The following is a 141,510-nucleotide window of genomic DNA, read 5'->3' as shown; positions in this document are numbered from 1 at the left end:
CCCAGGATAGGGAACCGAGGCCTAGAGATAGGACAAGGACTTACCCAAGGTCACACAGCTCCTTAGCCTGATCCTGGCCCAGGGCTCTCCCTCCCCAGTTGCCTTCATGCACACCTGCATCCCCCAAAGGGCCCCCTTCTCTCCTTTGCCTATCAAGCAGCAGCGGCCACTCCCCTCTGTCACTCAGGCGGGCCAATAGCCCTCAGCTCCTTTAGTTGTTTCTGTCAAACAGCATTTACAATAAACTTTGTTTGAACTTTTGTCTAAGTGATAATAATAATAACACGATAATTATATGGAGTATAACATACAGCCAGCTGTATTTAATTAAAGCTGTAATTTCACTAAGGGTTTCTGGAAACAGAGTAAACCGCAAGAGTTGTACCACCCGTACCCCTCAGTGGGGATTACAGCTGCTCAGGAGCGGGGTGGCTGGAGCAGAGGCCCCAGAAGCCAGAGGCCACCAACAGGGTCCAGCTTCCGGAGTCTGAGTGTTCCCATCTTGGAGCCACACAGAGGTGGGTCTGCGGTGGCCTCGGGCCAAAGACTGAGTCTGGAACTGCTCAGAACATGTGTGCGGATTTCTTCTGGCCTTTGCTGGCTCATGAGAAAGTAGTTTCTCTCAAGACTCTGGAATAGAGGGCTCGAGAGCCAGAAAGACACCAAATAGGAGCAGGGAAGATGGCTCGGAAGGCCGGAAGCCCAGGGTAGGGGAAAAAGGGACCAGCTGAGGGAGGGCAGGCCAGGCGTGGATTCAGTCAGCGAAATTTTGCTTAGTGCATATCATGTGCCCAGCACCATGCGGGGTTAAGGAGACTTGGGTTTTGTTCTGCTGAGAGTTTGGGAGACAGCCTTATATACCAACCACAAGAGGAGCCCTCCAAGAGAGGATTGGGTAGCCTAGTGGCTAAGAGCCCTGGCTCTGGGGCCAGAGTATGCATGTTTAAATCCTAGCTCTGCCCTTCTAGGCTGGGTTTGCCTTTTCACCTCTCTGGGCCTTTCTTTTTTCATCTGTAAAATGGGGATAATCGTATCTAATTCAGAGGGTTATTATGAGGGTAAAATGGGTGAATCCCCATGTGGAGTGCTTAAGACAATGGGAGAGTGGGTCAATAAATGTTAGCTATTATCCTTGGATATTCTGGGAGCACAGAAAGAGGAGGAATCGTTCTGAACTGGAAATAGGGTGACCAACCATCCTGGCTTGGTTGTGGAAACATTCCCTGCTAAAACCAGGACAGTCACAGGAAAAATGGCCCATTGGCCACAATATCTGGAATGCCAGAGCTGGATCTCAGAGAGTAGGTGACGTCTGAGCCAGGCATGCACTAAGGATGACGGGGACTTAGCTCAGCGGAAGGCAAAGGATACATGGAAAGGTAGGGAACCGGGGTTCAGGCCCAGATCAGTTGTGAGCTCCCTATGCGACCCTGGGCTAGTCACACCCCTTCTCAGAGACTCAGTTGTCCCATCTGTAGCCTAAGATGGGACTGATTGCTCTCAGGGGCTCTGTGGAGGTCTGCAATTGGAGGAGACAGGGGCTGCAGGAAGGGCCAGGTGGGAGAGCCTCCTGGGTCACCACACCTGCCCCAGGCATGCGCACACACATGCACACACACACACACCTACATACAACAGTAGGGCAAGGGTGAGTGGTCAGCCTCACAGGATAAAGGAGGCACTTGCCCACATATGAAACCCCCTCTGTGGGGCCTGTAGCACGCCGGATCGGTAGGGTTAACTGGAGAGTCGGTTTTAATCTTAATCGTCTAAAAAGGCTGGCTGCTGAGGGCGGGGGTTGAGCGAGAAGGTCTCTGAAGAGATGCAGAAATATTCCTGGGTAATAAAATATCCCCTTTTCAGTGTCAAAGTTAATGTTCCAGGCCTCAGGTAAAACTGGCTTCTTATCAGCCAGCGCTCTCGGCTGCGGGAAAGGAGGGGACAGCTGGGGTCCCCTCATCCTCAGAGTGGAGGGGCTTGGTGGTCAGAGGAGGCTGAGCTCCCGTTGTGACCCCGCCCCCTCCATCCCCTGGACTCAAGATGTGCTGCACGGATGTCAAGCTGTGCCTGGAGCTCTGGACCCCCCTCCCTCAGTCATTCTGCCACCACCCCCATCCCTCGTTCACTGGCTCTTTTCTCCTCCTTTTCTTCTCCCACAGCGTTCTTTCCACCTGTCTGCCTCCCCCACCCCGTCTCTCCTGCATGTGCCTGGATCGGTGACTGTTTCTGTCTGTCTGTCCTGCTGCAGTCTGTCCCCTGAGGCCAGGACAAGAGGCAGGAGGCCTGGCACACTGCTTGGGAAGAACATGTGTGTACCGCACATTCATGCACCCCCGTGCAACTCTGCACGAACAGGTGCGGGCAGGCGGTGGCCTCGCCCCACGCCCTGGATGCCTCGTCCATGCCCAGGGCTGCCGCCTGCACCCCTGCATCCACACTGGGCCCCAAACCCACTGCCGTGTGCCGGCTGCGCAGCGGCTCTGACAGCCCGCTGGTTTAAATATAGAGTTACGTGTGCAAGACAAGGCTAATTTTAGCAGGAATGTGCTGGAAACTTTCTGAGGGCTCTGTTCTCTAGCTGTCTCCCCTGTGCTCAGCGCTCGGGGCTGGGAGTCAACCTGCTAGTCCCCTGTCCCTCACCTCCCGCTTCTCCCTCCCAGGCGCCCCTCTCCCCAGCCCAGGACCCCAACGCTGGCCCTGTCCCTTGTCTTCCCAGTGCTCTGTTCCCAGGGGCCTGAGCCCACCCAGCTGCCTGAGGTTCTAAGTCCCTCGGGCCCCCCTCTCTTGCCCCAGTCTCTTGGGCAACGTCAAGGCCGGCCACCCCTGGGGGAAATGATCCATCAAGCAAAATCCTCCTTCCCCCTCCCGCACCCCAGTGATGTGTCCTGTCGGAGCAATACCCCTGATTCACACACTAGCACAGCCTGCAGTCACTGTGTGCTGGCACCATGCTGAGTGCTTTCTAAAGACTGATCGTCACAACAACCCTGAAGTAGGCGTGAGAAATAGCCCCATTTTACAGACCAGGACACTGAGGCCCAGAAAAATTCAAGGGACTTGCCCAAGGTCATTCAATATCACTCTCTGGTCACGAAATACATTAATTTTCCCAGGGAGGACATTTGCCTTGTAAATGAGAACCCTGGAAGGAGGAGGTCACATTCATCAGGAATCACTGTGACAGTGGAAGTTCAAGGACTATGATTCTAGAAGAGCACAGGTCCTTGGAGGCAGGAAAGGGGAAGCTTCTTGTCTCTTGTCCTTCCCATGTCCTGTTGTCCCAGCCAGGGGCCTAAGGCAACAGGCCATGCTTCTCCCCAACCAAATCCTGCATTTATTTTTGTTCCTCTCCTGCCATGCATTTATGGAGCACCGACTGTGTGCCCAGCCACAAAGATAAAGAAGGCAGAGGGCAGGTCGGGCTCTGAGGTCCTCCTGGCTTAGCTGGTGGCAGGCACAAGCCTGCAGGAAACAATTAGCTGTGCGCTCGTTGGTAAGGATGATAATAGGAGCTGGGAGGACAGAGGAGAGAAAGAGTTGACATCCGGAAGGGACTGCACCCCCCCCCGCCCCCCCGCAAGAAACTCCAGAAGGCATCAACTCTTCCTCCCGTGCCACTCTAACTGTTCTCCCCAACAGCTCCAGAAAAATGCCCTGTCTCCCCACGGAGCTGTATAACAGCCTGTGTGGTTGTTGTGTTTGAGTGCGAGGACAGGTCCCTGTAATGAGGATTAGAATAGTAATGAGGAGGATGACACGCTGCAGCTGAGAGAGCAGGGGAGCTCAGCGAGCGCGTCCCACCCTGGGTGGCGGAGGGCTGGAATGCTGGCTGCGGGGCCGGAGCCCCTGGGCACGTCTCACTCATTAGCATCCCCAGGCCACTCCACGGGGGCAGAGGGGCAGGCCTGTGGGGCTCTGGCTCACGCCCTGGCACTGGGGGGAAAGAGGGAGCCCCAGGAGGGAGCAGAGGACGCATTTAAGATTGTCCTCCTCTGGCTTCTTTTCCGCCTTCGTTTTTGTCCATAGCACTAAATTCCTTCTCATACACGAAATAAGTTCCTTATTCATTTTTCTTACTGACTAGAGTGGAATCTCCTTGTAGTGTCTCCTGCCATCTCTCCAGTGACTAGAACAGTGCCTGGAGCTTAGTAGGTGTTCAAGAAAGATGTGTGTGAACCAATAGATGTGGGTTTCCACGTGCTGTGTGGACTCTCCAAACCTATGGGACTGGGGATGGGCTCCCTGTGGCTGAAGTCTGGGGCTGTGCCTGTGTGTGGGAGGAAGTCCACAGGGGTGAGTGTGTGTGTCTGTGTGTCTGTGAGGTGTGTATGTCTGTAGAGTGTGTGTGTGAGAGGTGTATATGGATGTGTCTGAGAGGTGCACACATGTCTCTGTGGGGGTAGCATGTGTGTGTGTGGCAGGGGGTGCTTTCAACCCGGTCACCGACTCCCTGCACACACCCAGCTGCGGGATGGCTGCTTGGACTCAGGTGCTGGCCTGGGTCCCCTTGGTGCCGACGCTCGAGGAGCGGAGGGGCGCAGGTGTGCGTCTGCATGCTTAGGTGATGCGCCCCATGTCTCGCTGGAAGATCCCTGCTGATGCCCCCCCTGCCAGGTCTCTGGCGCAGACTCCACCAGGGGTGCCCACATCCAATCATGACCCCTGGGTGCTGGGGTCACTCTGCCAACTTTTGGAGCAGAGGCTGCCGTCTGCAGGAGGGGACACCGTCCCAGGGGGCATTCCCAAGCGGGTTTCCATGGGCCCCGATGGCAAAGCCAAGGCCTGTGAAAATAACAAAGATGGCTCTGACTTTGAGTAGTGCCTGCTGGGTGCCAGGCATTGTGCCAACAGCATTCTGATTCTCACAGTTCTGTGGGGTGGGTATTATTGGACAGATGAGGAAACAGAGGCACTGCGGGAAGAAGTAACGTGTCCAGAGTTGCACCACTGAAATGGGGACATGGACCCGGGCACCACTCCTGATGCCTCACAGCCCCTTCTCTCCCCACCGCCTGAGGACTTCACCCAGATGAGACAGCGCGCCCTCGCCCTTCCCCGGACCCACACCTCCCTTGTACAGAGGAAGGATGGTGAGGGCGTGAGGGAGCTGCCCGCTTTCTAAGAGCCTTGCATGTGGGTTTATCACCCAAGCTTTACTGACAGCCGCCCCTGCCCTCGTGCAGCCACCCTGTCGTAAGTACAATTGTGTCCCCCGAAAGGCATGTTCAAGTCCAAACCCCTCGTACCTGTGAATATAATTTTATTTGAAAATAAGGTCTTTGCAGATTAGTCAAGATAAGATGAGGTCACATTGGATTAGGGTGGGCCCTTAGTCCAGTGACTGGTGTCCTTATAAGAAGATGGAAACAGCCTCAGACGCAGAAACACACGGGGAAAACACCATGTGACGGGGGAGGAGAGGTTGGAGTGATGCCTCCACAAGCCAAGGAGCACAAAGGATGGCTGGCAGTTCCTAGAAGCTAAGAGAGCAGCATGGAGCAGACGCTCCCTCTGAGCCTCCAGACAGAACCAAGCTTGCCTCAGCCTTGATCTCAGACATCTGGTCTTCTGAACCATGAGAGAATAACTTCCTGTTGTTCTAAGCCACAAAGTCTGTGGTAATACGGCAGCCCTAGGAAACGAATCCACCCTCCCATCCCAGTGCGAAAGGACACGTGTGTACACACACACCCACACACACAGGGTAACTTAAATACACAATTACTGAGACTCACATTTTGACCAGGACACACAAGCCCACGTTGGCGTCTCCTGTGCACAGGCGCTGTGCTCACAGCTACCCCACACCCGGCGGGGCACACACTTCCCTGCATGTCACTTGACGGCCTTCCCTCCTCCGGGCCCACCAGGAACTCTCAGCGGAAGCCACGCTGAGGACAGAAACCTACCACACTCCTTCCGGGGATTCCTCCCTGGTGTCCCCTCAGTTCACTTCCCAGCCTCCAGTCTCTTGGTCTTCCTTCTTCCCTTCCTTCCTTCCTTCCTTCCATCGTCCCTCCCTCTGCCTCTTTCTCTTCCCCTTTGAGTAAACACAGCCCCGTTGCAAGGCCCTGCCATGTTCTAAGAGCTGCACATTGCTACCTGTTGCTATGGAGAAGCCTCTTTATCACAAACACTGGGTAAACAGCTGCGGCTGGGAGCCCCTTTCTGCCGGCCAGGGGTTTATTTGGAGAAAGTCAATAAGGAAAAATAAACATTCCTGGCCCTGTGTATATACAGCCTTGGGACGAGTGCTCCACAGAGGCTCGGGCCTGCCAGCTCCCCAGAGGGTCTGGCAGGCTGAGCCCCACCCCTGCCTCTGATCCCAGAATCCTCCATTCTGAGGCGGGGTGGGGGCCAGGCACCCCAGGACCTCCCTCCAGACTCAGTCAGGTCACTCCGCAGGCTGTGTCCACCCTGCCCTAGGCCAAGGCCCCAGCCAAGGGGTCAAGGCTTGGACATCTACTTATCCCTTCTAGGAAAGGGTGTGATGAAACAGACCCTTCCAGGGAAGCTCCCACAGGAGACCAGAACTCCTGGGAAGAGCCAGGCTTAATTTGGCTTGATTAGGTTTCTCTCTTCTTTGGCATCTTAGTTTCAGTTGAATTCAGTGTGTTAAGTGTTTAATACTATAACCATCCACTCATTCAGCACATATTTATCTAACAGCTATGACTATGTCAAGGGATTGTGCTGGGCTCTACTGGTTCTTGCCCTCAAGGTGCTTACAGACCAGTGGGGAAGACAGAGCATCAGCCATCATCATGATGCACTTGGCTAAATATTTGCAGGTGTGTGACGTGCAACACAGGAGACCCGTTGGTGCTGTGGAAGTGTGTAAAGGCACTATACATCATGCTCATCTCTATTTCGTGCTTTAACTCAGTTCATCCTCAGAACAATCCTGTGAGGGGACAATATTTTTATGCCCATTTTACAAATGGGGAAGTAACTTACCTAAAGTCAATTAGCGGGACTTCTCTGGTGGCGCAGTGGTTAAGAATCCGCCTGCCAATGCAAGGGACACGGGTTCGAGCCCTGGTCCGGGAAGATCCCACATGCCATGGAGCAACTAAGCCCTTGCACCACAACTACTGAGCCCACTCACTGCAACTGCTGAAGCCCTCGCACCTAGAGATCGTGCTCCGCAGCAAGAGAAGCCACCGCAATGAGAAGCCCGGGCACCGCAACGAAGAGTAGCCCCCGGTCGCCGCAACTAGAGAAAACCCGCACGCAGCAACGAAGACCCAGTGCACCAAAAAATAAATAAGTCAATTAGCTACAAAGTGGGAAACTCAGGATTTAAACCCAAGAGAGCCAGAGGCAAAAGTCCCAGGCTCTAAATCACTGTGTAATTCTGTTAGGCTTGCAGGAGAAGTGCCACAATCCCTACCCTCAAGAAACGCCCTCGTGAAATGTGTCCATGTCATTGGGGACAGGCAATGACAAGTGGGCCGATGAGGAAAACCAGTCATTCATTCAGAGAACATCAGTGTGACACAGAGGACTTGGAGCCAGAGGCAGGCATTGGGTTGAGCTTTGAAGGATGAGCAGAATTTAGACAGAGGCCAGAGGCAAGGCCAGGGTCTCCCAGGGGCGGACCTGGGGACAGCCTGGCTAGGGTTGGGGACCAGAAAGACCAGCTTTGGAGAAGGAGGAAGAAGCCTGCCACCTTGCTTTTCACTCCAAACCCCTATGCCTCTCCTAGAAACTCACCTCCATCCACAGCACCCCTGCTTTGGGCCAGGACCTCATCCTCTCCCTCTTGCAAATCTAAGCGGCCCCCTTCCTGGTCATCCTGCCTCCAGTCGTGCTCAGCTGTAATCCACTCTCTACCAGCCCCCAGGATCTTCCAGAAACACAAATCTACTTATGTTGCCGCTCTCCTACTTGCCCTCTCTGTAGACAGATGCCACACCAGCTTTGCTGTCATCTCTTCTTCTTTTCCATGAGTGTTCCTGTGCAACAAACATATAGAAACACTCAAGTTTGCCAAATGCGTGGGTCCCTCCCATGCCTTTGTGCTTTGCCCTTACTCTTCCCTCTGCTTGGAAATCCTTCCTGAAGAATCACCTTCATTCACAAACTCCCAGTGAGCATCTACTATGTGCCTGGTGCTGTCCTGAGCCCTGGGAACAAAACAGTGCACAAAACAGATGAAGATCTTTGTCCTCATGGAATTTATATCTTAGTGAGCCATCTACACTAAAACAAAACAAAAAAGGAAAATATGTACAATAGTAGGTGCTGTTAAGTGCTGAGGAGAAAAATACAGCGGGGAAGGGGGATGGGTCGGACCTTGAGGCCACTGTGATGACTCTGAGTGAGATGGGGAACTCATTCTAAGGTTTTACAAGGATCCCTCTGGCTGTTGTATTGAGAAAAGACTGAAGAGGGGGTGGGGTGAAGGGGGATAGAGCAGGGTTCCCACTTCCTCACAAGGCTGTCAGGGCCTCTGTCTTGGGTGTCCTCCCCCTCCAGCCCCAGCCCCCCAGGGGGTTCCTGAGGGTAGCCAGGTATGAGAGGGCACTCCCTCCAAGCCTCATCCAGCTCCACTGGTCCCACCAAGGTGGTCAGGTTTAAGGGCACATCCCTGCAGGTCTCCAGGCCTGGCATTGCCTCCTACCTGACTCCCTCCAGGCCGCCTGCCCATCTCCCCTCCCAAGGCTCTGGGGAGGGCAGGAGCCCAGCAGGGCAGTGATCCATGTATCAGGAGCAAGGGAATTAACATTCCCAAGCTGTAATTATACCTTCCACGGGTGACACCTAAGGAAGCATCTTTTTATAAAAGCAGGTAAATTGAAGGTTTATGGTATTGTGGGGATTGGGTGTATTTTTAGCATGCTCCCCTCACCACCCCTGATTGCCAGGACCCTGATAATTGCTCTGCTGCCAGTGCTCAGTGTGGGGTTGAGGGATGGTTGTGAGGGGGATCTGGGAGGCACTGAGAACCTAGTTAAGCCAAGTGAGAATCTGGGAAAGAAGCTTGGAGAAACTCCCCCTGATGAGGAAATTACGGGAGGAGTCATTCATGAGTGGGTGGGGAGTACATTTTTAAATTATATATGCATCAATAGTAATAATAATAACAATAATAGTAATGATGGCTAACCCTTATACGGTACTTATTACATCCCAGGCAGTATTCTGAGTGCTTTTTGTGTATTAACTCATTACTCCTCACAATAATCATATGAAGTAGGTACTGCTATTATTACCATTTTGCAGATGAGAAAACCAAGGCATTGAAAGTTCAAGTATAATTTTGAGTTAGACACTGGAGATACATATACACATCTATACACACATAAAAGTTTGCTGACTTTAGCCATGAATGAATGAATCCCCTCACTCTGTATTCCCCAGATGTTTACAAAGAAGCCTAAAGCTCAGCCAATCAGAAAGCTCTGAAGTTAGGAAGTCCCTACCCTTTGGGGCGGGGCCTCTGATCACACTTCCTGTTCCTGTCTAAGAGTGGGATGCCCCCATTCAGGGCAAAGTCAGCCATCTTGGTTGGTGGGCAGTGCCACCATGTCCTTAAGCACAGAACACTGGAGCATGAGGCTGTGATGAGATGTTTGAGGAGCTGAGAGCAGGGTCCCTTGAGCTTACAGGGTCTTCTGCCCATTTAGGGAACTGGTTGGCATAGTGGATCTGCTGACATTGGAGAAAATGTGGAGAGAGAGGAAGAGGAGGAGGGAATAGAGTCTCCCTAGATATTGTCCAGTGGCTGCTGGTGTCTAGGGACACCGCTTCTCCAGCAAGGACGTCAGCATAGAGAAGGCACAGAAGAGAGAGAGGCAGGGGGGAAAATGTGATTTTTAATGCAAGCCTCGGTAATCAGCTATTTGTGATGGAATTTTATCTGTACTGGTCTCTGAGGGATGCGAAGCGGGAGTGAGGGAAGAGGGGTCAGAAATTAGTATGCAGAAATATCTGATCAGCCAAAGTAATTTTCTTTAATAATTGTATTCATACTGCCTGCTCTCTGCTCACTAGAAGAATTAAGTATTTAATAGTAATATATTTCATCTGGCAGTGGTTCCATTTCGTTAGGAACCGTGATGCCTTGTTGGGGTATGTGGGTGGGTGGAGGTCTGGTGGGGGGACAGGTAGGAGGTGTCAAAGCAGAAAGAAATAGATAAGCGAGGAGGGGAGTGGGTATAGGTGGGCAGGAAAGGAAGACGGGAAGCTGTGTGCCAGAGTGAGCCCAACGGCCCTCTGCGATGCTACTCAAGTGCTTTCATTGCTGTCCTCTGGCGGTAGTTGATACGCCCCAGAGGGCCCCAGTCCTGACCCAGTTCCTCGAGCTTCAGCCCTAACCGCCACAGATGGGTTCTCCTTTCTGACCTCTGATCTGTTCCTACCCCCAGCCCTGAGACTCTCCCAAAGACTGATAGAGGAGCTGGGTGGCAAGTCCTGCTGGGGGTAGCAAGACACAGTGAACCCCAGACCATGCTCTGACCCCCATGTCCAAGCTTCTGGGCAGATTCCCGGGGCTGCCTCTATGTATTTCCCAGGCTCATGCCATTCCTGGCTTGTGCCTGAGTAGGGCTGGTACAGAAGAGAGAAGCTGCTTATGCTGGCTGGAGAAGCTGACAGCTGCCTCTCTGCCCTGGGGCTGCAGGAGCAGTGTGCTTTAACTACTACATGATTTTAATAGTTAAAAAGCAGGCCCAGTGCGTTCCAGGGACATAATTGATGACACCTAGTGCTTGGGAATCCGATCTCCATTGGAGGCACTTGGAGAAGCTTTTCGCCTTTTTTGCCAGGCTCTCTGAGCCCAGCTGCCCCAGAGGAAAATACCAGTGAGCAAGGTGCAACTACATTTGCCCGATGAGATGGAGACAAAGAGAGAGAGGACCGAGCTGCAGATAGCAGAGTTCAGCTTCTCGCTGTTCTTTTAAGATCAGGCTCCACAAACTGATGTGCAGTGATGCTGGCATTTCCAGGCACCTGACAGGCTGGAATTAAACACCTGTCCATTAAACTGACAGCCCCAGGAAGGAAAGAGATGGGGAGAAAAGGGAGGTTGGGGGTGGGGGTGGTGAGCTGGGAATCCAACCACAGGCTGGCTCCTTCCCCTCAAGAGGCAATGTTCCTGCTGCAGAGAGAGGTCAAGGTGGGAGCAAGCGGCATCTCTGGGTCCCCACTCTCTAGTTTCTGAGGCGGAGTGTGGGCAAGGCCCACAGCAAACCAGTATTTAGACGTGGACATTGGGGATGGAGAAAGGAGCATGCGACATCCCCCAAGAGGCTGAGCCAAGGTGAAGCCGGGAGATTTATCCTCATTTACTCAAAGCTCCAGCTCAAAGGCGTGTCATGCTGTGGCAGCCTCCCTGGCCTCTTCTACGCACGTGCTCTTCGTCTGCTCTGAGCCATTTAGGCGTGAACTAGGTGCTAGGCAACCCATCCCGGGCCACCCCGAGACACCTCTTGGGCTGTTGCTGAACATTTGAGTGGGTCTGTCCTGGCTCCCCAACTCAAGTGTAAGCTCCTAGAGAGAAGGAAGCTTGTCTTCTACTTCATAGATTCTCCCTTACAGTGCTCTAGCATGTATACTAGTGGGTGAGGATGGGGTGGAATGGGTTTATGGATGGATGGATGGATGGATGCACAGATGGATGGACGTAATGCTGATAGCTGGGTGGTATATACCAGTGTGCCTGTACTGGTTGTTAACATTTCCATACTGGTTAGTAAATAGTCACTGCCCCATGCCCATTGAACAGCCAACTCCCCACCATCCTAGCCACTGCCCTGGGATTTACCGGACTTCCCCAAAATTCAGCAGCTAAACGTTAGCACCTGGCCCAGCAGGGGGCCTCAGGACCCTGCTCCATTGCTATGACCAGCGTTGATCCCAATGGGTCAGTATATGGGCTTATTAGTTTAACCAACACCCTTGGGTGGGTAGATGAACAGAGGCCAAGACTGAATATTAAGATTAGATGATTTTGGGGGAAGGCAGGACAGGAAGGAAATAGAGAGAGACAGAAATGGCAAATGGCTTGTCGGGTGGCCAGGTTTTGGTTCTCACACCGGCCACCACCTTGGGCTCGTCACTTGAGCTCTCTGAGTCTCAGCTTGCTCACCTCTTGAGTGGGGACAATGTCTGCCCTGCTCCGTTAGAGGGTGTGTGTGCCCAGTTGGAACCTCTCCCTCAGTCCTGTGCTCATTATTCTTTGCTGTGTGCCTCCCCCTCTCTCTAATAGATGATGAGCTTCTTGAAAACAAGGATGCTGGGGCCAACATCTTTATATCCCAGCGTGTGCTTGGTAAATGTTTGTTGAATGGATGGATGCAGGAGTAATGGAGGAATGAACGCAAGAAGGAGCAGACTCTGAAGAGTGTAATGGGAGGGGGGTTGCGAATGGGGGAAGTTAGTACAAACTGGATAGGGAAGGAGGGAAAGGAGACCTTGGCATGGTGCTGCCAGGTACCAGAAGGGATCCTCTCCCACCTTTGGCCCACCCCCCAATATGCCACCTGCCTGCCCTGGTGAAGCCCAATTTTCAGGTGTACCAGGGCAGCATATGTTGGCAGAGAATGGGCCCCCGATGGCACAGGGCAGATCCAAGTGTTAGTAATGCCACTTTATCCAGCTTCCCAGGGTGCAAGACAGCAGTCTCTGGAAGAGCCAGGTATGAGACGTGGGGTTTCCCAGAGGGGACAGGGGAAGTGTCAGAGGAGTGAGACAGGGAACCAGAAAGGCCAGAGGAGCCAAGGAACACATCCAGCCTTGAACTTAAACCCTGCCCTCCGCCCTCATCACGCCACTCACCCTTCTCAGATCCTCAAAGCCTGCTGGCCACTTCTTCCAAGGCCTCCCCTTCAAGTCCAGGGCCCATCCAGAAGGCCAGGGCTCTACCTGCAAATCCCACCACCTCAAGCTCCACACTGTGGAGAAGAGCTCCCCACATGATCTCAGCCTCCTCCCAGCTCAGGACCACACAATGCAGCACTTAATTCTTTCCCATCTGGTCTGATTCTCCATTTGCTGGTATGAGTGTGCACTTCCCGTGAGGGCAATCTCCCACGACATCCATCACCCTCTGACTGCCAGGGCTGATACAGGTGATCTGTCTGGCTGGGCCACTATCCTCTCCTTCAGGGATTCCAGCGAGAATGAAGCCGCCACAAGTTGCGGGGTGGGCAGCAGCTTGCTGGACCAAAGTGTGAGCATGGCTGTAGGCCTGCCATTAATCACATGTATGTGAGCATGGATGTTAGAGTCAGACTGTCCCGGGTTCAAATTCCAGCTCTGTCATTTATTACCTGTGTGACTTTGGACAAGTTATTTAACCTCTGAATCTCACTCATCGGCCCTGCCCCCTTTAAAGGATTGTCTTGAAGATTTAATGAGAGGAGGGGTGTGAAAGCTCCCTACAACTAAAATGATACACAAATGCACAGCAGCCATGTGGTTATTATTGGTATCATTGTTAATGATCATCACTGGTTTGGTTCCTGCAGCTGAGAAAGCAGGAAGGAGCGACGGCCGGATCTTATTAAGCTTCTGCCATGGAGCAGAATGATAATATGCAGACTTCTAGGGGAGAAAAATTCTCTGCCATCTGTTTGTGTTAGAGCAGAGCCTTTTGCAGCCACTCCAGCCCACACCGGCGCCTCTGAACCCACCCTGAACCCCTTCAGGACTCGGCATCAGCACTGCTCATCCTAACGGTGAGCCGTCCACCGTCTCCATCTGCTTTCGGCCTCCTCTGACTGGTCTCATCTCCTCACCCGGACTGTAAATCTTCCCTGGCCGGGATGGCTGCTCACGTTTCTAGTGTATCTTTATAGCATTTATCACTGGGGGGGGGGGGGAGGGGGGGGACGCATAGAGGGAGGAGGGAATGGAAGGAGGGCGATGGGGAGGGAGGGAGGAAGCAGAGGGAGACCAGCATTGGCTTTGGATCCAGTCCTGGCTCCCCCACTATCACTAATTTGAGTGGCCATCACTGAGTGGCTCAACCTGTCAGTGCCTCAGTTTCCCCATCTGCTCATGATCCTTCCAGCAACTTCTGCAAAGAGTCAGAGAACCAAAGACTCTCAGACCTCCTTTCCAGCCAACCATTTCCTCGGCCAGCCTCATCTCTACAGGGAGTCAGCCCCCTAATGTTCACTTTCTGGACCCCTGGGTCTTCCACAGCCTTTCCTCCCCCCCGACCCCCACCCATCTCCTCACAGGGGCACCCCGGCTCCAAGCCTGTGTTTGTGAGCTCACCAGGAACTGCAGGACACGGGCCTTTCTCTCTGCCGTAATGAAACCCTTTAATCATATTCAAATAGGTTACTGTTCAGGGGGAAAATAGAAATATGGATTTGATAGCAATAAATTTCCCTGGCTGGCTAAGCCCAGTTCTTAATTGTCCTGTCCCAGGGCTCGCACATTTCATTGTTCGTTAGGTGCTTAAGTCCCCACTCTCATTTTGTGGCGGTGACATTACCGTTGATGGCTCTAATACTCTCATAATTTGAAAGGGGATTTGCATGATAGAACGCAGAGTATTAAAAGAAAAAGAAAAAAGGGAGAGAGAAAAATGGGGGGGGGCAAGATGGGAGGAGGAGCTCGGAAGGGAAGGGGGACGGCAAGCGGGGAGGGGGGCGGATGAGGAACTCAATCCAGCTTTCACTTTAAAAAAGTCACTCTCTTCAAAGTCAAATCGTTGTTTTCATTAAAGTAAAAAAAAAAAAAAAGGAAGAAAGAAAAAAGCCGAGGCTGCACATTGGGCTGACTGGGCACCGGTATTCCTTATTGTTCCTAATGGTTATTAATTATTATTATCCGGCTGTGCAGGGCTCTGTGGACGTGATGTCCCCAATGTCCTTGGGGTGGGGTTGGGGGGATGGTGTCAGGGGAGAGGCTGACTCCGGATGGGGGGATTTGCTCTTGGGCCACAGGAAGACGCAGGTGCCCACCTTGTGGCTGATGCCAGGAGGAGCCAGGTTTGGGGAGGTGGAGGGGAGAGGGGACACTTTCCTAGAAAGAAGGCCTCTGTCAGAGGAATCTAAGCCTCCTGGGTCCTGGCCAACTCTTCTTGAGTTTCCTAGAAATTTCTTCTTTCTAAAAGCCAGTGATTTGGACACCACCAGCCTTGCTGGACACGAGACAATTCTGGTCACTGGTGGGGTCTTCCAAGTCCCTTTTGCAAACTGGATTCCCCCCCTCCTGCTTGCCCCAGTCCAGAACTGGAAGGCCTTGCACAAGTTTGGCTGGATTCCCAAAGGGGCCTCTCCTAACTCCATCATTAGGGTCAGTGAATGCTGGGGCCAAGCTGCCCTTTCCTCCCTGCTGGGGAGTCTCAGGTTCCCACGACATCCCAACCCCACACACACACACACTTAGTATCTTTCTACCTAGTGGGGCATAAGTTCTAGAAATCACTGCAGCCCCGGGTTTCTGGGGTTTGAGGGATGGCTAATTTAGCCTTCGTTGTGGTGATGGGTCTGTGTTTCAAGCAGGGCCACCCCTGGGGATTCTTGAATCTCCTCAGATATGGAAAGTGTGTGTCATTTGGTCTTTTTGGACAGATGGTGTGAACGTGGCTGGGAGCGTTGCAGGGAGCTGGAGTGGAATGTGTGGGCCGGGCACTGATTTTGAGGGGACGAGGAGTATGGCCAATCTTGGCTCATAAGTTCAGGTGCATGGGCCCCCGCCCTCCGCGCAAACCCCACCCCTCCAGTTTTGTCACTTTCTAATCATCACCCCCACTGGCCCGGGTACGCTCCCTCAGGGGACAGAGCGGGGCCCTCCAGAGAGCAGTGACACAACCAGGCTGTGAACTGCTGCCCGTACTCCTGCCCGTACCCCTTGGGCTCCTGCCTGGCCCAGCCTCACCCCTCCACTTCCCAGGGACTCTCTTCTGGATTAGGACTTTAAATCAAATAAATTCTGGGATTGGAATAAAAGCCATCTGCAGAGAACTTCTTCACCCTCCTTCTTTCCCTCCTTTTGGCCTGCTATTGGGATTCGGGGTGCTGGGAAAGCACACCCTCAGGGCCGCCTCAGTCCTTCCCTATCTGCTAGCCCACCCTGCTGCCCCTCCCCACTCACTCCCCCTTACTCAGAGCCCAGGACCACCATCAGGGCTGGCGGACACCCAGTTCCTGAGGGATGGGTCTAGGACTGGCTTCTCCAGACCGGGTGGCCATTGTTCAGCCCTCTGCAACTGCAGAAATCTAGATTATCCTCCATTTAATGGGGCTGAAGCTGCAGGGTGAGGGAGGAAGGGGTAAAGAACAAGGGGAGGTGATGGGGGAAAAAAATCTAGATCACCACAGAACAAACTTATCTACACCAGACTGTAAAACCCTAGGTGTCAACACATTCCTTATTGGTTTTTTTAATCGTGAGGATCCAAATGGAGGATGGACCAGTGACAGCACTGTCTTCATCTCTCCCTCCTCTCCCTCCGCACAAGGATGGCAGGCCCTGGCCCTCCCCTCCCCTCCCCACCACCACCACCAGGAGTGATGGAATGCCACAGACCCAGCCTCTCTGCTCCCCAGCCTGACTCCTGGACTCATAACATTTTAGACATGAAGGGCCTGCAGTTTGAAGCCGCCGGGTAATGAACTTGGTGCCCCTCTCCCTGTATCCCACCCTCAAGCCCCCCAAGGAGAAGCTGTCTCCAGGAAAAGGGGGGGAAAAAAAGCCAGAGAGACAAAGTGATTCTTAAATATTTTCCTTCTTTGCAGTCACTCAGGGAGGAGGGGGTGAGGGGCGAGGGAGGCTGGAAGGGGGAACAAAGGGGGTTTAATAGGCTCCGGTGACAGCACAGTGTCCACATTGGGAAAAGATTAATGACGAAAATTAATCGCCTGACCTTTCTTTCCAGGAGCTGGAGGTGAGGCGGGCCATTAAAGCCTCTTATGTTGTAATTAACGTTGGAGGGGAGAAGAGAGCTGCCTTCAGAATGGATGTGATCATTTAATTAGGCTCAGGCGTAGGTGCCACAACAGGTCCGGAGAAGTCATAATTTAACTATAGCTTTAAATTACACAGGCCGAGTGGGGATGGCAGAGTTTGACGGCAGGAGAGCCTGCCGTGGAGCTCAGGAAAACAATTACATAAACACCCCCAGTGAGGGAGAGAGACAGAAAGACAGACAAAGAAAGCAGTAGGTGCTGACCAACGGGAGAGGACGGGGAGTTGGGATCATACTGGGAAAAACGCTGCTAAGAGGGGCAAAACTGGGAGTCACGTGAGAGAGAGAAAAGTGAGATCGCCAAGAGTTAGAGTGGCCTGGGGAGGGTGTGTGTGTGTGTATGTGTGTGTTTGTGCGCGCGCGCGCGCGCGCTCACACACGCGGGTTCTGGGGCGAGTGCCTCTGAGCACCCTCACCTCCGACCGCATTCCACAAATACATCCCGACCTTCGAGAATTTCGCAAAGACGCTGAGCTTAGAAGGCAGAGAGACCCAAGCATTTCAGTCCGCCCAGGCCCTCGCGGGACGCCTCTCTCCCCACAGTCTCGCTACCGAGTTCGAGGGAGAGGAGACGCCCCCTTCCTATAACCTGGGAGTCTGGGGGTTCCCGAGCACCTCGTGGCGCCTGCGTCCTGGGGGACGAGCAGGGCCCAGCCGCGTGTCCTCGGGCCGGTGTCTAAGGCGCAGGGCTCCGGGGCGCGGGGTGCAAAGCCCTGCAGGGCAGCGTGAGCGAGAGGGGTCGGCGCCAGGCAGGCGAAGTTCAAGGCCGGGGCACTGCGAGGCGCGGAAGGGGGAGGACCCGCAGTCTCCGGGGCGCCGGAGCCGGCTAGTTGCTCAACCTGCGGGATTAGTCACTGGGCGGGAGGAGCAGGACCGTCGGAAAACCGCGAACGGACGCTTCCGCGCAGGGAGAGGGGAGGGGAGGACAGGAGAGTTTGTGGGGAGGAGGAGGAGGGACTGGTGATGCGGCCCAGGCCGGAGCGGATCCAAGTGCGAGGGCCCCTCGGGGCTTTTGCGGAGCGCTTTGATAGGGTGGCCGCCGCCAGCTTTGTTCTGGACAGTGGGGGCGGGGGGAGCTGATTCAGGTGTGGGTCCAAGAAAGGCTCAGGGTGCAGCCCTGGGACACCTGGGTCACAACTCTGCTTCCAGATGCTGGTCCCTCTTGCCGCTTCCTGGGCCCCCGGGGACTGTGGTGACCTCACGGTCCCCTCCCGCTCTAGAAGGGATGGAGTTGCAGACGTGCAGCAGGGTGGGACTTACCTTACCCTCCAAAGTGCTCCTGGGTCCTCCAGGCACTGGGCTGAACCCAAGCCACCAACTTTTAAGGCCTGGCCTGAAGTGCACGGCTCCCTCCTCCCACCATCTGTGTTGGAAGAAGACACGTATGAATGAGGAGAAAGACAGAGACATCCCCCAACTTCCTACTCATTCACTAGCCCCCAACCCAGATCATCAAGCTGCAGGACCCTGCCTCCTGCCCCACCCCCAGGGCAAACACAAAAGGTGCCAAATGGTCACCTATAGGGCACTTTTATCCCACAGAGCGAAGCAGAGTTTCCATTTTGATTAGACATCCACAAATTCTCCAAATTAGTGAACCTCTCAGTTGGAGCTTTGTCCCTGCCTGTCTGGTTAACTGATTGATGGATTGATTGATACTGCAATGGGTCTCTTTGGTCTCTCTTGCAGCTCAGACCTCTGTCCTGAGAATGTCCAGCCTGCCCTGGGGATAAGGGAGGAGCTGTGGCCTGAGCTGGGGGTGGGACTAGGCAGAGGCACAGGTGTTCCAGATTCAGGAGAGGGTTCATCTCCTCAGACCAGGGCTCCAGCTGGCCCAGGAGGCTTGGGGTCATGTCTTGGTTGTGTCCTGGGCTGCCTTTGCAGTATGGCTGACCTAAGGGCCCCAAAGCCCAAATGCAGAACTCCTTTGGCCCTAACCAGAGTCAGATGGGAAGACAGAGGCTGCCTGGCACCCGGAAGGCCAGATGGGGAGTGTGGCAAGAAGGTGGGAAGTGAGGAGGCAAGAAAGGGGGAGTAGGGGTTGGTGAATAGAGAAGAGAGGGGGGAGGAGGGAGGAGGGAAGGAGGAAGCCTGACCAGGCCTACAGGCTGCCTTTGAGCCCCTTCACTGAGACTGCCAGGGAGAGCCCCTGTCCCCACCCCCTATGTGGGACACTGCATCCCTCACAGAAGCCCAGCTCATAGGAGACCTCTTGTGGTACCTCCATGTCAGGTGTTCCCTTCCTCCCTCTACAAGACTGTGGGCTTCAGGGATCTCTCTCCTGCCCCTCCCATTTTGGTTAGAATAAAATCTTAACTGATAAGAACTTCCAAGGCCCACTGTGCCTCAGGTCCTATCTCTCTACTTCAGTCTCATCTCCCTGGTCCCTCCTCACCCTACTCCATCCATACCTCCCGGCCTTCTCTCTCTCCTCCAACTAGAATTTAAGCTCCATGAGGCCCAGGCCAGGCTGTCAGGTTCGCCTGTATTCTGCAGAGCCTAGCATGGTGCCTAGCCTGTGGTAACCACTGCGTAATAAACATTTGTTGACTAAGTCAGTCCTACAGTTCTGTTCCTGCAAGCCCCCCACCCCTAGCTGGGCCTGGCACACAGAGAAGGCCTCTCCCCTTATGGACCCTTAATATCCTGCTTTATCTCTTCCTACCCTTTATAATGTTTCCTTCCCTGCAGAGGCTGGAATTGAGTGATTCTGGGAGGATCTCGTACAGGGGCCACAAATTATCCCGCAGCAAAATTAAATGCTCCACTTGGGATGTCTGACCCAAATGGCCAGAAAGCGCTGGGGCTCACCTGGCCAGCAAGTGGCCCATCCCATCCTATCCAAGGCCCTGGTGGTGCATTCCTGGAAAATGGGGGAGGAAAAGCAATTGGGGGAAACAGCTTTTCAAAATGGACATCAGCGTTCATCCCTTCGGTGAGCTGAATGAGCTGAACGGAAGCATAGGGGCCCTGCCTGGAGGAATTTGGTTGGGAAGAGTCTGGGGGTGGGGGAAGGGAGGAGGGGATCTGCCTCTCCGTGAGAACAGCCCAGGCCCCGGCCTGTTTGTTTTTCTGTCTGACTGTTTGTTGGATGGGGGCGGGGAGATAAGAACATGGAAACAACCTTAAAATAACCTCGGCAATTCCCTAAGCACCGTGGGGTGGGCACAGGGGTCTAGCTTGGAGCTTGCAGCGTGGCTGAGCTGGAGTAGTGTTGTGGGCCATTCTGGCCTGTGTGTCTGTCTGTCTGCACACGTGCACTGCGCTCTTGCCCTGTCCCCAGCCCCCGGCTTGCTCCCTGTGGGCTCTGGGTGAGCTGGAGTTGACTTCAGCCCTCTCAGCCGACACTAGCAGGAATAAATAATCCCGTGACTTGAGTTAGGATGCAGAGCGCCAAGGAGACACAGCAACTGCATAAATCCTGAAGATGCGGGGCTCAGGTGGGCCCCACAGAGCACTCAGTTCCGCCCCCGGGAGTTATGAAGCCTTAATTCAACACTTGCCTCCTCCTCCTTTATTTCTGCCTGGTTGCGTCCCACGGAGAAGGTTTAATCCCGGACCCCTGCCCTGTGCCCTGGGAGGCTTGCAGAATGGGCTGGAAGCATAGCGATGCCAAGACTCTTTCTTGGGCCCCATGTCCCCCACACTCCTCTCCTGGACTCCCGTTTGGGACTCCCTTCTCCTCCATCCCCACCCTACAGAGCATTCACAGCCAAACCCCAGAAGCAAGTCTCTCCCACCTAAGATTACACCCGCACCTACTCCTTCCCAGCACCACGAGGGCGTGTGGACCCAGGCCTAGAAATCTACAGGGAGGCTCAAGATAATCCACCCTTCCATATCTGGACCTCTCTTGGCCCCAGGGTCTTAGATAAAAGTGCAGAATGCGGAATGTTTGTCTTGAAACCTATGCCCTTTGATTGCCTGTCTCTAGACCTGAACTGGGGCTCCCACTCTGCCATCAGCCTCGCTCTGGGAGCTTGACCTTGAGCAAACAGATCGATCTCCTCAAAGGAGTGTCTGAGTTTTAAAAGAGGGGCTTTTTAACCCAAAGGTTTTGTCATTAGGTGGATGTGTGAAGATGGGGGATATTTCTGGAGAGGGACTTTCTAACAGATGGCCCCTGGTCTCGGAAGACCCCTTCAAACAGCAGATATCCACCAATCGGCCCCTTAACTTTCCAAAGAATGGGCTCTCTGCTATCATCACCCCAAACCCAAAATAGTTGGTGTTGGAGTTTTTAAATGTTTCTAAGCTCAGGGAGACTGGGCCCCAAACTGCCAAATAGAAAATCATTTTCCAATCAGACTTGAAAAGAGCATGTCATTCATTCCTTCAGGCATTAAACATTTACTGAGCAACAGATGCAAAAGCACTGGGCACCCACGCTAAGATCAAAACCAAGATAAGTAAGACAGTCGAGATTCCAGCTGTGGATGATGGTTTATGGTCTAAGAATAGGAAGTCGGTACAGCTGTTCAGTGAGATAGAGATGGAGACAGGAAAAGGAATGGGATAGGGACAGGGAAGGGATAAGAGTGGAGTTAGGCTTCGGCCCTTCTCTTCCCCTTGACCCCATGGGGCAGATATACCCTCTCTCTCGTGCTGGGTGGCTGATGTTCATTGCCTTTTTCTCCACCCCAATTGCAACTGCTAGATTGGGCCTGAAGCTAGACTTGCAAATCACAATTTCCGGGAAGCAGGGTGTTCTGCAGCAAGTTACACAGGGGCTATTGTTGATTCATGGCTTCATTCATGCAACAGGTATTTCCCAAGCACGGCTTCACAGAAAACTCCTAAGCCACAGACAGATGAAGGACATCTCTATTCATTTGGAAAGGTTTAGCCAGTGGCGGTGCTCGTCAGAGTGCGCTCAGCATCCCGCGAAGGGCCGGGCTGCAGGAGCTCCGCAGGGGAAGGTTGTGCTGACGTGGGCTGAGGGTGGGCAGCAAAGGAAAGCTTCTGGAGGGAGGTAGTACTTCATTTGTCTTTTGAAGGATAGGTATGGCTGGTACAGACTGGTACTGGTATAGACTAGCATAGTGAAGGGAGAAAAACTTTGGCCTTCAGGAAACAGAAAGGAGAGAGATGGAAAATAAAACATTAAGTTAGGCAAATGGGAGTGAGAGGGAATGCTAAGTTTCCAGGGATGTTGGATAGACCGGTTTGGCTGGACCCGAGTTGTTGGAAATGGGCCTGGAGAGGTAGGTGAATGGAGACCCGCTTGGAGATGACCTTGAGGCTCTGTTTGTCAGCCATCACCACAGTAATGCTGCCTAGCAAATCACATGAACATGAACACTCACGGTCTACATCAAGAAGTCTTTGTTTCTCTCACTCACAAAGTGTGCGTGGGGCTCAAGACGACTCCATAGTCTCCTTGGACCAGCATGGCAATCACAGGAGCTCAAGAGACCAAGCCTAACCCCACATTTTTAATCCTATACCCTGGCCACATCCACTGACATGCCATTGGCCAAAGCAAGTCAGATGACCAAGCCCACCATCACGGTGGTGGGAAAGTAGAGTCACGTGACAGAGGGTGTGGCTGTAGAATCCCTTTGCGGGGAGTGAAGAATTGGGACAATGATCCAGCCTCAGCTGCTAGGCAACAGTCACTGAAAGTGCCCAAGCAGTGGAGTGGTATGAGTAACACCCTATGGGTGCTGGATTCCTCAGTTTCTGAAGCTCTTTCCCAGACACTACCCCATTTTCATCTTCCCAACAATCCTCTGAAGGTGATGTCATCGCATTTTTCAGATGACAAAGAAAGATTTAAAGAAGCACTGTGGCTCAACCAGATGACACCGCTGGAAAGACATGGAGCTGGGATTTAAACTGGGATCTTTGGGCTCCAAGCCTGCTCCCCTCCACCCCCCACCCCCACCCCCACCCCCACTGCTGATTTAGAAAGATGAGTCTGCTGTTGTGTGCAGGATGGGGAGAGCTGGGAGAGGCTGCAGATGGCTGACAGCTGAGAGATGAAAAGGCCGTCCCAGCCCTGTGAGGAGCCCTAGCTCGGCTGGACGCAGAGGAGGGGAGACGATGGTCTAAGGGGTTTTTTGGTTTATTTTTGCATTTTCTTCCTTTATGGAGGTATAATTTTCATAGAGTGAAAAACACATAGATCTTAAGTGTGCAGTTGATAAGTTTTGTCCAATATAAATGAGTTATCAACACCCCAGGTCAAGGTAGAGAACTTTTCCATAATCCCAGACAGTTTCCCTGGTGCCCCTTTCCAGCCAATCCTCCTTCCCCCAGGCAACATTTTTTGGATCCCTTATCACCATAGATTAGTTTTGCCCATCTCTGTACTTTATATAAATGGAATCCCAGGATACATTCTCTTTTGTGTCTGGCTTCTTTCACTCAGTGTAGTGTCTTGAAGATTCATCCATGTTGTTGCATGTAGCAGTAGTTAACTTTTAATTATAATGCCTATTCCATTGGATGATTTTACCACAATTTAATCCTTTTTCCTGTTGGTGGACATTTGCACTGGTTCTTTCCAGTGTTTGGGCTATTACTAACAGTGCTGACATGAACATTCTATCTAGTACAAGTCCTTGTGGACAAAGATTCTCACTTCTCTTTAGGTATATCCCTAGGAATAGAATTGCTAGGTCAGAGAGTAGGTGTATATACAACTTCAGTAGAAACTGCCAAACAATTTTCCAAACTGGTTTTACCATCTTACACACCATCTGCAAGGTAAGAGAGTTTCAGTTGCTCCCCATCCTTGCCAACATTTGGTAGGGTCCATCCTTTTCATTTTAGCCATTTAGTGAGTGTGAGGAGGTGTCTCATTGTTGGAAGGTCCATTTTCAGGTCCAGTTCTTCTCTCTCCTGCTCTGCTCTCTATCTCAGGGGGCTGCTCCCCTAGACTGCTCTTACCAGCGCCTGTATCACCTGGCTGCTGGCCAGGTTCAGCCAATAGGAGGCACTGGCAGGAGACCGGAGGGCGGGAAGAAGAGAAAAGCTAGAGTATTTTTATCCCCTCTTGTGTCTCCAGCCACATCTCCTCCATGGCTCCAGCTCCTGCCCTACAGACCACCATGGTTGCAGCTTCTGCTGGATAACCCCCATCCCTGGGTTCCAAAAACACTACTTCCTCCTTTTGTCTCTCTAGTCTAGTGGTGTCTCCCAATTTGTTTCACTGATGCCTCTTTGCCTTCTCAGTTCTTTCTTTTCTTTTTTTTTTTTTAATTAATTAATTATTTATTTATTTATTTATGGCTGTGTTGGGTCTTCGTTTCTGTGCGAGGGCTTTCTCTAGTTGCGGCAAGTGGGGGCCACTCTTCATCGCGGTGCGCGGGCCTCTCTTGTTGCGGAGCACAGGCTCCAGACGCGCAGGCTCAGCAACTGTGGCTCACGGGCCTAGTCGCTCCGCGACATGTGGGATCTTCCCAGACCAGGCCTCGAACCCGTGTCCCCTGCATCGGCAGGCAGATTCTCAACCACTGCGCCACCAGGGAAGCCCCTCAGTTCTTTCTTTACCTGTGTAACCATTTCTTTTCTTTTTATTGAAGTATAGTTGAGTTACCATATTATATTAATTTCAGGTGTACATCATGGTGTGTGTGACCATTTGTAGCCTCTGGGATTTTGTATTTGCTGTTCTTTCCACTTAGAATGCTCTTCCCCCCAGATATCTGCATGGCTCTGCGGGTGTTTGCTCAAATGTCACCTTCTCAATAATGCCTCCCTCCCATCACCATCCAACTTAAAATTAACCTCCTAGCACTTACTCTCCTTCTGTCTTGCTTTATTTTTCTCCATAACATGATTATCTTCCTTCATACTTTTCTTTATGCATTTTACTTATTTCTATTCTAATTGCCTTTCTCCATCAGAAAAGAGGTCCATGAGGGCATGATTTGCTGTCTGTTTTCTCCCTGGCTGTACCTCCAGTGACCAGTGACTAGAGTAGGCGACCAAATATCTGTTGAGCGACTAAATGTGGGCAGAGAAAGCAGGAAGTCCTCAAATTCTGAACGGGAACACCAGAGTCAGAACTCCACAGGGCATCATTAGATCCTGTCACTGGAGTTCGGTGGGTGGTAGCATCCCAGCTGAAAGGTGGAGGGAGATGCTTCATCCCTCTGCCTCCATTTTCCTCCTGTGGCAGGCCACTTCCCAGGAAGACGTGGGCCAGGAAAATTTCAGGACCTCACACACTGAGAGCTCTGCCTTGGACCCTGCACAGGGACCCAGAGGGCTGCTTCTGAATTTAGCTGTCAAAGGATACATTTGGACACAAAAGCCCTTTTTCATTAAAGTAGATCTTTCATTTCGGAGTGGATGAGGTCAAAGGTCAAAATGGTGCTAGCCCATGTTTTAAAAATGAATCTTGGGCTTCCCTGGTGGCACAGTGGTTAGGAATCTGCCTGCCAGTGCAGGGGATGAGGGTGCGATCCCTGGTCCGGGAAGATCCCACATGCCGCAGAGCAACTAAGCCTGTGCGCCACAACTACTGAGCCTGCACTCTAGAGCCCATGGGCCACAACTACTGAGCCTGCGTGCCACAACTACTGAAGCCCGCGTGCCTAGAGCCCGTGCTCCGCAACAAGAGAACCCACCGCAATGAGAAGCCCACGCACCGCAACGAAGAGTAGCCCCCGCTCGCCGCAACCAGAGAAAAGCCCACGTGCAGCAACGAAGACCCAACACAGCCAAAAATAAAATAAAATAAATAAATTTTAAAAAAAGAAAAAAAGAATCTCGACCCCTACCTCACAGCATACACAAGAATAACTCCCGATGGACAGTAAGATCCAAGTGTGAAAGATAAGACAATAAAGCTTCTAGAAGAAAACACAGAATATCTTCATGACCTTGAGGTAGGCAAAGAGTTCTTAAAAAGAGGACACAAAGATACTTGTAAATATGTATCCACCAAAGGACTCATATCCAGGAGATAAATATCTCCTACAAATCAATAAGAAAAACACCCAGCAATCCCACTACTGGGCATATACTCTGAGAAAACCATAATTCAAAAAGAGTCATGTACCACAATGTTCATTGCAGCACTATTTACAATAGCCAGGATATGGAAGCAACCTAAGTGTCCATCAACAGATGAATGGATACAGAAGATGTGGCACATATATACAATGGAATATTATTCAGCCATAAAAAGAAACGAAATTGAGTTATTTGTAGTGAGGTGGATGGACCTAGAGTCTGTCATACAGAGTGAAGTAAGTCAGAAAGAGAAAAACAAATACCGTATGCTAACACATATATGTGGAATCCAAAAAAAAAAAAAAAAGGTTCTGATGAACCTAGGGGCAGGACAGGAATAAAGACTCAGACGTAGAGAATGGACTTGAGGACACCGGGAGGGGGAAGGGTAAGCTGGGACGAAGTGAGAGAGTAGCATTGACATATACACACTACCAAATGTAAAATAGATAGCTAGTGGGAAGCAGCTGCATAGCACAGGGAGATCAGCTCGGTGCTTTGTGACCACCTAGAGGGGTGGGATAGGGAGGGCGGGAAGGAGACGCAAGAGGGAGGGGATATGGGGATATATGTGTGCATATAGCTGATTCACTTTGTTATACAGCAGAAACTAACACAACATTGTAAAGCAGTTATACTCCAATAAAGATGCTAAAAAAAATAAAAGAAAAAAAAGAAAAAGATAAATGGGCAAAAGACTTGGTAAGCATTTCACAAAAGGAGGATATCCAAATAGCCAATAAACATAAGGAAAGGGATTCAATTTCATTAATCAGAGAAACACAAAATTAAAACTGCACTGCAGAGACTTCCCTGGTAGCACAGTGGTTAAGAATCCACCTGCCAATGCAGGGGACACAGGTTCGAGCTCTGGGATGGGAAGATCCCACATGTCACGGAGCAACTAAGCCTGTGGGCCACAACTACTGAGCCTGTGCTCTAGAGCCCGCGAGCCACAACTAGTGAAGCCCATGTGCCTAGAGCCCGTGCGCCGCAACAAGAGAAGCCACCACAATGAGTAGCCCGCGCACCGCAGCAAAGAGTAGCCCCTGCTCACTACAACTAGAGAAAAGCCCACGCACAGCAATGAAGACCCAATGCAGCCGAAAATAAATTAATTTAATTTAATTTAAAAAGAGATGTTTTCTAAAGAAGGAAAGGGGGACCATCCCATAACTAGAGTCAAATTAGAAGGGATCTGCTAAACTCATTCACATGATGATGATAAGCTATTGAATTCCAGGCATAGTTAAATAGAGGATAAATACCTTAACCCAAAAAACTGATAGTGGCATTGATAGCAGACTGATAAGGGAAAATATATTTTAGCTGGGATCCCTCACAATGATACTCAGATGTCATTATCTGAGGAATTATCTCTCCACTAGACCAGTTGACACATCCGTCATCATACCATCATCACCATTGCCCCTGGTACACCGGCCAGGTGTGTTGTCCTGTTAATCCTCCATGACCCTATGAGGTGGCTACTATCATCATCCCCATCTTACAGATAAGGAAGCTGAGGCACAAAAAGATTAAGCAACTTGTCTGGAGACACTGAACTGCTAAGCAGCAGAGAAGGGATCTGAACTGGGGCTGGTTGACTCTCAAGTCCATGTGCTAATCACCCAGCTCAGTGCCTTCCTACCATCCCGCCCAACCACCCTCTGCCGAGTGACTTAGGAGGTCAGGGTCCCAGCCTGCTGAGAGTCTTAGAGTTTAAGGTGAATGTCCTAAATTAAGGGTAAAATGTATATGAAGGCTGAGAGAGGAGGGAGAGGGCAAGCAGCAGCCCTGCAGGTATGTGATATGTGCCTGTGTTCACATCTGCGTGCATGTGCGCGTGTGCATGTGCATACACGTACATACATGGGTTTGTGTGTGGATGCACATGTGCGCCAGGGCCAAGGGGAGAGGCTGGCCAATTAGGAGAAGGTAATCGACGTGAAGGCTCCTCACGTGGTCGGCACACAGTAAATATTTGCAGAATTGAATTGAAATGCTAAAGAGAGGGCTCTCCAAATGTGCGGTGTTATTATTACTATTATCTCCAAATTGCAGGCTTTAGGAAAAGAGAGGCAGGTGGAGGGTTGGTGACAGGGCTGGCTGGCCTCCTTTCACCTCCCAACTGCATTGCGCTGACCCCCCACGTGGACTCTCTCTGGCTGGTTTTCCTCCGGAGTTGACTGAAGCAGGGATCTTGCAACCTGTCAGGATGGCAGTGACAAGGACAGGGGTAACTAACAAGGAAGGAGCCCTCTGTGTGGGCTGGCCCCGTGCTCAGGGCCTGTTCTCCATTGCTCTTTCTCAGCAGCTGATGAGGTGGGTACTGTTCATTTCATTAGCATCTCCAAGGTGCGGAGGAGGAAAGTGAGGCTCAGAGGGGTTGGCCCAGAGAATGTGTCCACAGGTATTGAGAACAGCTAGAGGTCTGGGGCTGTCCTTTCTCCACCATCTATATCCCGAGTCCTCCTACACAAGACTACCACCTAACGGGTTAACAGGTGGTCAGGGCCCTGCAGTGGGCTGACTAGTGTGGAGCCGAGCCACGGGCCCTAGATCCGGTCAGCCCAGAGCCAGCACTTTGTCTCCCAGTACCTCGGTGCCCTCACTGGCAAAGGGGGAACGAATAATCGCCACAGCAGAGGGTTGTTGTAATGAGAGGCTACACGTAAAATGCCTAGTGCCTAGTGAGCACTCAGGTATGTCAGCTATTAGTCTAAATGTGCTGAGTTTTCACTTGAATCTAATATTCACTCCTTTTCTCACAAAGCAGTGAAGTTAGACACAGAGAATTGGTGCACGTTCAGGAATGATCTAGTCCAAACCCTTCTGGTAATGGGTAAGAAAACTGAGGCCGGAAGAACAGTACCAAGGTCACAGGGCTCATACATGGCAGGGCCTGGATTCAAACACAGATTTTCTGCTCCCAGGGGGGGCCTCTCCGCCTGCCAGGACTGCCTCGGGGCTGGCCTGAGGGTGCAGAGGGCCTAGGACAAGTGGGGAGGGTGCCAGCGCCCCAGCCTCCAGAGGAGAGAGGCAGCAAAGCGGAGGGGGAAGCATGGCTGCCACATCCTCCACGGGAGATGCCGGGAAACGAGTCCAGAGTGGGGCGACCCTGGGGGCCACAAACTGGCCCAGTGGATGATGGGAGACAGAGTGTCTCTCGTTTAGGTCCGGAGTCCCTCAACCCTCCTTATCTCATGGGGAAAAGCCCTGTCTTCTCCCCACTTACCCACCCCAAGAGTTTGAGAGCCACTGACCAGGCACAGAGAGAGGGAGACAGCGGGATCTCAGGCCCCATGCTGGCCCTCCACCCTCTCCCCTGCCCCTGCCCACCACTTTCCAAGGCCTGGGCCGTCATCCTCAGCCCCAGTCAGTCTCCTGGCTGCCACAGAGACCCAGAGCCCACAAAACACCCGTGTCAACGTGCCTCCTCCCCGGAGGTCTGAGGCCTTAAAAGTTAATAGTCTCTCAAATGCTGTAACGCTAGAGGGGGCTTTTATGGACTCAACAGGGGTAATATTAGGAAGGGCCGTCAGCCGCCTAAAGTGGGCCGCTTGCCCCCAGCCCCTTGCACACACTTGGAGGGCCTCCGGAGGGGCTCCGCCCCTGCATTCTGACCAGGTTATTACAGAAGAGGTCTCTGCAAACAGGGGCCTAATGGGGGGTCGGAACCCCTCTGGCCCTGGCTCAATGGAAGCTAGACAGCTTTGGCGGTGGTGGAAGGGGGGGCATTGGTCCAGGGGAAAGATCTTGGTGACTAATGAGCGGGCAATTGAAAGCGCCATCGTGTCAATGGGGAGCAGATGGGGAAGGAGGGGAATTCCTGAGGCCTGGCCTCAGAGGTGTGCGTGGCTGGGAGGGAGGGAGGGATGGGGGAGCCGTGTGGGGTCAGCAGGTGGGGGAGGGGGAGGGAAGCCCCCCCCCAGCTGTCACCCCCACCCAGAGGAGCACAGGTTCTGGAGCCCAATCCAGGGGACCAGGCGGTGGGCTGGGAGCAAGGCCACGGTGTCTTCTGGGCCACTCGGCTTTTTCCTTCTCTTCCAAGGGCCATATTTTTCTGTTGTTCCCTTTCTGGCCCCCTCAGTAGGTACCTCCTGGTCTGTCCTCACCCTCCCCTCTTCCCTGCTCTTCCTCCCTGTTTCTCCTTCTCATCCCACCTTACCTCTTATTACTGGGAGATCTCAAATAGGGATTCTGCCCAGTCTTCAGTAGAAGCAGGCAATGCCCCCACCCAATAAATAAAATACCAAATTACACTAAATAAAATACCCTGCCTGACTTGCTAACACACACACACATGCACACATGCACGCATGCTCACACACACACATGCAGGCATGCTCACACACACACACACGCATGCAGGCATGCTCACACACACACGCAGGCATGCTCACACACACACACACGCAGGCATGCTCACACACACACACAGGCATGCTCACAGACACACACACGCAGGCATGCTCACAGACACACACACGCAGGCATGCTCACACACACACGCATGCATGCTCACAGACACACACACGCAGGCATGCTCACACACACACACACACACACACGCAGGCATGCTCACACACACACACACGCAGGTATGCTCACACACACACACACAGGCATACTCACACACACACACACACAGGCATACTCACACACACACACACACACACATGCAGGCATGCTCACACACACACACAGGCATGCTCACACACACACACAGGCATGCTCACAGACACACACACGCATGCATGCTCACAGACACACACACGCAGGCATGCTCACACACACACACACACACACGCAGGCATGCTCACACACACACACACGCAGGTATGCTCACACACACACACAGGCATACTCACACACACACACACACACAGGCATACTCACACACACACACACACACACACATGCAGGCATGCTCACACACACACACACGCAGGCATGCTCACACACACACACAGGCATGCTCACAGACACACACACGCATGCATGCTCACAGACACACACACGCAGGCATGCTCACACACACACGCATGCATGCTCACAGACACACACACGCAGGCATGCTCACACACACACACACACACACACACACGCAGGCATGCTCACACACACACACGCAGGCATGCTCACACACACACACACGCAGGCATGCTCACACACACACGCATGCATGCTCACAGACACACACACACACACACACACGCAGGCATGCTCACACACACACACACGCAGGTATGCTCACACACACACACAGGCATACTCACACACACACACACACACACAGGCATACTCACACACACACACACACACACACACATGCAGGCATGCTCACACATATTTTCTTCATTACCTTCCCTAACACTGTCTTTCTTCCATCTTGAGTTCAGTGTTGTTTTTTGTCTCTTTTTGACCCTCCCCCTCCACTTCCCCTCAATTTATTCCAGCTGTGAAAACCTTTTTCCCATCTCCTCTGTCACCCTGGCAGATAGGTGAGTGGCAGGCAGAGGAGTCCACTCCGCAGCCACCGTTGGTAATTGATGCCAGATGTTGAGCTGGCCCCCAGCCCAGCCCCAGGCAGGGCTCCCGCGCCGCCTCCTGCATCTGGGTGTGAAAGGCGAGCCACAGCCCAGCCTGGGTCTTTGTGGGATACAGAGCCTGGCTCAGGGGACAAGGGTAGGGAAGGCTGGGACCAGGGGTTGCAGGAGGGAGGAGGCCGGGGAGCAGAGGGTAGGGGGTGGGAGCCCCTTGGAGGAAGGTGTAGGCCACTGACAGTTTGGTTGGCATGAGACGAGCCAGGACAGTCCAGAGGCAAGAAGCTGAGAGCCGGCTTCCCTTGGCCACTTCTCAGCCTTTTTATTTCCTGGGGATGAAAGGTTTGTTGCTGCTGCTCTTTGTAAGTATATGTATTTGGTAAAATACAAAAAACCAATTAGAAGACTCTAGGATTCTCCACGATTACTCTACTACTAATGGTAATGAAACCAGTTAACGTTTCTGGAGTATTTTAGGTGCTTTCTGAGTCATTGAACATGAATGCACTCATCCTCTCATTTAATTTTCACAATAGTCCTGTGAGGAGGGGCTCATAATGGTCCCCATTTTATAGATGCAACAAAAGAGGCCTGGAACATCTAATTGGCCCATCTAGGAAGCGGTGGTACCAAGATTTGAGCCCAGAGAGTCTGACCCCAGAGACCACATTAGGCTCTCAGGAAAGACTTTAACATCTTCAAAGGTCAGAGATAGAAGGAAGCTGGTCCAAACCCTTTTTAAAGGAGGAACATAGGTCCAGAGAGGAGAAGTAACTTGCCCAAGGACACACAGTGAGTCAGCCCCGAGCAGGGCTGAATCCCAGGGCTGCTCTCCGTGTTCAGAGCCCTTATTGTGACACCACAGTTCTGACTCAAGTCTCCACACCCTTGGCCAAGAGCCAGGGTTCCTGGAGGAGGTGCCTTTTGTAGGACTTGGAACAAGACAAGGATCAGAGACTTAGGCAGGAGGAAACACTTTCATTGGAGAGCCTTCTGTTCAAAGGTAGGGCTGGCAGACAGCATTAACTGTGTCTCTACTGCCAGGCACCGTGGTCACAATGGGGACTTAGAGACAAACCCTGCCCCCCCCAAAAAAAATAAAAGGAAAAAAAGCAAGGCAAGTGGGATAGGGAAGACCATGGGGGCAGCAGCATGCTGTTTTAGATATAGTGGTAAGGTGATGTTTGAACAGTCCTCAGTTGAGGGAAGGAAGCATGTGTGGATATCTGGGGTAAGAGTGTTCCAGGCAGAGGAACAGCAAGTTCAAAGGCCCTGAGGCAGGAGTGTGCTTAGCTGGTTAATGTGTCCAGAGTGCAGGGAGCAAAGGAGAGAATAAGTAATAGGAGGCAAGTCAGAGAAGGGAAGGGGGCAGATCATGTAAGGCGCCATGGCCATCGTAAGGGCTTTTACTCCCAGTGCAATGGGAGCCAGTGGGGGATGCTGAGTAGAGGGGTGACATGGGACCAGAAGCACAGCAGTGGAGGTGGTGAGAAGTCATCGAATTCTAGATGTATTTTGAAATTACAGCCAACCTGATTTCCTAAAGTTTGGCTGTGAGATATGAGAGAAAGAGAGCAATCAGGGATGACTCCAATTTTTTTGGCCTGAGCAACTGGTAGGACAGAGTTGCCCTTCCTGAGGTGAGAAGACTCTCAAAGGTGCAGGTGTAGGGGCAGGTCAGGAATTTGCTTTTGAACCCTCTGAATTTGGGGTGTCTGCTCTCAGTGCCGCAATGGTTCATACTGGCTACTGAGGCAACAGGGCAATTGGTAAAACGGACTGTCTTTATTCAAAATTATGCTATTTTGCTTATCATGGATGTTTTGGCATTGCTTCTGATTTTTTAAAATATTACATCAAAATATCATTTATCTTGATTACTGAGGTTTCGGGTCCCCACTTAAATTCGTATCCTAGTCTGGGCCCTGCCTGTTACAGATATCCCCGTGGAATGCCGGCTTGGGCTGCCCCCTCTCTCAATTCCCAGACACTCTCTCTGTCCACAGGGAGCCATGGTCCCCCCAACAGGATTCATGGCAGGCATGTGACCTAAAGAGTAGCCACATGCAGCCAGGAGGTGGTCCTGATGGGGACCACAGCCAAGGTGGGCAAGGAGAGGGTCCGTTAGGATGTGTGGTTGGCTGACCTAGAAGCGGCCAGAAGGGTGTGCGCCCATCGGCTCACCGCGCCCCCCCCCTCCCCGGGGCCCCCGTGATGGATGGCATCTGTCTTCTGCTTTATTAAACTCACACCGCTCAGTTCAGCCCTGGATTTGCAAACGGCTTAATAAGCATTTGGAAGGGATTGGGGGAGGGAGGCCGGGATTTCAGGGGGTTACCAAGACCCAGACAGGAAACGGCTTGCACCCTGAGAGGGCCCCAGGAGGGAGTCAGGTGTCCGGGTGGGCGACTGGGGGGAGTATTTGGTTTCATAGAAGACACTGGAGGGCCCAGAGGAGGGGGACCACAGGCCTTTGGTGCCACCCCACCCTGAGCACGGTTGTTACTGCACACTAGTTCACAGCACCTAGAGGGGTGTTCTGGGCACTTGGGAGGGGAAGGCGGGCAAGGATGGGGGGAGGAGAAGAGGCAGTCCTGTCCTCTAGGAGTTCCAGCCGCGGAGGACAGAGGGATACACAAAACAGACACCCCTCCGCAGCCAGCCTCCGACACTCCCTTCCCACTTCTGAACTTATACAAATTCCGTAGCATATGCCCTTGGTTTGGAATCTTCTGTTTAACCCCTGGCATGAGCACTGAGTGTGGGTACCAGGTGCCTTTTCTCTCCTGAATGAGGCAGGAAGCTCCCAGGGGGAAAAGGGGTACACAGAAGTCATCTTCTCTCTGCACAGGCAACTTGGGCCCCGCTTACTCAGCTCACCCAGGCAGATTGCAGGCATCTCTTTCCAATTGCTATCCAGTCAAGGTCACCCTCATAGCTTGCAGCCGGCCATGGCGGGAGTATTTACACCGTGGAAATTGGCGAGCACTACTTTTCCCTTCCGGAGAGCCGGCTGTGGAACTTACCAGCGTACCTCTGCCTCTCCTGCCCTTCCACCAGCAGGAACCACAAGCCCCTTGGGATACATAAAAATCAACTTCTCCTACTGAAAAGGCAGTGGAGCTCCTTCTGGACGGTGGGGATCGGGACTGTGTGTCTCTTCTTTTTTTTTTTTTTTTAATTAATTAATTTGTTTATTTATGGCTGTGTTGGGTCTTCGTTTCTGTGCGAGGGCTTTCTCTAGTTGTGGCAAGCGGGGGCCACTCCTCATCGTGGTGCGCGGGCCTCTCACTATCGCGGCCTCTCTTGCTGCGGAGCACAGGCTCCAGACGCGCAGGCTCAGCAGCTGTGGCTCACGGGCTTAGTTGCTCCGCAGCATGTGGGATCTTCCCAGACCAGGGCGCGAACCCGTGTCCCCTGCATTGGCAGGCAGACTCTCAACCACTGCGCCACCAGGGAAGCCCTGTGTGTCTCTTCTTAATGAGGATGGGAGTGTGGGGGGCAGTGGTGGACAACCCCCAGTTGGCCAGGACCAAATCGTAACTCCACCATTGACTGGATTGTGATTTGCCGTGTTCTCCAGTTAGATCTTGGAGAGGCTGTTCTCAGATTTAAATGAGATAATATTTGAAAGATTGTTCAGAACAGGGGCTGCAAATAGCAAGTAGCCAATAGATATTAGTCTTTACTCTGGGTCTCCATGGTGCCAAGATCTTGTCCTAATTTGAGCCTTACGTCACCCTTGAGGGAGATACTCTTCTTATTTCCATTCTGTAGATGGGGAAAGGGAGGCTAAGATGTATTCGTCCTTTACCTGAAGTCAGGTAGAGGCAGAGCAGGGATTTGGATCCAGGACTCTTGGGGTCCAACAGCCTGGCTCGCTCACTACTATGCCATCAGACCTCTCCAACATGGAGTGGGGCTGGGACTCTTAATAGCGGTGGAAGTGGCCCTTGGTTTTCCTCCTCTCTCCATCTTGCCACCAGCAGAAGGGATGGATCCTCTTCCTAGATGATATCAAAAGAAGCCTCCTCAGAGCCCCGTCCCCCAGCCCATCACCTTCACACCTGATCACACCCATCAGAGGCTGGGAGCTTCCTTATCAAGGCAATTCACTGGCATTTTCTGTCCATTGCCTTTCCAACTCACTACCTTTCTCTCTGGACCTGTTTCCCAGTCTGTCTCTCTTTCCCTCTCTCCTCCACGTCTCCTCCTGCCCTTGCTCCATCTCCACCCCTAGTCCTCCCAAGCTATAAAGACACCCGCTCCAGACTGGCCCTGACCCAAGGCCAGGGTCAGCAGAGCCAGCCCCAGGGAAGGTCAAAAGCCCAGCAGTCCCCGTGCAATTCTCCGAAGTCTCCTTTCTCCCCCTGCTTCTTGCCAGTTTCATCTTCTCTTCTTTCATTTCCTTTCTTCTCCTCATCCTCATTTATTTCTTTGGTGTCTCCGTCCTTACATCTTCTGTCCCCCATCTTTCTTTCTGCCTTTGTCTCTCTCTGGGTCAGTCTGTCTGGTGACAAGTGTGTATGGGTGTGTTTCTCTGCCTCTTTGTTCTTGGTGGATGTCTGTGTGTCTGTCTCCCTCCCTCTCTGTCTCTCCTCCCCTGTCTCTCCTCTCTTTCCCCAACATCCTCAAGTGTGTGTGTGTGTGTGTGTGTGCGCGTGTGTGTGTGTTCCTGTGTCTCAGAGTCTAACTCTACCTTAATGCCCTTTCTGCTCTGTGTCTCTCTATCTGTCTATCTGTCTGTCTGTCTTCAGGGCTGTCTCTTGGGGTCTCTCTCCAGCAGTATTCGTTAGGGCTGCACTTTGGAGGCTCCCGGAGGAGACCCCCACTCACCCCTCCCAAAGTTCACTGCCTTGTCAAACAGAGCTAATCTCTTATGGGAGGAAAAAGCCTCATTCAGACTTGGGGAGGGGTGTACCGGGGGAGTGGAGGGGGAAGGGGAGGTCTCCTTGGCTGCAGCCTGAAAACACCCCGGCCCATAATACCCCTTTTGTTCTAGGCTGGTGGGAGGGGGTGGGCGGTGGAATGAAAGAGGGGGGATATTAAAGGAGCAGGTGAAAGACATGTGTCTTCAGCAGCCAGAGATAAGCGCTTACCCCCTTCTAATCTGACTGAGGCCTATTATCTTCCCGCCACAGTCATTACTATTAATATTAAACACCCCCCAATCCAGCTAGAAAACAACCTGAAAGGGCTGACTCCCAGCCCCAGCCAGTTCTGAGGCGGAGACCCTGCCCTGACACCTCCTCCCAGTACTTGACCACCTCCTCCCTCTCCCCAGACCCAAGTCCCCTTGAACTTCCCCATGACCTCCAGCCCCCAAGAGCTCCCCCTTCCCCTCCCCTCTCCCCAACCAAAGCCAGTGGCCTCTCTGATCACCAACCCTTGCTCTCTCTAAAGGACCCCCCATTTCAGCCTCATTCCTGGGGGGTTCTCTGTACCATGGCCCTCTTCTCTGGACACCTCAGTACGACCTGGGATGGAAGACAGAAGCATGTAGAGGTTTATTCCCTGACTTTGACATCTGACAGAACTGGATTTGCATTCCAATGCCACTGCTAACAGGCTGGATGACCTTGGGCAAGTAATTTAACCCTCTGAGCCTCAGTTTCTCATCTCTAAAATGGGGGCAAGTTACATTCCCTGTGACACGGGGTTGTTTGGGGGATTATATGAAAGAGCAATGAAAGAGCCCTAGTATATGCCTGATACCTCTTAATGGCTCAGTAAATTGGGAGTAACACAATCCTTGGACAAAAAAGCAACCCAGGGCTGCAGCTCCATCCATTTATTTCTTCATTAAGTCACCAAACAGTCACTGGGCCCCTACTCCATGCTAACTTCCGTGGTGTTGAACACTGGAGGTACAGGGTTGGAGAAAACAATTCCTGTCTCCTAGAATTCACAAATTCTTGACTCTTGGTGGCAGCAGGAGTCATATAAACAGGTAAACGCATCATTGCAGTGCTTGGTAATATGAACCATAAAAGTTAGCACAAGGAGCTTTGGGAACGTGGGTCAGTGAATTCCCCCTTGGAGGGTGATGTTGTGTCTACACTAGTAAAGGATTAATTGCCTATTCAGTGTCTACCAGGTGGCAAAGCCAGTTATCACCACACTCATGTCTATGGTTATAGCTCCCGAGAGGAGAGAGCTATAAGGCTTCTGCCAGGAGCAGCAGGGGTTTAGCTGGGGGCCATGAGTGGGGGGGCCCCTTCCCTGCTCCCCGGGCCCTGGATTGCCAGAGCTGGCCTCGAGAGCATGCAGACACGGGAAGGACGGAGGTGACAGCTGACATTTCCAAAGTGTCTTCCTTCAAGCCAGACGCTGGGCTGGGTGTTTCATTGTTAGGTCACTTCTAATCACTTCCCTTCTCCCAAGCAGGCATCGATGTACCCATTTTACAGGGGAGCAAACAGACTCACTAAGAAAATGGCAGGGCAAGATTTTAAGCCACATCTCTCTGGCTCCAAAATCCATGTTATTTCCATTCCTAGTGCAACTCAAATTCCCAACCCCATTTCCATACCATCTCCATCCTTAACATCAGAGAAGTTAGAAAAAATACACAAGGAGTGGGAGGGGGTTGGATAAGGAAAACAGCTTGTAGCCTGCTACAAGCCCCCCATTTTTTGATATCTTCTGTTTTATCTTAGAAGTCTATATGAGCTTTAAATTTTACTCCATATCATAGCTATGTGTGTTATAAATAAAAATAATGTTTTAAAATGTCATTAAAAACTTTTCCTCAAAAATCTTGGGCTAAAATTTGAAGTTCCAAGAAGAAATGCCAAGTCTATTTTACTCCTTCCTCTGTCCCCCGTGCGGGGGGGCATTTGTTGTTTGTGTCTGCCTGGCAGCCTTGTCCACTTTGGTGATTGCACCTCTTTCCTTCACAGAACAGCTGCTCCCTCATTCCATGCCATTCTATGGGGCTGCCAGTCATAATTCTCCACCCTTCCTGACTTAGGGTGGGCACATACGCCAGGCCTAGCCAATCACTGCACACCATTTTCCTAGCCACTTGATTTGTCTAAGAGGTGGACACATGACCCAAGCTAGGCCAGTAGGAGTCCTCCCCTAGGATTTTATAGACAGAGGGTTTTGGGAGTGACAGATGTCCTCTTTTCTCTGAGATGTGAGCATGAAATTGTTGCCATGCTCTTCTACCCACCTCTCCTTGTCCTCTAGCAGACAAGAAGCCCTGACCTCCCTTTCCTCCCCCATTCCCAGTAGGGGGAGAAAAAGAGGCTCTCACACACCATGCAACATAGCCAAGATATGGATGAGATCAAGAAAGAATAGAAGAGTGAAAGCTGATGGTATCTTTTAAGGCCTGAGAATCTCTAAACTGCGCCCCCCCCCACCCCACATGTGTGTGCATGTGCGTACATCAGTCCTGTTCTTCCTGCTTGTTTGAGCCAATAAATCCTTTCCTTTTGCTTAAACTACTTGGAGGTAGGTTTCCATCACTTGTTCCCAAAGCAATACCTCCTAGAACACTCAGTCCTACTTCATTCCTCCCAGCTCACCAGCAGCTACAGGCAAGAGAAAAAGCAAGGGGCCCAACAGGCCCTGGGTTGGGGTGGGGGTGTGCTCCATTTATATGTAGGAGTCACATTCCTCTACCAAGAACCTCCTGAGGACTCTCCCTCCCAGTTTTGGGCTGGAAAGGACCACAAGCAGAGGGCTGACAAGGAATCTATCCCAATCAGAAATCTCTCTACTGTCTTCAAGAAAGACCAACTCAGCCTCCTGCCTTAAAAACACATCCCAGGACCCCCTTCTCCGAGATATTGTAAGTCAAGCCCGTTTCACCTTGTCCTGCCCTAGTGGAAGTAGACAATAGTCAATCTTTACTCCCTTTTTCTCTTCCTTCAGAGGCTCAACCCAATCTTCCCTTAACTCTTCTTTCACCTTTGTTTGTGTAGGCTCATGTATACTGTGTGTACTATGTACTGGCTAAGAGCCCAGGCTCTAAACAGAGTACCTGGAATCAAATCCTGGCTCTATTACTTACTACCTGTGTGACTTTGGGCAAGATGCTTACCTTCTCTGGGCTTCAATTGTCTCATCTTCAGAATCAGAATGATTGTATAAATTAATGCATGTAAAATGCTTAAACCATTCCTGGCACATAGTAAGTGCTCAATCAATATTAGCTGTCATTATTATATATTAATGCTGTGTGTGTGTGTGTGTGTGTGTGTGTGTGTGTGTGTGTGTATGTTTTCAGCCTCCCGCAGCTGACTAGGAGTTCCCTGAGAGCAGAAGCTATACCTTGTTCATCTTTGAAGGCCCAGAGTTTCAAAGTACTTGGCTAAAGAGGAAACTAAAAAAAATAAAATAAAATTTGTTAATTGGATGAATGGTGAATGAATTGAATGGTTAATTGAATGAAGACTGGTTGGCTGAATACCTTGAGAATCTGAATCCTCATTCCTGTCCTTAGATCTCTCAATAGTCCCACATGGACAGTCATCAATTTTCCCTACTCCTACCCTCAGAAGGGGAGCTTTGTCAGGCAGAAGGGGTCTTGCAGCAGAGTAACAACAGAGGCAGAAGCAGTCAGCTCTTCCCTGTGTACAGCTCTTGACAATGTCTAGTGTCTTTCACAACACCACACCATGCTGTGAGGAAGACAGGGCAAGGGTCACCGTTAGCCCATTTTACAGATGAGTAAACTGAGTTTTAGGGCAGTTATGTGATTTTCCCAAGGACCGACATAGCTAGCTAGTGACCCAGCTGAGTCCAGGGCCCAGTCACCAGACTTGGCTAGATCTCATTTCTGTCAACCACCTTCCAGTGACCAGATGCTCCCTCCTTAGCTGGGGGGAAAAAAAAAGAAGGCCTGGGTCATGCAGCATCTACCACATCATCTTGGTCCACTGCAATCTAGGTGAGAGCAGAGGGGGCCAAAAGCAGATGACTCTGAATTCATCTTCCATATATCTTGACATTTGTATAGCCCAGTGGGAGAGTGACGGAGAGGAAGGGGAAGCCCAGAGTCCAGGAGTGACAGTGACTCCAGAGCAACAATAGCCCATTGTGCTGCCCCCTCCATGTCCCCCCTTCCTCCTCCACCACACCCAGCACACAGCATCCTGTTTACCTGCCTCCAGGACCTGGCTCCATCTCAGGTGCCACTCCAACTGGTCCCACGCACAGGCATTGCCAAACTGTCTGCCCACGAGCCTCAGCCTGGCAGCGGCATACCCCCCAGCCTTTGTCCTACCCCGCTCCCTTCTACCCCAACACAGACACCTCCTCTGGGCTCAGAGCACAGTACCTGGCACATAGTAGGCTCTCCAGAAACGGTTCCTGACAACAATAAGTGGTTCCTTGGGGACAATAATAACCTCCAGGCACATGAGCCTCCATAAAGGAAGGGCTTCTCCCAGCCTCAGAGGTGGGAGATGGCATCTCGTGGAGGAGGTGGGCTGGGGGCTGAGCGTCAGCAGACTTAGAAAAGGCTTGCTTTCCTGCACCCTCCCCCGTGCCTGGGATTCTGGGGGGAGGGCAGCGTGGGAATAGAGAGCCTGCCAGTCCCTGGGGACAGAAGACCCATATTAGGCACTCTCTTGGTCCAGCTGGGATGCCATTCTCCCACTCTTTCAGAAGTCAGAGGTCAAGGATCAGGGCACCACCAAGGCCATTAGAGACAGACTCCCAGCCAGGAGGACAGGTGGAGAGGCATGGCTCCTCAGGCCCAGATTCTGTTTAGGGATCAAAAAGCTGGGTAGAGGTAGGAGAGGGAAACCTGGAGAAAAAGTCAGTTCATCCACACACTCTCTAGGTCCTGAGACTGTGACAGAGGAAGAGGAGGAGAGAGAAAACGAAGAGAAGGGCTGAGGGAAGCAAGAAGGGAGAAAGGGAGGATATCACTGAGAAAAGCCAAGAGGCAGGCGAGAAGTGGAGTAGAAATCACAGCCTCAGATGAGAGCAGCAGCCTCCAGAAAGGAAGAGGAGGCTCCCCCAGCTCAAAGGAGAAGCAGGGCTACAACGGAGCTTGGAAAGCATTCACTCACTTTACCTATAAGGAATCGAAGTCCCAGAGAGGGGACATGTCTTGCCCAAGGACACATAGCAAGTCAGGTCTGAACTCAAACCAGAGTCACAGAATAGTGGCTCCAGGCCAAAAAAAATTTCTTGACTTTCTGCTGAGCAGGGAAAGAGGGCTTCAGAGGATCCTCTGGGTGGCTTCCAGAGATGTGAGAGCAAGAAGAACAACCATTATGGCTCACCCAGTCCATGGCCAGGTATCAGAGGGAGGAGATGGCACACCTAGGTCCACCACCCACTGTGCACAGTATTTTCTACCTCGTGTCACTTGAGCCAAGAGTTGACAGGTTTTCTATTTACTCTGTGTACCCAGCACTGCGCCAGGTCCTCAGGCTGGAGAAAGAGGCCACAGGGAGGATGGCAGGGAGACTACAAGGTGGTCCATCCATATCCTTTGGAAGAAAGACAACTAAAGTGGACATTCATTCAGAGCTCGCTATATGCCAGCTGCTTGCCCTGTATTATCCCATTGGATCCTCACAAAGCAGTTACTATTGTTAGTCCCTTTTCAGATGATGAAACCAAGGATCAAAGAGGCTAAGAAATCCTAGATCCCACAGCTGATGTGGCAGAGCAGGAAGTTGAACCACACCATCTGGCCTCAGACCCCTTGCTCTTAACCACTAGGTGTACTACCCCTAGGATGAGCTTCAAGAGCTAGAGCAATGAGGCCCCACCACCACCACCACCACCCTGGGGTCCATCGTACCCTCCTTCCATCCCAGCCAGGGTAAGTCAGTCTCTCCACTGGGCACACCCTGAAGTTTTTATAAATGCCTCACTTAGGCTCTTATTTTCTGCCTTGTCTTAGAATTAATTGTTGGCATGTCTCTCTCCCTGACAAGTTTAAAGACACAAATGGTCTTCTATCATCTCCAGATCCCCAGGGCTTAGCACAGTGTCTGGCACAGGGCATGTGCTCAATGACTGCTTTTTGAATGAGGATAGCTGGGTAATATCCCCATAGTAACAGAAAATAGGGCCCGGTAGAGGCTTAAGCCCCCAGAGGAAAGGATCCTCCTCCATCTCCATATCCTGACTCTAGCACATTGCCTGGCCTACAATAGCTGTTGATGGATGCCTACTGGAATGAGTACAGTCCATATGGAGGATGCTTTTGTGGGCCCTGGAGGGGGGGACCAGGAGGTTTGGGACTGCCTCTGGATAGGGCCAGCATTGACGGTCTCTCTGCAAGAAGTCTGAGGCCCCGCCAGACCACCATGAGAGCCTGCAGAAGACTGGGATTCAGGGTGGTGGGGGCCTCTTTCAGGAGTGCAGGTTGTTCCTGGGGACTCTGCCAGGACTCGGAGCTGGGGGCTGGGGTGGGCTGGATCTGAGAGGAGAGGAGTGGCAGGCTGCATTGGGGCACAAGCTCCAGCCTCTTCTGTTTCCAGGTCCCTGAGGACAGTCCCCTAAGCCTGTAACCTTCGCTGCTCCCTTGCACAGCTATCCCCAGCAACAGGGGAGGGGAATGGCAAATGGCTGTGCCTTGGGCTCCAAAGTCTAGGAGAGGAGCCTTGGAGACTAAGAGATGGACAGAGAGAGGTGAGGAGAGAGACCCACAGAGGCCTTGGCGGTGGGGGGGTGGGGGTGGCGGGGAATGGGGTGGGGGAGGAAAGTTACTGAGAAGGGAAGTCTGCAGTTCCGGCCACCCAGGCCTCTGGCACCATGGGCCAGAGTCCCAGGAATTTATTGACTAATCCTCAAATGATACACTCTCCCTGATTCATCCTCTCTCCTGCTTGTGCCCCTCACAAGATCCCATTGTCTCCAAATGCTGCTGGCCCATGACCTCCACCTCAGGGCCTCCTGCCTTCCATCCACTTCTGGGGGAGAATGGAGGCCCCCTGCTGCCCAAGCACCAGGGCCCTCCCTCTGCTGTGCTCTACCCCTGCCTGAGGGTCAGGCTGCCAGGCCACTGGGCACTGCCAGGCACCAGGCTGGCAGCACCTAGTCAACCCAAGGAGCAACCGGTGAGCAAGCGGGGTGACCAGCTGCTGCCACTGATACGCCAGTCTGAGGGGGGAGGCAGCTAGCTGGTCGGTGGGCGTGTGTCACCAAGGAAGTGGATGTCAGGGTGCTGGGCCCGGGGGGCAGAAGAAGGTCAGAATGGAGGTTTTCACTGACCCGAGTGGGCGGACGTAAAGGGGATTCATAAAAAGTTTCTTTCTTCTTTAATGGTCTTTTTTCCCTATCTGAGGGCCGCTGGGGCAAGGGAGGGAGCAAAGACGGGCGGGCGGCAAGGCAGGCCCTCCACAAGTGACACTTAATTCCCGGTCTGGACTGGGCCGGTGCTTGAAAGCAGCTAAATTAGCAAAACAGAAGTCAACTGTCGATTGCTTCATTGGAGGATTAAGTGTGATAAATGGGGGGTTTGTTCGCTCCCAGGTCCAGATGTTGTGTCTAAGTGAGGGGTTTTTTTCAAGTTTTTTTTCTTCTTCTTCTTCTTTTTTTTTTTTTTACATTCTTGGCCCACGGCCCATATATATTTTGGATACTGCTGGGAGTATATAATATCATTGGAAAATGATGCGGTCTGCTAACCTTTTAAATAACATTTCCTCCCTCCTCTATTTTCTAATAGTTTGTTTTTCTTTCCATGTTTGCCTTTTATTGGGGGAAATTTTTTTTGGAAATTAATGAGGCTCAAGTTTGGAGACCAAAATAAAAAAAAAAAGAGGGGAGTGTGAGAGGTGCAGGGGTGTGGAATGAGACTGGGTTTGGGGGTGGAGGGAGAGAGCTGCTCTTTGTACCTTTTTAAACTTTCCTGGTTTGATTTTTTTTTTTTTTTTTTAATGTTCTCGGCTGAGGCCACCGGTGGCCCTGCGGCGGGGCTTCGCGGTGGCGCGCGCGGGCAGGGCGCCCGGGACTCTCCGCCGCGCCCGGCGCCCGCTCGCTCTGCCCGGGGCCGCGGGGCTGCGCGCCGCGAGCCTACGGGAAGAACCTGCCTTTCCCCCTGCAGCCGGGCCCGACGTGAGAGGGGGTGGGGGCGCCTCCTTCCTGAGTGAAACCTACGGAATCCGGCAGGAATTCGGGCCTCCCAGATTTAAGAAAACAAACAAAGGAAAGATTGTCAGAAAGGGGCCGCCAAGAGCCGCCGAGCCGCCGCACTGCCCTCCGCGCTCACCCCCGGGGCGCCCGGGCCTCCCGGCGTGGGCGGAACACGAGGCTGGCGGGGGGGGCTCCCCCGGGTGGTCCCCGGTGGGCTTCCCTGCCCTGGGCCTCGGCTTAACCTGCCATACCCCGTCTCTGGGGCCCGGAGGAGGCCACGGGGCGCCAGGGAAAGGAGGGTGCCGCCGGAGTGGCTGCCTGGTGGAGGAGGGGCACTGCTGGAGTCAGTCCGGGTGTCCCCCTGCCTCCAGGCAAACCCCCTCAGAGCCCCCTCCCAAACCCGCCTGCAGCGTCGAAGTCTGCCAGCCAGATTGGGGGTGAACCCTCGAAGGCTCAGGTTCCTTTGGGGCGAGGGCTCTTCCTCCGCGCAGTCCCCCAGGCTCCTCACAGCCAGAACTAGGTGGCCGTGCGGCGGGCCCACTCCCCAGCTTCGCCGGGGTCTAGGAAGAATTATAAAAAGTGTGAATGTGAGAAAGGGGTTCTTTAAAACAAGAGGGGTGGACACCCGTGCATCGACCCGGCGGTAAACACGTAGGTCTCACGGGCCGTGTTCTCGCGGCCATCCGCGTCTTTGTGCCTCTCGATTCTACCCTCGTGTTAGTCGGCCCTGCCTCTGTTTCTCTGTCTCTGCATCTCTGTGTGTATCTCTCTCCCTCCCTTCTGTCTCTGTCTCCTAAATCTGAATCTAGCACTCTCATTTGTCTCTCTAGTTGTCTGTCTCTTTTTGAGAATGTCTCTGTCCCTTTCTGTCGGCCTCTCTTCGTGTGTCTGTCTGTCTCCGAGTCCCTCTCTCTCCGTCTTTCCCCCCTCCATCCCCTCCTGCTCCCCACCCCGCCCCCGCCCTAAGTAGTTAAAGCGGACCGGCCCGGGGCCAAGGCCGCCCCCGGCAGGGCCTGGCCAGCGCTGACAGAGCCTCGCGCCCGCGGCCCAATTAGCGCGCGGCGCGAGGGACGCGGCATCTGGAATTGCGCTGCGCTCACGGCCAAGGCTGATTGTTTAGTCTGCGCGGCGGGGCGGGCGGCCCGCGCGGTGGCCCCACATCTGGAGCCGCGGCCAGACGGCCCTGCTGGCGGCTGGCCGGGGTGCGTGTGCATTTTTAACTCTGGGATTTGCTGACAAGTTAAGAAGTCAGAAAGTCAGTGGCGGCGGGAACTGGCAAGGCGCGCAAGGAAGGGAGGGGCAGGCCGAGCCCCGGGCGCACACGCCGCGGAGGAGACACGCTCCCGGGGCGCGAACAGCCGCTCGGCGCTTTAGCCCAGTGTGGCTGTCCTCAAACCTACCCCACCCGCAGCTGCCACAGCCTTCTGTTGATTTTTCTTCCAGGATTGCTACCTCCCACCATCTCCTCCCACTACTTCCTTGTCATTAATGAAGTGGCTGAATTATCCCCAAATCCCACAATCCCACACTCCCCAGCTGGTCGGAGCTCCTTGGAGGCCAGCCTCGAAGGGGGAAGCCCGGGAATGTCAGGGCTCCCATGCTTTGGAGAAAGCACAGAGAGGCCCAGAGAGGGCGGCAACTTGTCCGAGGTGGCTCAGCAGTTAAGTGGCAGAACTGGGACCGGAAGCCAACTCTCTTGATCCTTAATACGGCTCTTGGCACAGCTCCGGGTCCCTCTTGGGGCTGGTCCAGACTGATGAGTGTTCTCACATTGTCAGAGTTCCTTCCCATCCTTAAGAACGTGCTTTGCTACTTCCATTCATTCATTTAACAAATATCTGTTGCACGCTGTGTGCCAGGCTTGGGGAATACAACTGTAAACAAGACAGGCATGTCCTTATGCTGCAGAGTTTACATTTGAGTGGAGAAGACGTGGGGGAGACAGAGACAGAGACTTTGTAGTGAACAAGGAAACTATGCAAAGTTGCTAACTGTCAAAGAACAGGAACAAACTAGCTAATGTTTATTGAGCACTTATTAAGTGCCAGTCACCGTTACAGGTATTTTCATTTACACTGACTCATCAAATCCTCATAATGTCCCCATCAGGTAGATGTGTGTCTCCACTTTGCAGATGGACAATCTGAGACCCAAAGAGGCTGAGTGATTGGTCCAAGGTAACACTCATTCACAGGAGATGGAACTGGGGTGCAGATTCAGGTTTGACTCTGAAACCAGGACTTGCTCTGACATCAGGCTGCAAGCGCCTGCAGGAGAATTTCAGAGTTGTCCAGAATTGGGTCATCCAGGTGGTATACAATTTCCTCCCAGCAGCAAAACAGGTGCTCACCGGACCTCTGCTGTAAGAATTGTTACTAGCGTTTGTGTACAGCTTGCCTTTTTGTAAGCCATTTCCACTCTCTTGGTCTCTTTTACTCTTTATCACAACTTAGAGAGGTTAGCACTAGCATTTCCATTTCCACCTCTGGAAACTGAGGCCCGCCAATGTACCCAAGCTTCTCAGTAATAGGGAGCTCCTTTTCTTTCCATTTTTGGTTGGTTTTCTCTTGTTCTGTTTTCCATGGAAACAGACCTCAGCACCCACCCTCATCCCCAGGGAATAGTGATGGCATCATGCCTTTGAGTTGTGTCCCCAGGAGCAAGGAGAGACTGCGCTATGCCATGGGTTCTAGCACAGCCTCCCGGGAAGCCAGGCCCGCATTTCTGGTTGTGCAGACCTAACCGATCCACACAGCCCCATGGGGTTATGGACCTTGGGCTTCTTCGGCTCCATGTGTGTCACCTGGCAGTTCACGTCCCCTCTCTTGGCCTCAGTGTCTTCCCCCTTTGACATGGGAGATCTGGGGTAGAGCAAATCTACTTTTCTTGGGTCATAGACTCCTTTGAGAATTTACTGGAAGTTCCAGATCACCAACTTAGAGCAGTTCATGTGCACACATACACTCACACTCTCCACTTTACAAGTATTTTCGAGAGATTTAGCAACTCCTAAAACTTATCCATGGGCGTCTTAGGGATTTCAAGACCCCCCAAGTGAAGAACTTCTGCCCTAAATGGTTTCTACATTCACCAGCCATTGGTAAACCCACCTGGTGACCTAGAAATGAGGAACCACAGAGCATCCCTTTGGACCCCCTTGGCTCCCTTTGGGGTTTTTTTTTTCCACAGAGGAGTCAGGAATTCAAAGCCCTTTGGTCTTTTTTTTCTTGATCCTTTACATCTGGAGTTGTCACAGGATAGGAAGAGACAGGAGGCATCCCAGTAGGGCCAAGGGAACACACCTGTGTGTTTTGACCATAGAGTGTGTGTGAATAACATGCCACTGGGCACCTCTAACTTGGATTGGGGAACCTCCCCTATCCCACATCATCATCATCATCATCATAAGCATCGTAAGCCACACCTTCCCTGTTCTGAGCAGCCCCCAAAGACCATTCCAACTCATCACAACAGGACTATAGGATAAGCAGAGAACATGGCCATGTCACAGAAGAAGATTGGGGCCCAGAGTGGTCATGTGTCTTGCTCAGCATCACACACTGAGTAAAAAACTGAAAAGTGGGGAGATTCCAGGTTTTCCCATCCCTTAGCCCAAACCTCCTTTTGGTCCATAAATAATTATGGTGTGCCTATTGTGTGCAAAATACTGTGCTGGAGGCTGTAGGGATAGAAAAGTGGAGAATTCAGCAGAGGATGCCTTTGGTACCTCACCCCGTATCCCCTAGGCCTGCCTCTTAGTTCATCTGCAGCTGTGATGGCAAGGGGACAGTGAGCCTGGAATTGTCCACCCCAAGGAAGCTTTCTGCTTCTCACCTGCCGTTTCTGCCACGCAGGGCCCACTCGAGGTTTACTCAGCCCACAGGGCAGCTGGGAAGTGCCAGGGACAACTTTCACTAATGAGGGGCAGGAGTGGGTGGAAAAATACCCCAGCTGCCCCGACCTCCGTAGGACAATTCTGTGAGGTATCGTCACAGTGCCTTAGCAAGCCCCGACTCTTCCTTAACCACCCCACCCTTCATGGGCTCTTCTCCCTCCCCAGCCTGTCCCACCTCCCCTTTCTCCCCCTCCAGCCTCCAGGGACCACCTTCCAAATAAACCACCTGCACTCAAGTTTTTGTCTCAGAGTCTGTTTTCAGGGTACCCAAACTAAGACAGACATACACACACAAACACACATGCCTACATGCACATGCACATATGCACATCCCTGTGAAAAGACAGGGCACAGGGAAGTGTGCTGTCCAGTGTGGGTGGCACCAGTAATAAATGCTGACACGGAGCTCTTGGACTGTGCCCCTCATGCCCCTCACTTTATAAGCGCATCCTATACTCGCTTCACTTACTCCTCACAACTGTGCCATAATTATACCTATTTTACAGAGTAAGAAACTGAGGCTGGCACATTAACCTGCCCCAGGTCCCTCTACTCAGCGGTAAAGCCCAGCTGTACACCCAGACCTGTCCACCTCCAGTAATGACCGCGCTGGGCGGCTCCCAGTGGGCAAGGCTGTAGGAATGAGCCCGGAGAGGTCCAGGAGGACTAGGGGTGGGGAGACTTCCTGGAGGAGGTGGGGCTTGGCTTGGGCTTGAAAGATAGGGTAGGCTTCAAACTGACCGGATGGAAAGGAAGGAAAGTTCTGGGCAGGGGGTGAAGAACTTTGGAAACAACAGAGAAGAGCTGGGTCTGGCTGCCCCGGTATGTGTGTTTGGGGATTGGAGCAGGTTGAGACCGGGCTGTGAAGGCACCCTCTTCCTCCCCGCTCCCCCCAGCTGGCCTGTGTCAAAGGGAGCTCACCCTGAGCTCTCTCCAGGAGCAGGGGTGGGGGAGGTTGGGGACTGGCCAGAGGAGGCCTGCTCAGGTGTGGGGCACAGAGGGTTCCCACCTGGCCCAACCCTGTTTCATGGCCAAGCACTCCTGGACTCAGGCATCCCCCCCGGCCCGTTTCCAAGTAGTAAATAGATGTAAGAGCAACCATTTCCATTTAAAGCTCTAAAGACGGTGGGGAGGAGGGCCTGCAGGCCATCTGGGCCCTTGTTTGGCAATGTTTGTGCTCACAACAAACCTGACGGACAGAGATTTATCACCGTTTTCATTAGCTGGGGGTGGTTTGGTTTGCTGCCTTTCCACCACGGCCCCCACCCCACCCCATACACGCACCCTCCAGAGTTACAGATTTATGGTGAGTGGTGGGCCAGGGGCTCTGGGAGAGGGGACGGAGCAGGCTGGGAGAGAGGTGTGGGCTTGGAGCAAGGGTGGGAAGGAAATCGGGGGCTCTGGAGGGTGGGATGGCCAGGAGCAAACCAGCAACAGAGAGAGGAATGAGGGAGGGAACGTGTGTGCCTGTGTGTCAGGGAGTGGCCAGACACCTGCGGCTACACTCCCTACCCTACGCGTGCACACGTGCGTGCGCACACACGTCGCAGAATCACCATCATGGGCGAGCACAGAAGCTGGAGAAATTCTAAGCCATCACTACCAATGCTAGGTCAGAGGCCAGAAAAGATGCACAACTTTGGCGACCTCAGGGTCCTCCCTGGTCTGACCATATTTAACAAAGGCTTATGCAACGTTCCCCATGTGCCAGACACAGTTCCGTACACTAACTCATTTCACCCTCCAAACGACGCTCTGAAGTAGATACCATTATTATTACTATTTCCTGGATGCTGGTTCTTACCTTCCCCCTGACAGCAGGGTATACCCACCCTTCTGTAGGAAGGAATCAGGACGTGTGTTCCCAGTTGTGGCGGAAATCATCTTTACCTCTTGATGCTCCTGTGAAGTTCCCATGGATGCCACCTGGGAACCTCTTTCTCAGGTGCTTTTCACCTCCTTTCATGTAGATTTCCTCCATTCCAGCCAGGCTGGTCGCACCTGTGTCAACCTTGCCCTTCCCTGTCTCTGCATCTTTTCTCACATCCTGCCTCCTGCCTGGTATGCCCTTCCCACGCCTCCACCCCTCAGAATCCTTCTAGCCTTCAAGTCCACCTGGCTTCCTCCATGAGGCTGTTCCTGAAGTTTCTCAATGTGGTTCAGGCCTTACCGTCAGAGACACTTAGAGCTGCCCTGCAAAAGAAGAGGAAGAAGATAGAGTGTGGGTTCCCTACCTCTCAGAAGCAGAGGAGCTCTGCTGTTTGCATCAGAGTCCTGTGTTGAATGGCATTAGAACTCCAGGTCCCATTGTTAAAAGGAAAAAAAAGATTTCACCCAGTGATCAATACTAACTTTCTCATTTTATGGATGAGAAACCAAGATCAGAGAGGGCAAGTGACTTGCCCAAGGTCACACAGTAGGCTCACATCAGGGCCAGAAGGCAGGCCTCAGCTGGTGCTCTTTCCATGTGAAGCTCCCCCAGTGTGTGTATCCATCGTCCTATGAGATTGTAAGCTCTTGAGGGCACGGGCCAGAATCAAATGTCTCTGTCTCCACTCGACAAGCAAGTGATGGCTGAGTGTCACTTCATGGGCTTTTGCTCCCCAAATTGGGCAGCTTTCCAAGAAGCCCAAGTCACCAGGGTTGTAGAGGAGAAGGAGCAGCTCCTTGTCCCTATAGAATCCCCTCCAACTAGAAACCGTACTGCCCAAAAAAACCTCTGTCTCAGAATTTCCAAAACACAAAGTACCTTCCTTTCCAGACCCACCCATAGCCCTTGTCCCTTGAAAAGAGAGGGTTGTTTTGTTTGCTTGTTTTTTGCCTGGAAGGTCCTCAACTATAATCTGAAGGAAAACAAAAGAACTTCCTCTCCCTGACAAACCAGATCTTCAGCCCGCCATCAGCCTGCTAAGTGCCTGCAATCCTCCCATCTTCAAAGTGTCTCCATTGGGACAGGGCCTTGTCTCCAGAGGGTCTAAACTCTATTCCGCAGGAGTATCACAGGAGCTCCAAATACGGCTGGATTCCTCCTGGGAAAGAGAGTGGACTCCAGCCACTCATTCTTGGTTGCTGGTCCTGGCTCTGTAACTTATTTGCTGAGAAATCCTGACCCAGTTACTTAACCTCTCTCTGCCCCAGTCTTCCCATGTACAGAATAGGGATCCTAGCATCTGGAACAGAGTTCATAGGATTATCTAAAAGGATTAAATGAGATGGTGAGTTTAGGGCACTCAGCACAGTGCTGGGCCCATTCTCACCCATTGACAACTTCCTGTGAACTACAGCCTCAAGGATTTGCAAGCGGGGGTGTTTCCTGGTGGCCTAATGGTTAGGATTCCTGGCTTTCACTGAGATCCCGCAAGATGTGTGCAAGTGAATTTCTTGGCCAGGCTTCCAGGGAATGGGAGGATGGAGAAGGTGGAGCTTGAAGAAATAGCAGATAGCTTTTGTGGGGGGGTCGCTAGAGGGGGTTAGGGGGAGGCACAGCCTGATCACTGAGTGACTCCCCATGGGGAACTTTGAAAGTGGGAAGAGAAAGATCTGGCACCAAAACCAACTTTGACTCCTTCCTTGATTTGCCAGGAGCTGCCCCTTAGCTTGGCTTAAAAGTTCCCTCAAAGGGACCATTTTATGTGATAGTAATAACAAATGTTTTACAGCACTAACTACATGCCAGATGCTCACTGCATCTTCCCCGAATACCCTGTGAGGTAGAGGTAATTAGGGATTATTTTCATTATCCCGTCCTACAAGAACCACACAATCCTAAAGAGCAGAGGTGGGCTGTGAACGGGGCCATCTGTGCCTGGAGTCCCTGCTCCTAACCCCTGGGCCCCAGTCCGTGTCCTCCCCAATGCCTGCCCAGGCCACACCATCCAAAGGCCTCTGCAGTCGCCTGACCAACCTTTCCCCCCTGGGGCCACAGCAAGCCCACATATCTCACGATCAGGCTGGGATCTGATTCTCTTTCCAGTCGGATGGAAATTACCAAGGCCCAGGGGCCCAGGGATGGGGGACGGAGGAGGGAGGGTGAACAAGGCAAATAAGACATAATCCTGGCCCTGGGGAGTTTTCCACTCACCCCTCCTGGACCAGGCAAAAGTACAAATGGAGGCCCACATTCCATATGTCTAAATATTTAAAAGTTATAAATCAAGTTAACAAACTGTTAAATAAAATATGTTCTATTCTCCCAGGCTGACACATATACTTTCTAAAGATCTGGAAGGCCAGGTTGAAATTTAGAGTTCCCAGGCTTCTTGGAGTTCTGCTCAGGACAGTGCGGGGAGATTGGGCCTCTGTGCCCCCCCCAGCCCCCGCCCCCAGCCAGCCTCCCCTCCCTTCCCATCCTCAACTTCACCTTCAGCTGGCAAGGGCTTTGGGAGCACCACTCGGCCACCCGAGTCCGCAGGCCCAAGCTCTGCGTAATCCCCCATGCAGCCTGCAGCCCTGGCACCTTCACCCTGGAGGGTAGACCTGGGGAGGCAGCCTGCACAGACCCTGCACGTGAGAATTTAGGGGGCCTGGGTATCTGGAGAGTGATCTGGAAGGAGGGCGGTCCCGGTGGGCTCTATAGACTTCTTGCCCTGTGAGGAGGGCCCTAAGTGAGGGGGCCCTCATCCCAGTCTAAGGGCACGGGAGCTGAACAAGGATCACTCTTCGTTCTTCGTTTTCTATGCCTTTTTATCCAATCAGCCATCACCTGAACATCCTGGCAACTTTCCATCCGGGCTCCTGTGGTCCAGGCCACTCCCATCTGTCACCAGGTCAGCCTCCTAACTGGCCTCCCAGCCCCCAGTCCTGCCCCTCCCCACCCTCCATATTCAGAGTGACCTTTGTCCAGCACAAATTGGATGGGGAAGCGGTCAGATTTGACACCCTTGGTGGCTTCCTGCTGCCTGCTGAAGGAAGCCCAAACTTTTCAACTAGGCTCTCACCCTTGGTATCCAGCTCCTCATCCTCTCCAGCTCTCCAACCCCAGGCTACACCACTCCCTGCCTCTAAATGATGCTCTGGCCTGTCTACCTGCTCCCAGCTCCTCACAACCTGTGAAGCTAGCACCTCAGCACTTCCTGTCCCCTCTAGCCTATCTCCCATCTCTTGTCTGGACCAATTCCTCCTCATTTAAGATTCAGCTCTGTGATCAAACCTCTAGCGATCCTTGACTTGTGCTCTCATAACAGAGTGTCTACACTGTATTATAATGATCTCTAATCTGACTATTTCCCAATACCCCAACCATCACCAGCTCTTGCTGGACTATTGCAGTAGCCTCCTAACTAGTCTCCCTACTTCTTCTACTGCCTCCACTCCAGACTGTTCTCCATCAATAGCCAAAGTGAGCCTTTTAAAACATATATTTGCTCATATTACTCCCCGCTCAATATCCCCAATGGTCCCATCTCATTCTAGAATCCAAAGCCCTTGCTGAATCTACAGCCCCTGTCATGATCCGGCCCCTGTTCCCTCTGATTCATCTCATCTCTTTCCCTCACTCATTCTTTTTTTTTTTTTTTTAGTTTTTATTGGAGTCTAGTTGATTTAGAATGTTGTGTTAGTTTCAGGTGTACAGCAAAGTGAATCAGTTACACATATACATATATCCACTCTTTTTTTACATTCTTTCCCATTTAGGCTATTACAGAGTATTGAGTAGAGTTCCCTGTGCTATACAGTAGGTCCTTATTTGCTATTTATTTTATATATAGTATTGTGTGTATGTCAATCCCAATCTCCCAGTTTATCTCTCCCCGCCATCCCTCACTCATTCTTCTCCAGTTACACTGGCCTCTTGCTCCTCCTTAAACACACGGACAGCAGTCCTGCCTCAGGAACTTTGCACAAGCTGCTCCCTCCCTCCACTCACGTCTCTGCTCAAATGGCCCCACCTCCAAGATCCTTCTCTTCCTCCTGTTTTGTTTCCCTTCACTCACGCATCTCCATCTGGCGGTTTACATATCTCTTTGCTTACACGTTGCTGCCTGTTTCTTCTTCCACCATATAAGCTCCATGAGAATGGGAACTTTATCTGTTTTGTTTGTGTCCCTAGAGCCTAGGGCAGCATCTGGCACATAGTGGGAGCTCAGCAAATTTTTGGCAAAGAAATTCATCTGTTCATATTTCTATGTTCTACCTAGAATGTGTCATTCTGAAAGCAGGGCCCATGACTTATTTGTCCCAGTGTCCCCACTGCTGAGCCTGATGCTGGGCACGTAAATGGATGTCTCCATTGGATGGTGTAGGAGTGCAGGGCACGAGCACAGCATGTGAAAAGGCACAGGGGTGGGATGGCATTAAGGTGATGTGGGCCAAATTATGGGGGCTCAAAGGCTGCAGGGAATACTTGACCCTATCTGATATGGAGCATTGTAGGATCTTGAGCCAGAGAGAAGAATTTTGTATAAAAACCAGAATCTGGGGGAAGAGTAATCAGAAAAGCGTGGAGAGGTGGAACTGACTTAGAGATTGCAAAAGCCCCTCATGCCCCTATAGCAGAAGATCCCAGAGGAACAGCATCATCTTTGAGCCAGATACCCTCAGAGTTGTCGTCTGACCCTTCTGGACCTCCTTACCTTGGGTTAGTCTGAACTCTGAAAATTGGTCATAAACACACCTGCCCTGACCACCCCTGAGGATGCTGGGATTTCCATGAGAAGGTGTGTGAGAGAAGGGTTAGATGTGAGGAGTTCCCTGGAGGCAAGGGCTGGGGAAAGGACAGGGAAATTTCAGTTGCTCTGCTACCTGGGGACAATCGAAGGTCCCTTTTCGGCCTCACCCCTGCTGCAGACCTTGGTCGCCAAGAAAGGCCTGGGAAGCAAGGCGACAGAGTGTCTCGGGTCTCCCCTCCTCCCTGCCCACTCCCCAGGCTTTACTCTGGGTCAGTTGGAGCCTGAAGTGGCTTTTAAGCAATTAGACTGAGTGCTGGGCACTTGCAAATCTAATTGTTTCAAAAGCCCTTGAAGGGTTTGAGTCTGCGCTCTTAAAATGCCAGAGAAGGGGGAAACCAGTGATGGCGGGAGGTGTAGGGGCCCTGGCTTCTCTTCCCCTACCCGGTTTTCTGCTCCCCATCTTCTGGGGGGTGGGGAAGGGTCCAGTTCAGGACAGTAAGGACCCTCCCCACAAGCTCTAAAGGCTGTCCCTCCCCCACCCTAATTCAGTTCTCCATGTAACCGTCTAATCAAACTCAAGGCCTTCCCCAGCTGAGTTGATGAGAACTAGGGCTGTCCAGTAGGCAGACCCTCCCACAACCATGGGCAAAGCATCTCACCTTCACCCCCGAAAACAAGTCGACAGCTTCAGTGTGACTGCACACCTACTCACGGACTGGATGCTTGAAATGAAAAAGACGCCCTGACCTCAGAGAGCTCAACAGTCTGGTGAAGGAGAAAAGACCTGCTTCATGAGCAGAAATGCAAGGGAAGTTGACCCTAAGAGAGGTGCAAAAGCAGCCAGCTCCGGGAACACCGACGGAGGCGGGCGTGGAGCCAGAACTGCATGAGAGAACTGGGGACCGCTCCGTGAGGAGGTGGCAATTGAGCTGAGCCTGACGGCAGGTAGGATTTTGCAGGCCCAGTTGGAAAGGAAAACACATCATGAATTTAGGGAATGAGCGTGAACCCAAAGCAGACCATGGAGGTGGAGGACCCTAATTAGGGGTCACCATCTTCCCCATCATGCTCTGACTCAGTTTACTTGTCTGTAACATGGATCACTGAACTAGCTCAGTGGATTCTATTGGGTTGGCCAAAAAGTTCAGATGAGTTTTTCCGTAACATCTTATGGAAAAACCCGTACGAATTTTTGGCCAACCCAATATATGTATACTTCAAGCTTTGGGATTCCACAGGGAGCTTTGGACCACTGAAAAGGTAATTGGGGAAACAGAGTATGTAGTATCCAGCTTCCCACTTCAACTAGAGCTACAACTCCTAGTTGTTTTATATTTGGGGTTTCAGCATAAATTAAGTTTATTAAAAAGCTGTACTACTTTTAAGCCACTCTAGCTTCTATAAACTAGACTAGAGGATTCTTTGGGTCCCTTCCAGCTCTGAGCTCAGAGTCTTCTCCTAATAGCTCACAGTCAGCTCTTTCTCTCCTGAGGACAGAGAGAGAAAAACGAATCCAGAGCCCTGATTGGCAGTGGCCCCCTTTGGAAATTCCATCCAGGGTCTGATGTCCTGGATGGGCTCCTGCCCCACTGCCCTAAGAAGCTCAGTGCAACGACCAAACTAAATAGACTGATTGGTTGATACCTGGAAATGTCCTATTAAAGCACCATCCTTTTTTTTTTAATTGAAGAATAGTTGATTTACAATGTTTTGTTAGTTTCAGGTATACAGCAAAGTGATTCATTTATATAGATAGACAGATAGATAGATAGATAGATAGAAATATAGATATATGTTCTTTTTCAGACTCTTTTCCCTTATAGGTTATTACAAAATATTGAGTATAATTCCCTGTGCTATAGGTCCTTGTTGGTTATCTATTTTTTATATAGTAGTGTGTATATGTTAATCCCAAACCCCTAATTTACCCCTCCCCCTCTTTCCTGTTTGGTAACTATAAGTTTGTTTTCTATGTCTATGAGTCTATTTCTATTTTGTAAATAAGTTCATTTGCATCTTTTTTTTTTTTTTTTTTAGTTTCCACATACAAGCAATATCATATGATATTTCTCTTTCTCTGTCTGGCTTACTTCACTTAGTATGATAATCTCTAGGTCCTTCCATGTTGCTGCAAATGACATTATTTCATTCCTTTTTATGGCTGAGTAATATTCCATTGTATATATATCACATCTTCTTTATCTATTCATCTGTCAATGGACATTAAGGTTGCTTCCATGTCTTGGCTATTGTAAATAGTGCTGCAATGAACATTGGGGTAAAGCACCACCTTTTTTATTTACAGCAAAGTCCCCCAAACTTTTTTCATGAAAGTGAATTACCTTTTCTTTCACTGAATTGTGAAAAAGAGAGCTTGGGTTGCTGCCAATATACCTAGATGTTGTATAAGAGGGTAGGGGTGTCATTACTGGCAAAGCCAAAACTTGGACAGTAGCCCACCAAACAGCTCAGAGATGGCCCAGATAAGGCTTTCAGATGGGATGGAGTGTCCCCAGGAATGCCCAAGGAAATTGTTGAGTAAATCAAAGAATGAATGGACAAAGAGGTCATTGCCAAAATGCACTTCTCTCTTGAAAGTGTGGCTTTGGAAGCTGCTCTCGATCATGTTTACCTTGTTGTGAATGACGTATCTTAGAGCAAGAATTGCTAGGTGGGGAGGAAAGGTTTTAGAAACTGGGTGTCCCAATATAAAAAAATAATACAAAAAGAAAGGTGATGAGTGCAAGACAATCACATAACTTTGTCCTAGCTTGGACTACCCCCTACCTCCTCATCTTACCTCACCCCACCCCTAACCTCCTCATCACATTCTCCCCCTTTCTTCCCTGGAAGCCCGGCCCAGGTCAGGGCTCAGGTGCTGAAAAGTACTTTCAGGGTGCTGGGAAAGGCATTTGGCTCAGAGCAGGCGGATGAGGGAAGGGGTGTCAGTCTGTGCCATGCTGAGGGGTGTGGCCTGTCAAGTGTAAACACGGAGGAGGGGCAGTGGCTTCCGGCCTGAGCAGAGGCCCGGGAAGGAGTGGAAATTCCTACCTGCGTTCCCGTCCCCACCTGCCGCAATAGCCCCTTCACTTCACAAACAAAGCACAGACGGAAGTCAGCCGAGTCTTTGCAATGACATCTGCCCCTGCCCAGGGCCTCTGCCCTGGCCCACTTCCCTGGCCCCATTCTCCTCTTGGGAGCAGCTTCTATCTACAAAAGCCCAGGTAGGTTTAAAAACAAAAACAAAAACAAGAAAACCTCCCATGGGTCTTTCACATTTACAGGCTGAGAAGTCAGGTGTGTAACTTACAACAGGCCACTCAGTCTTTCTTCTTCAGTGGACAAAATAAATGTGAAGACAGCTTGAAAAGTATAAAGCACCCTTCAAGGGTCAGGAATAAATATTAGGCCATTTAATTGTGGATTCAAATCCACAGTTTGAATTTGGTCTTAAGCAAGTTAGTAAATTCCTGGTGCCTCTGTTTTCTCGTCAGAGGTGCTCACAAGATGTGTCTCAAAGCTTTGGGAAGTAGAGTAATGAGAAAATGTATGCAACCCTCCCAGCCTGTGCCCACAGGTGGTAGAGATTCATTTTCTATTTCTATACTTTCTCAAACATAAGATTGTAAGATGCACCATTACTTTATGTTCCACTAAGAAATATTGCTGTCAATGGATTGTGAGACACATCTCAGACGTCAAAGATGTGTGTACCTTAGAAGTGATGAAATGCTATGCTACTGGGAAGACGAGGAGGGGGCAAGGAGTACGTCCATCTCTATAACAGTAGCTCTCTGCTCAGGATACATTTTAGAATATGATGCCCGGACTGCACCCCTATTAAACCAAAACCTCTGGGGTGTGGCTCAGTAATCTCTCTGTGCCTTGGTTTCCTCATCTGCAAAACTAGGATAATTACAGAATCTACTTCTAGGGCTGCTGTAGTTAATGAGTTAATTCAGCTAAGCGATTTAGAACAGCGCCAGGCCGACAGAAATGCTGAGGTAGAGGTTACCGGTTACTCAGCTCTGTAAGCCGAGGTCCCGGCACACACTAGGTGCTTCCTAAATGTTGGTCGAATACAAGATTAAATATTGTCATGTGACTGCTGCCCTGCGTCCCTGCCCTCACCCCCTCCAACTAGGGGAGGCCCACTCGGGCCTCTGTCTGGAGCTGGGGGCCCCAGAAGAGGCTCACCTGCCCAAGGGCCTTCCGTCCAAAGTTCAAGGGAGCCCCACCCTGCCGGGCGCCGCACCCTGCCCCCTCGGGCTGCAGTGTGATGGGTGCTGCGGTACTAGACCTGCCACGGCCTCCTGGAGTCAAAGACAAGAACCAAACTTCTCCCCCAGTCTCCACCCCTCCCCTTTCCTGCTTTTCCTATTTTCTTTTCCATAAAGATTAGTCTGTGTTGCTGTCTATCAAGGCCTGGAGGATAAACACGTGGTCCCGAGGATAAACCACGTGCCTCCACCCCAGTAGCATAAACCCAGAGCTTTTAAGCAAGGAATGGTTTTCAGTAAATCTCTCCTATCAGCAGAAACCTTTGAAAGAGTTTGTTTAAAGGCCAGGGAGATAAACAGCAAGGAGAAGTGTTTGTTTAAGATGTATGTTCTGTGTGGCCACTCTGGGGCCCGGATTCACATCCCAGGGAGAGGAGCCACTCAGAGACCAGAATGGGGGCCTCCCAGGGGCGCCCAGGGCCCCTGGGTGTGGACTCCAGGCCAGGCAGGGACCAGTCCTCAGGGGAGGGAAGCCAGTCAGACTGCACCTGCAGGCCCCTCCCCGGCTGGGGCTTGGGAGAGGTGCTGAAAGGAGCCGCAGGAAGAGGAAGGAGGGGAGGGGGACCCAGAAGGACCCACTGGTGGGCGTGCAGGCAGAAATGCCCCAGGAAGCCAGCTGCTCTCCCCCCGCCCACCCAGGCCCGACTTAGAGCCCCATACTCAGCAGTCCCAAATGAATGAGGGCTTGGATCTGGGTACCACCAGCCCTGTGACCTTGGACAAGCCACCATAATTAGAGCCCTAGTTCCTCTTTGTTGTAAAACTAACACGCCTGGGTTTTAAGTATTCCTCCCACCCATTTGACAAATACGCATCAGACACCTGTTTTTTACCAGGCACGGTTCTAAGTGCTTGGGACACAACAGTAAACAAAATAAACAAAGTTGCTGCCCTTTTGGAGGTGAAAGTGGAGGAAAATAGACAATGAGCCTAATAATGAACAAATTATATACTATGTTAAAAGGTGACAGGAACTGTGGGAAGAGACGGAGCGGGGTACAAGGAACTGGGAAAGGATGGTTAGGATTGGCATCACTGAGAAGGTGGTCTTGAAGGAGACACAGATCTCAGAGGGGAGAGGGATCCAGGTAGAACCCTCAGCCAGGGAGAATGCCTGGGGAATTGAATGAAATGCCCTACTTTAGCACATTACAAGCTCTGGAGTGTGGTCCTGTGGTCGTAAATAATTGCTGGTGCTGTCATTAAAGCAGTTACTGAGGGCAGGGGAGCTTTCAGGGAGGAAGCAGGACTTGAGCTGGATTTCCCCTGGAATTCCTTCTCCCTGCCAAGGAGAGAGGAGAGAAGGCATCCCTGGAGCAAAGCATCTTGGAGGTGGGGAGACAGGCAGAGCAATGACAGAGTTCAGGGTGCTTGCTGGGCCTGGGGGCAAAGGCAGCTGGATGCTCAAAGAAAGCCTCACCAGGATCAGGAGTCTGGGTTCCCATCGCGGCTCTGCCCCTCTGCCACTGGGTCATCTGGGACGAGTGACTTGCAGCTTCCTGGGTCTTTTTTTTATTCTACAGTAAAATGGGAATAATATATCCTCCCCTCACTAGACAGGATGAAAGGAAGTGCGGTGGGTGTTTGTGCCTGGAAAGTAGTAGATGCTCAGTAAACGCTGGACTAGTGTTTCAGGCCTTCCTTCGTCCTTTGAGATTCCTTTTCGGCTCTTCCATGGGAGGGTGAGCTGGATGGTGATGGGCCCACTGGGTCCCAGAAGTGAAGGAGAAGATGTTGGACATTGTGTCCATGTAGATAAAAGGCTGTCCCACTGGAGAAAGTTTAGATTCGCCCCTGGGCTTCAAAGGGAAGATAGGAAACAGATTTTTACTCTACTCAGGAGGAATTTTCCAGGAGTCGGTGGTGTTTAGTGCAGAACAGACCTCTTTAGAGTTGGAGAGAAGTGGAGCAGAGGGGACCCCTACACTGGGAGGAGTTTGGATCTGCTGGTTTGGGGGTCCCTCCCAGCTGGGAGATTTGGGGATCTATTTCCATTCCTTCCCTGGCTTTACAGTCTATAGCGATCTGCCCACAGAGCGGACTTTCTCTATTACGTTGTGAAAACTTGCCTGACCTGCGTCCTTAGGGTTCTGCCATGTGACAGGCCAGCATGTGTGACAGATACATCCATGCTAAATTTGGAGTGGTCACAGATTAGCATGTTAGTCCTGCCAAGTAAATAACCCAGGGGCAATTTAACAGGATCTAGGATGTATTAACTCAAAGATAGGAGGAATAGTGGAAATTCAGGCCCCAGGAGAGAGACCAAGGGGCAGATAGATGTGTTTGGGGAAACATGTGTGGGTGGTTTATTGAATAAATTCTAGTATCCTCTAAACCCTAACCTACAATAAGATTAACTTTAGCGAAGATCACAGACCACGCACGGCTCAAAGATTTAAAGGGCCGAAATGCCCACTTCAACACCCCCTCAGGACCAGCGGAAGTACAAGGGGATCTCTGGACATCTCTCCCTGCCCCACAGATGCCTTGCCTAGGAGAACCCGCTCTCCTGGCAGCTGGAAGCCAGCACTTTTCTTTTCAAAGCCTCTGTATCTCCTTCCCCTCCTCCTCCTTCCTTCCCGCCCCCGCCCCCCAAAAAAGGAGGATGCCCCTTCTGTTGAGTACACAGCCTGCAATTTTGCTGTCAGATCTCAGCCAGGAGGTCAGTGTTGTGACTGACTGTGTAAGGATCGCTCCCTTAAGGGTAATTACACTAAATTCCCCTCTGAAGGACAGCTCTCTCTGGATAGAATACAAGAAAACCCCGCATCCCCCATTCACAGAAATTCATGATTTCTGTTGTTGTCACTGGCACCCTGGCAGCGAGGCACTTCCAGGCGCTGTAACTACTTGGAGTTGAGTCTGCAAGGAGGCAGGACCCAGGCGAGGGGAGGGAGTGGTAATGGATGGCCAAGCAGCAAGGGGAGGGGCATCCAGAGGGGCCCCACTGGGACCTGGGGCCCTGAGTGGCCAGTGGGAACTGGACCAGAGCCAGGAGCATCTCCACACTGAGCTGGGAAATTCACAGCCTGAACTGGGGAAGCAGGAAGGGCCCCCGCTGACATCTACCCCAGGAAAGGAGATCCCTCGACCTTCACTTTGTTTTCACAGGCTGGCTTTCAGCACCCATCACCTGCCCTGCACTGCACTAGGCACTGAAAGGGGACGCCAAGATGGGCAGCAGCCCCCTCCGGAAAGAGCTGGAGGGCCCTCGGGCAAACCAAAGCACTCACACGTGGAAGGCAAATCAATATCCAAGTTCCCCACCCCAGACCCAGACCCCTCCAGAGGGGCGATGCCCTGAGCCTTGTCCCCATCCACCCCAAGGGAGGATGGCAGAAATGGCCAAGACCTTCAGATCCAGCATCCGTACCTCGGTAGCCCCTGCGCTGGAACTTCTCCGCACCCCAGGGAGACCCTGAGAGAGTTGGGGAGTCACTCACCCACGACAAACAGTTAAAAGGAAGAAAGCGGGTCTGGCGATATCAATGCACTTTGATAACAATAAACTCTGCTTTTAATTTATGCTAATGTGTAGGGCTGTGGTGACAGTAAGAACTAAATTACAGAGTGGCTTTCGAGCTGGTAATTATCCCTCCATTTTTCGCTGCTCTGGAAGATGGACACACAATTATGCTCTCTTGCTGTATATTAATACAGATTCTTGACATCTTCAGCAGACCTGGAGCTGTCATCGAGCTTTTTGTCTCCTTTAATTGAAAATTAATGGTTACTGGGTTGCCACGGAAACAGAGGCCACAGACGCCAATGGCGCTCACGTCTCACCAAGGGACTGGCGGCGTCAGGAGTCCGGAATGACCTTGAAAGTTAAAAGAAAAAAAAACTTAAAAAAGAAAGGGAGAGGAGGGGAAATGAGGACAGGAGGGTGGGAGAGAGTGTCGGAGCTGAAAGAGAGAAGAGAGAAAGGGGGAAGAGGGAGAAAAAGAAGAGGGAGGAAAAGAGAAAATAAAAAAGAGAAAACTGCAGGAGGTTGGGGGCATGGATGCTTGAGGGGGGAAATTAAATTAGTAAGTTTTACCTCTCCATTTTTGTCTCTTACCTCTCATTCATTTTAAAGACCCACCCATTGAGAAATGGGGAGCTGGGTGTCAGCTCCAAAATCCATAATTCTACAAATCTGTACTAGGAAGAATGACAGCATCCGCCCAGAGCCAGCGGGGAGGAAGAGACAAAGGCTCCTTGGTGCCTCGGGAGGTGGCGGGCAGAGCAGGGGGCAGGGCTGAGGTGTGCCCTGTGGGCACTTCCCAGGGGCCAAGGGGCTGTGCTGTGGGAAATGGGGGCCAGAGAGGGGGCTGCTTCATGGGGAGCCCAGTGAGTTACCACAACATTACTCCAGCAGTAACGAGCAGGTGAAAGGGCTCTGTCGGCTAGGCCTTCAGCTTGAAGACACAACAAAAGGACTCAAATGAGTCAGATGTAGGGGGGTGTGCAGGGGGAGGCAAGTTAGGTTTGCCCAGGAAGATAAAGGGAGGCAGTTCAGCGAGGCTCCGGGATGGACAGAGGCTCTGGGCTTGGAAATGCTTTTTTTCCTGGAAGTTGGCGGACCCAACATAGGGCGCTGGGGACCCCTGAGTGTTCCAGCAGGGAAGGTGGGCTCCCTCTTGATCAGCCCACCATCCCAGTCCCTCAGTCCAGACCACAAGCTCCAGAAATGCAATACGGGACTTCCCTGGTGGTCCAGTGGGTAAGACTCCGCACTCCCAATGCAGGGGGCCTGGGTTTGATCCCTGGTCGGGGAACTAGATCCCGCATTCACGCTGCAACTAAAAGATCCCGTGTACCGCAACTAAGACCTGGCGCAGCCAAAAAAATAATAATAATAAATAAATAAAATAATTTAAAAAAAGAAAAGAAAAGAAATGCAATGCAATTCAACAATTACTGGATGTCTACGAGGAACCAGGAGCAAGGTTTGCGAATCGGATGCAGAGCCGGCCCTGGAAAGTCTCACACTCTGGTCTGCGGGGAGACAGACCAATAAACAATTGCAAAGTTAGCCGCCCCCTCAAGAATTTCTCTACAATGATGTTTGTCGCCGTGTTGCTTATAATAGCAAACATCTAGAAACATTCTGGATGACCAAAAATTGAGGATGGATGAAAGTATATGCCTAACAACACACTCAGGAGACGGAGCACTGTGCAGTCATTTTATTTTATTTTATTTTTTAAATAAATTTATTTATTTATTTTTTGGCTGTGTTGGGTCTTCGTTGCTGCGCGCAGGCTTTCTCTAGTTGCGGCGAGCAGGGGCTGCTCTTCGTTGCCACGTGCAGGCTTCTCATTGCTGTAGCTTCTCTTGTTGCGGAGCACAGGCTCTAGGCTTGCAGACTTCAGTAGTTGCAGCGCATGGGCTCAGTAGTTGCGGCGGGCGGGCTTCACTAGTTGTGGCTCGCGGGCTCTAGAGCGCAGGCTCAGTAGTTGCGGCGCAAGGGCTTAGTGGCTCCACGGCATGTGGGATCTTCCCGGACCAGGGCTCGAACCCGTGTCCCCTGCGTTGGCAGGCGGATACTTAACCTCTGTGCCACCAGGGAAGTCCTGTGCAGTCATTTTAAATGATGCTGCAGGAGAATATTTAATGACATGGGGGAAAGTTTCTCGATATTTTATTTAATGAAGAAACCAGTTTTACGAAACTGTATTTCATAAATGTATTCATGATTCCACGATGCCATTTCTACATTTTTTGAGATATAGGTACATCAAGTGCATTATGCTATAATAAATAGTTACACATACATGTGTAAACGTGTGAGTGTGTGAATACGTGTGTGAGTATACGAATGTGAATGGATGTGTAAATGTTCATGAGTGTGTGTGATTCTGAGTGTGTGAATGTGTGTGTGTGTACTTAAAAAAACTAGGAGATACAGGAAAATCTTACCACGGTTATTTCTTTTCTTTTCTTTTTTTTTTTTTTAATTTATTTATTTATTTATTTTATGGCTGTGTTGGGTCTTTGTTTCTGTGCGAGGGCTTTCTCTAGTTGTGGCAAGCGGGGGCCACTCTTCATCACGGTGCGCGGGCCTCTCACTATCGTGGCCTCTCTTGTTGCGGAGCACAGGCTCCAGATGCACAAGCTCAGTAATTGTGGCTCACGGGCTTAGCTGCTCCGCGGCATGTGAGATCTTCCCAGACCAGGGCTCGAACCCGTGTCCCCTGCATTGGCAGGCAGATTCTCAACCACTGCGCCACCAGGGAAGCCCTACTACAGTTATTTCTGAGTGGTGGGATTATGGCTGAACTTTATCTCCTGTTTTATGCTTTTCTGTATTTTCCAAATTTTCTACAATAAATATACATAAATTTTATTGACAGGGTTTTTTTTTTAAAAAAAGAAGTTTTTGAAATTACTTTCTCCAGAAACCAGTCCCCTAAAGATAAAATCCCCAGCCTGGAGCTCCCCACCCACCCCTGCAGAGACCAGGTCCCCTGGCCCAGTGCTTCCCCCCAGAGCTCAGACTCAGCAGACCCTTTCCTCAATTACTGGTACCCATCCCAGGCTCTCACTCCCACCCAGACCCTTCTCTACACCCAGCCTGCAGCCAGGGTGCCCAGAGATGGGGAGAGGGGCTGAGGAACCCCAAGAGGAACTGCAGCGTGGGCCAGCGTGGGCCCTGTAGTTGCAGCCCTGGAGGAGGCCAGGAACGAGCCCTCCTCTGTTCCTGTGTGAATCTTTATCCCGTGTCACAGACCAGCCCAGAGAGGCTAACTGACTTGCTCCAAGTCACGCAGTTGGTCAGTGGCAGAGCTGGAACCCAACCCCCTGGGACCATCTGCCACCAGGTTTGTAGTCTCTGCACGTTTCTCTATTTGTCTTATCCCTCACCAGGTCCAGAGAACGTAGGTACAACTGGAAACTTCTCTGAATGGCTTGGATTTCTGAAATATGCCCCATTCTGGGAAGGTCACGATGTTCAACAGCATCTTTTCATGGTCTTTGTACCCCAGGCTCGCCCTTGGCAGGACTGGGAGAGAGTAGTCATGTTACCCCTAGTTAGAGCAAGAACTTTGGAGAAAGACTGGCCAGTAGTGGGTCTCCCAGAAAACAAACCCTTTCTACCTCTCTCCAGACACATCCTTAAAGCCCCGCCCCCCTCAGGCCCCATACTCACCAGGCAAACAGGGGCTCTGTCCCTCACCCCCAATTTACTCGTCCGTTCACTCCTTGTCAAGCCTCAGCCTCCAAAATCAGATTCCACACTCCCTTCCTCCAGGAAGCTTTTGGGTGATTGACTTTGGATTATCACTATTATTCCTGTCCTCTGCCCCCAAAATAAATGCAACTGCCCTCATCATATCCATCCCCTGCGGCAGGCCCTACCCCAAGCACTGCTCATGTGTTCACTCCCTTCATCATAACAGCCTTAGGAGGGGGTGCTACCATTTTCTCCCACTGAGGCGTAGAGAGTTTAGCTGATGGTCACACAGCAAATCAGTGGCAGAGCCACAATTCAAACCCATGCAGTTTGAGACCAGAGGCCATGCTCTTAACCCCGCCAGTGACAATGCAAGGGTCTGGGGCTTCACTAGAATTCTGTTGCACTGGCTGATCCGGAACTCAGTAGCCCATTTGGCCAGGCTCTTGTGACATTTCAATGATGAGGCAGGTCGGGGTGAAGGCCTTTCCGTAGAACAGAGAGCTTGCATTTGTAGGCAGGTGGAAACAGGCCTGTCCCCTTTCTGGAGGCTGTATCACATCTGCCATGTTGGCCTGGGAGCCTCTCTCAGAGTAAGAACAATTCTGTCCTCGCGGGTCCTGCCACCAACACTCAGGACAGGCTCTGCACATGGAGGAGGGTTAACAGGGCAGCTGGTGGCTGCCCCATGGCCAACTGGGGACAATCGGCAGGGAAGGGTCCCAGGCGAGGACCACCATGCCTCTGCCCGGCCCTTCACTGAGTCCTGACGACCAGAGGAGAATAATCGCCTTCTGTCCCCTGCCTACCCGTCTCCACCTCTCCCCTGTCCTTCCCCCCACCTCGCTGCCTCACCCCTGCCCACTTCCCTCTCCACCCACTTTCCCAGAGAACAAACAAGAAGACAAACCCAGCAGCGGAGGAGGCCGTGGTGGCAGCAGGAAGGGGAGCGGGGAACTTGCCTTCATTTCCCTGGCTTCCCTGATCCCGACCTTAATCCCCGCTCAGCATCCTGTCAGCCAGGTTGTTCTCAAGCTGACGTTGCTGCAGGCGCCTTCTCGGCAGCCTTTCCTCAGATCTGCCTCCTCCAGGGACTTCTAAAGAGGAGCCCGAGGTTTCTCTGTTACAGCCGGCTTCACTCGCTGCCCTCAAGCAAAGCCCGGGCTCCCAGGGGGCCGTGGGAAGAGGGGGCTGCGGGGGGGCAGTGCCAGGCCTGACGCTTCCGAGGAAGAGGGGAGGGTGGAGGTGGCCGGAGGCTTCCAGAGTGAGGGTCAGACCTGGGGCAGGAGCCAGGCTAAGGGCTGTCGATCTCCTCAAAGCAGGGGGAGCCTTGCTCAGGTTTGTGGACCTGAGAGGCAGAGGGAAACTGAGTCTGGGACCCAGGGAATTCAGGCTGGTGCTAGTTCTGGCTGTAGCAGAAGCAGAGGGGTCTGCGATTTTCTGAGTTTGCCGTGAGATCACAGCTCAGGGTGGGTTTGGAGAAAGGGGCAGCTGGGGCCTGTGCTGACTGTGTATGAAAGAAAACCCACATACGCTCATGAATGGGTTGACTTCCTGAATGCATACTGGGTGCCTGGTGCTGGGGGAGAAACAGGAATGGCAGCCTGGCAATAGGGATGAAGCATCCGGATCCCAATCTTGCTCTGTCACATACTGGCTGTGTGGCCTCAGGCCAGTCACTTGGCTTTTCTGAGCCCCATTTTTCTCATGTCTAAGGTTAGGGGGTGGTTATAATAAAAGCTTCCTTGCAGGATCAATGTGAAGTTTAGAGACAAGGTGTGCAGAGCCTGTGGGGTTTAGGATGATTTTTACTATTCATGTCACTGTCCACAGGGGACATCAGAGGCCAGAGCTTTGTCTGGGTCTTCATGAAAAGGGGCCCTGAGTGCAGTGGAATCACCTGAGAGCATGTGTGTGTGCAGGTGAATGTTTGTGGGCGGGGGGGGCGGGGCGGGTCTGGGCAGGACCCCTGGGAAACTGCTGTGCGTCCCTAAGTTTGAAATCAAGCTTCGCCTGCAGCCTGAACAAATGCCCAGGGCAGGGGCTCTGGCCAGCCCTGCCCCTACCCAACACTCCCCCCTCTCTAGCTTGTGACACACCCATCCTGCCAGGGGGACAGGGATGCAGCAGGCTCCTGGAAACCTAAGCAGGGGTGCTCCTTGAGACCCCCTCACATGGCTCCTCTCTCCTGGGACCCCCTCAGAACCTCAAGTGCTCCCAGGACTAAATACCAGAGACCCCGGGTGATTAGCTTCCTGTCCTGGGCATTTGCCTGCAGGCAGAGAGCTCTGAGGCTGGGATGCAGGCTGGGTGGGCTTTGTGAGGGTCCATAGGGTCCCAAAGGCAAGAGCCTGTGGGAGTAGCAGAGAGGTCACCTCCCCATTCCTCAGGGGGGAGGAGGGAGGAGAGGGGGGAGGGAGGGAGTCTTGGAGAGAGGGCTGCAAAGCAGGTTCTGGATTAAGTTACTCTAGCTCCCCAACAGGAGTCCTCCCTGGAGCAATGAAAAGAGCACTAACTCTTCCTATGGCCAGGATTTGCGTAGCTGGGTGGCCTTAGATAAGTCTCTGAGCCTTGATGTCCTTCTCAGTAAAATGGGAATATTATTGCCTGTCAGGGCTGTGGTGCCGTAAATATAAAACTACATATATAAAGCATTTAAAACAGTGCCTGGTATGTAGTATGTACTCAAAGGCGTGCAAACCGCTTGGCTGATACAAAAAGTTTTGACTCAGGGCAAGGTGGGTGTTTCTGTGTGAGCATTACCTGGTAATAAGAATAAAATGTTGACAGTGTTTTAGGTTTCAGAAATAGGTATGGATGTCAAAAAGTCAAAGCAGACAGATCCAATTGTCATATAACTGTGCTTGGTACCTAATTGGTGTGGGTAAACGCTCATTTCCCTTCTTCCTTCCTTCCTTCCTCCCTCCCTCCCTTCCTCTCTCCCTTTTTCCAACCAAACCAATTTTATCATTCTTCTGACCAGTTTATTCCCACTCTTTGGGGAAAGTCAGATTTCCTCCTGATCGTAATGCTTCCTTCTCATTTTGGGGGGCAGGGGGTGCCTCCGGAGCCCACTGAGGGCTCTACTGTCTCCAAGCCTTTGGGAAACCACCCGTCTCAGAATTCCCAAGACCTTGTCAGCCATGCTGACTCCTGGATGCTCTCCACCTGTTGAATTAACACCCAAGGGCAAGCCTAGGCATCAGCGTTTAATAAGCTCCCTTGTGACCCTGACACCCATTAAATTTGAAAACCACCTCCTTCATGCTTTTTCTCTTTTTCACTGAGTCTTCACTGTGTCTTCTTTTTTTTTTTCACACACACACACTGTATTTTATTTTTACAAGAGATAAATAAACTGACACCAAGCATTGTAAATGGATGACCACGACAAAAGCAACAATGATTGTAATTACCAAACACGAAACACACTCATACTATGTCATAATATTGACATTCAGTCCAGTAATCCTCCACTGTTCACTGTGTCTTCTTATGCTTGTCAGACAGTGTTCAAAAGCCCTTGTCTTAGGAATGTGTCCACTTCTCCCACCAGCCAGGAGATCCCTGTGGGACAGTCCCCGAAAGAATCCCTGAGGCCACCAGGCAGGACTGATCCCATGTCACCTGTACACACACACAGGCAGAGTCTGCTGGAGTTGGGGGCTTCCCAGTCCATCTTCCACAGTAGACTCTGCCTTCCTTAGAGGTAGGTACCTCGGGGGTTTCCTCAGCAGGTGGCCTGGGACCCTACTGAGGCTCCATGTCAAACAAGGCATGGGCTCCCTGCCCCGGCAAAAGAGACAGGCTCCAAGGGGACAGGTTGTCTTTAAACTTCCCAAGGCCCTCCTTGCACTGGGGGTTGGGAAGCAGGACCACTTCCTGCTGCTTCTTCCCGCCCTGGAGCATCCCTCAAAGGATGCCCACCTTAGTGTTGGGGGAAGGACAGGAGGGGGACCCTCTCACTTCTCTGACAACTCATATCCCCCGCATTCCAAGTCCCCACACCCTTGTAACTACTCCCACCTGCCTTAGTGTATGTTAAGTTGACCAGAACTCTTCTGAGGGAGGTGCCCTGGGAGAGGAGGGACGGTGGGATGGGTGAGTTTGAAGCCCTGGCTCTTCACAACCAGATGAGCAGACCAAAGCCAGTCCCTCCTGATCCCTGTTCCTCAATCTCGCACCTGGGAAGGAGCAGCTGAGACCACGGACGTGAAAGTGCTAAGTGGACACGAGGCGTGGATCTATTATTCATATTTTATAGAAGGAATCCCTTTGCTCCCTCCCGCCTTACAGGTGCAGGCTACCTGGGAAGCCCCTTGTTGCACCTACTCCTTTCAGGGAGTCCTGGCTTCAAGCTGTGCGGCTCTTAAAACAAGCCCCTCTGTTTGAGGGGTTTCACAGGCAGCTGGGAGGGGCCCCCAACCACCCCGACTCCTTCCAAATCGGTGGAGTCAGAAAACCCGGTTCTAAGGCAGCCTTGAACTGTGATGTCAGCCCCAGAGCTGTCGGTGGGGGGGGGGGGGAGCCAGGGAGGGGAGGCACCAGAGGAGGAGGACTCTGGGAACCAGATCCCGAAACTCCCATGGGCGTGAGATCAGAAACCCAAACCCCGGCCCCCCACCCCGCCTCCCAAGCCACTGTCCGGAAAAAATAAACTGTTTCCTGCAACCAGCTCCGAAACAAAGTCTGTGAGTGAGCTGTGACACATGTTACATAAATAGAAGCCACAGAGGGGAAAAGCCTGTTTTCTCTTTCATTATTTATCACTCTCTAACCATCTCCAGCTGGGTGAGTAAACAGGCGCATTGGCCCATAATGAGGAACAGACTGCTGCCGTGGGGCTGCCAGAGGGGCGCGGGGGTGAGCGTGAGAGCGCGTGTGCATGTGTCCATCTGTCTGTCCGCCGCAGGGAAGGAAGAGTGGGAGTCTACGATGGAGAAGGCTTGTGGGAGGCGCCTGATCCCAGCCAGCAAGGGGCTCTTCACCTGGTGCCCCGGCTGGGGTGGGGCAGGGTGCCCGCCAGGCTGGCTGCTGCCTCCCCGCCCTGAGGGTAGCTTGGGCATCCGGTGGGCTGGATGGAGAAGGAGTCAGAAGGGGAGGGACTGTGTGGGTGGAGAGGGTGTGAGAGGTACAAGCCAAGTGTGGGCCTCGAGCATGACCCTCACGGGGTGGGCTCTGAGTGTGGCAGGGGTGAGGGGGACAATGTGTGGGAGAGAGGCTGGGGCACGCGGGCATGTGAAGGAGTGACTGTGACGGGTGCGGGGCCGTGTGTAAGACGGGGAGACTGAAGGAGAACGAGTGTCTGTGAGTGTACGCGTGGGTGTGGGTGTGTGATCCTGGTGGCATATGTGGGTATGTGTGATTTTGTGACTACAAGAACGTGTGAACATGTGTCTGTGTGACTTTGAGTGTATACATCTGTGTGTCACTGTGGGAGTATGATAGGTACATGTGAGATTTTATGGCCATAAGGTGTTGTCAAGGGTCAAATGTGTCCCCGCTCAAAAAGATACACTGAAGTCCTAACCCCCAGTACCACAGAATATGACCTTACTTGGACATAAGGTCATTGCACATGTACTCAGTTCAGATGAGGTTATACTGGAGTAGGCTGGCCCCTCACGCAATGACTAGTGTCCTGATAAAAAGATGTCCATATGGAAGACACAGACGTAGAGAATGGACTTGAGGACACGGGGAGGGAGAACGGTAAGCTGGGACGAAGTGAGAGAGTGGCATGGACATATACACACTACCAAATGTAAAATAGATAGCTAGTGGGAAGCAGTCACATAGCACAGGGAGATCAGCTCGGTGCTTTGTGTCCAACTAGAGGGGTGGGATAGGGAGGGTGGGAGGGAGACGCAAGAGGGAGGAGATATGGGGCTGTATGTATATGTATAGCTGATTCACTTTGTTATACAGCAGAAACTAATACACCATTGTAAAGCAATTATACCCCAATAAAGAGGTTTAAAAAAAAAGAAAAAAATAGATGTCCATATGGAAACACAGAAACACATGTCCACGTGAAGATGGAGGCAGAGATTGGAGCGAGGCATCTCCAAGCCAAGGAATGCCTGAGGCTGTCAGAAGTTAGCAAGAAGCAAGGAAGGATCCACCCCTACAGGTCTCAGACAGAACCTTGGTTTTGGACTTCTAGCCTCCAAAACAGTGAGACAATAACCAAGCTCTGTTGTTTTCAACCATCCAGTGTGTGGTACTTTGTTACAGCAGCCCTAGGAAACTAATACTGGTGTGTATGAACATGCGGTGTGAGCTTGGGAGTGTGTAAATAAGTGTAGGAAACCATTGGAGTGTGTGTGTGTGTGTCTGAGATCCTGGTAGTGAAGATAGGCGTAGGTGTGACCATCTGCCTATGGGAGTGTGTAAATACATCTGTGAGACCAGGAAGTGTGTGTGTGTGTTTGTACCTGCGCTCACACACTTGGTATCCCTATATCGTTATCCTGGAAAGGACCCCAGCAACCATCCTTCACCTCTGGCTGCCTCTGCCCACCCCCAGACCCTTCCCTGACCTTGGGCAGCCCTGCCTGAGGCCAGGTCAGCCCTGGAGGAGGGCTGAGACGGTCCTGCTGAGGGCTGCCCACAACCTACCCCCACCCTGGGGTCATCCCAACATCAAAGTTTAAACTCCACCCTAGGGACTTCCTGGGAGGTCCAGTGGTTAAGACTCTGTGCTTCCAATGCAGGGGGCGCAGGTTCGATCCCTGGTCAGGGAACTAAGATCCCACATCCTCTGTAGTGCGGCCAAAACCAAAATCTATAAACCCCACCCTGGCCCGCAGGATGAGAGCACTCATCAGGGACTGAGATGAGGCCAGACCTGGAGGCTGGAGGCCATAAGGTGAGGGGTCAAATTCGTTGTTTGTGTCCCGGGCATTCTTACCTGAAGCCTAGCTCAGGGGTACCGAGCTGGTATCACCTGTCCTGCTTGGGAGACAGACCTAAGCCCAGAGATTCTTGAAACAGAGCTGGGTTCCTGAGCACCTGTGTTGACCATGCCCATCCCAGTGGACCACTGGATATCACAGAGCCTGCCGCAGACCTAGCCTCCTAGGACATGTCCAGACCAGCCTGTACTCCTGCTGGCCCAGCCTCTGCCCTCCAACCAGGGGATTCCGCAACTGTTCAGTTACTCACTCAACAAAGCACACGTCCCAAAGCCCATGTCTTAGAATCCTCAAACATATCCCAGAGAGGCCTTGCTGGGAAACCTCAGACGAGTCACTTTTCTCTGAGCCTCTTTTCCCCTCTGTAAAAAGGGTACAACCACCCTTGCCCTGCCTATGTTATAGGGATGGCGTCAGGATTAGGAGGCCTAATGGACGTGAACTTGTCTTATAAAGACATGTCTGATAAAATGCCCCCACAGCCTGACTCTGTGAATGGTGTGTCACAAAGGTAGCTCCACATCCAAGGCCCTCTGGTACTGATATCATCTCCACCATCAGGGTGGTTTGCCGTCTCCTTCTCCAGCTTCCCACAGTCTCTTCCCTTAGCTTGATAATGGTTTGATATAATTCAGGTGAGGGGTCTGCAAACTATGGCCCCCGGACCAAATCCTGCCTGTTATTGTATGGTCTGTGAACTAAGAATAATTTTTTAAAGATATTTATTTATTTATTTTGGCTGTACCGGGACGCAGGATCTTCGTTGCGGCATGGGGGTCGTTAGTTGCAGCATGCGGACTTCTGAGTTGTGGCATGAGGACTCTCAGTTGGGCTTCTTAATTGCAGCATGCATGAGGGATCTCGTTCCCCGACCAGGGATCGAACCCGGGCCCCCTGCATTGGGAACGCGGAGTCTCACCTGCTGGACCACCAGGAAGTGCCAAGAATAATTTTTATAGATGAACATTTGTCATCGATCTGATGGTAAGGAGCATTAACTTTGAACTCCAATTAAGCAAAATGTTATCCCTCCCACCCTTACCAAAAAAATCCCATTCTTCTAATTAGTAGACCTTTTATTACAAAAAAAAAAAAAGTACTCAATTATTATTGTAATTCCCTCAATAAAAATTCTGTGGAAATTTGTTTTCTGTCTTGTTATGCATAATATCTCTTGTCGCTACATAATATCCTTGATTTTGCCTCAGCCCACAAAGCCTAAAACATGAACTATCTATCCCTTTACAGAAAAAGTTTGCTGGTCTTTTGCCTCCACCATTGAACTCTGCCATTACAGAAACAAGTTGGCCAGAGTTTGCCAACTGCTGAAGTAGAACGTTCTAAGCCCTTGGACATTTTGATTGGTCTGGAGAGGGGCAAGTAAATCCCTAGACAGGTCCCAACAAGCCAGCATTTGCTTGAACAGTTCATTGGACTGAACTGGGCAGAATGTGAGTCTGAAGCTATAGGACTGCCTCCAAGGACTCTGAGAATGAAGCCCACCCAGGGTAAGGCAGAGTTAGCAATGCAGAGACTGCAACGGCATCATTTTTTAAGCCCCTAGATCACACATCACCTGTAGCAAGCCCTACCCCTTGATGTTTCAGTTACACAAGTCAATCTATTACTATTGTTATTTAAGCCCATTTGCAGTGAATTTTTTGATGCTTGCACCAATACAAGAGCACAAAAGAAGAGTGCCTAATCCAGCTCGGAGCATTCAAGGAAAGCTTCTGAGAAGAGGTGTCATCTAAGCTGGGTCTTCGAGTCAACTGTGAAAGCAAGTGGAAGAACAGGTATTCCAAGCAGAGGACACGGCATGAGAGGAAAGAGCACAGCACACGCCACAAGACCGAAGCGGCAGAGCTGGGAGTGGCCAGGGATGGAATCGAAGGTTCAAGAAAGGATACCTTGTGCCCTGTGTACCAGACCGGCGTACTTGAAATTGGCCCTGTGGGAATGGGTCTTGAACAAGGCATGACAAGTTCAAGTTGGCACTGTAGGTGGAACTCTTTGACCACTGTGGAGGCTGGACTGGGACGAGGTACGGGGAGGGGATCAGGTTGGAAATGGGAGTCAGTTAGGAGGCTACTGGAATAACCCGGGTAGAAGATGATGAGGGTCCAGCCAACGGCAGTAGGAATGGGGATGGAGAGGAGGGAATGGCTCTGAGAAATATTTTGGAAACCGCATCCACAGGACTTGGTGACTGATTGGATGTGAAAGAAAGGGCTAGGGAGAGTCAAGGGGTGACTTCTAATAGCTTCTACATGACTGGGTGGATTGTGATGCCACCACTGAGGAGAAAATGCAGAGGTGGGGCATGTCTTTGGATACAGATGATATTGAATGATTTGGGTCTGGGACATGTTGGGTATGCCATCACTGGAGAGTCACAGACATGGGGGTGGGAGCAAGTCCAAGAAAGTGATGGTACTTAGACCAACTCACAGATGGTAGTTAAACCCATGAGAGTACATGGGATTGTCCAAGAGGACATGTAGCTTGAGGAGAGCCATGGGTCAAGGCTGAAGGCTTGAGAACCCGAAGCCTTTAAGAGGGAGGTGACACAAGCTCACAAAGGCACATGGAAAGGAGAAGTCAAGGAGGAGGGCAGAGTGTGGCAGGTGCTGGCGTTCTGCCTATGTCTCTCAGCACTTACCTCCAAACGGAGAAGGCTGCTTACTGCCAACACTTGCCCTTTGCCTGAGGGTTATTTTTTTTTTCTGGCCATGGAGACGCCCTTGGCTCAGACTCAGGACAAGCTGGAAGCGCTGGAGAGTTAATGTGTCTGGAAGCAGCCCTCCACCAATGGCAAAGAGGGAGTTGGTGGATAAATACCCCAGCTTCCTTGCCCCCATCATATGGACAACTTGAGGCATGCCTCAAACATATTCTGGGGTTCCCCAGCAGGCCTGCGCCCCTCTCACTCACAGTACATGCTAACACTCCTTATGTGGGCCTCCTGACCACCCACCCCCCGCCCAGCCCCCCATTTTCCCACTCCCAACTCATGCTTGAATCCTTGCGTCAGAGTCTGCTTCTGGGAGAACATAAACTAAGTCAAAGATGTCGTGAAAACCAACCAAGTAGAAAATTGTAAGATGTTCTCTCCGTGTAACTTTTGTCTTTGAGGGGCTCAGGTCATCCCCATGCTGTGCCCACCTCCACACTCATAGAAGATGCTGGCCGATTTCTCCCCTGAGCCTGAGGTTCCCAGAAAGGGACTTTCCAGAGCCCAAGTCTGAGCAAACTCCACTATCAAGAAATCCTTTCCTAGCTCTCACCCTGGCTGCTCCTCTTTTACAGGGGCTGCTGCATGCGGGGAAGTCTGATCACAGGCCCTCGTATAACGCAAAGGCTTGGAAAGCTTCCTCAGCCCTGAGTCCCTCCCTCCATGTACCCCTTACTCTGTCCTCTCCTTTTCCAGCACTCCAAGTAGTATTCACTTTTTTCTGTTCATCCTATGTCCAGTCCTGCGGGTGGTCATCGCTTCTCTTTCTGTCTGAGATCCAAGAACTGGCTCTGACTACTGGCCTGGGACCCACGGGGAGGCGGGGAGAGCTGGGTGACCTGGAAACACTCCTCAGTTCCGGCCAGTGTATGCCCGACCCACCCTGCTCTTCATCTCTTACCTCTCAAGGCAGGAAACCAGGGGGAATGGCCTTGAACAAGACTTTGGGGGCAGAGGGGGAAGGGCCTTCAAGAAGGCATACAGGAGAGCGATGAAGTGGACATTCTGCTGTCTAACAAGCCAGGGTGTGAATGCAGGCGCTTCGCTTACATAATTGTGGAACTGTGTGTGAGTTTCAACGTCTCGGAGCTTTGGTCTTGTCATCTGTAAAATGAGGATAATAACGGTATCCACCTGACTTAGGCTGGGTTCCTCCAGAAGCAGGTCCTGAGACAACTATTCCAGTACACATGGTTGATGTAGGAGGTAAAGGAAACACCAGTAGAGAAGTGGGGAAGTAAGATAAGGAAAGGAAGGAAAGCAGTCAAGTTGGTTATCAAGCTAGCTCCTCGGGTGGGCTCAGTCCTGCTGGGGAAACCCTGTGAGTGCATGTAGAGCACACACCTCAGTTATTTACACACCAATGCTCATCCGTCATGGGTGCAGGGCTCTCCGGGATGGTGTTCATTCCCCAGCACTTCTGGTCTCCCAATAGTGGCAAAGCAGAATCCAATGCCCAGAGGAAGCCCTCAGGCAAAGATAGGCATGTAGGTGATTGGAAGCCTTAGGGGTATAAGTGGTCAGGTTGAGGGCACACAGACAGGGCACTCACAGCATCCGCTATATCATCTCAGAGGGCTTGTGGGAGGTGAAATGACGTCATGAAATGACGTCATGAATGAAGAGTGCTTAACACAGGGACCGGCGCACAGTTGGTTCTTCTCTAATCAAGATCCAGCCTCACTCCAGCCCTCAGATGCCTGGTTCCAGGGACTTCCTGCTGCCCAGCAACCATGAGAGAGGTCTTTGGGGCTGGAGGGCCAGGGGTCAAGAGCAGAGGGACCTGGAAGAGAGAAGGCCAGAAAGAAGAGAGGGTGCAGGAGGACTGGGAAGGGGGTGGGCGCTGGAGTCCAGGCCCAGCACGGAATGGACTCAAATCAGCGTGAAGAAGCCCAGGAGAGTGTGTGAGCCCCACTCCACAGGCCTCGCCAGACACCACACACAGTCAGAGACATAGAAAGACTCTCTCTTCTCTCCCCTTATATCCACGCTACGTCGATTGCCTCTGCCATTTGGGGCACTGCCTTCTCTTTAAAAATAAACAAACAAAAGAATCAAACATTAGGACTACTGTGGAGATCAGAGATACAGATGAAAAGTGCCTGGTATACAGTAGATGCTCAATAGGTGGTAGCCATTTCCAGTGTGAGGCCACCTTGGCTTTGACTTTCCTCCTTCACATCCCACCTCACCCTCCAGTGCCACTGGCCGAGACCCCAAAACGCAGGCCTTCCAGGTTCCCTGAGGAAGGAATGCTTCCCTTGCTGAGTGCAGAGTTCTGAAGGCATCCCCCGCAGACAAGCAGAAAAGGTGCAGGGAGCAGTGATGAGAAGAATGGGGGGCACAGCCCTCTGGCAGGAGGCGACAGCCCCGAGGGAGTGAGGGTGTTGCCTTGTCTCATTTTCCATCCAAGTCCCCACCTTGACCCCCAGCTCTTTCCCTCCGATCATTGAAGACACAGTTTTACCGCATAGCTCCTAAAACTCCGCACACCCCCACCCCCCAGCCCCCCTCACTGTTACCTGCAGGGCACCAACTTGCCCTGAGGTGTCAGGCTATTTTTTTAAACTAAGTATCAAATTACAATCAAACCAATTCAACGTGCATTTACTGTGCAAAGCACACTGGGCTGGGTGCAAGAGGAAATCCCAAAATGACTAAAATCATGGGCCCCGACCTCAGTTTATTATCTAGTTAGAGAGATGAGGCATACATGGTTAAACAGTGAACAAACAATACAATGTATTAAAAGTTACTTTGTGCTTATGAAATAAAAGTTAGCCAACAACACATTGTGAAATCAACAAGAGCCTGCTAAGGAGGAGCCGGAAAGAGGTGGAAGTGGGCTGGAGTGATCAAGAGATAAAGATCATGGCTCTGAGCTAGGAGATGCCTCGCTGGCAGATGGAGGACCCTACAGGTGTTACACTCACTCACTCACTCACCACCTCTGCTGGACCCTCATCTTTCTCCCTCTTCTGCAGTTGAAGAAACTGAGATTAAGCCCTCCTGCTTCAGGGTTTCAAGCTAGAAAGCGACAGAACTGGGATTTAAATCCAAGCGTTTTTCTGAGGAAGGAAGACTTCGGGTAGCTCTTGAAGGATGAACCGCATGAAGGGAGAAGGGGCTCTCCTCTCTGTGCCCCTGCTTGGCCTTTCCTTGTCCCTGGGCACGGCCTCCCACCGCCCCCCCACCCCCACTTGGTGAATGGCTGGGTGTGATGCATGGGATAGGGAAAGGGCGCTGAGTCTGCTCTCTTGGCCCATACCTGCCTGTGTCCTGCTCTCTCCTTGCTCGGAAATCCCTCCACGGAGGGGGTCTCATTTCACCCAAAGACACTGTGTTCTAACTGATGGAAAATTGTTCACTGCTTGTCAGGTTATTGTTAATTTCCCGATCCTTAATGAATGATTTTCCACCAATCAGCCTGGAGTCCCATGCCCACCACCCCGTGGACAAGGCCTGAGTCTCTGAGGCCCTAAAAGTGAGGTCTGTAAACATCTCCCAGGGCCCAGCACCTGCCACCAAGAGGGGTACCAGGCCCCACCCCCAGGCCTGGGTGCCCTCCCCTCCTCCACAGCCCCCAGGGACAGCTCTCCACACTGCATGGTCCTCTACTCAGGGCAATATGGTAAACTGATAAGCCTCCCCTCAAGAGTAGGAGCCCCCCTTAAAAAGGGGGAGAGTCTTGAGAGTGCCTTAGAGGTTCCTGGCACAGTTCATTAAGATACCAACCCTTAGTGAAATATTTCTTTGTTAAAATCGTCATTTATCTTGGAGAACAGGGGCCTTTGTGGCAAAGAAAGAGGCTACCCCCTTCCATCCCTCCCCCACCTCCACCCAGCACAGATCCTGGGTCTTTCTGAGTCAGAAAGATTGGGAAGCAGGGTGGGGAGGGGCAGCTGGGATATGGGGAGGAGAGAAGATGCCAGAGTGGAGGAACCACAAAGGGAAAGGGGGTCAGCTTGACTGAGCAGGAGGCAAAGGAGGAGAGAGAAGCAGAAGGCCCTGGGTGGGTGGGTGGAGAGACGCTGCTCAGAAGGAAGCCCACTGCAGTGTGACCACAATAGCCAAACGTTGGAAACAACCCAACCGTCCATCACTGGGAGGCTGGGTAAAGAAATGGCAGTGCACTGATGTGATAGAACAAGCCTTTTCAATTAATGACCTAGAGATGCACATAGCAAACCTGATTAATCTCAGCAACATGAAATTTAGTAAATAATACCACCAATAAATAGTAAAAGCAAGGAGCAGCAGGAGAGTTTTTATTTAAAATTTCGAGACACCCAAGCCACACTAAATGTTTAAGAGCGTAAAACTTACTTGGGAAGGCTACCTCCCAGCTTCTGGAAACTGGCTACCTCTGGCAAGGGAAGGATGGAGAAAGGGAGGGAAGGATATGGAAGGTTCTCAACTTTATCAGCAACAATTTGTAGGCTTTTTTTTTTTTAAAGCATAAAGAAAGGTGCACAAATCATAAGTGTATGCCAGCTCAATTGTCACAAAGTGAACACACCCATGTAACCAAATCCCAAATTCAAAAAATACAGAACATTCCCAGTCCCCCAGGAACCCCTACGTACTCTCCTGCCTAGAGTAGCCGCTCTCCTGCGTTCTAACATCTCGATTTTGTTTGACCGATTTTTGAATTTCAGATAAGTGGAATTTCTCTCTCACGACTGGCTTTTATGCTCAACTTTCTTTTTGTGAGACTTCTCCCTGTTGCTGTGTGTGGCAGTGGCCTGTTCATTCTCATTACCAAGTACTAGCCCGTGCATGAGAATACCAGCATTTATTCACCCATTCCACTGTTGATGGCTATTTGTAGAATGGCCGCTAAGACCATTCTAGTGTCTGTCTTTCAGTGAACACATTATGCATTTCTGTTGGTATATACTTAGGTGTTGAGCCACTACATCATGCTGGTAAAATTTTATTCCTTAATTAACTAAAAAACGGTTTGGTTTTTTTGACTTTTTTTTTTTTTTTGGCCATGCCACGTGGCTTGTGGGATCTTAGTTTCCCAACCAGGGATGGAACCCGGGCCCGTGGCAGTGAAAGCACTGAGTCTTAACCACTGGACCACCAGGGAATTCCCTTAAAAAAAGGTTTTGAAGAGGGAAAAGAAGTAAAATTCAAGCAATCGGATGACTGGAAACATAAAATACCTGGGTCTAGATGTGTTGGGACTGTGGGAATAAAAGGACTGACTAATGTTTCTGGACACACACACACACCCAGTGCCAGGCCTGGTACTAAGAACAAGCTCACCCACTAACCCACTACATCCCCACAACAGGGAGGCAGCTGACCCTGGGAAAGGGCAACTCTTCAGAGCAGGAGGACCTGTGAGTTAGTCCTTGCTGCACCATCTTCTAGCTGTGTGACCTGGGGCAAGTTGCCTTACCTCTCTGAGCTTGAGTACCTCACTGTAAAATGAGAAAAGCCACTATGCCAGGGGTGATGCAGCCGAATAGCATGTGAATCAAGTGCCTGACACACAGCAGGCACTTACTAAGTATCAACTGCAGATGTATGTATGATTTGCAGTTTTGTGAAGTCAGTATTCTCATTTTTAGGTGAGGAAACTGGAGCTCACAAAACGGAAAATGAGTGTTTATGGAAAGTATCTGATGAACAGGTCACAGAGCTAGATGCTTTGCCCAGGCTTTTTCATGCTACCCTCCCAACCCCCCAGGAGGCATTCTCCCAATGTCGTGGATGAGGAAACTGGCTCCATCCTGTAACTTGCCCAGATCACACAGTTGGTAAGTGACAGACACTGAAGTTCAACCCTAGGTTGTCTCACTCCAGTCTCTGTGCTCTTAACCATGGCCTCCGTAGTAGGACAGGCCATGGGCCCTGATTCTTGCCACACCACAGCCTAGGCCTTTTGAAGGAACAAGGGCAGAAAGAGGACCCTCTTGCCTGTTCCCAGGCACTCTGGTTCAGGAGCCAAGGGCCACTTTTTTGAACCTTCTCCTAGAGGTCCTGCAACAGAAGGAAGGGCTTTGGACTGGCTGCTTTAATTTTGGGGTGTGTGTTCTGTATCTTTCTTTGGTTTTATGCTCAACATTCTGTTTGGGAGACTTCTCCCCGTTGAGGCTTTGTTTCCTCATTAAAATGCCCTTTAGGTGAGGCCCAGACAGGATCATTTGCCTCCCTTGGGCCCCCCACTGTGACTCACAGGGTGCTGGGAACTGAACTGGCCTGGAGATGAGGGTAAACTGAAATGAAAGCCAAAGCATTTCCTAGGGAAATCCCTTTGGGCACGTGAATCCACGTGTGAGGTATGGAGGGCTGCCGCAGGAAGGTGATGGGAAAGGATGCAGTGGGCATGAGAGCCAGCCAGAGAAGCCCACTGGAGGTCACCTCATTCCTTCTTTTGTATTGAAAGTCCCTAGTTCTCGCCTGACCTGAAGCCTCTGTAGGACGGATGGAAAGGAGACCTGAGGGGCATGGCGTGGTCATAATCCAGCTGGGCTTACACAAGAACCTGCCAACTCCAGGCCATGCCCAGGCCTGTCCACACACCCTGACTCCCACCGCGCTGACTCTCCATAGAAAATAAATAGAGTCACACCACCAAAGGCTTCCTTTCTCCCAAACTATACTCCTCAGGTAACCCACAAGCAGGCAGTGCTGCTGCTTTAAAGGCCTCACAGAAGTAGGTCTGGTTGAAATCCTGCTTCATCACTTACCAGCCGGGTAAGCCTGGACTTAACCTTTTTGTAAAATGGAGGTAATAGTACTATCTACTTATAGGGTTATTGTGAAGATGAAATGAGTCCTATGCCTGGCATGTGGTACAACTCAAAGGTTAGCTGTGGTTATTTTATTCTTATTGCTTCTGCTCTTGCTACACTAGAAAGAACCCTGTGGCATCCACATAAATGGTGCTTAGGGTCCTCCTCCCAACAATTTCACACCTAGCTATTTGAAATGCTCCAGCAGAAGCTGAATATGCCTGTCACACCTGCCCTGTGTAGGGCAATACATAGGATCTAGACCTGGACAGATAGCACTGACATTACAGCTCCTTCTGGCTATTTGCACCCACAGAAAAGGGATGGAATAAGGGATGGAGAACCCGAGGGGGAGCCTCCTCTCTTTTTCTTCCAAGCCCCATTGGAAAGGCTTCTCTTCCAAGAAATCCTCTCTCCCCAGGCCACAGCCCTGGCATACCCTAAGCTCCAATCCCTGAAGCACCCCCAGCTCACATTCCACAGGAGCATCCTGTGTCTGCCCGTCTCCACCTGCCTCGGGTGATTTGGGGCAGGAGAGCCTTCTAGAGCCACGGCCTTCCTGCCCTCCTCCCACAGCAGGGTCCTCCCTTGGTCATGGGCACTCCTTGACAACCCCTGAGGTGTCCCTCACCTCTCCCCACTGCAACACACAGAGCCAGACCTGAGATGTTCTGGGGGTGGAAGGCGGGGGGAGGATTTATTCAGGTTTCCACGGGTCTCTGAGTGGGGCACCTGCTACCAGCACAGCCCTCCCCCTTGGATCTGGGGCCTTTCCTCATCCAGACTTCCCCCTCCCAACCCAAATACACACCTTGGCTACCGCCACAATCCCTCCGATTCCTCCCCGCACCCTCCCCCTCCCTCAGGCAAAAGACGTTGAGTTTTGTTTACAATCTAATTTGTCCGGATAATTGCTTCTACTTTGCACTCCGCTCTGCCCGCGTGGATCCGGCTTTGGGCCCTTTCTTCACCGGTTCGCAGAGCACTTTATGGGAAATTCCCCTTCCGGAGAGGGAGGCGGTGCGCGCCCGGGGTGACCGTTCACAAAGCCCAGAAGGAGCCTTCCACCTCCCCCACTCCCCGGTTCAAAAGCCCACCCCCAGCCCCACGCAGTGGGGCGCAGAAGGGAGAGGAGGAAGGACACCGGCTCCGGGCTCTGGGCCCCCCGGCCACTCCCTGCATAGGGCGCAGCCCGCCGGGAACCAATGAACCGTGTGGGAGCAGGGCTTGGCCGTACCTCCAGACTCCAGGGAAAAGCTGGGGTTTGCAATGCGCGCCAAGGGATTCGCAAGGCCAGGGTGAATCCCTGGGGTCTCTCCACCTCCCCCCCTTTTTACAGGATCGCAGCCCTACGTCTTCTCCCCAGATCCCCACTTTTTCTTCCCCTAAAGTTTGGTCCACGTGGTCTCCTCTCGCTCAAGACTTGGCTGCCGGGCAGGGTGAAAGTTGCTGCACCTGCTTTAGGTGAATTATGGTAGCGCTAGAAGTTGGTCTCCCTCCCTCCGCTGCTCGCTCGCTCGCTCCCTCCTCCTTCGCTCTCCGCGCGCTCCCTCCTTCCCCCTCCTCCCCGCCCCCTCCCGCCCCGCCCGCACGCCGCCCGCTCGCAGCCACTCGCTGCCCGGGCTCAGTCGCAGCCCCTCGGAGTCCGGAGCCGGCCGCCCCTGCGGACCGGACTGTGCGGCCGGCGGCCGGGACGTAGCCCCCAGCCCGCGAGGAGGGCGCGGCGCAGGCGGCGGCGGCGCGGCGGGGAGGAGCCCGGGCCGGAACCAGGGCTGGGCCGGGGGCGGGGACGCCGGGGTCCCGGAGCCCCGGCGCCCGAGCGAGCGAACAAGCGTCGCGGGAGGATCGGGAAGGAGGAGCACAGCCGGAGCAAGCCGAGCTGCCCCCAAAGTGTGATGCCCCGGCGAGGGTAGGGCGCGCGGCGGCCGGCCGGCGCGGCGCGGAGGGAGGACGCCCGGGAGCTGCGCGGCGCCGAGCGGCGCGGAGGGGCAGTCCCAGCGGGCGGCGGCGGGCCCGGGCGGCGACCGGAGCGAGCCCCATGCCCCGCGCGGGCTGACGGGCCGGAGCCCGCACGGAGCGGCCGGGCCGGACAGGTAGGTGGCTGGCCGAGCTCGGGGACGCGGGTGGGGGCTGGGCCGGCGACCAGACCAACTCCCTCGCTCGCGCACTCTCTCGCCCGCTCACTGGCTCACTTTGTGTTTGCAAACTGCCCGCCGGAGACGCGCCGGGAGGAGCCGGGCCCAGGCCGGCGCACTTTGTTCCAGCCGGGGCCGGCTGCGGCGCCCTGACCCAGCGCAGCCGCGACACCCACCCCGCCCCGGCTCAGGCCCCCGCGGCCCGGAGCTGCCTGGGGAACAGGTGGGGGCTACGGCGCGGCGCCGGGGGGGCGGGCAGAGGAGGTCGGCAGGGGTTGGGGGGGCTGGAAAGGCTACTAAGGCCCGCCCTCCCCCCAAGAATCTAGGACCGGCCTCCTCCCGGCCTGGCCGCGGGGAATGGGGTGTCTGGGGGCGCGACCACCCCCCCGCCCCGAGTCAGACAAAGAGTACTTCCCAGCCCGGACTTTCCTGAGCCGGGGAGGGAAGTGGTGAAGTGGGCTCTCCCAACCCCAGTCTGTCCAGGACTCCCCAAGACGCGCCGGAGGCAGATAGATGGGGGGGGGGCACCGGGGTCCTATCCAACGCGTCGCCTTAGGTGAGGAGGGGGCTTGGTTTGCTGGGGTTGCACCTCGGTGGTTCCGGGGCCAGTCAACGCCTTTCCGCCATACCTGGGTCGGCTGGGAGATAGAGCGGAGAACTTCTTGGGGACTTGAGAGCGTCTGGAAACAGCCCCTTGTGATTTTGTGCGCCGGTGCTGGAGGGTGGGGGGTTGACCCGGCCGATATCTTCATTCACCCCATTTGGGGAGAGCCCCGCCTCATCGTGTAGTGGGGAGAGAGGGCGGCAGCAGCGTTCGGAGGCCGCCAGGGAAGAGTGCCCCGGGATAACCAAGCAAGACCCCCCTCAGATCCAGGACTGTGGCCTCTCCCCTGGACAGCCCCCTGGCAGACACCTCTCTTTGAGAGGCGGTCACCTCGGCAGCGCTCGAGTCTTGCGCTCCCCATCAACGCCAAACTAACTAACTTGAGCTGAGCCCGGCTACAGCTCGAGGCGCTAGAATGCGGGGAGCCCTGAGCGACCTGGGGTCCCGGCCTCCCCGGCAAAGGACCATGCGATTTCGCGGGAGGCGGATTCTGAGTCAGAGGCCCTGACGGCTGCGGATTCCTTCTTTCCAACTGGGGCGACCTCGTGAACACATCGGCGTCTCACCCGGACTGTCTAGGTTAGGGGAAGAGGATACGGGAACGCGGAGACCCTGAGCCCTTAGAACACCCGGCTCGTCCCTTTGCACCGCCGGCCTCTCTTGCCATCCCCCGCCTGACTGATTTCCTCGCTCACTCCGTGCCTGGGGTTTAAGGCGTCGGGAGATCACCGCGTGTCTCGCACCCCAGCGCCGGGTCTCCCTGCTGATTGACCTCGGAGCCTGGAGCAGGGGTTGGAGGTGGGGTGCCCGGAAGAGAAAACCCAAGTCTGAAGCTGTCATCCCCATGGTTGCTGAGAAAGCCCAGGAGCATTTTGGCCAATGCGGGTTTTCACTTGAACTTCAGCATCTTCATCCCGTGTTAAAGCACACGCCTGGATTGTCCCAGGGCGAACTGTGTTGGGTCTGGGATTGAGGACCTTGGGAGCGCAGTTTGAGAGGCACCTAAGGTCAGAGCTGGAGGCTCACCTGGGTGCCCCCTTCTCCCACCCAGAAGGAAGGAGCTGTGGGATCATCTGTACCGCCTGTAGCCACGGGAGGGTCTGACCAGTCCCATTGTGGAACACAGTGGGTAACGGAGACCTCGACACCAAGAATTTGAACCCAGAAGCTCACTTCTGGGACTGAGCGCTGCTGGCGCTGGGCATTTCAAGCCGATGACCCTCCTGGTGAGCTAGTGGGTGGTTGCAGGGGCCGAAGGCCCAACAAGCTGGCCAGGCCCCAGCTGCCCTAAGGAGAGCCACCCACCTCAGACAGCCCCTGCCCCAGACAACCCCTGCGCAACCTGGCAGAAAACCGCTGCAGGGGATGGGAAATCTGCAGACTTATTTTGTTTTTATTTTTGTTTTAATTTTGTCTTGCCTGGGTTCTGGGGCTCTTTGTCACTTGGCAGGAGGGAGGGAGGGCCCTGGGACTGTGCTGTGGGCCCCTGGACAGCTTGCTCGCTCTGGCACCCTTAGATCTGAGCCTCTCAAAAACAGGGCTGTGTCTCATGGGGCTCCCCATTTGGCGTCACTCCCCCTCTCATCAGTGGGGCAACGTGGCAGGGGGAGGAGGTGGCTCTAGAGAGTGCTCCCCGCCAACTCAGGACCCCTGTAAGATGTGAGTCTCTCCTGGATCCCCCCCACTACCTTAGCTCCATCCCAGTCTTGGCACTAAACTGGGGGGGACCATGGGAACCTTCTCTCCTGGCACTAAGTGCTGGGCCCCTGGGTGGGGTTTTCTGTTCTTCTCCCAGTCCTGGGCAGGTTTTGCAGGAGTTATGGAGTTGGTGAACCTGTGAGCCCTGTGGGGAGAAAGGCCTGACACCAGTGCTGGGGGGTGGGGGAGGGCAGGTTGGGCCTAACTTGAAAAAGGACCTGTCCCTGTCCCTTTCTGTGTAGGTACCCTTCTCACACCTAGACATCCCTACCCCACCTCCTTTCCTGTGCCTTTAGCCAGAAACTTCCTTTCTGGCTGCTGGCAGGTAGATCCCTTCTTGCCAGGAATGTGCATATGCTGCTGGGCCCCTACTCCAAACACACCTCTTCCTTAGGGGCAGGAAAGGAGGGGGGATCCTTTAATCCATTAATTCCCCAAAGGTTTGCTGAGCCCCTACTCTGTCTGGGCAGGTCCCAGGCTGGGCACTGGTGTGCCCAAGCAGTGAAGGCTGGGGTCTGCACATTGTCAGGGTAGGAGAGGCAGATAAGATATCACATTAGAGAGAGGAGGGTGGGAGCAGGGTGTCTGTTTCAGAGGAAAGGTATGAGGTGCAAGGGGGGAAGGGCCATCTCCCCAAGAAGGCTTCCCTGATCTGCCACACCTGGAGTAGCTGCACCCTCCTTCCCTACATCCTAATCCTTTGCTGCCCCACTGCCTTGGTGGCTTTCCTGTCTCTCCAGCTGAAATGCAAACCCCTCCATGCCCATCCCAAGCAGGCACAATGTCTTTACTTTTCTAATAACCCAAACTGTGCAAAGTAATAATTTCTTCCATCCAAGGAGCTCCGCACAGTTTCCTTTCAAAATCTCCCAGCTTCCCAGACCAAGGCAGGGCAGGCACTGTTTTTGACAGGATTCTGAGGCTCCGATGGCTGAAATGACTTCCTATGACTTGGTTCCAGAACTCTGGAACCCAGGGCAAGGAACTCAGGCCTCCCCAGGGCAGAACATGAGTCACAGGGGAGAAGCCTTTGGAACTTGCCAGTGGTGATGGGTCTCTGGAGAACTTAGTTAAGCTCTTCGAACCTCAGTTTTCTTATGTGTAAAGTAGGTCAATGATAGCCGTTTAGAGCCTGTTTGGGAGTAGGATGGAAGAGCAGATGTAAAATACCTAGCATAGTGCCTGGCACAGGGTAGTACTGACCAAGGGGTAGCTTTTATTATTAGATTCCCAGCACTGCCAGGCCACATGCTGGACTGAATACTGGAAATTTTTTTTTAAAATAAATGTATGTATGTATTTATTTATTTATTTATATTTATTTTTGGCTGTGTTGGGTCTTCGTTTCTGTGCGAGGGCTTTCTCCAGTTGCGGCGAGCGGGGGCCACTCTTCATCGTGGTGCGCGGGCTTCTCACTGTCGCGGCCTCTCCCGTTGCGGAGCGCAGGCTCAGTAGTTGTGGCTCACGGGCTTAGTTGCTCCGCGGCATGTGGGATCTTCCCAGACCAGGGCTCGAACCCGTGTCCCCTGCATTGGCAGGCAGACTCCCAACCCCTGCGCCACCAGGGAAGCCCCTGAATACTGGAAGTTAATCTCCATTTTAGGGGTTGGGAAAATGAAGCCCAGAGAGAAGAAGCAACTTGTCTGAGGTCACACAGTTAGTTAGTGGTAGGGCTGGGACTAACATGTGGGGCTCCTAGGACTCCCAGTGTAACCGGTAGGGCTTGAGCCTCTGCTGTGGAGAAGGGAGAAAGGAGGGGATGGGAGGGCCTGCCACTCCCTATCCCTCCTTCAAAAGCTCAGGCCTGCGTCCCCCTCAGCCCTCCAACGAGAAGGCTGGGTTTCCTCCTCCTGTCTTCCCTTTAAGGGAAGGTCTGGGCTCAGAACTTGGCATTTCCCACCTGCACATGACCCTGGAAGGTCCAGTCATCCTCCCTCCCCCCAACATCCTAAGGTGCTCATGGAAACAAAAATGGGAGGGATAATTCCCTAGAACACAGAGGAGGAAAAATGGCTGGCACCACCTTTCTCCAAAAAGGGAGACTTTCTATGGTTTGGAACCCTGGCTTACGCAGCGTTATGGAAGACAAGTTTGGCAGGCAATCTCAGATCAATCTGGGACCTACTCCTGGATGGATCATCTTAAGCAAAAAGAAACTTCCCTTGAGTGTGAAGTTTCTGCCTCTTGCAACATTGCCTTCCTGGATTCTCCATGGAAATGCACACCTTCACCCACGGCCAGTTCTGCCCTGCTGGGATTACAGCAGGAACCCTCTACTCCAAACCCTGAGGCTTGCAGATGCAGTGGTCTTGTGAGATGGCGTTTTGTGGGCCCTGTGCAGAGCCTGGACTCGGGGCATGCCTGCCTGAGCTAGAAATCAAGAGCTCCTAGCACAAAAGGTGCCCATTTGGACAAGGCCATAGGGCACTGAGCCATAGAGTCAAAGCATCTGGTCCCTCAAAGGAGTGAGCCATTCAAGCCGGGGCCAGGCTGATGCCCTTCCTTCCTTTGTTCCTTGTCCCAGGATGACTCCTCCCGGGATCTTTACCTGGCTGTCCCTTGCTCCAGTGCAGCCCGGTGCCTTTCTTCTCCCCAGCCCTGGTCATAGCCATGCAGCCTGTTCCCCAAATCCCAGCAGCTCTGCCCACCTCCCCAGGCCCCATCCTCTGCCCCGCTGAAGCCTCCCAAGCTGGGACCTGAGGGTGTGTGGAGTCATTGGTGGTGCAGGGCATGGGGAAAGTCCTCTCTCCTACTTGGAGTTTCTGATGGCACCTGACCTGGGCTATGGTGCAAATGGGAGGGAGGGGAGGTGAGATGGTTTTTCCTCAGACAGTAACAAAGTGAGGTGTGTAGACTAGTGACCCTCTGCATTTGTTCAAGGTAGGCAGGGTCAACGGGTGGAAATTACCCAGAATTCCCAGCGGCAACGAAGGAGAGACAAATGGTGGCGACAGGAGGGCAGGGTGGATCCGGGCATGGAGACCGGGACTCCTCCTCTCCATTCCACAAACATTGTGGAGCCATCGCTGTGTGCAATGGCCCGCAGGAGTCTAGGTGAAGAGGTTTAATAAGAGGTGGCTCGCTTACAACTTGGAAAATCAGAAATGGAGCAAGTGCCCCAGTGAGGATCTTTCCCGTATGTTCTGGTGACTGGAGGCAGGCTCCGGTCCTCACACTCCGCAGCCGGCACGGGATGCAGGTGCTGGCCCTGAGAGCCTTCAGGAGGGCTGAGCTGTGTGAAGGGAAACTGGCCCGTGGGCTGGTGAAGGGGCTTCTGTTCTTGTTTTTTCAGCCGGGCGTGCTGGAGGGCGGGCTCCCTGGGATTCGTTTCCCCAGCTCTGGAGCTCAGGCTTCCAGGAGACCCAGGCCGAAAGAAGTTGGTCCAAAAGAGGGTAGCATATACTTCCTCCTTGCACTCCTTCAGGGGGTTCTTTGGGCAGATGTGTATCACACCCTGAAAGAAAAGGGCGGGCGCAGCTGAGGAGAATTTGGGGGAGAGATGGGAACTCAGGATTTGCAGGAGACCGAGGGAGCGGCGGCTACTGTAAGTGCTTGGGCGCAGTGCCTCTGGAGGCTTCCACATCTCTGGGTTGGAGCCGGAGGCACAGAGGCACTTGCGAAGGTCGGATGTTGAGGGTGCACAGTTGGTCCACTTGGGAGAATCCTTCCTTTAGGAAGCCTCCGGGGTTCTCAGAAGAGCCAGGGCTCCCAGTCCTCGCCCCCCAGCTGAGGGCACCCGCTCTGGGTTGTTAGCTCGGCCAGTGTTACCCTGAGCCTCCGTGAGCGCATCTTTGCGAGGTGCGGGAAGCGCACGCGCCGGGTGTCTTCGGCCCTAAGATGCTGGGGGTTTGGGGGTCCAGGGAACTCTGGAAGAGGGGGCGGGTGGCCTCTATCTTTTAGCTACAGGGAGGGTCTCCCACGCTGTGTGCTGACCTCCTTGAGCTTGGGGATGACTTCGCTCGTTTGGGTCGTGTGGGTCTGGGACTCACCCTTGAGGGGCACCAGTAAGCGCACTGCTACCAGCTTCCTCATTCCCTCTGAGACCTTAGGCATGACAGTCTTCTCTCTGGGCCCTGGTTTTCATAACTGTGCAGTTGGTGAGGGAGCACCCACACTTGCCTCTCCCTGCCCCCGCCCTTCCCGCAGCTGTGGGCTGGTGGTGGGGAGGAGGGAGTTGGGCGTTGGGTGAGAGGAGACCGGCCCCCTTTGTTCCACGCATCCGGAGCTCACTGCCTCCGCGTGTCCTGCCGGAAAGGGGCGCTGTGGAGCGTGGGGCAGACGACCCTGCGGCCCAGGCAAGTCTCCTCCCCAATTAGGCAGCGGAGCCTGATTAGAGGGGGCGCTGCCCGCCGCCTCCCACTCGATCCCCATCTATGAGATTTCCCTTCATCAGAATCTCACATCCTCCAGAAATTAATTTGATGCCTCTTGTTATCAATTAATTGAATCTCGTTGGGAGAGAGAGCTCAGCGAGGCGGGCTGCAGCTTGGCCCGCTTGTGCCACCGTTCCGCCCTCCCCCTCACACCAGGACAGCCTCACCCCTTCCCCATTTATCTTTTTCTGCTTTGCTTTAAATTTCACTTATTTTCTAAAATAAAACCACTGCTATGGGCCCTTTAGACCAATTTGGTTTGGATGGATACCCATGGACTGGGCACTGCCTGAGATTCACCCTTTTGAGCTGGGCACTGGGGGGTGGGGGGGCAGGGGCTTCCTCTCCCCTGGGCCCTGGTTGATCCCTCCGTAAATCAGCAAAACCAAACCCTTTGGGAATTTGGCCATGACCCTGACTCTTTGTGCTGCGGGGGCTGCTGGTGAGAAACTTGGAGAGGAGAACTGGGGGAAGGAGAGCTGTGGACAGAGTCACATACACAGACACATATACACACCCTAGTTGGGGGAGGGGGACACTGAAGGACCAGGCTAGGGACCTGTCAGTCATCAAGATTTTGTTCTTGTGAAAGTTCTGTCTTTTTTAGAAGAGGCATTTAAGATCTGTTGCACCCACCAGGGCTAATCCGTTAAATGTAGGGCAGAGAGCATAGGTGTGTACCTCCTAGCTGCCCAGCTGCCAAGTCAGGCATTTGTAGAAACAAGCCCTCAGCATTTCCAAGGACACCTGGAAGCCCAGACTCTGCCTTCTGCGTGGAAGATGGAGGAAGAAGGTTCTAGAAGACATCCGAAGTCTGAGAAGGGATTATGGCAGGTACAGAGTAGAACTAGGTGGTCACCAGACCCTGAATGAGGAACTGTGCTTTGCCATTTCGCATACCTCCTTGTTCTTGTTTGACAGGTGAGGTCCCCAGGCCCAGAGAGGTGATGTAACTTGTCCAGGGTCACACAGCTGACTGGAACCTGCCTGTCTAGAATGCTGGCCATAAGGGCTGAGGTCACAAATGGACTAGCTTAACCCCTTATGTGTTTTGTTGGCTCACACAAAGTTTATTACAGTGGTAAATTTCACATAAATATCCCCACTTGGCTGCTTTTGAAAAACCCAAACCCTATCAAACAGGGAGCCTGCATTTCTGTGGGGTAAAGATAGACCGGGATTGAGTACCCTCCACTTCCCACTTGGCCCCCTTGGGGACCGGCCTAGCCCCTGAGGGCATTTCAGTTAGCAACTTTTTCATGGAGATTTTGCCCATCCTCAGTATTCTAGGAAGAGCTGGGAGGGGCAGGTATCTGAGAGGCTTTGCAGGGTCTGTACAAGAGCTCAGAGAAGACCTTTAAGGACACCCTGACCCAAATCTAATTCTTGCACAGCTGCTTAAGAACTGATGGTGGTGGGTGATTTTTTTTCCCCTTCCTTCTACCACGGAGGGAATTACAGGTCTTGTGTCTTGGGGGGTCTGTTCCAAGCTGAAATCAGCCCATCCCTGCCCAGGTGAGCCCCTTTATGAAAGTCATCACCCTCTTACCTGCCCACCCCCCAAAATTTATGTACTTTTTGTTGGAGATGGGGAGACTTTCTTCTGAGAATGGAACCACAGGTGGGGATTAGAGAAGCACTGGGCAGCAGTCACCTTTCCAGAATTCATCTTGGAACAGGGAGAGAGATGTGGAAGGATGCTGAATCTTGCACATTCGAATATGGGTGTGTTTTTTGGATGCCCCTGAGTTGGTACCCAAGATCCCTGTGAATGCCACCCCTAGATATCATCAGGGGAGACAAAGGGAGGGGCCAGGGCATGTCAGAGGCCGGCTGGGCAGAGCAGCCAGGGCCCCAGAGAAGGCCAGACTACTGGTCTGTCCCAGGCCAGCTGGAGCCCCCTGGTGCCAAGGGCACTACCAGAACCAGGCTCCAGATGGCCACTTGGGCCCTGGGTGAGTACCCCACCCCTTAACCAGCAGGCCCCCCACGAAAGACGGCACTATTTAATTAGCCATCTCTGATTAACCAAACTTGGCATTCGGCTCCTTTTGCCCTCATCTTTCCCAGCTCCGAATCAATGGCTTTGATATGCTAATTAGGGAGTAATTTAATTTCAAAAGGCCGCAATTAACAAGGGTGTTGTGGACATGCTGTAGTTAAGCGGAGTAATCTAATTTGCATTAGTAACAAGCAGGGACTAATTAGAAGCTTAATTAGACACTTAGATGGCTCTTATGTTTACTTTCTTAATGAGATGGAGTGGGATCTTTGGTTCTCTTTTTTCTTTTTTTTTTTTTCCTTTTTGTTAATTCTTCCTTTTGGTCATGGTACTTGGAAGGCGTGTTGAGGGAGGCCACCTTGCTAGGGCCTGCTGGGAGCATTTTGGGGCCAGAGCCAGTGAAAGTGCGCTGGGGTGTGGTGATGGTGGTGGGGAAAGGTTCAGATTCCAGGGAAATTCCAGAGTGACCGCCCTCTGGGCCTTGCCACGTCTGAGGTGGAATTCTGGGGAAGAGCACTGGTTTGGGAGTCAGAAGAGCTATAGGGTTTCAGTTTGGCTCAACCTCCTAGCAGCCAAGTGACCTTGACACATCACTAAACATCTTTGAAGTGTGGTTCCTTCATCTGTCAGAGTGAGTGCAGGTTGTGTGTGACAGGGTATGGGAAAGAACTTTCAAGGACTCTGAGTGGAATGGTTGTTATTAAAATATATTCACAAATTGTGTGCCCAGGCTTCACTTCCATAAGACTCAGCTCAGAAGTCACCTCCTACAGGAGGCCTTCCCGGAGCACCCCCACTCCCTCTAGGCACCCATAGCCAGCAACCACCCCACCCCCCAGTATCTACTTAACATTTGTAAAGTTGTGTGTGTTGTGTAGGGCAGAGGTTCTCAACCCTGGCTGTACTTGAAGTTTAGAATACTTGGAAGAGCTTTTTAAATTATCCATGCCTGGATCCCAGATAATCCAATTAAATTGATCTGGGGTGGAACCTAGGTATTTTTTTTGTTTCTTTTTTAAATTTTTGGCCGCACTGCATGGCATGTGGGATCTTAGTTCCCTGACAGGGGATTGAGCCCACGCCCCCTGCAGTGGAAGCTCGGAGTCTTAACCACTGAACCGCCAGGGAAGTCCCAGTATGGGTATTTTTAAATGCTTGTGTTTGCCTGTATGTCTTTCTTTCTCCACCAAACTATAACCCACCCCCCAAAAGCAAGGGCTGTGTTTTATCCCCCTCTGTGTGTCCAAATGCCAGTACCCACTGTGCCCAGTGTCAGTTGCAGGCAGAGGCCCATCACGCAGCTATGTGCCCAGATTTGACAGGGCCGGTAGTGTTGGGTTCTCAATACCATAAGCAGAATCTGAGAATCCTCTGGAGAAGGAGCTGAGGAGAATGGAGGAAGATAGCTTAAAAAAAAAAGAGCTTGTGAGTCCTCTGGGACAGGGGTGCATTGCTGAAGGTAGGGCAAAGTCAGCACACATTTTATGGACATCAATTAAGGAATAAATGTATCAAGAGCCTTAAAAATATGCAATTCCACCTAAACATGTATCCTAAGCAAATAGAAATGGAGAATATTCTGTTCGCATGAGGGTGTTTATTACAGTGTCATAGTGAAAAAATAGGCAGCAGTCTGGATGTCCAGCTTTAGGGGATTTGCTAAATAAATTCTGAAACACACAGCCCATTCAAACAACTCTGTTACCACTAAAAACTGTTAATTAAAATATTTGATGTCATGTGGAAATGGTCATGACCATAAGTGGTGAGTGGGAAAACAGAAAAATTCAAACCATGTACAGATTATGAACCCAAGCTCACGTTTTAAATGTTTATATGCCCAAAGAGAGCGAAAATGGATGAGACTGGAAGGGGTGGATCCCAAAAGGATCTCTGGCTGGTAGACTTATAGGTACTTATAAGTCTACTTACTTTTTCTTCATACTTTTCTACCAGGATGTCTTACTTTTATGATTAGAAAATAAAGTTATTTAAATTTGGGGGAGAGGACTTCCCTGGTGGCACAGTGGCTAAGAATCCGCCTGCCAATACAGGGGACACGGGTTCGATCCCTGGTCCAGGAAGATCCCACATGCTGCAGAGCAGCTAAGCCTGTGTGCCACAACTACTGAGCCTGTGCTCTAGAGCCCGCAAGCCACAACTACTGAAGCCCACGCACCTAGAGCCCTTGCTCCGCAGCAAGAGAAGCCACTGCCATGAGAAGCCCGCACACTGCAATGAAGACCCAACGCAGCCAAAAATAAATAAATAAATAAATAAATAAATAAATAAATTTTAAAAATAAATAAATAAACTTGGGGGAGAACCTGGAACAGACAGCCCAGGATGGTGGCTCCCCTTCCAAATCAGAGGTTGCTGCAGCCTTTTAGAGGTGTGTCCTCACCCTGCCACGTGCACTAGCTCCTTGGGCTTGGAAGTTTTGTGCTAAGAAGAGGCCTTGAATGGTCCCTAAAGTTGGACCAGATAGCTCCTAGTGTGTCATTTATGGAGACTCTCAGGCTGAAGTGGGAGTCTTAGGGAGAAAACCGAGGGTGCCAGCCTCTGACCCACACGAGGGAGAGTCCCGAAGTACAGGGAGGGCATGGGCCTGGAGAGGGTTTGAGCTTTTTCTGGAACTCTGACAGCCCCATCTGCTTGAGGAGAGACACTGCCGGGCTGATCAGAGAACCAAGTAGTCATGTGACTCACATCACCCTGCTCTGGTGTGGGGACACATTTTGGAGCTACAGAGACATTCTAACCCTTGGATTCTGTCTCACTTTCCTCAAGTGCCAAACCATAAGGCTAGGATGAGGGGATGGGATCTGGACTTGCTGGGTCCCCATAACTGTAGTAAATACCCTTCTCTGAACACTTTCTCTGGCAGTGTATTTTATTTGATACCACAGCAACCCTGAAAGGAAGGGTTATTGGTATTAGCTTCGTATGGTAAACAAGGAAACCAAGGCTCAGAATGGTGACCTCACTGCTCATGTTCTGATTACAGAGGTAATAAGAGACCAGAGCAGGGTCAGCAGGTGGGATGCCAAATGAGGGGCTGATAAGAAAGGCTGAGGCCAAAAGTGGCTCCTGCCTGAGCCCTCCCTCACCTGGTGGCCTGAAGCTAGTGGGCCTTTGGGGCCTGAGCTGAATGGGGAAGGGGATCCCTGGGTCTTGGGATGACAGATTGGGAAGTATACCAAGTTACTTGAAATGCCAGTGCTCATTGCTCTGAAAAGCCCTCTGCTTTACGTCCCTTGACACAAGTAAGAGCTGATAGCAGGACAGCTAGAAAGGAAAAGAAAGAGAAAGAAGGAAATAGCATCTTCATGCTCTGTTCTGTGTGGTACCCACTTATGTGTCTTTTTATATAATCTATAAATGTATCCATTTCAAAGACTTTTTGCTCGGAAGAAAGTCTGAAACCAGTGACTTCTCTTGTAAAATAAGGGCCTTTGCATATGCTGTTTCCCTGCATTCAGTGTACACTCTACCTGACCCATACCTGCTCATTCTTTTCTAAGTATAGATGCCATTTGAAAAGGAAGCCTTCCCTGCCCCCTGCCCCCGTGTAAATTAGATCCCCCTGTTTATTCTCTGCACTCATATTTGATAGAATTTATTTTATTTGAGCTTATCTATTTGTGTCCTTATTTATCATCTGCCTCACCTCCTGGGAACATTAGCTCCAGGAGAGCAGGGCCTGTGCCCTGTTCTGTTCAGTTCTACACACACACAGCCTGGCACATGGGTAAGTGCTTAAATATTTGTTGAACCAATGAATGGATGAAGGGTCATTGCCGGTGAAATATTCTCCTGGCCAGCGTCAGAGGAGCAAGAAGAATGACTTTGTTCATGACCATAACTCCACTAGTGGCTAAACTTTCGAAAAGGCAAATGCCAGGTTTACCCAGAAAAAAAGGGAGGGGGAATAGGACCTCCATTATTACCAGTTGCCCTCAAAGCAGCCAGGACACCTGTACTGACTTGTTTGTGTTTTGTAAGCCTGTAGGGGGCCAGGGCCAAATTTCAGTTTCCTGCAGATAGGTCTTCAGTGCTTGGCTTAATCGGGCACTAAATCCATGTTGAATGAATGAATGGTCTTGGAGGTAGATCATCTCGTTTTGGCCACCAGGAAGCTCATAACTGAAAGCCAGTGCTCATCGTTGAAGCCCTGTTGTATTGGACAGACAGCATCAGCATCACCTGGGAACTTTTTAGAAATGAATTCTCAGGCTCATTCCAGACCTAAAATCAGAAGCTCCAGGCCTGGGGCCCAGGAATCTGTATTTTAACAAGCCCTCCAAGGTGATTCTGATGCACTCAAGTGTGAGATCCTCTGGCTTAAGATCTTGGCCTATTTATTCTCCCTTCCTACTACCCCATGATACTATATTTTAAGTAACTTTATCTGTCTTATTGCAGTCTGCTTCCCAGTCTTTCTTGGAAGTTGATAGGGGAATGCATTATAAATAGGTAGCTACATCTAGTCTAGTTTCCCCCATCATACAGAGAAGAAAAGGGGAGAACTAACTTGGCCCAAGTCACACAGCAAGTTGGTGATAAAGCTGGGGCTAGAAGCCAGTTTCCCAACTTCTAGTCTCAGGCTTTCAGCTGTCTCTCCAGCTAGGTTATAGGTTTCCGAAAGGGCTGGAAACTGTGTCTGCTATTTCAACTCAAATCACCACCATTGCTCTGGGTACAGGTTACCTGTGGTCACGCCCCCACCCGCCGTGCTCCCCTAAGAGCTGGGGGTGCCATCTCTCTCAGGCTGAGCGCATGCACGTGTGCGCCCTGCGGGACGCGCGCCGGGAGAGAGAGTGCGCTGGGGACTGCCCCGCCCCTTCCCTCCTTCCCTCCCTCCCTCCCTCGCGGGTAAACTCCGGGCATCCATCAGTCTGTTAATTGCACTAATTAGAGATCGCGGAGGTGTTAATTGGAAAACCCTGGTATTGTGCCTGTTTGGGGAAGAAAACGTCAATAAAAATTAATTGATGAGTTGGCAGGGCGGGCGGCGCGGGTTCGCAACGAGGCGTAGGGTGTCGTGGCAAATGTTACGGCTCAGATTAAGCGATTGTTAATTAAAAAGCTACGGTAATTAATACTCCGTACACCATATGGGCCCGCGGAAAAGGCACAAAAACGTTCTACGCGTGTGGGGCTCCCCGTCCCTTTTCTCCTCCCCCGAAAGCACCCTAGCCCTTGGGTCCTCCCTTTGGCCCCAAGGTAGGTGGAACTCGTCACTTCCGGCCAGGGAGGGGACAGAGGCGGACCCGGGCGCGTTCCGAGGCGGTCCTCGTTGCGAGCCCGCGTTCTTCGAAGGGCCAGGAGCCTCGGGAAGTGGGACCCCCCACCCCACCCCCCGGTGGCCCGCAGACTCCCCCGGAGCGGAAGAGGCGGCTGTGGCTTTGACCCTGCTTGCTTGCTTCCTTCCTTCCTTCCTCCCTCCCGCCCTCCCTTCCTCTCTTCCTTTCGACGGTGTCGTCTGCGGGAGCGTCGGGGTACTGGCCAAAGGCTCCGGGGTGCCCTGGCTCCCCAAGGGAACCCTGAGAGATGGAAGACCAGGACCTACCCAAGGACAGGACCAGCGCCCCAGACAAAAATCCTAGAGCACAGGAAATGACTCGGCCTCTGCCCCCAGCGCAGCGTAGGAGAGGGTGCAGGGAAGGGTGGGGTGGGCCTCCATTTTAGCAAATCTTAGAAAGAGCTTCTAATTTCCTCTCCTTGCTTGTTGGTATGAGCCCAGTGACTTGCCCAAGGTCACACAGCTGGCCCTTGAAACCAGATGGTCTCATTCCCAGAGCGCCTCGCCACTTCTGCAGGTAGTCAGCAGCTCTTTGCTGAGGAAATGGGTGCCTGGGGCGGAGCGCGGATTGGCAGGATAGGAGTGTGTGGAGAGAGGCGGGAGGGTGGGAGTGAACGGAGGAGGAGGGGGCTCTTGGAGGGTCCCCCTCAGTACCAGAGCAGGCAGCCCCGGTCCCCATTCGGAAATCTGAGGCCTACATTTCCCTTTGGGAAAGGGATAGCTGTGATTCAAGTGGAACCTCGGTGGCTCTCACCAGCCTCTAGAACACAGTGGCTTCTTGTGTACATACTGACTAGGGCGTTTTCCTCCTGGAGCTTCCAAGTCAGAAGAGACCTTCAAGACCACCTCTCCATGTAGAGATGGGGAAATGGAGGCCCAGAGAAGGAGGAAGGCAAAGAAGTCACAGCTGGTTGTGACTGAGCTCAGGCCCCCTGACACCCAGTCCCCTGCCTTCTCTAGCCAGAGTCCAGGCTCCCATGGACGCTGCCTTTCCCCCCCAGCCCACACCCTTGTTGTGGGTGCAGGGCACTGATATCAAGGCCTGCCTCCAGTACCCCACTCCACCCCATCCCATCCCTACCTGGCCGGGCGCCAGGCACCCAGAGCCTGCTCACCTACAGTGCAGGGAGCACCCCAGTGCTGTTGCAACACCTGCAGAGAGACAGGCAGGAGGCTTGAGGCTGCCACTGTGCTCCTCAGGAGGACAGGTGTCTCAGGGCAGAGGTGAGGAAGAGGCCTGGGAGCACCCACCTGCAGGTTTGGATGGGTATTGGTGGACAGGCAGGCATGAGCCTGGAAGGAGGTGAAGGCCCCGGGAGGGGGCAGAGCAGCACGCCACGTGGGAATTAATGCCATTCGTACACCCTGCGGAAATGACTTTTCAAATGCATATAATCTCAAGCATGCAAATGAGAGGCTTGCTTCACCCTGTTTAATATGAATGATCGGCCCTTGAATAGCTATTATTCCACGCCACATTGCAGCAATTATGTTGTTTACTGGGTGTCGCTCTGTACCCCCCCCAATAAAAAGAAAAGAAAAGGGCACCTCTGTTTGCATCCTCCTTCCTTTTTTCTTTTTCCAAACTTGCTGTCTGAGCAACTTTATGGTGTGTGTGAATGTTGGAAGGGGGGCACTCTTCCTTATCCCAAGAAGAAACTGCTGGATTCTCTCTCCTTTCTCCTGCGCACACACACCCCTGAGGCTCTGGTCTTTGTCCCCTGGGGCCCAGGAGTTTTCAGATCTCAGGGAAGCTAGACTTGGAATCCAGGCAGGCAGCTGCTCTCCACCCCCAGCAGGGCCAGGGTCAGGCAGAGGGAGAGCAGAGCGGCCTCTGCTGTCTCCCCATCCCCCTTGTGTATCTGGGGCCCAGGCCTGAGCGAGGGAAGGTGCTCTGTAGGCTGCTGGGAGGGATCCGGGTGGGCGGTTGTGGGGAGGGGCTGGAGCCCTGTGCTCTGGCGGGTGGAGGACTGTGCCCACCCCATCCATCATTTGGTAGCTACTGGCCCTGGGGCTGACACGGCCATTAAGGCCGGAGACGAAGTGCTCAATCTCTTCTGAACCGTTGCCCCCAACCTTGCCCTTGCCCCTGCCCCTAGCCCAGCTCCTCTCAGAACCCAGGATTGGGAGCAGCAGCTGGCGGGTGGGGGAGGAACAAGCCCTTGGGAACACACAGAGAAATGCACAAACGTGGGACACTCCAGCAGCACAGGTCACCCAGGAGGCCACACAGGTCCACTGGGACAGACACCTAGAATCACAAGAGCAGGGTGATATGGTGCACACGTGAACTAGTGGCCTCCCCATGGGCCTTTCACAGTGCTCTGTCCCCCCAGCCCCCTGTGCACACCTAGATACCCTCACTGTCTTCCCCACTCTGCTGACAGCAGGGACAAAAACAGCAAGTGGCCCAGTAGAGTGAGGAGAAAGAGTTCTTCCGGAGTGAAAGAGAATTGGGGAGCTGCCACCTCGGAGAAGGAACTCGGGAAATAATCCTTCCAGCAGTTTCTCTATTAAGGCCCTCCTGCACCTATTTATTGGGTCAGGGACACCGTGTGGTTGTGGGGTCTGCCAAGGCCGAAAGGTAATCAAGAAGGGAGGAAAGAACGCTGGCTGGCTTCCAGCCCGATCGCTGTGTGATCTGGGCCAAGTCTTTGACCTCTCTGAGCCCAGGGTGTTCACCCTTACAAATAGGGCAGGTGAAGAAGGGACCCATCATTTTTGGCGCTTACTCTGCTAGGTGGTTTGTATGTGCTATTTTATTTACTCCTCACAGGATCTGAGAGGCTTGGAGTAATTACTTATACAAACAAAGAAACTGAGGTTTAGGGAGTTTAAGATTCATGTCAAAGATCAGTGGGGAATACCAACTGTGTCCTGTTTGGCTGAAATTTGTGTTCCTCTCAAGAGGCTGTGAATCTGGGGATAGCTGGAGACCCCAGACTTTGAGAACAGCTCTGCATACTGAAGTCCCCCATCTGCTTCATAGTCTGTGTACGAGCCTCTGAGATAGTACAGCCTCCGTGAGTTGTAGAAGGAAACCCAGGCCTCCTCCTCACTAACCATAACCATCCCAGACATACCCTCTCTCTTTCTGAGCATGTTTCAGCCACTCCTTGAGAGGCAATTGGGGGAGCTGGGGGAAGATACAGGATTGAGGCCTTGACTCTGCCTTGAGTAAATCCTCTGACTCTCTGGACCCTCAGTTTCCCATCTGTAAAATCAAGATGATAATAACTATCTCCCGGGACTTCCTTGGTGGCGCAGTGGTTAAGAATCCACCTGCCAATGCAGGGGACACGGGTTCGAGCCCTGGTCCAGGAAGATCCCATATGCCGTGGAGCAACTAAGCCCGTGCACCACAACTACTGAGCCTGTGCTCTAGAGCCCGCGAGCCACAACTACTGAGCCCGTGCGCCACAACTACTGAAGCCCGCGCGCCTAGAGCCCGTGCTCCGCAACAAGAGAAGCCACCGCAATGAGAAGCCCGCGTACCGCAACGAAGAGTAGCCCCCGCTCGCCACAACCAGAGAAAAGCCTGCGTGCAGCAACGAAGACCCAACGCAGCCAAAAATAAATAAATTAATTTAAAAAAAAACCCAAAAAACTATTCTCTCACACTTCTTGTGAGAAGGGATCTTGCTGCCTGTAGAGACAGTAAATATTGAGTGTCTGCGTTGGGCCAGGTGATGGGCTGAGGGCCTTAGAATGGAAGGTTAGAAAAGTCGGACCACCAGCTGCCTTCCCTGCACAGCTCCAGGCCAGTGGAGGGTCTGGCACCCAATAGGTGCTGGGAAAATGGCAGCGGCTTTTGCTGTGTGTGTGGGGGGGGGTGGGGGTGGGAAGGAGGCCCTGCCCTTAGGGAACTCCCCATCTGGGGGGGGGGAACAAACACAAAGGCCATTACAGGTGCGTGTGGGCGGGGGCGGGTTGGGGGGGCAATATGGTGGTTCCGGGGACTAGCTCACCTGCTTTCAAGTCCTTGCAGGACCCCCGCCCCTCCTCGCTCTGCCCTACACACTAGCCTGGAGGGAGAGGCCTGAACCGGTTTGGGTGTGTGGGGGGGTTGTGGGGGTAGCGCCTCCTCGAGGAAATGTGGGGGAGGGGGGGCAACGGGGAGGCCTCCGCTTCAGTCTGGAGCTGCCCTTGCCTGGGGCGGAGGGTGACCTTAGGAGGGAGGGTCTGTACCGCAACAGGGGTCCCAGGATCAGCCTCCAGGAAGCTGAGAGGGAGAAGCCGCCCCAGGACTTGGTGGGGGTTGTGTCGTTTGGGGATGGGGTGTTGAGGGGCATCGCCTGCTTCCCCGGGTGGAACCCGCTCTGCCTGTCCAGCCTCAGCCCCTCCCCCGTGTCTCTCCTCCCCCTCCAGGTCCCGCTAGAGCGACATGATGGTGGAATCCGCCTCGGAGACAATCAGGTCGGCTCCGTCTGGTCAGAACGGCGTGGGCAGCCTCTCCGGGCAGGCCGATGGCGGCGGCGGCGGCGGCGGCGGCGGTGGGGCCGGGACTGCGGGCCCCGCCGGAGGCAGCGCAGGCAGGGATGCAGCCGCGGGCGCAGACAGCAACGGCGAGATGAGCCCTGCGGAGCTGCTCCACTTCCAGCAGCAACAGGTAGGAGCTGGCGCCTCTCCCCAGCAACCGAGGAGAGGGGAGAGGGGCGCCAGGCCTCTTCCCACTACACCCTGGCCACCTGGGGGCCACTGCTCCCTGCCACGCAGCCTCACTTTAACACTCTTGAGAAGGTCCAGCCTGCAGGGACCCCCTGTGTGCGCTCCCATTCGAGTGGTCACTAAGGCAGGGGGAGAGCAGCCCTCCCAGAAAGAGAAGTGGGGCCGTGAGATCATGGACCTTAGAACAGGCTCAGAAATGCCCAGAAGGGCAGACAGACACCTGGGCAGCAGGCTTGAGGGTGTGCGTCTTGGGTGGGTGGGCGCCTGGGCTCTCCTCCCGCACCCTGGCTAAGTTAACAAACACGGTTGGGGGAGGGAGACCCTGCTCTAGGTGTGTGCTCTTTGGGGGAGGGGGGCTGTGCACACAGTGGTATCTTCATTTTATTTGTATTATAAAATGTTCCCCACCTCCACCTCTGCCTGGGCCCCTAATGCAAGCTAGCTGTGAGATTAAACTTCCAGGCACCAAGGGTCAAGGCAGCTGGGAAAAGGTCAAGAGCAGTAGGCAGAGGCAGGCCTCCATTTTTAGTGCTCAGACTGGAAGTCCTGTCTGTGTCCCCCGCCCTCTTCCCCTTCATCATTCCCACCCTAAACTGCAGAGTTCAGGAGTCCAAGACCAGCCTCTCTGAGGATCGAGAGGCCTTAGGGGTGGGGAAGCCTAGCTGGGTTATGACAGAGCAGGGGCCCCAGGTCCCGGCCCCACCCGGGAAAAAGGGAGAATCGTGCTTAACAAGTTCAGGAGAACCGGCCCAGCCAGCCCTGGCCTTGGGATGCTCCTTCTCTTATTTGACTTTGCTCCTCGAATCACTGCTGGTGGCATTGCCCCTTGGGGGCTCTGCTGGGAATGTGGAAAATTCGGGTCCTGCATGTTCCTCCCTGCCCGTACCCCACCCCTGCCTCGTGCACACAGATGTGTGTACCCACATCGCCCTCATCCTCTCTCCCAGGTTTGCCCTGGGGCTCCTCCCCCGACTCCATAGCCCCTAAGGGGCCCTTTCCCACCACACTTCTTGAAGCTAGAGGTCAGACTGGAAGCAGCACCGTCAGAAGCCTGGCCCCACGCTCTGCACTGAGCTGGTCAGCCAGCACTGATGCAGGAACTGAACAAACCCAGGTTAAGTCCCAGCCTGCCCCTTCCCAGCAGTCAACCTTGGCCAGTCCTGGGCTTCCCTTACCTCTTGGCACCTAAAGTACAGGGTTGTTAGGATCAGATGCAGTTTGGGTGTAAAATCCCTGGTCAGCACGGATGTGAACAGAATTGAGGACTTTAAAAAATTCCTTCCTCTTGCAAACAGTGGAAACTTGAGCAGTAAGGGCCTGTCTCCTTTCTCCAGAGAGATGGTCCTTGGGAGTTTGCTGGTATCCCCCAAGCCCTCCTAAGCAGGTTCTCTGGGGAAGAGACCCACAGAATCTGTACCACCTATGGGGGACAGAAGGTCAAAGGGCAGAACCCTGCCCTTCATCAAAATAATAACAGAACACACCCCACCAGAAATCTCCAAGGCCACCCATTTTGTATGGGTGAAAACACTTCCCCTCCTGCACCTCTGCAGACAGAGCTATGAAAAATTTTGAATGTCGGGGGAGGGCTGGGAGGAATACTGAAACTGGAAAGTTTCTTTAAAAAAATTATTTAAAGAGAAGACTGAACACAGATATCAGGATAAGTGGGGAGAGGTGTGGGGTGGGGAGGGACAGAACTGTCTGTACCGATCAGGTTTCTCTGTTCTGCGTTGCGCTCAGGCCATGTTTTACCATCTATATTCCACGTTCCAGTTATCCCTGTTTGTTTTGGTGAATATCCCAAAGTCCTGGAAAATCCTATATCTGTTTCACAAATAAACTGGGGTGGAGATTTGGAGGCGGGCGGAGGGAGGGCTGTTTTATCCATTTGGGCTCACTATGGGCGTAGTGCCTGGGGCCAAGGAAAATATTTGAGACTTAAAAAAGGTTTTCTTGGCTCCAAACTATGAAAAGAACCCTGCAAAATTAAAATTACAAAATTTTCAATTAAAAGGAAACAGTCTGTGGGCTGTCCTTCCCCCTCCAATATATGAGCGAGGCTTTGGGGAGAGCTTGAGGGTAACACTTTCTGGTCCCCCCCAACAAGTGTCTCTGACTGTGGGATAGAGCGAATGTAGGAAAGAGAGCCGGGGCCCAGCGAGTGCCCCCTCCTCCTCGACCCCCACCAGGAAGTCCTTCGAGGACAAACAAACACCTTGCCTCTGTTTGGTGCTTTGGGTCTTTAATTACTTCACCATCCTGGGGAGATGGGTGTTATTATTCCCATATCACAATGAGGGGGCAGCCAGAGGTAGCACTGACTTGTCCAGGTGACACGGGAAAGGCTAGATCTCAGGTCTCCCGGTTCCTAGTGCAGGGCTCAGCTCCCACCACACTCACAGTCCCCTGAGGGAAGTGGAGGCAGCAAGGCCTGGCGCCTAGTAGGTGCTAAATTAACCACTGCTGGTGAGTGAATGAGAGCACTCCACTCCCAATCTAAAAGCGCTCTTAAAACAAACCAACAAAAGCAGCAATGGCCGCCGGCTCTAAGTGGCCACTCCAGAGGCAGAGGGTGTGAGTGGGTCTGCGGGCAGTGCCCTGGTCCCTCCTCCTCGTGCCTCTGTGACTCTTCTTTCTCTGTCCGTCTGTCGGGTCCGTCTGTTGGTCCCTGCCCCTCTGCTCTGGATAAACAAGCCCTGGAAATGCAGTCTTGGCCTTTGGGAGTAATGAGTTGACAAAGGAGAGAGAGAGATAAACAGGGCGAGTCAGAAGTCAGGCTGGTGACAGGACTTTAGGCTGAAACAAACAGTGCTGAAGAGGGCAGCCACATCACTTTGGAACAAGAGCAGGCGCCTGTTTCCATGCAACAGCAGGCCGGGAGCTTGTTTAAACAGAGGCGGGGTAGGGGGGACAGGGCTCAGCTGCCAGGCTCTGTCTGACTGGAGAGAGGGTCCCCCTCTGGCTGCCCCATTTCAGCAGTCAAGGCCCCAGCTTCCCGCTCCCTCCTCCCAGCCCTCTTTTTGGTGAGTGACAGAGCCACACCGCCTCCACTCTGTCCTTGGGGCTTTCTTCTGGTCTCCAGTCTCCCGGAGACTCACGCCTGAGAAGGAAGTGTGGAGAGGAGAGCGCTGTGGGCCCTGGAGCGTGCATTCACTCAGCAAACATGCATCGAACCTTATTTTGCACCTGGCACCCTGCTGGCCCGCTGGAGTTGGTGATCCCCAGCTGCTGGTAAAGAATGCCTTGAACCGAACAGGCGTGCCAGCTGCCCGTCAACCCCCTCCCTTCCTTCACCAAGACAAAGTCTCCTTCCTCAGTGGCCCCCGGCCGCATATTTCCCCTCTAGGATGGCTTTTTTCTTTGAAGGTCGCCCCTGCATTTTCTCCTAATCTAATTTCACCTGTATGAAAATGTTCCCAGTGTGTAGGGCTTTCCCCAGAGACCACAAATATCCCTGATGGGGGGCAGCCAGGGCTGGGAGAAGTGTGTGCCAGCTCTGGGGAGGTGAGGTGGAGGGCCGGGGGAGGTTTTGGGGACCAAGCTGGATGCTCGCTGGACTTGGGGCCAGGAGGACTGGACCAGACAGTGGGGGCGGGCAGGGCTGCTGGCTCCTCGGCTGAGCTGAAAGGCGTCCTGGGCCTCCGGAGCCTGCACTCCTATTGTCCTCTGGTTGCGGGGGTGACAGGTCAGCGGGGGTCACAGGAGGGTTGCCTAGCGTCTGGGAACTCCCACCACAGTTGCCTTGGCAACTGGGGCCAAATCCCACCCTGTTCACATCCTGTGAGGAGATTCAAAATGGTTGGGGGGCTCTGCACATTCATGGGCTTTTAACTCACCCCCTCCATAGAGATGGGGCGAGGGGAGTGTCAGGGAGCTGGGGAAAGAAGAATGGAAGAGATTTTTGTTCTCCTCCCCCATCTGGCTCTCCTCTAGGGGGACGGGGTGGAAAGGGGAGGCTTCAGAGGTGAATTAGCCCAGACACCTCACACACGCTGTCAACAGTTGCGTTTGGTCTTCAGGTCTGGGGCCCATTTCTTCAGTCTTTGGGACTCCCACCCTCCTGCCCCAGATTCTGCTCCTTCATCTCTAGTCCTACACCCTCCAAACTCCCCTTTCCTTTCCGTAGAATGAGCCCCTTCCCAGGAAGTGCTGGGGGCCTGGAGGGAGAGCTGGGACCCGGAGGGAGAGCTGGGACCCGGAACTCCTCAGAGGCGAGACTTAGAAAGTTCCCGTGGGTGAGGTCCCTGACCCGGGACAGTTGGGGGGTAGTGTTAGAAACGACCGACCGCTCCCTCCTGCTTGGAAACAGAGAGCAGGTGAGAAGTGGGCCCGGGTAGTAAGGTGACAGGCAGGGTCCTGAGAGGATGCCTCAGGGGAGAGGACCTAACCTCCCTTCTCTTACCCTTCCTGGGTTACTAAACCAAAGGCCACCCTGTTTTGTGTGTCTGCCCCCTAGTCCAACAAAAAAGGAAGTTTCCCTAAGAGGGGAGAGAAAGGTCAAGGAGAGGGCCTGGGGCCTGGGAAAGGGATGCTCAGGCCTCTGCTTCCTTGGGACTAGGGAAGAGCAAGTCCACTGTGCTCCCAGGCTTCCCTTCTGCTGTGGAATTCTGACACCCCCTCTTTTTTCCCCCTCTCACCCCCTTTTTATTACCAGAGTTCTTGTCCTTACTGATAGGAGTTTGGGGACCAGGGAGAATTGGGGAAAGGGGGTGAGTGTTTCCGCTTCTGAGGGTGAAGGATTGAAGCGGGACGGGCCGCATCCCAGGGCCAGTGCCCAGCTGGTGAGCTAGGTTTTCTCCTACTGGAGCCCCTTCATTCTGAGGAGCCCCAGTGGGAGTCAGTGGGGAGGGAACTGCATGCCCCCCACAGTCCCCACTCTAAACCCCACACTTACAGCCCCTGCGGAATGGCTAGCGTGAGGGTGGCGCTGAACCCAGGCCTGGGAATAGACCCCCTTCTGGAGAACTCCAGTTACTGGGACACATCTGGGAGGAGTCTCTCTGAGGGGAAGCGCCACCATCCCGCGACCCAACCGCCCCGCACTATTTCAGCTCCTTCCCAGATGCCACTGCTGGACCTTTCTGGTGGAGCCGGTTTTGGCCCGGAGGGGCTGGATGGGCCTGGGGCTGCTCCCCGCTGGGGGCGGCACGAAGGGAGGGAAGGAAGGAGCCTCTGGGGAGGGCCTTGCCCTTTTGGGCACTGTTGGGTTCATTTGTTAATTCTATTCTGTGGAGAGGAGGCATTCTCAAGACGCTCGCTTGGCGAAGGGGTCCTAAAACCGGTCTGTGCATCTCCCACCCACGTGGGCCTGTCTGTATCTGCGCATTGCTGGTTCTCATTTTAATGGTTCTAATTTGAGAATGCGCCGATGTCATTTTTACGAGGTTGGTGTAAAAAAAATTTACAGCCTTTTCCAAAAAGCTTTTTTTTTTCCAAGGGAAGAAGGTGTAGAATCACTTCGGGGGTTTTATGGTCTCCTCTCCCCCATCCTCCTTGCCCCCCTTCTCTGTGTAATTTCATTTTTATGTCTCTTTGCTGGAGGCTAAAGCCTGGCTGGTGGAGAACCTGGATCTCCCCAGGTCAGCACCCTTAGTGGTGGGGGCCCCTGACCCCTGACCCTTCTCCCTGCACCCCTTCCCTCCACACTCTGGTCCCAGAGGACTTGTACTTCAAGGGGTAGATGGAGAGACGTTTCCTGTTTAATTCAAGTCAACAAATACTTATTAGGTACCTACTGTTTACTAGCAGTGGGTTAGGTGTCTCCTCTCAGAGATTGTATCAATTCCTGCTTAAAATCCTCCAGCAGTTTTTCCTTGAGTGTAGAAGGCAATAAAAAGCCATCGTCCCGGTGAGTCACCCCTGGGACTTCTTCTCAGGCCACTCAGCTTGGCCACACTGGCCTTTTTGGTTCATAATGCTCCAACCTTATATGCCCACCTCCGGGCTCTTGCACCAGCTCCTTCCAACCGTGAATACCCTCCCCTGGAAGAGTAGCCCTCTCATCCTAAATGCGTCCTCGAGAGGCCTTCCCTGGCCACACAATCTAAGTAACCAGCCAGCCGTCCTCTGTGTAATGTTGCCCACCATCTCACAGCTCGCTTCGCTTTGTTGTAGGGTCTGTCTCATCCCATTAGAATGTGAGCTCCATTAAAGCAAATACGCCATGTCCCCAGTGTCTAGGACAGTGTGAGTGCCCTGTGGGGCTTCACAAATACTCGCTGAATTATAGATAAATGAATCAAAAGTCATATTCCGGGGTGGGGGGGTGGGGAGCAGGTGAGATGGGCCTTCCTGGGAGGGCTTTTCAGGTTTGGGGTGGGCCGGCCCACCAAACACCCTTCTAGGGCCCCTTCCCCTAAATCGAGCCAGCTCTCAGTTGAAATTATCAAGACAATTGAGATCCCAATTTTGCCAAAATTAGCTAGATGCAGACAAAAGAAGTTTGGGTTTTGTTTATTTGGGCTGCTCTTTACCACCATCGGGATTAGACCAGAGTTTGCTGGGGCGGGGGGTGGGGGTGTTCCTCCATCCTGTCTGCCCAGCTCCTGGCTCCTCATCCCTGTGCAGAGAGCCCCGTGTCAGGCCCAGGGGGATTCAGGTTATGGTTCTGCCGCTGTGTGACTTTGGGCGCTTCACTGCCCCTCTTCGGATCTCCGTTTCCTTATCGATAAAATGAACTAGATAAGTGTTTCACAAACCTTTTTGCCGGAGATCTGCCGTAAGAAATGCCTTTTATTTGGAGTGGCAGCACACAAGAGTTTCACGAAACAATGCTTATGCTTACCTAGTAACTCTGATGTTTTCGTGTGTGTGTGTGTGTGTGTGTATTTTTTCCTATTTTTTTGACCTTCTAAATTGATATTATATGACCCACCATTAGCTCATGACCAGCAATTGGGAAAACACTAGACTAGATACCCTCTAACACTCCAGCTCACCAGGTCTGTGACCTGCGTGACTCTGCTTCTCTGTTCTCAAAGTTCAGCCCTTCGTGCTTGTCTCCCTGAGCACCAGGTCCCCGCCCTCCCAAACGCACAGAGTAAGGCTGGGACCCCGACACAGACCTGGAATCCTCCAGCCTGGAGAAAGAACCAGTAAACAGCCCTGCACCTGGCCTCCACAGAGAGGATGCTGGTCCTCCCCCAAATTCTCCAAGACAGAAATGAGGGTGTAGTCTCATCCCGCAGATGAGAGATGCATCTGCCCCAAGACTTGTTTTTCTTTTCATAGCAGCTCCCTGTTGCCCTCAAAGCACTAGCTTCATTCCCCTCCAACCCCGCCGCCCTCCCTGGATGCCATCCGTTATAAGCCATTTGTTCCTAATTGTGAAGCTCCTGCTAATGACTTCTGAATGGGCGGTTGGGGGAGGAGAGTTCGGCTTCATTAGCGAGACTGAGTTCTTAGGCTTGAGGGGGAATGGGGGTGGGTGTAGATGGAAAAGGGCTTGGTTAACAAGTCCTTCTGGGTGGCACTGGACAAATGATCAGGAGCTGCCTGGGAAGGCGAAAGATCAATAATCACAATCACAAGAGTTAACGTCCATCCAGGACCCACTGAGTGCCAGCACTGTGCCGAGTACTCCATGCAGACTGTCACATGCATTCGTCACAGCAAACCTGTGAGCTGACTACAGCGTTATTCCCATTTTACACAGGAAGAAACTGAGGCTCAGAGCAGTGATGTGACTTACCCAAGGTCACTCAGTATTTGGTGGAGCCAGGATTTGGATCCAGATCCCTTTGACCAGGGTCCGGGCCCTGAATGGACCAGTACTGCTTCCTTTAGAGGAAAACTAGACTTCATTCCCCAAACCACAGAGCTGGGCATTTGGTTTTCAGTCTGAGGGGTGGAGGGAGCAGGAAAATAAGGTTTAAAAGGCCAAATGGCTCCCAATCTCCCATTCTGCCCTGAGCCCCCACATGCCTTCTCCCTGGTGGGATTCTCAATGCCTCTTCCTACCCAAAGCTGTATCTGGCCCACAAGGAAGGGAAACTGAACCCCGTGTATCAGGCCCCAGCCACGGTAGGCAGTGCAGACACATGCCTGGTGTGCCAGGGTGGCGACTGTGAGACTCGGATGGGGCTTTAGAAAGTCTTAGACCTACCTGATCCCTTGGGTGACCACCCTGGAGGAGGACATCCTAGGCCAGAGGGCCTCCCCCGCCCCTCCTCCCAGAGCACCATCCCTGGCTAGGGGTCCAGATGGGGGTGGGGGATGGAGCAGCATTACAGGGCACTGAGCAGTCAGTGGCATGTCCAGGCCATCTGGGGAGGGGAGACTGGGCCCCAAACCCAGGGTCTGCCCATCACCCTCACCCCTGGGCACCTATAGGGTGATCTTTAGGTGGTACCAAGTCCCTAATTGGGTCAAGGCTGGGCTGTAAGCAAAGTCCATGAAATGAGCGTGTGCTGCCCACTGTCACCTCCCCATCTTCTCCAAGCCAGTATGAGGTGGGTGGCCATGAAAGTGAATGAAGGAATGAGTGAAGGATGAATGAATGAAGTGCCTAGAGGAGCAGACCCCGTGGGCCCCTCCAGCCTCTCTGGCTACTTACCTCCAACACAGCTCGATTTTCTGTCCCTGCAAGTGGTTTCCAGGTCCCCAGACTCACCGGCTATTTCATTCGTCTGTGGTGTGAGGGTCGCTGTGCCTAGAACGCCCTTCACCCTTCACCGTCCTTGTCCACTTGGTGAGCCTGCCCTTCCAGCCTCCAGTCAGTGCTCCCACCTCATCTGGGCCCCGGTGCTGGTGTCCATCTCCACCTCAGTCTGTGACGGGCGTCTCATCACAGCACCAGGCCCTGAGCCCTGGGGCAGGGCCAAGTTCTGTTTCTCTGTATCCCCAGCACCTAGCACCATCCCTGGCGGGAAGGAAGGAGTGTGGGGGGAAGGGTGGGAGGTCAGAGGAGGTGACAACCTGGCCAGGCCTAGAGTCTCACCTGGTCCCCTGTCACCTGGCCTAACGGGGGAGGAAAGGCTCAGAGTGATAGGAGGGGTGGGGCCTGTTGCAGGGAGGTCTCACAGGAATGAGATTGCAAGGCCCTGTCATTTTTTTTCCTGTAAATCTTGTAATTTCATGCTCCAGGGGACCACAAAGTAAGTGAGTCAGTGGGGAGAGAATCCAGCCCCCCAGGCCACTCCCCCCACCAGGAGACTGCTCGGGACTCCCTCCAACTTCCCCTGGAAAACCCTCCCCTGTGGCTCCCCTCTTCCCACCAGGGATTGGTGGGGGGCTTCCTGCCCCACCCTGACCAGCATCCCCTCTGGGTCACCTGGGCTGCCAGCCCCTGAGCCATCCTCTTCACCCACCTTGCCCCCTGATCTCTGACCCCTCTACCCCATCTCTACCTTTGGAGGACAAAGAGCATCTGTCAAGCCCGTGTCATTAGACCTGGGGGGGGGTCCCTAAAAACGAGGCACATAGAGGCAGGGCCCCTTCCGGATGACCAGCTGGCCACCTCCTTCCCCTCTTCGTCACCCTGCACCTCCTCCCACAGCCTCTCAGAGCCCTTGACTCAGGTCACATTTCTACTTTCTGATGTGAATCTTGAAGAGAAGCAACCCCCGGGCCACTCCTCCCAGTGTGAGATCCCGGGGAAGAGGGGCGTGGAAGAGGCCTAGGATCTGGGGCGCTGGTGAGGGGCATGCCAATCTGGATGCCAGGTCTGCCCTGGGACACGCTCCCATAGATACACCAGGGTGTATTTAGGTACTGTCCTAAGGTAAACTAGGTTTAAGCCTCAGGGAGGCTCAGCTATTCAATGAAAGGGCTGCGAAGGGGGTGTGTATATATGCTTGGTGTACAGTGGGCGCCCCCTAAGTGTTTGTTGAGTGGCGGGGTGGGGGGCTATGAGTACATCCGTGTCCCACCTTATAGGTCTGCCTTGGTGGTGATCGCGGTGGGTAGGAGAGTGGAAGTCCACGTGAGGACAGACAAGTGTGTGTGTGGATAGATGTGCAAGGAAGCCGCAGGTGGCCTGTTGCATTTAATAGGTGCGCTGGGGAGAGGCTGGAGGAGGTGAGAGATTCAGGATACAGGAAGGAAGCGGATGCTCCTCGAATGCCGACCAAGTGCCAAGCATTGATCCTTTAACATCCCACCCCCACCCACACGTATTTCAGAGTTAGGTAGTGGCCCAGTTTTGCAGAGCAGACTGGAACACAAAGATAGGGGATAACTTGCCCAAGGTCACACTACTGGTAGGCGGCACGACTGGGCTTCAAACCCAGGTCTGCCTGATGCCAGGCCCCCCTGTCAAAGGCCTGGACACAACTGCTCTGGCCCCCAAGGAGATCTTTGAGGAACCTGGGTATATTTTGTGGTCCTGAAATGTGGATTCAGGACAGGTCCCCACATCCCCTGCCTCTGAGCCCCCTACTGACCTGGAGTGGCGGGGGATGGAGGGCTTGGCTGACCTTACAGAGAGTTTCCTGGCCTCTGTCTCCTACCTGACCTCTCCTATTCAACTTTTCACTGCTCGTCCGCCCACCTCCTAGGCCCACTGCCTGGCCGGAGAGGCTCCTCCTGCAGACTCCAGGCACCTCCCATTCTCATGATCCCACCGGCTCAAGAGTCCAGTCTGAGCCATCGTGGCCTCCAAACCCTGACCACTACAGTCAGTGTAACTCACTGATACTTCACACACTCCCTTCAGGACTTGATCCAATTCCCCCAGTGCCACAAGGCCCTGCTCCCAGACCTCCTGCCCCGACTCATAAAGCCACATAGCGCTCAGACCCTGAGACCCTGAGACTCCACCCTCATCCCCCCCCCAACTGTGTGCTCTGACTCCAAGTGAATGCTGCTCCCATAGCCCCCAGACCGACCACCTAGTAAGGCAGATGGCCTTGGAGCCAGGCTTCTTGGTCTCAAATCCTGGCTCTGACGCTTCCTAGCTGTGTGACCTTGGGCATATTACTTAACTTCAGTTTCCTCAAGTGTAAAATGGGACTGATAATCCCTACCTCATACCCTCCCAGGAGAGGATTAAATGACATCTTGCCTGTAAAGTGCCTGACACATAGTAGATGCTCGACAAATTGTACCTACTATTAATAGCCTGAGTCCACCACTGTACTTTCTCCTGGGTCCTTGTTTTGACCACTGACCCATTTGCTGCCCCCATTGAGTCCCAACAAAACCTCACCAGGTCCCAGAGTGAGTCCCTACAGGTTCTGATCCCCAAAGCCTGGCGGCTTCTCTCAGTGACTCCTACCTTTATCCTTATCCCCTAACCCAGGTGGACCCCGTGACCCTCTCACTCATCGCCAAGACCTTCTACATGACCCTGACCTCCTCTCCTTTATTCTCTCCAAACGCTCCCTGAATCCAGGATCCTGCACTGACCCTTGCCCTCCCACGTCTGCTGGAGCAGCCGGAGCACTGATTCGCCCCTGTCTTGCAGGCTCTCCAAGTGGCCCGGCAGTTCCTGCTGCAGCAGGCCTCGGGCCTGAGCTCCCCAGGGAACAATGACAGCAAGCAGTCGGCCTCTGCCCTGCAGGTGAGGAGGATGCCCTGCTGTACTGGGCTGGGCTGGGGCCAGGTCGGAGGGTGGGCTTGGCACCAAGGGAGGGGAAGGACCAGGGAGGGGAAGGACCGGCTGGAGAATTGCTCTGGCCCATCCCCAGTGCCAGAGAGGGGGCAGCTTTCCAGAGGGGATTGCAGTCACTGCAGGGGCAGGTGAAGAAACACCACCTTCTCATCTGCACCTGACCGCCCAGCCCTTCCTCCACCAAGCCTCGTGTCTGTCGCTCAGAGTTTGAGTCTGCCTGAGCCCTCTGCCTCTGTACCTGTCTGCCTGCCTCCTCTTCCCTGGCTCTGCCCTCAGCGTCTCTCCCTGGCACTTCTGGGTCACTCGGCCCATCCCTCCCTGCTCCCCTCCCAGGCTCTCTCACTTGCTGAGGCCACCACGCCCTCCCCCCACCTCCTTGTCTCTCACCCACCAACTCTCTCTGTCTCCCCACGTTTCCTGTCTCTTGATGTCTCTCTGTCTCTTTTGTTTTCCTTTGCACAATCTGCCCTTTTTGTCCCCCTCTCCCTTCCCCGCAGCGTGCAGGCCCATCTGGCTGGCTGGGGGAGGGGAGGGGAGATGGGGTTGGGGGCGGGGGTAAGCCAGGCCTTCTGTTTACCTTTTGTGTCACAAAGAACTTGGGAGAATTGCCGTCTGAGTCGGGGTGGGTCACAGCTCCGCGGGCAACCCGCTCCCCTCCCCCCTGGCTCCCCTCCCCCTCCCCCCAGCAGCCAGGCTTCCTCGCTCTCCCCACCCCTCTTGGCGGGGGAGGGGGGGAGGGCGGGGGGCAGGGGTGGTGGCTCCAAATTGGGGAGGGGACTAAGCGGGGCTTTGGAAGGAAGTTTATCTAAGGGAGGAAGGGTGAGCACAATCCGATCAGCAAAGCGCTGAAGCCTGAAGGGTGGGGTGCTGAGGGAGTGGGGGGATGAGAGGAGCAGGGCAGGGAGGGGGTACAGGGTGGCCGGAGAAGGACCCGGGACTGGGTTTGTCCTGGGGCAGATTCCAGTGCTCTGCGGCTCCGGCTCCGAGGGCATATCTGGGTTTTCTGTGAAACAAGTTTACGTTCCGAAAGTGCTTTCAAGAAGTTGAAGGTGCCGGACAGGACAGTTGTGGGACCTGAGCAGTGACCCTCTTTTAAAAGTCTCCAACCTAATGAGACAGCCCTCAGGGGGAGGAGTTGGGCAAAGAGGGGTAGTGGCCTGGGCGGGGAAGGGGAGGACAGTTCGGATAGCCGCTAACGGGAAGAAGAAAGTTCTCACACTGGAATGAGGTAGTAGGTTCTCATGCCCCCGTAGTGTCAGAACTGGGTCTCTTTGAATTAGGGAGCCCCCCCCCCCGTATCCTCCCTGGGTCTGAAGTGGCCCTCGGGCTACTGTTCTGAATCTGTTCTGAATTTTCTACCCTGGGCCCAGCCTAGTACCCACTTCTAAGAACAGGGATGGGTAGGCTGGGGAACAGTAGGAATGTTCCCCAACCCAGAGAGGGTCTCCTGACCCAAGTAAGAGGGAGGGAGCTGGATGGTAGTTGGAGGGACTGAGGTCAGACATCAAGAAGGGCTTTGCAGCAGGGTAAGAAGGGTAGGATCTGAAATAATTAAGAAAGGAAAGGAGGCTGTGGAATCTTCCTTCGGAGATCACCCCCACCCCCCAAAAACGAGAGGGGTCACTCAACAAACACTTACTCAGTACTTCCTAAACTGACAACATTTGCAGAGTGCTTACCGTGTATGCTGGGCTGGGAGGAGCAGGGATGGTACCTGACATAGAGGAAGCTTATTTAGAGGCTGAGAGTTGGGATGGATACAATTTGGTGCCAGAATCAAGGACCCAAACTCAACCTCTTAAGTCTGGGGATCGGGGTCCCTGGGTGAGTGGGGAGACTAGGCCAGAGCTTAGTTTATGTTAAACTCCCTTGCAAATGACCAGAAGGTAGTCCTCAGTCCTGGCTGGAGCTGCAGCAAGAAAGATCGTGGTGAGACACCAAGAAGAACTTCTAGAAATGGCAAAGGGGCTGAGAAGATGAGACAAGGGCTGGGCACAGCTAAGGGGCCTGCCCTAGCCAACCTTCTGCCCAAACTCCCAGCTACCTGTGCTGCCTTCTGTGATTGAGCTCTCCCTGCCTGGGGCCCAGGCCCAGGGACAAACCAGGCAATCTCCAGGCTGGAGCTGGAGACCTAATATGGTTTTAGAAACTCTTCTGAAGCTGGCTCTAAGAGAGGGGTGGTGAACACGGCTGGGAGGTGAGTGGGCAGGCAATCCTGCCTTGAGTTGGGGACCACTGGGAAAGAGGCTGCCATCGATCTGCATTACCCACTTGATTCAGGCTCCAGATCAACAAAATAATGCTCTCCCCTATCCCACCACCAGCCTTGAGTTCTTAGAAAAGCTGTTTCTAGGCCCTGGACCCCACGCGGGGTCAGAAGCCCCACTTCCTTGGAGATTATGAACCTGAGGGTGGGGATGAGAGGCAAGGAAGGTATCCAGGGTTGGGGCTCCAGGCTCCTGGAGAAGTTCAGACATGGCCCCAAGAACCCCCATCTCCCCAAGCCCAGAGAACCATTGGGCCAGGGCTCTGTACTGGGGACCGCAGTTCACTACTATGCTAATAAGCACGTGGCAGCATCACAGTGTAGGCAGGAAACTTTGAGTTCTGGAGCTAGTTGTTTGGGTTAAAATCCTGGCTCTGCCCCTTGTCAGCTGTGTGACTTTGGACAAGTTTCTTAACCTCTCTGGGCCTGAGTTGCCTCATCTGCAAAATGGGGCTAATAACAGCATCTATCCCCTAGGATGGTGAGGATAAAACGAGATGATTTTGTAAATCACCTAGTGTCTGCCCCACGGTGATTTACATGGTGGTTGGAGGGCTCCAGGCCTGAGCAGGGTCCCTGAGGGAGGGGCTGGAGGCAGCTGTCGGGCATTTTGCCCGGGGCTCACACTGCCAGGGCTTTTGTAAGCATTTAGCTGCCCTGGCCGCCCTCCAGATGGTGACTCACGGGCCTCGCTGGGCTGACTAGCTGACGGTGCCCATCCTGACACATCCCAGCCTGGTGAGGGGTCAGTGGGGACACCAGGGGAGCTCCAGCTCAGTCCTCAGAACCCCCAAGGGGTGTGAGGGGAAGGGATGGGCTCAGCCAGCTCAGGAGATAGCAGGCAGCTGCCACCTCACTGACCTTTCTTGACCCCGCTGGGCCACCTTCAAGACAAGTACACACAAGGTAATCCATCCAGAGATTACTGCAGCCGCCTCTCCAGCCAGCAGCTCAACCAACTGGCAGGAACAGCAGGGGCCGGGGAGGCCTTCCAAGGTCATTTCTTCCATTCCCCTGCCTCCAAGTAGGAAAGCCCCAAGGAAGGAAATACCACATCCTTTCCTGCAGGCCACTCGCAGTGACTCACACCCCTGGTGCCTGGAAAGACCTCCTGGGTGTCTAGGCTCAGTCTCCTCGGCTGGGGGCCCTGTCCATCTCCTCTAGTTCAGTTCTCACAGCCATGAGCATGGGAGGCCCAGAGCTTTTGCCCAAAGTGACCCTTGCCACGTAATGCCCCTGGGGCCGGAATGTTGGGGCCCTGGCGTGCCTAAGGTGCACTCGTGGAGGAGGGGAGGGAAAGAAGGGAAAAGGAAAATCCAGAATGTTTTAAAAAGTAATTTTCTTTACATTTGTGTAGAATTTCATGGCCATACAAATCACTTTCACTTACTCCTTCCCCCACTGTCCCTCTAGGCCTTGGTTTTCTCATCTCTAAAATGGTGACGATGATGGTACCTTCCTCCCAGGGCTGCTGTGAGGATTCAGGGAGATAATACACATAAAGGGCTTAGCCAAGCACCTGGCACGCCTGGCACGTAATCAGCCGCCAACAACATCATCTTGAGTAGTCGTGTGAAGCGGGGAGGGCAGGTGTGCCAAAGCCCAGTTAGCAGATGCAGAAAGTGAGGCTTGGCGATTTCAAAGGATAGTCAATGTCAGGGACAAGAACCTGGGCCATCTGACTCAGAAATCCAGGGCTCTGAGCTCCACCATGTTGGGGGCCCCCATGTCAAAGGACAGGTATGCAGCTGCCTCGGGAGCATCCAGCAAAGGATACAGGCTGGCTCTGCAAGGGGGGGCTGGATCTGGGCCATGGCCTGCCCCTCCGAGAGTGGGGACCAGAACAGCCCTGCAGCCTGGCTCTCCCGAGCCTCCCCAGGAGACAGTTGTAAAGAGAGAGATTGGCCTTTGGGATCTCTAGCCTCATCGAACCCTTGAGCTCCCTTGGATGGTTCCATTTCCACACACTCTCCTAACCCTTCTCAAGACCTGCTCTGGGCGGGGCGGGGGGGTAGGCGGTGTGGGACGTGGGAACAGCGGGAACTGCAGAGCACACAGACCTGGGCATGAATCCCAACCCTGCCGCTTAAGGCTCCTCGTTAGAGGCCCCTCAGAGCCTTCATTCACACGGTGCGGCCGTGGCTAAAAAGCTAGGTGCCCCTTCCAGGGATGTTTGCACAGAGATGGCTGCAGTAAAGGAGGGGAGCCCAGGGCTGGGGCTCAGCCACTAGTGAAGGGGGGGCAAGAAGAGGTGGGGGCAGTGAGACTTACCGATGTCCCTGGAGCCACTGCACTTCCCCCGTTGCTCCTCTGCCTGGGGATGCCCTCACTGGTGGCTTGAGGCTGAGCCTTGCCCCTGCCAGGGATCCTGAATGGAACCAACTCCTCCTCTTCTGCCCCGCCTGTGGGGCTGGGGGAAGGTGAAAGGGCCCAGGAATCCGCTGGGGACATAACCTGTGCTGTCCTGACCAGGACAAGTCTCTGCAAGACACTCCCCCTGGACTGGCCCACCAGCACCCCTCCCTCCCTGCCCCAAGGTTGATCTGCCAGGAAGGTAACTCAACTCGGGGAGCACACACTTAGTGAGTGCCTGCCATGTGCCAGCTCTGCTAGGGCTGGGGAGTGAGATGGGAGATTAGAGACTTGTGCACATGGGGCTTGAAGAGTGATGGGGGTGGCCGATTGCCCTGTGAGGACACCTGTCCTGCTAAAACAGGGCATCAAGACAGTGTTGCAACTTGGACTACCCAGGCTATGACTGCACAGGCTAGGGGTTTCAGGGGAGGTGGGAACTGGGAAAAGAATGATGATACTGCTTTTCCCTGAACCTTTTGCATGTAGCTAGATTCTCTGGGCCTCCTATAGAGGCCTCACCCAGGACAGGGGGCAGAAAGCTGCCCTACTATGAGAATCCTGCAAATTCCAGCTGGAAGGAGGCATCTCTGTTTTATGGTTGAGGAAACTGACACCCCAGAGACAGCCAGTGAATGGCTGGAGGTCACTTGGCAAGTTCATTGCAGAGCGAGGAGGAGCAGCCTGCCTCTCCCCGCGTCTCTGCATGGTGTCCTTTCCACCCCACTTGGACCTAGTTAGGTGATTACACGTACACATTCACACAGGGTGGCCCTCATGGTGCTCCCTGGGCGTCAGCTCCCGGTCACCGTGTGTGCCGTCTAGACAGGTGTGCTGGAGTACGTGACACGCGTGTGAGAGGGGCCAAAGTCCAGGTCCTCGTGCCATGTGGGCTACATTTTGAAACCTTCCCATGGCTGCAGGCTGCCCTCCTGGCCAGGCCCACCTTGTGGATCGTGTTCTCAGAACAGACTGAGCAGGAGTCGGCAGTGGCTAGGTGCTGCCCCTCCCCATCACTGGGGGAGAAACCCTGCAAAGCATGGATTCTACTAACCAGTGTCACTGGGGTCTAATCTTCCTGCACCAAAGACAGCACATCCTGCAATAATGTCCAACCGTCTGCAGGCTCTGTTCTAAGTATTAACTCATTAGCCCTCGTGATGACCTTAAGAGGCAGGCACTATCGCTACTTGCATTTCAGAGACAAGAAAACCAAGAACAAGGGAGGTGAGTCACTTGTCCAGAGACGCACAGCTAGCAGGTGGCAGAGCCAGAATGTGAACCCAGGCAGCTCACTGCGGAGCCTCTCTGCCCTGCTGTGGGCAGGGACTTGGGCGCGGACCCTTCCCGGGGTGGGGCAGAGGTGAGGGGCTGACGGGGCCGAATCTCACAGGTGCCCGTGTCGGTGGCCATGATGTCGCCGCAGATGCTCACCCCCCAGCAGATGCAGCAGATCCTGTCGCCCCCACAGCTGCAGGCCTTGCTCCAGCAGCAGCAGGCGCTCATGCTGCAGCAGGTGAGTCTGGCCCCGGGGCCGCCGGAAGGGCAGGGAGAGGAGGGCGAGGTGTTCCAGGCACTGGCCTCCCCCGCTCCCACCCTGTTTACTACCAACATCACCAAAGGCCAAAGCAGTGGCAGAAACCAGAGAGACCGCTCAGGCCGGACTGACCTGCATTCCTCCAGGACGGCTGGGGAGGGGTCAGAGGTCAGGCCTCTCCCACAGCAGACTCCCACACACCCCCATACGCCCTCACAGCGCCCCACCTGTATCTCCAAACCCCAGGGAAGGACAAAGAACATCCTGGCACTTCATCCTCACCCACCAAGGGAGGGGGAGGGCTCGGCGCTGTGCGGGGAGGCTCCCCTCTCCCCTCTCCGTTCCCTCTCCGTTCCCTCTCCGTCCAGGTTCTGCTCTGGGGCTCTGCTCTGGGAGAGCCTCTCTCGGAGCAGACATCTCCCTGCTGGACCATCTGTTTCACGGCAGCCCAGTCACGAGAGGGCTGGCCGTTGCTTTGGGGTCAGCAGTCCCCCGCCTGCGCTAACCCACTCCCACCCTGCTGTCGACCCCCAGCTGCAGGAATATTACAAGAAGCAGCAAGAGCAACTCCACTTACAACTCCTCACGCAACAGCAGGCTGGGAAGCAGCAACCCAAAGAGGTAAGGGGCTCGGGCAGGGCCGGATGTGCCCCTCAAAGGACCCCCGCCCCTCACCTGCAGTGCCAGCCATCTCCTAGCCAGGGGCTGGGAGTCCCAAAGTGGTCAGGACAGGATGGCCTTGTGGGGATAGTAGAAAAACCAGGAAAGGCTGGGGGATGGGATGGGGGGGATGGAGGCCCACATTCCACCACCTCCCCTCAACCCCATTCAGTCTTCCTCTCCTTGCCTTGTGTTGTTGGATTAGGAGAGCAGAGGGGCTGAGCCCTGTGTTACCTGAGCACATACGCGTAGACGGGTATGTGAGTGTCGGATGGTCCGCACTCATGACCGGCTGCCTCGTGGTCATGCCCTCTTCCTGCCTGCTTGTCTGTTAGTGACCCAGCACCTCAGCCCTCTAGCCTGGTCCTGAGAATCTTTCAGTCCCCCCCTTCAGCCCTGCCCCAACTTCTGTTGCTTCTTGTAACATCCTGCCCTGCCTCTCCAGAGAACTCCACAGCCTGCACCCCCTGCCCCATCTGGGCCACAGTGCCTTCTGCGCTTCCATACCAGGCCCTGCAGTGGCCCCCACCCCATGTCCCAGACACGCACTTCTCTCCTGCTGGCCAAACCACAGCCAAGTTCGAGTTGCCTCTTCCCAGGAGGCTGCCCTGCTGACGCCCAGTCATTCCCTCCCGCCCTCAGCCTCCCCCTCAGAGGTCTCGTATTTGCTGCCTTCTCTGCATTGTCTCTAGGCTGAATAGCCAGCCCACCACCCCACCTCCAGGGCAGGTGGGCCGAGCCATCCCTGCCTCCAGAGCGCCCAGGACATGCTTGGCTCCTGGGGCTCAGAAAAGGCTTGCTGACAGGCTGACTCGTCAGTGCTTGTGTGAAGTACTGAATCTGGGGGTGGGGGGGGGTCGGGGGGAGCGGGGCCAGAGCAGGAGAGAGGGAGCCACTAAGAGCAGAGTGAGCAAGTGCGGGCAGGCGGCGGGCACCTGGGCAGCAGCGATGCGACTGTTCCCTAGCCTGGGCCCTGATGACCTGTCGATGCTCATCTTTTAAAGTCCCGTCAGACGCCTTGATTCTCTGTATCTAAGAAGCAAGAGAGGAGAGGAGCTGGAGGGGAGAAGGCCCTCTCCTCAGAGCGGAAGGGGGACACCCCGGGCATGTGGGAAGGGTGCCCGCCAGGCGGGAGTAGCCCCTGGAGTATGACAGGCTCATCCATCATTGTGATGAGAGCCGCGCCCCCCCCCCCCCCCCCCCCCGCAGGCGAGCACAGCTGTGGTGCGGGAGCCGAAGCAGCCGAAGCAGCGGAAGGAGGGAGGCGGGAGCGGGGAGGGCGTCGTGCTGCGTGTCTGGGTCTGGCCGTGTGTGTTTGCGCGCGTGCGTGCGTGCGTGCATGCGTGTGTGCGTGCGTGTTTCCTGCGAGGAGGCATGCAGCCCTATGGAAGCTGGGCCGGGAGCAGGGAGGCTGCAGCTGCGGACACCACCACGACAGCTCCGGGGGCCGACAGGCCCTGGGAGGGGGTGGCCGCAGGGTGGGGGCCAGATGGCACGCCTGAGGCTGATGGCACCCCTCTCTGCCCGCCCCCTCGGGCCCCCCACCAGGCCCTGGGGAACAAGCAGCTGGCCTTCCAGCAACAGCTCCTGCAAATGCAACAGCTGCAGCAACAGCACCTGCTCAACCTGCAGAGACAGGGGCTGGTCAGCCTGCAGCCCAGCCAAGCCTCGGGGCCCCTCCAGACCCTCCCGCAAGGTGAGTGCCCACCCCCCAGCCAGCCCCAGCCCCACGCCCTCGCTGTCCCCGAGGGCTGGCAGCCCCTGCTCCCGGGCGTGAGGTGGGGGCCCCATGCGTTCCTGAGCCCCCGCCAGCCTCCCCTCTCTCTCCCTCCCATCGCAGCCGTGTGCCCGACGGACCTGCCCCAGCTGTGGAAGGGCGAGGGTGCCCCCGGGCAGCCCGCCGAGGACAGCATCAAGCAGGAGGGGCTGGACCTCACCGGCACGGCCACCACCGCTACCTCGTTCGCCGCCCCCCCCAAAGTCTCACCCCCCCTCTCCCACCACACCCTGCCCAACGGACAGCCCACTGTGCTCACACCTCGGAGAGACAGGTATGGGGCTCCGGCTGGGAGGAGGTGCTGTATACCTGTCCGGGGACTGGCCTTGACCCTGAGGGCTGGTGGAGGCTGGGGTGGGGTTGTGGAGCTCAGGAACCGGCAGGTTTGCCTCTCCCGGGGCACGCACAACTGTGCCTGGCCTCTGGGGAACCTGTATTAGGGACAGAAACGTCATTAGTAGGGGAGCTGGGGCTGGGCAGGACCCAGGGCTGCCGGGGTCTTCAGGGTCGCTGAACACCATCTCCCTCCTGCCCTCCCAGCTCCTCCCACGAGGAGACGCCCGGCTCCCACCCGCTCTACGGACACGGAGAGTGCAAGTGGCCAGGCTGTGAGACCCTGTGTGAAGACCTGGGCCAGTTTATCAAGTAGGTGTCAGCCCCACTCTCCTTTGCCCCCCAGCCTGCCTCCACTAACAGGGCCCCTCATCCCCCAGCCTGCCACCTAGCTTGCCAATTCTTGCGCCTTTAGCCACCAGCTGTCCTGCCATCCTCACCCCAGGGGGGGGCCTCATTCCTTCACTGCCCCCCATCAACTCCCCGGTCACTCCTACCCCGTCTGCGGTCTGTATTTCCTGAGCCAGCAGCCTCCCCACCCCGACCCCAGGCTGCTGAGCCCAGCAGGTTGGGGGTGTGAGGAGAAGGAGCGGACTTCCCCCACCGCCCTCCCCGGCTTCCCCCAGCCCCAGCCCCGGAGAGCGACGGCCTAGTGACAGCCTTCGGGCCTGGCGGACAGGCGGCTGGCAGCAGGCGGCCAGCTGCCATAGCCATGCCAGGCTCTGTCACTGACTGATTAACTCCGCTGTCTCCCAGACCCTTGCAGCATCAGGGTCAAACAAATTGTTTTCACGCTTCGTCAGAGGTTTACTTAATTAGTTCATTTGCAGTTAGATCTCTCTGTAGCTGGGGTTTTAGCAAAGACATCAAAGGAGGCTGACGAGAAGGCGGCTTCCTCCGTTGCCCCGTTTTTGTTTTTGTTTTTTCCCCCATCCCTTTCCCTTCTTTGTATCTCTTGGTCTGTCTGCTTTCCAGGGTGTGGGCAGCATTAGAGGGTAGGATGGGGAGGGTGGTGACAGCAGGAGAACCAGGGCCAACTTTCTCTTCTCCGCCCCCTCCTCCCCCGGAAGACACCTCAACACAGAGCACGCCCTGGACGACCGGAGCACAGCCCAGTGCCGTGTGCAGATGCAGGTGGTGCAGCAGCTGGAGATCCAGGTGTGGCCTCAGGCTGCGGGAGAGGGGCGTGGGGGGCTCCCACCCCTGCCTCACCCACAGCACTGACTTTCCAGGAGGGATTTAGGGGCTCTCATGGAAGGGTCATCTAATGCTTTCTGGGTCCTCGTTACCATGGTTGTAAGGTGAGGGCAGCCAGATTCTGAGGGGGAAACCAGGGTTGGGGGGGGGTCTCTCTGCTGCGAGGTCCTGAAGAGACTCATACTAATGCAAACAACAAAAATGGTATGAATAGCTAACATACTGAGCCCTTACCTTGTGCTATACTAAATACCTATGTGACTCAAGGGGTCCTCTGAACAACCTTATATGGTTGGTAGGTACTATTATTATGCCCAATTTACAGATACAGAAAACAGAGGCATAGAGAGGTGAAGTAACTTGCCTCTGATCACTCAGCCAGTGGGTGGCAGAGCTGGGATTGGAACCAGGGCAGTCTGGCTCCGGAGTCTCCACTCTACAGCACGGAATACTCAGGAGGCTACTCAGGACAGTCCATCAGGCAGCCAATCAATATTTACCCATTTCCCTCTGGCACCTAGCAGAGCTCCCTGCATGAGAGGGTGGTTGTAAAAGATCTATTGAATTTATGAATAGGGGTGAATGAATCATTCATCCATCCCTGCATCTCCATTCAGTGTGTGAGGGCACTCTCACACACAAGTGCCACTGAACTTGGGTGTTGTTCAGCCACAGCCTCTGCTCTTGATGGGGAGGAAAGGCGTGTGCTGTTGGGAAGAAGGCCCCCCAGAGTGCAGCGGCTGTGTGGGGGTCTAGGCTGGGGACACACAGTCTGGAGAAGCGGGGAGGGCTTCATGGAGCAGGCAGCCCCCAGTCCTGGCTTTGCGGGTGTGAGGGGCCAGCGGGGCAGGGAAAAGCCGAGGTCTTCCAGGAGCAAGGGACGGAGGGAGCTGGGCTGCCAAGGGCGGGGGCGCGTGGTGGTGACAGGGGCTTGGTATGTGGGGGAGGAGGAGGAGGGCCCGGCTGCCCCCACCGCCCCCTTTCCGCCACCAGGCACAACCCCTGCTCACCTCCCACCTCTCCACAGCTCGCCAAGGAGAGCGAGCGGCTGCAGGCCATGATGGCCCATCTGCACATGCGGCCCTCGGAGCCCAAGCCCTTCAGCCAGCCAGTGAGTGACTCTCCCCTCCCTGCGGCCCTCCAAGAACCGCCCCCCCGCTACCCCCCCACCCTGGACCCCTCATCCTTTCGGCACTGGTCTCAGCATCCTCCCCGTTGCTCACAGCTGAACCCAGTCCCCGGCTCCTCCTCATTCTCCAAGGTGACCGTCTCCGCAGCCGACTCATTCCCAGATGGTCTCGTACACCCCCCCACCTCGGCCGCTGCCCCTGTCACCCCCCTACGGCCCCCTGGCCTCGGCTCTGCCTCCCTGCACAGTGGGGGGCCCACCCGGCGGAGGAGCAGCGACAAGTTCTGCTCCCCCATCTCCTCAGGTAAGGGCCGTGGGGAGGGGCGTCTTTCCCCAAGCTGGACCCCCCTTCTGGCTACCTCAGCCTCTGCCTGTCTCCCCCAGAGCTGGCCCAGAATCACGAGTTCTACAAGAACGCCGACGTCCGGCCCCCCTTCACCTACGCCTCCCTCATCCGCCAGGTGAGCGCGGGAAGGTAGACGGATTGGGGTGGGGCGGGCGCGGGGAGGCACACAGTCTGCACCCCTCCCTCAGGGTCCTGGGACCAGAGAACGTAACTTTCCATCTCACACTTGTCCTCTCCCACTCACACCTGCGTTTTCCTTCTCAGCCAGACGGCCCCTCATATGGGCTTCGGCTGAGCCACCCTGCTGGTCACTCAGACCTGTCTGTGGGAGCACACACACTGTTGATGCTACTTACACCCCCTGTGTCATCCATACCCTCATTTCCACGTACGCACACTCCCATGAGACTATTTTCTGATAGACTTATGGTCACTTGTAGTCTGTCTCCTTTTCGTCTCTCAGATGCACACACACACACACACACACACACACACACACACATCCACACATCCACACGCCATCTCATGTTTAGGGTGCCCTTTACAAAAACCAGGATAAATTCCAAACAGCCCCCACCCCCGGACCTCTTTCTCCCAAGAATACTGCTTTCCTTCCCAGTCTAGGGCAGGGACCCTTGGAGCCATTTTCCCTCCAGCAGAAGTTCATGTGCTCCTCGCACAAGTGCATGGCCCTCGGGGCTCGTGTTCGCTTTAGCCTCTGGCTGGGCTGTAACCAGCCTGCCCCTCTCGGGACCATCGAGCACTCCCAGTCTTGTCCACATGCTTCCGCAGCGGTTCTCCTCTGCTCTCAGATGAGTTAGGGGCCAGGCTGAGGGGAGCTGGGGCAGAGCACACAGGCCTGTGGCCCTTGCAGACCCAGACTGAGGGTCCCTGTACTTCTTCCTTGTCCACAGGCCATCCTGGAAACCCCCGACAGGCAGCTGACCCTGAATGAGATCTATAACTGGTTCACCAGGATGTTCGCCTATTTCCGGAGAAACACGGCCACCTGGAAGGTGAGGCATGCCCGTTCCTCCTTGCCAGGGCCCCAGGCAGCCTTGGACATCTCCAGATCCCTTTGAGACCAAGGATGCCTAACAGTTAGTCCCCTCGGGGAGGCAGTTCTATAGAAGTGGCCCCACGCCCCAGGCTGGGCCCTGGGCCCCTCCATCTCCACCTCCACTTCTCTGGAGCGCTCCCCCCATGGGCCCAAAAACCCCAGCCCCCTGAAGTAGGGCCTGCAGGAGTCGGTAGTGCCTGAGCCTGGTGGGGAGCCCTGGGTTACATTCACAGGAGACCCTCAGGGTTCAGAGTCCTCGGCTAAAGGTGCACGCTCTGAAGCCCAGGATGGGTGGAGGGAGGGGGCTCGCAGGCCTGGACACGGGGGTGGACCGAGACCCTGGACTGTAATACACTGGGGCACAAACACAGACGCTCACACTCTCCCCAGCTCTGCCATCAGTAGCAGGAAGATAATTGTCTTCATCCAATTAGTCATTTTAACACCTTCAGCCATAAGAGTTTTCCTGGGGGATCAGAAACAGACAAGGGAGGGAACCTAGGAAAATGGGACACAAGAGTTGTGGGCTGGGACACTAAGCCATTTGTTTTTCTAGAGCCAGCATGGGGGGTATGAGTCTGTCTGTCTGTCTGATGGGTGAGAATATTAGGTTCTGTGCAGCAGGGTGGGAGGGGGTGCGGGGAAGGAGAAGGGAGTGTCGGTGCCCTGTGGGAAAGGATGGACACCCGGGAAGGAGTCCCCCACATCTCAGGACCTGAGTTGGATCCCTGGCTCTTGAGTCCCTCTGCTGGCCAGTGCAGAAGCTGCAGTTAAACAGCCTACCTCCCCGATCCCACCAGGTTTCAACAAGTGTCACTAGGGCCCCCTCCCTACCAGTGACCAGGACAAGGTGGGGTCTGTACAGGGCCCAGCCTTCTCTGCCTTCTCTGTGCTAAGTGCAGCAGGAGAGACTGCTCCGTGACCTTCTGTATCCCCGTGCCCAATTCCCAAAGCTTGGCAAAGAGGCTGCAAGGCTGGGACAGCTGCTGTGATTGGCTGCGAGTGATGTCATTTCCTGCCAACCACAGTCCTGCCCTCTCTCTGAGCCAGCAGGGCCTTCTTGGAGCCACCTGGTTCAGTCTCCAACCTGCAGGCCAGTTTGGATACCAGGTTTCGTAAATGATAAGAGTCCTGTACAAACTTTAGGGATCATTACAATTGTTATGTAATGTTTACTTTAATATTGTATATTAACCCTCTACCTTTAGGGGAGTCAATGTGGAGCCTCACTGCCCTAGACAACCTCCTCCTTGGGGGCAGAGTGCCTCTCATCCACCTACCCTCCTTTCTTGTTCTCTCTGAACTGCATCACCCTCTGCAATCTCTACTTCTCTCCTTCCTTGAGGTCGGAAGGAGCTGGTTTAGGTGACTTTCTTAAACCCCTCGATGACCATCATGAAGCCACCTCTCCTGTAGCCCAGCCCCCTTGGGCCTACATACCACCTTCGACTGGTGGCCCAGCCTTGGTCATCTCAGCGGCGTGTCTCCCTCCCAGGTCTTCACCTCCATCTCCCCTCCCCTAGTCTAGGTCCCAGCAAGAAGCCAGCTCATTGAGTGACCTTCCCATTTAGCTGTGCTCTGCTGCTGCTTCTGCCACTGGGGGCACTGCCTGCGTCCTCCCTGTGGCCCAGCAGAATCCACCTCAGCTTGCGGTCCACTCTGACCTTCAGGATTTTTTGCCGTCAAGCTTCCATTCACGTCACTTGGGAAATGCACCCTGTCTACTCCCAACTCTATTTCCTTTCCACCCCCACTTCCGACCCGTTTATCTGCCCCTTGAGGTCCCTCCTCTTCTCCTCAACTATTTCAGCTTCCTTTCCTTCCTCCTCCTTTACTCTCTTGGGCCCCCACCCTGGGATGCTGTCCACTTCAGACCAGGGCAGAAGGGTTGGGAGCCGGCGTGGGCCAGGCCAGCTGCCGTTCATCCGGGGACAGAGCTGCCATCTGCCAAGCTGATGGTCCTCGCCAGCCCTCCCCCTGTGTCCGTCCCCTCCCAGGGCCCATGTTGTGGGCCTGTCCTTTTGTTTACGCAGCCCCTGCCAGACCCCTTAAATTGCCGTTAATGTTTCAGCGTAACGAATTAGTCTCTCATCACGAATCAGGCTTCGAAATGAGGGAAAAAAGCCCCAGTGAGGCCATCCTCGGAAATTGGGGTCATTCTCATTTGCAAAGCGGAGGATCGGAGCCCTGTAATGCGGGCAAATTTATTCCAAGGCAGGAGCCCCGGCGTGATTAGGCCCTTTGTAATTATCGCTCCAAGAGATTCCACTCCAGCCGCCCGCCTCCCTCGTGGATTAGCAAGCGAGTCGGAAAAATACACAGGATTTAATTAGAGGCAAATTAAAATTGGTAATGAAATCGGGCCAGTTGCAAGTGGCAAGAGTTGGAAGGGAGAAAGGGAGAGGGGATCTCCAGGGGCATGGGCTGCCTGCCCAGCCTGCTTTCTTCCCCGTTTAGAAATGTAAAGAGACAAGGATAGAGATGAGGTGCGGGAGGCTGAGGGGGGACAGGTAACAGGGACAGGGACGGCTTGGGGCTGTGAAGTTGAGAGAGGAGAGCGTGGGGACAGGAGCGAGGCACATGGCGGGCGGTGGTGGGGTGGATCAGGGCCCTAGCCCAGGTTCCCGGGGTGGGGGGGCGGATTGGGCCAAGCACCCGTGCCCCCACCCAAGTGTCCTACAAACAGGATGACCTCAATTCCTGAAGTTATCCTGCTGGGAGGAGGTGGGACCGACAAGGTGACTTTTCCCTCCTCTTCTTGCTGTACAGCCACTAAACCCAGGCTCTCCTTTCTCTCAGCTTCCTTATGTTAACAAGTATGTATTAGGCCTCTACTGTATACCTCATGCTCTCAATAAGCCGTCTGTTCTGAGCCACAGCCCAAAGTCAAGGCTCCCACGCTCCAAGGTGGTCAAGGAAGGTTGCAGTGAGGCTTCCTGAGTTATTCCCAAAACTTTTAAAGGCTTAATGGGAACTCTGTGTGCACCTGAGGTAAGGTGTCCCAGGCTCGCTGAGGTGCCAGGACCTGAGTGTGGTCTCGTGCCGCTCAGAAGCCCTAACAGCTACATGCATCTGACTAATGATGACGAGAAAACAGATTATTGCTAACGAGGTATCATTCACTTGGTAGACAGAGTTTTCCAAAACGTGGCAGGGAGAAGGGAACAGAGAATACAACGGGCTGGCGGTGGTGAGGATGCCGGAGCCCCTGGCTCCAAGGGCCGAGAGGGGTCTTCCCTCGGCTCCGGCTGCATCTTCTCCTGCCCGGCCCTCCCCTTGCTTGTTGCTGGGGAAGGTGGGACCAGGTGGGACTTGAGGACCCTCCTGCCTGTGCTCCCCCGAGTGGAGGAGGGGCCACCTCTGAGCATCTGCTTCTTGTCACTGCGCCCCCAGAATGCAGTGCGACACAACCTCAGCCTGCACAAGTGCTTCGTGCGCGTGGAGAACGTCAAGGGCGCCGTGTGGACTGTGGACGAGCGGGAGTACCAGAAGCGGAGACCACCAAAGATGACGGGGTACGTGGGCCCACACCCCCCCATACCTCTCCAGGGTACCTCTCTGCCCCGGATCCTTCCCACTGTGGGGTTGGGGGGGTCGGAGAAAAGAGACGAAGGAGCCCAGGAGAGCCTGGAATCTGGAAGTGACAGATGATTAGGAAGAGGACATTTCTGCCTTCTGCTTCTGACTGAGGGAAGGAGCTGAGGGGAACCTGGCACCAGAGAGAGGCAGAAGCCCAAAGTAGCCCCGGCTGGAGCTGGGGCATGGGCAGATGGCAGCCAGTGTGGCTGTTGGTGAGGGGGCTGCCATCCCCAGGGCCACTCTCCCCCATCTTATTGCAGGATGAGCCAGTCTGTGAGATCTACAGGCCCCACCTCTTCATTTTACAGGGAGAGGAGGCCCAGAGAGGACAAGGGGCTGGAGGGTGGTCACACAGCAGATTCCTGGCAGAGCTGGGTCTCTGACCTCTACCACGCAGCACTTCCAGTGGAAACTGAGGAACCTGGGGGAGGGTTCCTCTTTCAGCTTCCCTTCCAGCGCCACCACCTCCCCACTCCGAGCACCCCACGTGGGCTTGCCTGCGCATCTTGGGCCTCTGAAGCAAGTTAGATGGCTCTCTGTGGGTGCCTGTGCCCCTCAAAGATTCCTTCACCCCAGACAAGAGCCTCTCTACCCTCAGGCAGCTGTGGGTGCTGGGGCAGGGTTGGGACCCGAAAAGGAAAGCCATTCCCTTCTGAGTGCCCCCATGTGCCAGTCACAATGCTTGGAATCTTCATGTCCCGTTATCAACTTGGAATCAGAAGACCTGGGCTCGAATTACACCTCTGCTTCTCACCAGCTGTGTGACCTTGGGCCAGTTCCTTAAGCTCTCTGAGACACCCTCTAAACTGGAGATAGTCACTGTGGTAGGATGGCCTTAAGCCATTGCTTTTCCTGACCCAACTCCTGAACACTTCTTTGTGCAGAAAAGCCTTTGGTGTGGAGCATGTGGGGACAGGCTGAGCACACGGCTTACTGGATGTCCCAAAATTCAGGATGGCAAGAAAGTGGATTTTATAGTAGGGGACTATGGAGGTTATCACTCAGACCTTGCCAGACATCGGGAAATCTAGACTGGAGAGAAAATACTGGGCCACCTGACGTGGAGACACACACTGGGAGGGATCTGGGTCCTACTCCTCAGCCCTGAGACCCTGGGCACATTCCAGGGCCCCTAGGAGCCCCGGCAGCTCACCTGTGAAGGGGGCTTTCGGTCCCAGATGTGCCAGGTCAGTGGGAGGATTGAATAAGATGGGGCACAGCCGACTCTGGCCTCCCAGGATAATGAATGGGACAGTCCCTGGCACAGAGCAGGCCCTCAGTTAGGGTCAAGGCCTGAGTGAGGAACAAGTGAATGAATGAAGCAGACGCTGCCTTCTATGTCCTCCAGGAGCCCCACCCTGGTGAAGAACATGATTTCGGGCCTCAGTTATGGAGCACTTAACGCCAGCTACCAGGTAGTGGACTGGTCCCCGCCCAGTGCCCTCCCACCCCCTCACTTTCCCTCCAGCACACTGGTCTGCAGAAGAGACATTCCCCCACCCTCCCTGGCAGAGACGGGGCACAGAGTGGGTAGGTTGGCATAGCCAGTGGTGACCCCTTCCCTGGCTTACAGATCTGGGGTGGCAGCGGGGGCAGGGCGTGGGGGTCCTCTGTCTCCCGGGAAGGGAAGAAGTCAGGCCCACGTTCTCAGGAAAGCTGGGAGGCAGCTCGGCTTCGGAGCTCTGGCCTTGGGAGGGGGTGCCAGAGATCTGCCAGTCCGTGGACACACGGGAGGCTTTCTAGGGCTGGGGAAGGGACAGCACTTGACTGGGTGGAGCCCGCTGACAGGCCCCAACTCTGTGCCCTCCAGGCTGCCCTGGCCGAGAGCAGCTTCCCCCTCCTCAACAGCCCTGGCATGCTGAACCCTGGCTCCGCCAGCAGCCTCCTGCCCCTCAGCCATGACGACGTGGGCGCCCCCATGGAGCCGCTGCCCAGCAACGGCAGCAGCAGCCCCCCTCGCCTCTCCCCACCCCAGTACAGGTGAGCCCATGGCATGGACCCCAGCCCACCGCCGTGCCTCCCGCAAACATCAGGAAGGCAGAATCTTCTCCCCCTGCAGCTGGGATCCCCATCTTGTCGCCTTCAGCACAGCTCTCTTCCCAGGGCAGGTGGCCCCTCTCTTCCTTCTCATTGCTCCCCTCTGCCCCCCCTCCCCCACCCCGTATCCTGTTTATTTCCCTCTCTTCTCCATCCTCTGCCATCTCCCTTCCTCTCTCCTTCCTAACCAAAGGCAATCTCTGTCCATCCCAAGACCTCCTTTCCTTTGAAGGGAGACCAGACCTGAGACGTCAGGCCCCAGCGGCTCAGAGATGAGGGGGTCCTGGGGAGGCAAGCTCTGGACACATCCCTGCGCCCCCAGATCCTGGATGCATTTTGGGCTGGGGCCGGCAGGAGAGGACCTCCAGGGTGCCCACATCATCCCTTCTGTCACAGCCACCAGGTGCAGGTGAAAGAGGAGCCAGCTGAGGCGGAGGAAGACAGGCGGCCGGGACCCCCCCTGGGGCCCCCTAACCCCAGCACCTCGGGGCCTCCAGAAGACAGGGACCTGGAGGAGGAGCTGCCGGGAGAGGAACTGTCCTAAGGGCCTCTAGGGGCAGGCAGGGCAGGGGTGAGACCCCTCCCTCCCGGAAGCCAGGCCCCACCTACCCCGACTCCTCGCCCCGCCCAACCTCAAGGCACTTCCAGGACTCAGATGGGGGGCTGGGCCAGCAACTCCCAAGGTGACCTGACTGACCTACGACGACGCTCGGAGTGGGGGGGCAGGGACCAGCCGCCCCCGAGGGGACACAGAACCCCTGGTCTGGGACCGGCAGAGGACACGGAGGGCCCAGACCCCTCCTCAGACTCCCCCGCCCACATCCGAATCCCGCCTCCCCCGCCCCCCAACCACCAGCAGCAGCAGCAGGGCCCTCCTCCCCCACTAGCTCGCCCCCGCAGGACCCCTCAGTGCCATGGAGACCCGCAGGCGGGGCTGAGCCACCCTCTCACACCCAGGGCCCCCCCATCTTGCTCTGGCAGTACTCTCTGGCCAGAGGACCCCGTTTCCCTAATTTGTGCGCCCTTCCACCTTCTTGTCCTTACTGTGAAGAAGTAGCTCCACCCCCACTCCTGCCCCTGCTCTGGCCTGGGTTGGGGGCAGCTAAAGTCTCAGAGCAGCCCTAGAAAAAACCTGCCCCTCAGCTGTGCCTGATCAAGAGCCACAGCTGGTGAGGGGGGGGGGACAAGTGGAGTGCCCTGGGGGGTTCCATGGGAGCAGGGCTGCCTGGTTCCGGGTCCCCCCCTGGCCGAACTGGGCCTCCACCCCCATTTGCTGGGTGCTGCCCCCCAGGCCAGGGAGCATAGGAAGTGGCCCGGTGCCCACCTCGTCCACAGAGGCCTGTGCCTGGTGCACTCGTGGAGGTGGAGCCGCTGAAGGCGGCCGAGCTACCCTTGAGGCTGGAGTTGGGGCCCCAGGTGGTGCCAGGACTGCGGGAAGCATCTGCCTGTGTCCCAGGGAAAGGCCAGGCTGAAACCAGGCTTGAGGGGCGGGTGGGATGAATATGGTGGCTGCTGTGACCCGACAGGTCACTCCCACCCCAGCCTTCAGGTCCCCCACCGCAGTCTTCCCTCACCCGCCCTCAGCACCCCTTCCCTGTCCCCCCACCCCCCAGTTACACAGATGACCAAAGACCTTTCTTATGCCGGAAGCAAAAACCAAAACTTTTTGTTGGCTTTTTCCTTTGTCGCCTCCCGTACCCCCTGCTCATCCCGCTTCCCATCCCGGCCCCAGGCTGGAAGCCCTCCCCAACTTAAGTTATTGTTTTAAACCAAAGTTTACAGTGTCTGTTGGTGGCCAAGACCCTCTCTCTCCACCCTCCCTCCACCCTACCCTGAGGACCCTGGGACTCAGTAGAGGTTGGCGGCCCTGCTCACCTTCCCTCTGCTCTTGCCCAGCCCGGGGGGAAGGAAAGCAGGCAGAGGGGAGGAGATGGGCAGCCCTCGGCACCCCGCGGGGTTCTCGGCCCCTTGGGCGGTGGGCACGGGAGCCCTCTTCCCAACCCTGGGCTGCTTACTGCGGGCTCTCCAGACCCCTCTCCAGGACCAAGTCCCCCATCACACTGGGAGTGTGGATTCCAGCGAAGGAGCTGGAAAAAAAGTGAGACTCTCCACAGACCCCCTATGGGGGACCCCAACTTAAGGCCAAGGACTGGGTGTATTTGATGCTTATGACACCCCAGGCCAGGCCCCTTTGCTGAGAAGACTCCTTGGACTATTTCCCAAGAAATCCCCCACATAACACCCCTTCACAATCCACCCCTCCCAAGAGGCAGGGGGCCCTCCGCCCCCTCCCCTATGTACTCCCCACCTGTGTTCTGTTTGACCAGCACAGAAATATTAAACGTCCTCTATTCACAGGGCCCTGCGTGTGTCAGCAAGGGGAGGGAGGGCAGGGGCGTGAAAGCACAAAGATGGCTCTGGACAGCTGGGGGCTCCTGAAGGGGCACTTCCTGCAAGTACGGGAGTGGGCTTGAACCCCGCGCACCGGCACCTCCACGTTCATCCCAGCCAGGGCTCTGGCTCCTCTCTGCTCCGCCTGGCCCCCTTTTCCATCCGTCATCTTAGCATTCTCGGAAATTTCAAACCGGGTCTCTCCATCGTTCTCCTGTTTTCTCCCAAAGTCACAGCTCCTTGCCCCGGTTCATTCGTGGGTTTGAAATCCAGGTTCCTGGCCTGGATGTTTTCATCAGGGAGTAGATTTCCTCTAGGGATGGAGAGGGTTCCTCCTGCAGGACCGCATGCCCAGGTGCCCTCTGGGCCCATCACCCGTGTCTTCCTGGGGGCTACCTGGATAGGTGTGTGTGTGTGGCATTGAAATGCTCACCCACCCCTGTGTGCAGTGTCATGGCACTGGTGGGCTCAGGTCGAAAAAAGGGTTATTCTAGCCCATGCAGTCTGGACCCCGACAGCTGGGGGAGGAAAAGGTGCAGGCTGGCACCACCACACCAGCCCACATCAAGTCCTGGCTCCCCATCTGCTGCCCCACCGCAACAGGGGAGCCCCCTCCGCCTTCCTCAGACCCCAGTGCCGTTACTGGGTTATCGACCAGTTCCCTCCTCCCCGCACTGTTCACCTTCCAGACACTCCCTCCTCCAGAGCAGGGCGCAGGAAGGAGTGTGTGTACTTGGCGGAAGTGCAGAGAGAGGGGGGAAGATGTTGAGAAAGCAGCAGAACTGGAATCAGTAACCCCACAAATCACCAAACTGCTGGAACTTTCTGAAAGCCAGGCTTGAGGGAAGTAGAGCAGAAAAGAGCCAGCAGGAGCTGGAGATTGAGTCTCCGCTGACTTATGGGTCTCAGGCCCTTCCTACTCCTTTCAACCATCATCTGTGTCCTTCCGTCTCACTCTCACTACTTTCTGTCCACCCCTGTCCACCCTGCCTCCTCCCCCTGCTCCAATCCTCTGGACATTGTTGTAGAGCCCAGGGTGAATCCCCTCTCCCTCCTTACAGAGAGCATCTCAGGAGGGGTCTGGCCAGGTCAGACCAGGGGAGCTCAGGCTGGGGACTCAGAATCCCCACCCTCTACCCGCCGGCTCGCCCACCAGACGCTATGAACAAGTGGCACTGATAATATAGTAATCTGCCCCACCTCGCCCTCCGTGGAGGCCGCCAGGGTTCTGTACGGTAGAACAAGCTGCATGTAATTGGTGTGGACAACGGCATTCTCTACAACGCAACAAAGCGGTTACCCTCAGTTTCACTGCAGCCGCCGCTTCCCCTCCCCTCCTTCCCCTCGGAACCCACCAGCCTTCTAGAAAATCCAGAGGTGTTGGCTGCCAAACTCCCTACTCCACCCACGGAAGAAGATTTGTTTTCTAGGCTGCTCCTGGGAGCATCCTTCCCACATGGGAGACTCTAAAGGGACAAGGATACACACAGCCTCACTACCAGGACAGTCCTTCCAGTGATCTAACTTCAGTTTCTCCTGCTTCAAACTTGAGTCCTTTTTTTTTGATTCCTCCCCACAGGGATCCGGCAAATGTCTGGTCAGTACATTTGGACATGGGGTAAAGATCTAGCCCAGGTGTTGGCAGAGAAGAAGGTCTTACAATATGAGAAACAGGAGGCTGCTGTGGGCCTCCATCTTCTGAGTACAAACTCAATAATTAATTTCCTTTCTGATCTGACAGACCCCACGCGGGACACTCCTCCCCATCATTACATCGTTACCTTCTAAATAAGAACCACCTCCCACATCCCACCCCCAATCATGTTTTGCTGTCAGGAAGTTCTGCATGCTGTCTAGCTGCTCTCCTTCCTACTGTTCTGTGCATCTGTTGGGGGGCAGGTTGTTAGCTCTGGCTGGCTGCTTGTCCTGGTCTATTTCTGCATTTACCAGGGGAGAGAAAAGCTGTCTTTGGAAACTGTTCTCAGGCTGGTTTTTAAAAAAAATACTCCAAGCCAGGCATTTTGAGGGTGAGAAGGTGGCACTGTGGGCTCTGTATCGGGCAAAAGTCCCCTTCCCCTCACATTCAGAAGGCTCTACTCTCCCCCAACCTTCTATTTAACTTGCCGCCCTTGACCAAGGCCTTCGCCGATGGCCAGCAGAGGGCGCTTCAGACAAAGCCGAGCTTCTGCTCCTCTTTGGACAAACTTGCCCTCCAGGGGAGGATGGGAGGTGGGGGTGTGGGGAGAGGGCGCTCAACTTCCTGTGACAACCACGGCCCTACAACCCCATGTCCCTGAGAGCAGTCTCTAGCCTAGGGCAGAAAAGGGTTCCTCCTGCTGTTTGGGGGCTTCCAGACCCCCTCCAACTTGTGACGTATGAAGCACCCTGAGCAGAAATAGAAGAGAGATGAGAGTGATCTGGAGAGATGACGCCTCTGGAGCCTAGTACACTGCGCACCGCAAAGGGCTCAGTAAAGATTTTTAATGGGTAACAATAATTACTAACATTTAGCGTTCTTATCACATACCCCACACTATTCTAGAAGCCTTATATTTTGTGTAATCCTCACAACAACTCGAGTTAGATACTGTTATTATCCCCATCTGACAGATGAGGAAACTGAGACTCAGGGAATCAGAGGCTAACAGATGAAACATTAAGAATGCGGAATCTGGTTTGCAGTGGGGGAAGGGAAGACAGCGGCTCGGTGCCTGAGTCTCAGCTTTCTAGTGACACTGTACACTTTGGCTTTCCCCCCACCCCTTGTTGGAGACTCCCAAAGGGGAAACTGAGGTACAGAGTGCCTCAGAGCCAGGAATCAGGCCCTGAATTCAGAGTTCCCCAGATGCTGTTCTTCTCTAGGCAGAATGAGGTAAGTTGGGGCTTGGAATGTCACTAAGGGACAGAGGGAACTGGAGAAAGAAGGCTGAAACGCTCTATAAAACTAATCAGGCTGGGAGGGGGGTACTGGGGGGCCTTCTGCTGGAAAACGGAGTGAGTCTGAGCAGTGAAGGCAAAGAGGCCCCTGGGCAGGGGTGGGGGTGGGTGCAGATTCACAAGGTGCGTGCGCGCGCACGCGCACACACACACACACACACACACACACACACACACACACACACACACGTGCTGCTAATTAGCTACGTTTATACCAAGAAGTCCCTTCCATCTTGAAAGCCTGCAATTATCCTGTGGCCAGCCAGGGCAGGGACACATACCACCCGGTAGTCACGGTGACATCCCATCACACAGGCCCAGGTCCCCTCCACGCCTGCGGTCTGCCTCCACCTCAGGTTCAAAAGTTTAGAAAAACAACCCCTCCCAAGAAGGTGGTCACGGTGGCAGCCAAGGCTGAAAGGCCCTCTGTCCTACCCCAGAGGGGCCGAGGAGGGGGTGTGGGGAGGGGGCACTGGCCACCTTTGGGAGATGGGTCGAATTAACAAGGTTGGTACAGGGTGGGGTGGGCATTCTGGAGCTCCTGGCCCTGAGTAGAAGGCTTCTACCCCTGCTAGGGGTCAAGGCCCCTCCTGCTCTCAGACCTGGAACTCAGACTGTCTCCATCGGGCGCTGCCTGGGCTCAGGGGCAGGCCAAGCGCAGGAACACGGGTGGGCAGACACCAGAGACGCACGGGACTCAGCTCTCAGAGAGCTGGTTCTCTGGCTGGGAAACTGACGGTGATCAGCCAAGTGCCGAGGACTGCAGGGGAGGAAACTGAGGGCCTGCAGGGGTTCAGATCCTGCCTCTGCTACTTGCTGACTCTGTGGCCTTGGGAAAACTTCTTGACCTCTCTGAGCTTCAGTTTCCTCGTCTGTAGACCGGGGTGGGGCGATCATCACTGGCTTGTTGAGAAGATTAATTATACAGCATATCAAAACATGTCTAGTGCATATTAGGCCCACAGTACATAATAGCTCTTAACAAAATGTGGTCTTGGATGCCAATTACCATGGGGGTGAGGGGACCGGTGCGCTCCTGGAGGGCTCCCTGGAAGAGAGGCTGCAGCTGGGAGGGGGAAACTTGGGTAGGAAGCGGGGAGAGGAGAAACGTTCTAAGCTTGTAGGTAGACCTAGATGGAGCTTCGGGAAGGTTCATGTGGCAGAAAACAAAGGGCTGAGTGAGGAGAGAGAGGCAGGGGCAGAGAAGCCAGTGGACTGACAGAAACCCGGCCCACCACTGTCATTGCCAACCCACATTTACCTCCTCTGGCACCGGGCTAGGCCCCCGGCACGTGAATTGTGGTGCAGTCTCCTTATCTATAAAGTGGTGATCAGAATCCCTGACTCCTCAGAAGATCGAGGGAGAATTAAATGGAATCGTGGATGTGAAGCATGCATATGGGCCCACGCCTGCTGGTACCCTGTCAGCAGCGATGCTGCTGGTGCTGCTGATGAAGATTCAAACTTGCGGCCCATGTCACCGAGTTTACATCAGAGGGGGACAGTCTGGTACTTCAATAAATACATAAGTGAGCTTGGCAGGGGCGAAATCAGTGATTCCATCACACCATGCTGTGGCCTGCAGAGGTGTTCAGAGCAGGTTTCTCGGAGAAGATACGGCACTGTAGTAGCCTTGAGGGAAAGATAAGGCTCAGCAGGAGAGCCTGGCAAGCGGGGCAACCACCCAGAGAAAGCAGGGGTGGGATGGGTTAGGGCATTTAGGGGAGAGTCAAGAAGGCCAGAGAGGCTGCAGGACTGGGAGATGATACTGGAAAGCCAGTGGGAGTGACTGTTGGAGGGTCCAAAGGCAAGCTGGGAGTCCAGGCTGGGGGCCAGGGGTAGCGCTCAGGAAAGGGTTTAGAGCAGAGGGGAACCGACTGACATCAGGTGTGGGGAGAAAGTAGCTGTGGGGCGAGTGGGCTAAGCTGGGGCTGCGGGGGCCATTAGGTGGCTACTGGGGTTGTCCAGGTGACGGGCGAAGGAGTCCCAAATAGGGAGGTTGCTTTGGAAAATGATAACAGGAAGCTTTTTGAACAACAGAGTAGAAACTGGGACCAGGTGACTGCACAAGAGAAGAGAGGTCCAGAATGACCTCAGCTGAGTGTTATCTGAAATGTCTATTCACGGGACAGGGGGACGTCAAGTGTGGCGCATTTTCACAATGGAATATTAGACTGCAGAGAAAAGGGATACACCAGAGCTACTTGTCATCAGCAGGGTACATTTGAAGGGGAGAAAATGGAAGAAAGATACATAGTGCTGCCATTTACATAATGCTTAAAGCCATGCATATGAAAGTTATATATCATGTAAGGCACATACACATGTAGCAGACATTTAAAGAATTTGTAGGAATGATAAATAACAAATTCAGGATGGTGGCTGCCTCTTTGGGGAAGGGGAGATGCGATGGGGAGGGGTACTTAAGGGGCTTCAAGTATATCGATAATGGTTTATTCTTGAGCCAGCTGGTGGGAACACAGGGGTTCATTCCATTATTCCCTGTACCTTTGTGTGGCTGGAATATTTCATTTAAAAACAAAAGAGGAATGATTCCAAGGTTTGGGTCCTGGGCCAGAGGAAGAAATCTCATGCTTTCAGCCCCTCTGGGCTCAAGACAGAGCCAAGGAAGAGGTTCGATGTTCAACTGGGCCTGTAGGGAGGGGCAGGACAGCCAGCTGGCCCTGTGCAGAGGGGCTGGAGAGATGGACCTTGGTGAA

The 141,510-nt window shown here is 53.7% G+C and overlaps 1 protein-coding gene across 2 annotated transcripts; it reads left to right on the top strand.

Annotated features, from left to right (window-relative positions):
- Window positions 1-84,475: 84,475 nt before the first annotated feature.
- Window positions 84,476-135,822, top strand: FOXP4 (forkhead box P4). Of its 2 annotated transcripts, none has more exons than XM_061196248.1 (17): window positions 84,476-84,943; window positions 103,336-103,576; window positions 115,043-115,138; window positions 121,201-121,323; window positions 121,879-121,965; window positions 123,553-123,700; window positions 123,845-124,055; window positions 124,322-124,426; window positions 125,185-125,272; window positions 126,339-126,422; window positions 126,573-126,744; window positions 126,825-126,901; window positions 127,701-127,802; window positions 131,240-131,361; window positions 132,774-132,840; window positions 133,236-133,405; window positions 133,859-135,822. In XM_061196248.1, the coding sequence occupies exons 2-17, from the start codon at window positions 103,352-103,354 to the stop codon at window positions 134,004-134,006; spliced, it is 2,025 nt and encodes a 674-aa protein (XP_061052231.1). In that variant the 5' UTR covers window positions 84,476-84,943; window positions 103,336-103,351; the 3' UTR covers window positions 134,007-135,822. The 2 variants fall into 2 exon arrangements, with proteins under 2 accessions (XP_061052231.1, XP_061052230.1); XM_061196247.1 differs by having other exon boundaries at window positions 126,537-126,744.
- Window positions 135,823-141,510: the final 5,688 nt, after the last annotated feature.

This window comes from Eubalaena glacialis, chromosome 7 (assembly GCF_028564815.1).
Source record: "Eubalaena glacialis isolate mEubGla1 chromosome 7, mEubGla1.1.hap2.+ XY, whole genome shotgun sequence".
Taxonomy (NCBI): Eukaryota; Metazoa; Chordata; class Mammalia; order Artiodactyla; family Balaenidae; genus Eubalaena; species Eubalaena glacialis.
Note: the sequence above shows the minus strand (reverse complement) of the source record. Positions and strands in the feature narration are given on the sequence as shown.

Bases quoted from the DNA above. Each gene is read 5' to 3' on its own strand.
- FOXP4 (XM_061196247.1), top strand. From the start codon at position 103,352: ATGATGGTGGAATCCGCCTCGGAGACAATCAGGTCGGCTCCGTCTGGT. The intron at 121,966-123,552 runs GTAAGGGGCTCG...GCCCCCCACCAG, and splicing joins GGAAGCAGCAACCCAAAGAG to GCCCTGGGGAACAAGCAGCT. The intron at 132,841-133,235 runs GTAGTGGACTGG...TGTGCCCTCCAG, and splicing joins CACTTAACGCCAGCTACCAG to GCTGCCCTGGCCGAGAGCAG.